The sequence below is a fragment of the Mustela putorius genome, unplaced genomic scaffold (assembly GCF_011764305.1).
Source record: "Mustela putorius furo isolate JIRA1106 unplaced genomic scaffold, ASM1176430v1.1 tig00000487_pilon_pilon_pilon, whole genome shotgun sequence".
Taxonomy (NCBI): Eukaryota; Metazoa; Chordata; class Mammalia; order Carnivora; family Mustelidae; genus Mustela; species Mustela putorius.
Window position 1 is genome coordinate 3,371,654 of NW_025421399.1, and position 121,896 is coordinate 3,493,549.

The following is a 121,896-nucleotide window of genomic DNA, read 5'->3' on the forward strand; positions in this document are numbered from 1 at the left end:
CCTGGGCCGGCTGGAGTTAGCAGAGCTGGTGGCCTGGCTTTCCCACTGCTCACTTCCGCTCTGTGCCTCCTGCTTCTCTTAGCTTAGTCACCTGTGTGGTCCCTTCCCTCATTCCCTCTTTCTCTCCGAGGGGAGCCCCTCACCTGTCTGCGAGATCGACAGCTGAGTTAGCTGGGACAATGCAGGTCCCAGCCACGTGCCAGGTAGTACTGGGCTTTGAAATGAGCTCATCCAGCACCACCACCACCCCCCACCCATCCCGCCCCCGCAGACCACCCTTCCCCAGACACCCGTGTCACTTCCATCACTGTGCCTGCGTCCATATTGGTTGCCGAGTTCAGGCTGGGGTGGTGGAGAGGGAAGTTAGCCAACTCACCCATGAGCCTGTGTCCCTCAGCCACACACCCCATGTGCGGGGAGGGGTGGAGACCTGGCCAGCCCAACCTAGCTTCCATTCCAGGAAGGCTCATCTTGACAGGCCACATTGGGCAAGAGAAGGGCTCCGGCCTCTGAGCTGCTGAGATGGAAATGTTGACGAACCTTGTGTGTTGTCTGGACAACTTTCATTTCTGCCCTGCCACACCCAGGCCTTGCCAGCGCCTTCAGCTAGGGAAGCGAGGCGAGAACTGATTCTAGGAAGGGACAGTTTTCAAGAAAAGAGCAGAATCTCCTGTCCCTGGTGGGGGTGGGGTGGGGTAGGGATGGGGTTCTGCTGTAGATTTTAGCCCCCCTCTCTTTGATCCCCAAGCAGCTCAGGAAAGACCAGAAGAACGACTGTCCCCACTTTGCAGATGGGAAATCCAAGGTGCAGAGCAGGTGGGAGAGGCTTTCTGAAGTCCTAGCCTGCCCTCCTCCTTGGGGTGCCAGCTGGGGATCCGAAGGCCGCCCCCCCACCCCGCCCCCCAAGGCCCTGGCAGCCCCAGGCAGCCTCCTAGCTGCCGCATTCCTCAGTGAGGAGCCTGGGAGCCCAGAGGCAGAGGTTGGGCCTGGTTGGACAAGGTTGTTTACCCGGTGGTGTGCTGTGATGAGGAGGAGTGAGGAGATTGCAGAGGGGGCTGCAGGAGGGTTGGGGGAGGGGTGTGACGGGAGGGAGAGGTGCTGGGGGTGTGGCCTGGAGGCGGCTTGGGCCAGCGCGTCCCTGAGTAGGCAAGAGCTGCTGGGCGGGACAGGTGAGGAGATCCGCCCTTCTTGGCTCAGAAGCCGAGGAGCCTGGAGATGGCAACGCTCCTGCTGGTCCGCCCCACCCCCGAGAGAGAGAGAGAGAGAGACTGAGACTGACTCGCGCACTCTCTCTCTCTCTCTCTCTCTCTCTCTCTCTCAGGCTGGGTTAATATTCCCAAGGCTGGGGCAAGAAAAGAAAAAAGAGTGTGAGCAAGGAAAGTGTCTTTACTGAGAGGGGTCGGTGAAGGAGACTCAGTGGCCCCTCCTCCCCAGATCTGGTTCCCTGACCTCAGTGCCCAGGAGCCCCAGGGCTGAGCAGCACCGGGGTTGGGGGGTGGCTCTGCCGCAGGTGGTGGCCAAGTGTGGGCCCCTCTTGCTTCTCTCACCTTTTCCCTTCTCTGGCTGCCTGGTCCTGAGGCCTGCGCTTCTCTCTACCCGACAGCAGTGACAGAAGCTCCAACTTTACAGCAACACCCCACCCTCCCCGGCCCACACCCCACCTCTGCCACAACAGACAAACCTCCTCAGCTGGGGAAATTGGGGCTTAGACACATTCCCATTCCCTCTCCAGGCCTTTCTAGAACAAATGTTCAGTGTCTGCCTCCCTCATGCCCATTTGCTTTCCAGGATCTCCTTGGTCACCTGGGCCAGGAGAGGGAAGCCCACAGAGGCAGATACATTCCACGGGAGCGAAGCTTCCCACCACCTCTGCGTACCCTTGCCCACCTCCTCCTCTCTTCCCCATCAGGGACTCCTTCCAGCTCAGGTGGAAACTCCTGTGTCCAGAGAGGGGGCAGGAGGCGTCTGCAGGAAGTGAAGAGGGGGTTCTGAGGTGAAGTGATCAGGGTGCGGGAAGAGGGGGGCCAGTTCCCACTGCTCCTGCTGGGTGTAAGCCAGGATGGCACTGGCCCTTTAAGTGGGGGTGCCAGCCGATGCCCTCCCCCAGCCAACCCAATTCGTGGGCACACTGAGCATGTGCAGGAGCTGTGCAAGCGCAGGGGAGGGAAGTGGGGGGAGAGATTCCGGAGGGAACTCCTCACCCCCCCCACTTCCTGTAGCTGCCCCCACTATCCTTCCTGGGTCTGACAAAGGAGCCCATGGTCCTCACCCAATCCTTTCCCCCACCTCAGGCCCGGGTGGGTGCTGCCCCCTCTGGACTCTGGACCCTGGGAAGGTGCTGCCCCCTCGGGACTCTGGGCAGGCCCTCTGGGCCCTGGGAAGTCGGGCAGCCCCCCTGCCGCCCTGAGTGACACACACACTCAGCCCAGTGCCATCCCCACTTCTCTGGTGTGGGCGGCAGATAATCTTCCTGGTGCTTAATGTGTTTGATATCATTCCCTTGGCACCAGCGTTTTTAAAAGAACCATCTACCTGTGACGAAACTGCTCTGAACATTAGAAACAGCCAAAATGATGAGGTCCCTGCCCACACCCACCCTGGAGCTTGCAGTCCACACTCAGAGGAAGCAAACAGCTTGAGGTCTGTTAGTGCCTGTCTGCCTCCCTCCCAGGTTCTTCCCTTTCCCCTACAGGCAGTTGGCTTCCCAAGTCCAAGGCTCAAACTCTGCCGCTTCAACCGGCTGCATTGTCTAGACCACCTTCCCTCTTACTGTTCCCCACCTCAAGCCACCCTGTTCCTGCAATGTCCCCCCCACACCTCAGCCCTTCTTCACCTCCCTCCCCCCCTTTGGCACTTGCTCTCTTCCTCCTTTAATCTCTTAGCTCCAGAGTCCCTTATTTCTTTTTATTTTATTTTTTCAAAGATCTTATTTATTTATTTGAGAGAGAGAGAGGGAGCACAGGGGGAGAGTGTGAGGGAGAAACAGACTCCCTGTTGAGCAGGGAGCCCGATGCTGGCCTCCATCCCAGGACCCTGGGATCATGACCTGAGCCGAAGGCAGAGGCTTTAGCCCACTGAGCCACCCAGGGGCCCCTGGGTACCTTTATTTGTAATCGAGGTAAAAGTCACATAATAGAAAACTAACCGTTTTAAAGTGAACGATTCAGTGGCATTTAGTGCGTTCACAACGTGTGCACCTGCTGCCTCTCTCTAGTTCCGACTTTATCACCCTAAAAGGAAACCCCTGTCCCCCATGAAGCGGTTAGTTACTCCCTGCTCCCACCTTTCTCTAGCCTGGGCACCACCAATATGCCTTCTCTTTCTCTGGGCTTACTTACTCTGGATATGCTGGTGGTAAAGCCAAGAGGGAAAGACTGGTCTCCTGGGGCTTGGATTTGAAATGACCTGAGAGGACCTGAGGACATGTTGTAGAGGGAGCACTGTATCGGGAGGCTCAGACCTGTGATCCAACCCAGTTCTGCTTTTAACTCGGGGGCCTCCTTTCCTTTGTTCAAGGGCATAGTGGGGATGGGTGGCTGCAATGCTTCAGGCCAGTCAAGGATCCTGGCCCTCCAGGGCCTATCCATGGCCAGGGGGCTTGTATCTGGGAGTAGCTGCCTGGCCTGAAAAACGGAACACCTCCATGATCCTCTTGGCTCCTCCCTGCTGGGTCCAGGCAGTGCCAGTGGGTCTGGGGCACAGTGTGATTCATACTGGGCGGTTTGGGGTCAGATGCATGAGATGAGGCATCTTTGGCTCGGAGAGGTTGAGAAGCTCACAGCCAGTCCTGCCTGACCGTGTTCGAGCCATTGACTGCTGTGTTCTCCTGTCTTCCTAAAAGATAAAGCAAGTTAAGGTTTAGCAAAGTACCAGTAGTGTAGGAATGCTCTCAGATAGAAGTGGCCATAAACGTTTACTACTTGTAGGGTATTGTGTAATCAAGAAGGGAATAGCTCCATTCCAAGATGGTTCTTGGGAGTTCCTCTGGCCACCCCCTTCCCTTATCTTTTGGAGATCATTTCCATCTTGCCTTCTCTTCTGGCTTGCTTACCATGACAGTTTTTGTTGGGGGAGCTAAGAGGGGGCTGCCTGGACCTTGAGCCCTTAGGGCAGGTGGGAGTGGGAAGCATGGCTTTCCTCTCCCCAAGATAAGATACCATTGCTGCCTTCACCTGGGACTCAGTTCACTCATGTCTCCACGGCTGACCCAAAACAGAAAGGCCTTTGTGGACCCAGGGAAGGGAGGGGACTGCACAGGCCTTGCCTGGCGGTGGGACAGGGTAAACAGCTGGTTCCCAGTTGGCTGCAGTGTCCTGGCTGCCTGTGGGTGCGGACATTCCAGAGCCCACCTGCCCCAGAGATCCTCTCTGGACCCCATCCAAGATGGGCTGCCCAGATCAGCCCTCATGATGACTGGCATGGGTGCCCTGTCCTGCTTTGTCCTTACTGCAGGGGCTCTGAGAGGAAGGTTCGAGAAAGACTAAGTCATGAGGGACACATTATGAGCCACGTGGGGCATCCAGAGCGGGCCTCTGCCACAGCCTGTCATTCCAGAGGAAAGGAAGGGAAAGGGGTCTCCATGGGCTCATAATTCCCCTGGATTTTACCCTTCTGCCTTCCTTCCCCATCCCTTGGGCTCACCTTCTGTCCACACACACCCTATCAGACGCTCAGACTCCTATACCACAGCGTGAGGATCTGGTCACAGGTCCGCACCTTTGTGCCTGAAACCGAGCCCCGTGGCTGCTGGTCTGGCCTGCTCCCTCTCTTCCCACTGGGTCTTCAGGCCCCACTGTCCTGCCTAGACGCCCCCCTTCCTTTGCTTCTCAATCCCAGCCTTGGGCCTTTGAAAAGGAAGATCCTTTTCCTCTGGGCCCCTAGCCCAACTGTCCTCTCTTGTAATTCCCATCAGCTGTATCTGTAGCCACAGGCATCTCCCGGGATGTCTCCTGGGACTCATCCCACTCGCAGTGCCCCCTGAGCAACTCTAGCTTCCTGACCTCCCTGGGCAGCACTCCTCAGCTGCCTCTCCTCCCCCCTCCCCTAGGCTCCAGGTGCTGGGGGCCTTGCCCCTTCCCCCACAAATGTCTACACAAGTGTGGTCCTAACACCCTCGAAAAATTTTTTTCACTACCATTTGAAATGCCACATTAATCATAAACTACTTTCACATGTCCATTTGTGAGTTTTCCATTCTACTAGTTCTCCAACTCATTTTCTTTTTCTTTTTATTTTTTAAATTTTTTATTTTTTATAAACATGAATTTTTATCCCCAGGGGTACAGGTCTGTGAATCAGCACTCACCAAAGCACACACCCTCCCCAATGTCCACAAACCCATCCCCCCTTCCCCTAACCCCCCTCCCCCCAGCAACCCTCAGTTTGTTTTGTAAGATTAAGAGTCACCTATGGTTTGTCTCATTTTCTTTTTTTTAAAGATTTCATTTATTTATTTGACAGACAGAGATCACAAGTAGGCAGAGAGGCAGGCAGAGAGAGAGGAAGGGAAGCAGACTCTTTGCTGAGCAGAGAGCCCAATGAGGGGCTCGATCCCAGGACCCTGGGATCATGACCCAAGACAAAGGCAGAGGCTTTAACCCACTGAGCCACCCAGGTGCCCCTCTAACTCATTTTCTTAAAAAGATTTATTTATTTGTTAGCGAGAGAGAGAGAGCATGAGCATGCATGCATGTGCGGGCTCTGGGAAGGGAGGGACAGCAGGAGAGAGAATCCCGGAGCTGACTCCCTGCTAAACTGGGAGCCCAGTTCAGGCTCCATGCAGGACCCTGAGGCTACGAGACCTGATCCAAAATCAGATGTCCGACTTTGGACCCATTGAGGCACCCATGTGCCCCCCCATCTCATTTAGTGACAAACTAACCACACTTAAAAAAATTATTATGCGGGGCGCCTGGGTGGCTCAGTGGGTTAAAGCCTCTGCCTTCAGAGTCCTGGGATCAAGCCCCGCATCAGGCTCTCGGGGAGCCTCTCTGCTCAGCGAGGAGCCTGCTTCTTCCTCTCTCTCTCTGCCTGCCTCTTACCAACTTGTGATCTCTCTCATTCTGTCAAATAAATAAATAAAATCTTAAAAAAAAAATTATTATGCTGCAGGACGCCTAGGTGGCTCAGTTGGTTAAGCATTTGCTCTCAGCTCAGCTCAGGATCTCTGGCTGCAGGGATCCAGACCATTGGGCTCCCTGCTCAGTGGGGAGTCTGCTGCTTTCTCTCCCTCTGCTCCTCTCCACAGCTCATTCTCTCTCTCAAATAAATAAATAAAATCTTAAAAAAACTTATTATGCTGCATAATATACTTTGATAGCTCTATTCTGTCTCATTACACTTTTTTTTTTTTTTTTACTAAAGATCCCTGGATATCCTTAGATTTTTTTTTTTTATTATTAAGTACATTTAAAAGCAGCTTGTTGGGGCGCCTGGGTGGCTCAGTGGGTTAAAGTCTCTGCCTTCGGCTCGGGTCATGATTCCAGGGTCCAGGGATCGAGCCCCACATCGGGCTCTCTGCTCAGCAGGGAGCCTGCTTTCTCCTCTCTCTCCCTGCCTGCCTTTCTGCCTATTTGTCATCTCAATCTGTCAAATAAATAAATAAAATCTTAAAAAAAAAAAGGCATTTTGTCCGGATCCCCTCCCCAAAGCACATCTTTTTTTACCCCCCAAAGCATGTCTCTTATCTATCTATCTACAAAGATACAGATAGATAAGCAGATATCGACATAGATGTAGGTATCTTCAAGAGATTTCTAGACATCTCCTAATTCAACATCAATCTTGAGGCTGGATTTCCTTTCTAAATCCGCAACTCTGTCTCTTGCATTCTGTAACTGTTTGTAAGGGTGTAGTTCAGTGGCATTAAGTACACTCACGTTGTTCCGCATCCATCACCACCATCCGTTTCCAGAACTTTTTTCTTTTCATCTGCCCAAACTGAGACTCTGTATCCACTCAACAATAACTCCCTATCCCACCCGCCCCCAGCCCCTGGCAACCACCATTCTTCTTCTCTAGAAGCCTTTTGAGATGATCGCTTCCCCGCTGCTTTCCATCCAGCTGGAGTACAGCTCCCCTCTCCTTGCCCAGCTCCTTTGTCCAACAAATTATTTCTCTTCAACCTCACTGCCCATTGGAATCACCTGGGAAAACATTTTAAAGCTCTGATGTCTGGGTGCTTCCCTCCCCGGGGAATTCTGATATAAGTGGTCTGGTGATGCTGTCCAGGCATCAGGGTTTTTAAGGGGGATTCTCCTGTGCAGCCAGAGCAGAGAACCACAGTTCTAAGCACTCCAAACATTCTCTATGCCCCGCTGTCTGTGGCCACATATCCCGTGTGTGGGGTACCTCTCACTTGCCCACATCCTCAGGAGGACTCCTAGGTCATGACCTCCAGTTTGTATATGCCAGACAAGGAGGCGGGATGTTTGGGGAGCCCTGGAAGACAGAGTTCGGATTAAAGAAGGAGGAGGTATGAGGGCGCCTGGATAGCACAGTCTGTTAAACCTCCAGCTCTTGGTTTTGGCTCAGGTCATGATCTCAGGGTCATGATCTCAAGGTCAAGGTCATGAGATGAAGCCCCTGCCTCAGGCTCCATGCTCAGCATGAAGTCTGCTGGAGATTCTCTCTTCCTCTCTTTGTCTGTTTGTGACCTGCTTTCTCCTCTCTCTCTCTTTGTGACCTGTGCTTTCTCTCTGTCAAATAAATAACTATATCTTGGGGGGAGGAAAAAAAGAGGAAGGATGTATTTCCATCAATCTCTCCTGAGACTCCTGGCCTTCATGGATGTGCCAGGGCTTATGACGTAAGAGCAGAAAACATGCTGCGGGCCCCTCCAGCAGTCAGATTTTGAAATCTCGCCTGGCAAGGATCGGTTGCCTCACAGCCGGCCGCGGCCACAGCAAAGCCACCCACGGCGTGTGTGCGTGATGATGACTTCTGCCCTATCTGGGCGGGGGGGTGGGGGGGTGCTCCAGACTGGGAGTTTACCCAGGCCTCCTGCTATGGGCGTCCAGCTCTGAACAAGTGCCGAGAGAGAGACAGAGAGAGAGAGAGAGAGAGAGAGAGAGAAAGCGCCAGTGTGTGTGTGTGTGTGTGTGTGTGTGTGTTTGCCAGGACTTTCAGAATCAAATGCTATCCTAGCTTCCATTTTTACTGGGAAACTAAACCCCATTTCTTTGTGCTCACCCAGAGCAGAGGGAGGCAGGAGGAGGTTTAAATCCTACCTTATTCTGCCCACAGCGGCTCCCTGCCCACACAGAGCAAGGACAGGCCAGACAGCCTGTCTGGGCACCCACACCCTCCTCTGTGGGCGAAGAGATGGCATGTCTCTCTAGACACACCAGGAGCCGTACCGTCCCTCCGACAGATACTCACTGGCTGCTTGGTGTTCTAGGGCCTCGGGAACAAGGCACCATGAACTGGGTGGTTTGGAGCAATGGAAATGTGTTTTCACATGGCTCTGGAGTCTAGAAGTCTGGACCCAAGGCGTGGGGAGGGCCGGGCTCCCTCCAAAACCTGCAGGGCAGGAAGCGCTCCCTGCCTCTCCTTAGCTGCTGGTGCTTCGCTGGCCCGGCCATCAGTAGTGTCCCTTGGTTTATGGCTGTATCACTTCAATCTCTGCATGTCTGTCTGTGTCCAAATGTCCCCTTTGTATGAGAACACTCTTGTGCTCGCTCTGGCAGCACATATAGTAAAATAGAAGGACACCGCAATTATCTCCTTTCAACCTGATTTCCTATGTAAAGGTTGTATTCTAAGGTATTGAGGATCTGGATTTCAACATATCTTTTTTGTGGGCGGGTGGTGGGGGGACTTAAGTCAGTCGGTAACTCCGGGTGTCCATGCGGTGCCCAACACTGTGCCGGTCACTGGGGATGTTACAGGAGGCCTGATGGACATACTCACTGTCCTCATGGACCTTATCCTCTCTTGTGTTACCTATAGCTTCTTCTTCCTTTTTAAAAGAATTTTTAATTAATTAATTAATTAATTAATTTTAAAAAGTAGGCTCCACACCAAATGTGGGGCTTGAACTCACAACCCAGAGATCAACAGTCCTGTTCAGGGGCACCCAGGTGGTTCAGTCAGTTGTGTCTACCTTCAGCTCATGATCCCAGAGTCCTGGGATTGAGTCCTGCTTTGGGCAGGGAGCCTGCTTCTCCCTCTGCCTCTGCCTGCCACTCACCCTGCTTGTTCTCGCTCTCTCGCTAGCTCTCTCATTGTGTCAAATAAATAAAATCTTTATTTTTTTCATTTTTTGAATTTTTTTAAAGATTTTATTTATTGACAGAGAGAGATCACAAGTAGGCAGAGAGGCAGGCAGAGAGAGAGAAAGGGGTACGCAGACTCCCTGCTGAGCAGAGAGCCCGATTCGGGGCTTGATCCCAGGACCCCGGGATCATGACCCGAGCCGAAAGCAGAAGCTTTAACCCACTGAGCCACTCAGGTACCCCGAACGTTTTTTTTTTTTTTTTTTTAATTTGAGAGAGAGAGAGAGAGAGCACAAGTGGGTGAGGGGCAGAGGAAGAAGCAGGCTCCCTGCTGAGCAGAAAGCCTGATGTGGGACTCAATCCCAGGACTCGAGGATCATGACCTGAGCTGAAGGCAGATGCCCAAAAGACTGAGCCACCCAGGTGCTGCAATAAATAAAATCTTTTAAAGGGGCACCTGGGTGGCTCAGTGGTTTAAAGCCTCTGCCTTAGGCTCAGGGTCCCAGGGTCCTGGGATTGAGCCTCCCCTCTTTGCTCAGCAGGGAGCCTGCTTCCTCCTCTCTCTCTCTGTGTGCCTCTCTGCCTACTTGTAATCTGTCTGTCAAACAAATAAATAAAATTTTAAAAAATCCTTTAAAAAGAAGAAAAAAAGAGTCATGTGCGTTATACCAACTGAGCAAGCTGGGTGATCATTCCAGCTATAGCTCATTATTTAATTCTAACTCTTCAAAAAAAAAAGTATGTATGTATTTATTTATTTAAGAGAGGGAGAGAGCAGGGTGATGGACAGAGGGAGAGGGAGAGAGAATGTCCTGCAGACTCCCAGCTAAGCGTGGAGCCCCACACGGGGCTGGTGGGATCCCATGACCCTGAGTTCATGACCAGAGCAGAAATCAAGTTGGACCCTTAACTGACTGAGTCACTCAGGTGCTCCTTAATTATAACTCTTGCTCACAAATACCCTGAGTAGCCTGGAGTGTTCAAGCTGCTTTCTTTCAAGAGTGTATTTGGGCGATATGATAGGATTCCCATTTCACAGATGGAGAGACTGAGTCTTGGAGGACAGAAGTGACCTGTTCATGGTCACATGACTAACAAGTAATAATACAAGTTAACAATCAAATTCAGCTCTTGCTCGATACCAGCCAGTGTGACCTCACACACTTCATCTCATCTGATTGCCACAGACATTTTTTGGGGTGAGGGAATTGAAGTAAGTTGCCCAGTGCCGTGAGGCTAATAGAAGATTGCACTGGGATTTGAACCTAGATGGTCCAATGCCTGCTTCCATGCTCTCTGCCACCACCATATAGTTCTCTACAGTGAGACATGACCTTATATCTTTTTTGCTGCTCTCTGCTCTACACCAGCAAGTCAAGCCTGATTACTCGTGTACCCTCCATGACTAGCAGAGAGCCACTCTCTGCTCTTCCTTATCCAAGTTCTCTGAACTCCTTCTCTCTTCCTCTTCTTCCCTCCCGTTCTTCTCACTCCAGACAAAGTTGCTTTTTCAAATGTCTTATTTATTATACATAATATTTTATTTAAAAAAAAAGATTTCTATTTGTCTATTTGACAGAGAGAGACACAGCATGAGAGGGAACATGAACAGGGGGAGTGGGAGAGGGAGAAGCGAGGTTCCTGCTGAGCAGGGAGCCTGATGCAGGGCTTGATCCTAGGACCCTGGGACCATGACCTGAGCCGAAGGGAGACGATTAATGACCGAGTCATCCAGGCGTCCCTATATACAATATTTTAGACATCAAACAAACACCCATGTATGCACCACCCAGTTTAAGAAATAGCAACATTACTATTACTGTTGAAGTCCTAGCATCTTTTTTTTTTTTTTTTAAAGATTTTATTTATTTATTTGACAGAGATCACAAGTAGGCAGACAGGCAGGCAGAGAGAGCAGGGGAAGCAGGCTCCCTACTGAGCAGAGAGCCCAATTCGGGGCTAGATCCCAGGACCCTGGGATCATGAGCTGAGCCGAAGGCAGAGGCTTTAACCCACTGAGCCACCCAGGTGCCCCGAAGCCCTAGCATCTTATCACACCCCACTTGCATTCTGCCCCCTGGGGGGGGTGCACCCAGGATCCTAGATTGGTGACAATCATTTCCATGCATCTGTAGAAACACAGAGTTGCTTTTGACTGACAGTAGGAATTTGTGAGCTTGATTCTTGACAAGAAAACATAGCAGGAGGTGGGGAATCAAGGTGGAGGTGTAGCTTGAACCGGATCTCTTTTGCAAATATATTATATTATTATTATTATTATTATTTTTTAAAGATTTTATTTATTTATTTGACAGAGAGAGAGATCACAAGTCGGTGGAGAGTCAGGCAGAGAGAGAGAGAAGCAGGCTCCCGCTGAGCAAAGAGCCCGATGCGGGGCTCGATCCCAGGACACTGAGATCATGACCTGAGCCGAAGGCAGCGGCTTAATCCACTGAGCCACCCAGGCGCCCCCTCTTTTGCAAATATATTATGCCAAAATACTTCAGACACAGAAAGGCCTATAGAATGAGAGGACTCCCTGCTCAGGAGTCCTTCCTGATGAACCAGCCACCTGAATTTGGGGCTTATCCTTTGGAGCTGAAACTTGGGGGAGAAGCGAGGGCCTAGAGTCATCTGTGCGTGGGAAAGGACATCACTAGCAGAGAGAAAAGTAGGGCAGAGACTCCGAGGAATGAGTTCAGAAAGCCGCTGTTGGGCAACTTTGGGAGGAGAGGTAGGGAGCTTGGGAAGGTAGATAAACAGCCATCCCTCTCCTCCTTGGGGACTTCTCTTCTGAATTTCCTTCTGTCATTGCCCTAATCACCCGGAATCCTAATTATTTGTTTGCATGACTCTGAGATCCTAAGGGTAGGGACCCTATTAATCATCTTTGCCATTCTAGCATCTGACACAATGGCGGGCACAGATTAATTTTTAAAAATCAAATATTAAATTGATTAAATGAGTGAATGAAGAGCTGTTCCATTGATTTCAGCCTGCCCTGCGGGGGTGGGGAGCTGCTGCTCGTGGCAAGAGGACAGTCAGAATGGGAAGTCTGAGCGGGAGTGTTTTTGTAGAGAATTATCATTTTCCTACACCAAGTGCAGGACGCTACTGCCTCCATCCATGCCAGAGGCCTTGCTTCTTAACGCAAATCAGTTAAGGGTGAAGATTCGCTGTGTAGACCGATGTTCGGTGATGTGGACGACCGCATGGACGGGCTTCCAGCAGCTTCAGCCACACCGGTGTCATTTGAAACTCTTTAAACTCTTAGCTCTGGTTGGAGGGAAGCAGATAATCAGCCTCCCACAGGATTGGACCTATTTCTTTTCCTTAAAAACAACCCTCCAAGCTTTCGCGTCCCCGCCCTGTGTGTGTTCGCTATGCTGTTAAGTCTGCTTACTGGTACCCCAGCAGCCCATCGTTTGCATTCCTAGAAGCCCCTCTCGGGGCTGGGCATGCTTGGGTGGGTTTTGAGTGGTGAGAAGTGCTGTTCTCAGAGGCTGCATTCCACACAGGGCCTAACAAACAGATAGAATGCGTCTGCAATTAATGGCATCTCTTTGTGCGCAAAGAATTCACGAGCTGGGGGCTGGCTGTTTGCTCTCGCTTCCCAGCCGGATGTATGCACCACTATCCTATCCTCTTTTAACCAAACCTTGGCTTAGAAAGCCCCCTTTTCTGTCCCACGGAAGGGACGAGTGGGCTAATATGAAAAAGACGAAAGCATCAAGCTGTCATACAGATAAGTCTTAAAAGGTTTCGGATAAAGAGCAGGTTAGGAAAGGACTTGGGCAGTGTGATTCTGAATTTGCAGAATGCGGATTAGTGAAGTTGTTTTGTGCCTTGCTTCTCTGTTTCCTGTAATTCAGTATAGATATGCAGAGCGCTGAGTAGGGCTGGGGGCTCCTTTGTTGCAGCCCCTCCACAGGTGCCCCCCAACTTGTGGCAGGGTGGGGGAGGGGTGTGGTGGGGCATGCCCTGGACTTGGGATTTGGCGTGGAAAGACTGGACATGAACCCTAGCTCTGAGGCTTTTACTGGCCCAGTGGTCCTCATTCACCAAATATTTATGGACTACCTAGCACTAGGCTGGCGCTGGAAAGTCAAAAATGAATCAGACACAATTTCTTCCCTCTCCTGTCCCTCCCCCTTTTTGTTTGACACTGAGGAGTATTTTTATGTTTTGTTATTATTTATTCATTTATTTATTTACTTATTTTAAAAGATTTTATTTATGTGACAGAGATCACAAATAGGCAGAGAGGCAGGCAGAGAGAGAGAGGAGGAAGCAGGCTCCCCGCTGAGCAGAGAGCCCGATGCGGGGCTCGATCCCAGGATCCTGGGATCATGACCTGAGCTGAAGGCAGAGGCTTTAACCCACTGAGCCACCCAGGCGCCCCCCGAGAAGTATTTTTAACTATGAAATATGTCGGGCAATCAGAAAAGTATAAAGCAATAAGAATAATAAAATGAAGAGCTATGATAAGAACCACCTGGTTTAAGAAAACTAGAAAAACATGTGAAATCTTTCGTGCCTATCTCAGTCCCCTCTCTCCCACTAAAATGGTACCTCTGTTCTGCATTTGGTATTTATCATCTCCCCCTGTATGTCTACTATTTGTACTCCCTAGGGATGTATGTGTAAAAAACATGTAATGGTTAAGTAGTTTTGTTTGGTAAGTTCAATAATTTTTTTTTTTTTAGTAATCTCTACACCCAGTGTGGGGCTCGAACTCACAACCTTGAAATCAAGAGTTGGCATGCTCTACAGACTGAGCCAGCCAGGAGCCCCTGGAGTGGTAGGCACTTTAAAATTCCTGTGGGGGCACCTAGCTGGCTCAGCTGGTGGAGTGTATGACTCTTGATCTTGGGGTCATGAATTTGAACTCCGCCCCCCCCCCCATGTTGGGTATAAAGATTACCTCTCGGCCATGTATCTGGGAGCGAAACTGCCAGGTGCTACCGAATGCATTTATTCAGCTGGAAAGGGAACTGCTAAATTTCTCTACCAGTTGACTGTGAGAATTCCTTTGCTCCACATCCATGGTGGGGATGGGCTTATTTATTTATTTATAAAAGATTTATTTATTATTTGACAGGCAGAGAGAGAGTGCAGTGTGGGGCAGAGGGAGGAGGGGAGAGAATTGCAAGCGGATTCCCTTCTGAGCACAGAGCCTGATGTGGGGCTTGATCCCATGACCCTGAGATCATGACCTGACCTGAAATCAAGAGCCAGATTCTCTGGGAGCCTGGGTGGCTCAGTGGGTTAAGCCTTTACCTCAGGGTCAAGTCATCAGGCTTTCTGATCAGCGGGGAGCCTGCTCCCCCCCCATTGTGATCTCTCTCTCTCTGTTAAATAAATAAATAAAATCTTTAAAGAAGGGGGGGGGGAAAGAGCCAGATGCTCAACCCACTGAGCTGCCCTGGCACCCCAGGGCTTCTCTTTTTATTTTTATTATTATTTATTATTATTATTTTTTTAATATTTTATTTATTTATTTTAGAGAGAGACAGTGAGAGAGAGCATGAGCGAGGAGAAGGTCAGAGAGAGAAGCAGACTCCCCATGGAGCTGGGAGTCCGATGCGGGACTCGATCCCCGGACTCCAGGATCATGACCTGAGCCGAAGGCAGTCGTCCAACCAACTGAACCACCCAGGAGTCCCAGGGCTTCTCTTTTTAAAGTTAAACTCTACTACGGACTTTATAGGGTCTCTTCTTTTTTTCTCATCACATCCAACCCATGAGGGGGGTATGGCCGTTATCTCTGTTTTACAGATCAGAAAACTGATCTTGAAGGTCTTAAGAAACTTCCTCAAGGCTGCCCAGTGAGGGCTAGAGCAGGGCCCCCAAGCTTCATGGTCTCCAGCCGCTGTGATCTGGAGCCCTGTCTGGCAGAGGTGGTGGACCCAACAAAATACATCTCTGGGAGGCGGTGAGACACATGCTGGAAGTACCTTGTTCGAGGTACCGTGGTGACCCCAAAGCTAAAGGAGGTCGGTCCCACTGGGTGAGTCAGAAGGAGCCACAGCAGAGCCCTGCATTGAACTGGATCCTTGGACAAGTCAGTGCAGCCACACAGCGTCCACCTCCCGGGGTCCTAATGAGGTTTAGGCGCTGGCATCAGGGAAAGCTCCTGGGACCTTGTACAAAGCTGGTGTTCGGTGGAGGGTTGTTGAGGAACTAGTGAACATGGAGCACTGGGAGAGTTTCACAAGGTTATGGTCCTTCCTGGAACCAGGGGGATGGAGAAAACGACCGCTGTAGGCCCCTTTCATCCCGAGTCTGGGAAAGCCAGGAGAGAGCGGCAGTAACGAACCCTCCACCATCGCAGGCAGGAAGGACTCCCACAACCCCACCTCCCCAGCCCAGCCCACTCTGCTGTAGGAGGGGCTGTGTGAGAGCAACTCTTTCCTTCAGTCCTTCCTTCCCTCTCCCCCCTCCCTCCTTTCCTTCCTCCCTTCCTTCTTCCCTCCCCCCCTCTCGTCCTCGTTTTTCTTAAATTTATGTTAGTAATCTCTATGCCCCATGTGGGGCTCCAACTCACGACCTGAGATCAAGTGAGCCAGCCAGGCAGTGGGAGAGCAACTCCTTTCTACCCAGGAAGAAGAACCACCACAGGGCCTCTCCCGGCCCGCCTCGGCACCCTGATACCCCCTCCCCAGCTCCATCCGGATTCCCAGACCAGCAGAAGGAACTGGAGTCCAGGAGCAACAACTTCTTGCGAAAGGGCCTGGCGGGCTGGGGACGGGTTGAGGAGGGGTGTGTGTTTGTTTTGAAAGCCTGGTGCTGCTCGAGTCCGGGGAGGAGGGGAAGAGGAGGGAGAGGAGGGAAAAGAGGAGGAGGGAGTGAACGGGGGAGGGGTAGGAGGAAGAAAAGATGGGGCCAAGAAAAGAGAGGATTAATTTGCTACTCAGACTCTAGGGCCAAGGACTGAAGCCTCTTCCTGCTTATCCTCTCCCTTCCTCCACCAGGCGTCATCCTAGGGAGTAGTTTTGGGGCATCCACGGTGGGGGAAGGGGTGCGGGGAAGCTGAGGGCTTGAGAGTGTGAATTTAGACCCCGGCCAGGATGAGCGAGCCGGCTTACAGACCCCTGCGCCGAGATCTGGAAGACACCCGGTGGGCTGACCACCTCCAGGTCCCGGCGGTGCCTCCGCCAGGGTCGGCCAGAGCTGGCTCAACAGCGGCACCTGCTGGCCGGGGCCCTCCCTGCGGGGCGGGGCTCTCCCTCCGCCCAGGGAGCCCCGCGGGTGAGTCACTCGGCTCAAGTCCTCGGCGGCGTCAGCTGTCAGGTCAGAAAATGTCGGGGGCGAGGAATGTCCCCAAGCGGCGGCCTCGGCCCTTCCAGTCATCACCTGTGCCCCTGATTCTGCCGGATAGACTCAGCATCCCGACCGAGGATCTGCCACGGGGCCGATCCAGGGACAGTGCTGGGGAAGAGCGGGATAAAAGTCCCTAACTTCAGAGCCTCCGGTTTGGGTAGAAGGGTTTTGTTTTGTTTTGTTTTTAAAAAATTTTTTTTTAAACTTCTTATCTGGAAAATTTTCAAGCTTACAGGAGAGTTGCAAGAACTAGACAAAAATCCTCCACATACCACTTACCGAGTCGCTAAAATATACCATATACCAAAATACCCGTATGCCATCACCAGTTGTTAAAATTTTGTCCTGTTTGCTTCAGCTCTCACTGTGTGTGTGTGTGTGTGTGTATTTTTTCCCTCCCAAACTGAGAGTGGCCACCATTACTATCCTTTGCTCAAAAATACTTCAGGGGCTATTTCCTAAGAACGAGGGCATTCCCTTGCATAACTTTGTGGAAATTTAACCTTGATCCAATGCTTGTAACTAATTGACCGTGCATATTCCAACGTTATCAATCGATGGAGTGAAGGTCCCTTAGAGCATTTTCCGTAGGATCCAGACTAGGATCACACGTTACATTTCTTGAAGCCTCTTCAATTGGGAGAAATTCCTTATCTTTTTCCATCTTTCACAATTTTTCAGAGTAGAGCTCTCCCCACCCCTCCCCCGCTTTCTTTTAATTGAGTGCTCCTCAGTTTGGTTTTGTCTGGTCAGGCCCCACACTCTTGTTGGAAATATTGCGTAAGCAATATTATGTTCTTGGGGATGGGGATCTCCACCTTAAGGGGTTTTTGGAACCGCTGAATCCTGAATTTCTTTCTTTCTTTATTTATTTGACACAGAGAGAGAGAGTTCACAAGTAGGTAGAGAGGCAGGCACAGAGAGGGGGACCTGAGCCGAAGACAGAGGCTTTAACCCACTGAGCCACCCAAGGCGCCCCTGAATCCTGAATTTCTAAGGACTAACCCCCGGAGTTATCTGTAAAAACTCCTATTAGATTTTCAACACAGGTTAAGAATGACACTATTAATTATATGTGTGTTTTCTTTCTGTTGATGATAGGCTTAGGCTCAGGCTCTGCCCCCCTCTTTTCTCCCCCTTTCTCCCTTCTGCCTCCAAACTGCCTTTGAAATTCAGCAGTTCCTGTTGAAAGCATTATTCTTGTTGAAGGCCATTAGGTACACCCTACTTGTCCAATGTCTTTTTTTTTTTTTAAAGATATTTTATTTATCTTAAATAAAGGGAGAGAGGGAACACAACCAGGTGGAGGGAGAGAAGGAGAAGCAGGCCTCCTGCTGAGCAGGGAGCCCATGCTTGGCTCAGTTCCAAGACCCTGGGATCATGACCTGACCAGAAGGAAGGCAGCTTAACCTGCTGAACCACCCAGGCGCCCCTGTCCAGTGTCTTCATAGTCCTTACCCTCTTGACTGCCTCACAGTGCCTGGGACTCACTCTTCTTCCTCCCTGAAACCTCCCAGAGCTGGGCTGCCTCAGCCTCCACCCATCCTCAAATGACCAGCAAATGACAGAATGGTAGCTTGTGGCTGCTGGGTGCTCTGGGAGTTGGTCCTGCAGAAGGCGGTTTATCTGGGGAAATCTGCAGGTCCTGCTTTTTCTTGTGGCCTCCTGAAACCTCAGTGGAGGCATCCTCCCAGTTTTAATCCAAATCTGGGTCTCGGGGCTTGTTTACCTCCCGTGGGAGAGCTCGGCCGCTGCTGCCTTCTTTGTTTTTTTTTTTAAAAGTAGACTCCACACCCAGCATGGAGGGGCTTGAACTCACGACCCTGAGATCAAGACCTGAGCTGAAATCGAGAGTCAGACACCTAACCCACGAAACCACTCAGGTGCCCCAGAGCTCAGGCTTCTAGTGGCTTCCACATCCCTTTCTTCTTCACCCACTTAGTAGTGCAGCCCTGAATCTCCACTCCTCTGTCTGGACTGGCCCTGTGGATGCCCTTCAGCTTCTAAGAATCCCACTTCTAAGAAACTGTTTACTTCTCTTACACTGACTCACTCGCTCTCTGTCACCTACTCTTCAAGCAGGAGCTTGAAGCTTCAAGCATGAGCTTTCACCCTTACATCAAAGCCATTATCTTTCCTCTAAAAGATATCTCCTTTCCCTCCCCTCTGCTTCTCTCCTGGTCTCTTGTTTTGTTTTTAAGTCTGTAACTGGTCTTCAGTTTTACCATTTCTTTCCGATGTGCCCAGCTGGTCCAGTCCCTCAAGCTACGCCTGATCCCACCAATGACGAGGCTTCAGACTCATCGTGTTAGCATGGCTCCCACACCTTGAGAGGTCTGGCAGTGGATCCTTCCAGACTCCCATCCTCCCCCTTCTAGGTCCACGCCCTGCATTCCAGGCATACCCAGTCTGTTGTGTTTCTCCCAGCCTATCATTGCCACTGGACTTTTGCACAGGGTTTTTCTATTTGAGGGGCCGTTCACCACCCTTTTCTACCCCTCCCACTAATTTGGTCAAATGCTCTACTGTCACTCTCTCTGTGAAGACTTTCTGACATCTTCTGGTAGTTCTACACTTGTATCTGGGAAAGAGGGGTCCAGCTCTGGCCTCCTCCAGCTCTATCCCTCCGCAGAAGGGGAGGAGCCCACTGGGAGCACTGTCCAATGGCATTTTCTGTGATGATGCAATTGTTCTCCATCTGCGCTGTGCAGTATGGTAGCCACTAGCCACATGTGGCTATTGAGCACTTGGAATGTGGCTCACTGTGACTTAGGAACTGACTTTAAATTTATTTTTACTCTTTTAAAGATTTATTTATTTGTCAGAGAAAAAGGGAGGGAGAACACAAGCAGGGGGAGCAGTAGGCAGGGGGAGAAGCAGTTTCCCTGCTGAACAGGAAGCCTGATGTGGGACTCGATCCCTGGACCCTGGGATTATGACCTGGGCCAAAGGCAAACATCCAACTGACTGAGCCACCCAGATGGCCCGGAACTAACTTTTTTTTTTTTTTTTTTAAAGATTTTATTTATTTATTTGACAGAGAGAGAGATCACAAGTAGGCAGAGAGGCAGGCAGAGAGAGAAGGAAGTGGGCTCCCCGCTGAGCAGAGTGCCCGATGCGGGACTCGATCCCAGGACCTTGAGACCACGACCTGAGCCGAAGGCAGCGGCTTAACCCACTGAGCCACCCAGGCACCCCGGAACTGACTTTTTATTTATTTATTTATTAAAAAGATTTTACTTATTTGAGAGAGAGAGAGAGTGATCACAAGTAGGCAGAGAGGCAGGCAGAAGGAGAGGAGAAAGAAGGCCCACTGAGCAGAGAGCCCGATGTGGAGCTCGATCCTAGGACCCTGAGATCATGACGTGAGCCGAAGGCAGAGGCTTAACCCACTGAGCCACCCACGTGCCTCGGAACTGACTTTTAAAATTTTATTTCATTTAAAATAATTTAAGTCAAAATTTAAGTAGTCATATGTGGCTAGAGGCTACTTTTTTGGGAGAGCATAGAACTTGACCATGTCTTGGTACCTGGGGTCTTGGGGTTCCCTGCCCAGAGGGCCCCTAGCCCTGTTTCCAGGGCTTGCACAGACTATGTCCCAGGTTTATTCTTCCAAGGACAGACTGTAGAGTTGGTGTGTATATGTGGGTAAGGGTGCTGTTTATGGGGGTGTGGGTGGGGCATGGATATGTGGCCTGGTGTGTGCGTGTGTGTGTGTGTGTGTGTGTGTGATTGTGGCTCCTCTTCATGCAGGACAGCACCTGGGGTGGGAAGGGAACCATCATGTTCCAGTGAATAGTCCTAGAATGCTTTTAAATTTTTTTTTATTAAATTATATTAAATTTTATTATTTTTCTTTTTTAAAGATTTTATTCATTTATTCCTGAGAGACAAAGAGAGAGAGAGAGGGAGAGAGAGAGAGAAGCAGGCTCCCCACTGAGCAGGGAACCCAATGAGGGACTTAATCCCAGGACCCTAGGATCATGACCCGAGCCGAAGGCAGACGCTTAACCATCTGAGCCACCCAGGCACCACAGAATTTTTTTTTAAGTAGGCCCCATGCCCACCATGGGACTTGAACTCATGATCAGGAGTTCCTGGGAGAACCCCCAGATCAGGAGTCACAGGTTCCACCGACTGAAGGAGCCAGGTGTCCCAGTCCTAGAATTTTTTATTTGAATTTGGGTTTTCAAGTCCTCGGGCATATTCTTCTTACCAGGGTAAGAAGATAAAACTTATTTATTTGTGTTGGCTTGGTTTATAACTTTTAAATATTTAGATGAATTGTAAGTGGGCTCTAGTGGACTTCTGGCCCTTGAACCACAAATTTCAGGAGTGGGTTTTTGTTTTGTTTTGTTTTTTAAAGATTTATTTATTTATTGGAGTGCCTGGGTGGCCCAGTCCATTAAGTGTCTACCTTCAGCTCAGGTTATGATCCCAGGGTCCTGTGATAGGGCAAGTCTGCTTCTCCCTTTCCCTCTGCTCCTTCCCCCGACTTGTGCTCTCTTTCAAATAAATTTTATATATATATATACATACATACATATACATATATATGTATATATATACACATATATATATTTAGATTTTATTTATTTATTTGGCAGACAGAGATCACAAGTAGGCAGAGAGGCAGGCAGAGAGAGAGGGGGGAAGCAGGCTTCCCGCTGAGCAGAGAGCCCATTTCGGGGCTCGATCCCAGGACCCTGGGATCATGACCTGAGCCGAAGGCAGAGGCTTAAACCCACTAAGCTCCCAGGTGCCCCAATAAATCTTAAAAAAAAAAGATTTATTTATTTTAGAAACGATTTACTTATTTATTTTAGAGAGAGAAAGCATGTGCCTGGGGGTGGATGGGAGGGGCAGAGTGAGAGGGACAAGCAGACTCCCTGCTGAGCCAGAGGGTGGGTGGGTGGGTGGGTGGAGGTGGGGAGGGCTCTATTCCATGACCCTGATATCATGACCAGAGCTGAAATCAAAGAGTTGGTGGCTTAACCGACTGAGTCACCCAGATGCCCTTCAGAAGTGGGTTTAAGGTTAGTTTTTCTTTCTTTCTTTCTTTCTTTCTTTTTTAAGATTTTATTTATTTATTTGACAGAGAGAGAGAGATCACAAGTAGGCAGAGAGAGAGGAGGAAGCAGGCTCCCCACTGAGCAGAGAGCTGGATGTAGGGCTCAATCCCAAGACCCTGAGATCATGACCTGAGCCAAAGGCAGAGGCTAAACCCACTGAGCCACCCACGTGCCCCTAGTTTCTTTTTAAAAAAATATTTTATTTATTTGGTAAAGAGACAGAGAGAGAGGGAGCATGAACAGGGGGAGTGGGAGAGGGAGAAGCAGGCCTCCTGCTGAGCAGGGAGCCTGAAGCAGGGCTCTATCCCTGGACCCTGGGATCATGACCTGAGCTGAAGGCAGATGCTTAACGACTGAGCCACCCAGATGCCCCTCAGAAATGGGTTTAAGCTTAGTTTCTTCACTAACTAGCTCTCTGGCACACAGAACCTCCCCTCATGCACCCTGTTGTAGGCTCTTCCCAGGCAGGCCTGGGTCTAATTCCAATCTAATAGAATTAGAGAATTCTATTCTACTAATTCTGGGGCCTGGTACGCTGTGGGCCCACCATAAATCATCATTGGATAATGAGTATAGAGTCTCAGCTGCTGGCCCAAGGCCTTGGCTCCCATAACAGTGGCCAGGGGGTCAGCTGGCTGGCTGGCGGGTCAGCTGGCTCGTTGGCAGTGGGGGCTGGGGTGGGGGTCTTCCAGAGCTGGCTGTCCCTGCTCCAGCGGAAAGCAGCCAGGGGCACTGTGCCCCCAGACCTGTCTTTGTTCTGCCATTTTCTTGACCTTGGACAAGTTACTCTCTGAGTCCCCATCTCCCCTTCCATTTAAAAAAAAAAAAATGGGTCTAATAACACCAATTACAGTGTGTTACCAAGAGGATCAAAATAAATGAGACCCTCTCACAGACCCAATGCCTGGTATTTCATTATGTCTCCCATAAATGCGCCCTTAATCAGCAATTACTGTATGCCAAGTACAGGCTCCGTTCCCTATTGTAGGTGCCCCCTAGTCCTGATAGGCCTGGGTGCTCCCACTGGCTCCCTCAGCCCACTAAGCCTCCGTCTTAGCTCAGCAACTCTGAGCACACAGGCACCACCTTTCATGTGGCCGCTGGCTGGCTGGGGCCTCATCTGACCTAGTTTGCGTGACTTCAAAAACGAAATTTCCCTCAAAACAACATTTTTTACTTTGGGTGGGCTAGCAGAGCTGGCTGGGACAGACAGACAGACAGACAGACCAATGAAGGTGACAGCTGTGGTCTGTGGCCTCTTAGATCAGACACACTCCAAAGCTTGACAGGGGACCAAATACCTTCTTGGTGTTCGCCAAAAAGCTTGTCTCTGCCTTCCTCCCTCAGGGGCCGCAGGAAAAGTGAGCCGGCCAACATGGGTTTGAATCCTGGCTGTGCCATTTCCTAACTGGGTAGCTTGAGTTGTCCCACTGGTAACAGCCTCAGGAGCCTCATTAGGAAAATAGGACCGGAATAATCTTTCGCTGGCAGGGCTGTTGTTTGTAACTCGTCCTTTGGGTCCCCTCTTCCCAGACTCATTTGTTACCTCCAGACTCCGTCCTTTGGTTTTCACGCCTCCTTTGACCTTAGAACTAACTACTGTCAAGTTTTTTTTACACACACCTCTCCCTCCACAAACTACAGTCACATCATCCTGCCATTTTTAGGGCCCTGTCTGCCAAGAGCTTTCTACATAATGGTTTTTTTTTTTTTTTAAGATTTTATTTATTTATTTATTTATTTATTTGATTATTGAGTTCTTTTTAAGATTTTATTTTTAGGGACACCCGGGTGGCTCAGTCCATTGTCTGCCTTTGGCTCCGGTGATGATCCCAGGGTCCTGGGATGGAGCCCCTCATCAGGCTGCCTGCTCAGCGGCCTTTCTCTCTGCCTGCCACTCGCCCTGCTTGTGTTCTCTCTCTCTTGATCACTCTTTCGCAAATAAATAAATAAGATCTTTTAAATTTTTTTTTATTTTTTAAAAGATTTTATTTATTTGGGGTGCCTGGGTGGCTCAGAGGGTTAAAGCCTCTACCTTCGGCTCAGGTCATGATGCCAGGGTCCTGCCTCTCTGCTCAGTGGGGAGCCTGCTTCCCCCTCTCTCTGCCTGCCTCTCTGCCTACTTGTGATCTTTCTCTCTGCCAAATAAACAAATAAAACCTTAAATCTTAAAAAAAAAAGATTTTATTTATTTGTTTATTTATTTGACAGAGAGGAAGAGACCACAAGCAGAGGGAGCAGCAGGCCTCAGGCAGAAGGAGAGGGAGAAGCAGGCTCCCTGCTGATCAGGGAGCCCTTTGTGGGACTCAATTCCAGGACCCTGGGATCATGACCTGAAAGCAGCCGCATAATTGACTGAGCCACTCAGGCATCCCCAATAGATTTTATTTTTAAGTAATCTCTGCACCTGACGTGGGGCTCAAACTCATAGCTCTCAAGATTAAGAGTCACATGCTCCTCTCACTGAGCCAGCCAGGCGCCCCTTGATTATTGATTTCTAATTTAATTATATTGTTGTCAGATAATGAGGTCTGCCGGATTGTTTTGAATTGGTCGGAACTTGCCTTGTGATCTAATATGTGGTCACTTTGGTAAGTGTGTGCCTGAAAGCAGAAGTGTGTTCGCCAGTTGTTGACTGGAGAAATCCAAGTATTCAATCAAATTAAGCCTGTCAGTTATATTGTTCAAATCTTCTACACACTTACTGATTTTTTTTGTTATTGTTGTTTGTTTGTTTGTTTGCCTGCTTAAACTACCGATTCCAGAGAGAAGTGATTTAAATCTTCTTTTATATTGCTGGACTTGTCTGTGTTTCCCATTATTTCTCTTTATGATTTTGAAGCTATGTTATTAGGTGCATATAACTGCAGCATAGTTATACGTTCTTAATAAATTGAGGCAAGCAAGTATCTCATTCTCTCTCTCAGCAAGGTGGGTTTTTTCTTTCATGTTTACCCAACGATGTTACCTTTTGGGTCCCTTGACTTTGGAGAGGAGCAGATTTGTGTCTGCTCCTCCTACCTTACCAGGCCCCAGATTTTGTCACGTTCCATTTTGGATTTGTGATTTGGGGGATTTTCTTTTCTTGCAAGCTTGGCCTTGTATTGAAAATATCATGTGCACGCACGTGCACAGACACAGACACACACGCGTGTGTGCACGCCCACACACACGCACACACTTTATTTAGCACTTCTAGTTTGTTTTGTACCAGAAGGGTTTCTCTGGACCTATAGTCAACCTTATTGCTGAAAATAAAAGTCTCTGCTAGCTCTTAACTTGAGATTTTTATTTACTATTTAAATCAGTTCTATGAGGGGTACCTGAGTGGCTCAGTTGGTGAAGTGTTTGCCCTTGGCTCAGGTCATAATCCCAGGGTCCAGGGATCTAGCCTCCAATCAGGCTTCCTGCTCCATGCGGAGCCCATTTCTCCCTCTCCCTCTGCCTCCCGCTCCCCCTGCTTGTGTGGTTTCTCTCTCTCTGTCAAATAAATAAATCAAATCTATAAGAAAAATTCTATGCATAAAATCCTATCACCATTTTTTTGTAATGAGAAAACTGAGGCTCAGTGGTTTTTGGATTGGGTTCAGATCCTAGCTCTGACATTTACCAGCTGGGTGGCCTTGGATATAAATCCGTCATTTCAGAGGACACTGAGCTCAGAGAGTACAGCGGTCGGGCCTGACTGCAAGGTGGCTGTCCAGCTCCGAATGACACGCGGAAAGCCCCCACTATGGCATCGATGCTCGGAAGACATCTGTGACCATTTAACTAGTGATCCCCTGGCTACTTTCCAGTGTCTAGGCCTGGCTATCCATAGGGCAGGGACAGGTGTCTGGTACTAGGAGCTTGTCCTCTCTTCACTGGGAGATGTGGACAAGGATAGTTCAGCACCTGCTGGAGAGTTCCCTGGTGGACCAGAGAAAACACATATGTGGAGATTCTGATTCGGATGCACTCCTGGGTGTGGGCACCTGTGTCCCATGGGTTATGGCTCACGAGGGCTTGTCCCTCTCCTTCCCCTGGGCTGTTCTCTGGTAGGTCACACAGACAGGACAATGGGCTTACTTCCCTTAGCTGCCACAAGTTGCCAGTAAGAGGGACAGCTCTCCTTGGTTAGCAAGCAACTTGCCTTTATGTTACATTCACTTTCTGAATAGGGAATAAATACATATGGTTCAAAATCTGAACAGTTTAGAAAGAAATGCATGGAGAAGACTTACTCCCACTTCTGCCTTGTCTACCCTGTTTCGTTGCTCCTTATAGGTGACTACTTTTGTTACTTTGCTGACATATATTTATGCATATATATGTTTAAAGATTTTATTTATTTATTTGACAGAGATCACAAACAGACAGAGAGGAAGGCAGAGGGAGCGGGGAAGCAGGCTCCCTGCTGAGCAGAGAGCCCGATGAGGGGCTCAATCCCAGGACCCTGGGATCATGCCCTGAGCTGAAGGCAGAGGCTTTGACCCACTGAGCCACCCAGGCGCCCTTGCTGACATATATTTAAGCAAATACATTTATTCTTATATCCACCTCCCTTTCTTACACAAAAGATAACATAGCATATATGTTATCTTTTTTTGCTTCCAAATATATCCTGGAGATCTTTCCATATCAATACCGACAGGTTCATTTTTTTTTTTTCAGCTGCCTATTTTTTCATTGTAGAGATGGACTATAGTTTATTTAACCCTTCATTGTCCAGTATAGTAGCCACATGTGGCTATTTACATTAAACTTATTTTCAATTAAATCAAATTTGAAATTCATTTCCTCGGCAACCCTAGCAACATCTCAAGAGCTCAGTACAGCTACCTGTGGCCAGTGGTTGTCATGTTGCACAGCACAGACAGAATGGAGCATACCCATCGTTGCAGAAAGTTCTAGTGGATTGCTGCTTTCACGGATCCCCCGTAGCGGGACACCTGGCTCATTCCCAGTCTTCAGGCGGTTCAGTGGTGTTCAGTGGTGATGCCAGCCATACCTGGGATGCAGGATTGCTGAGTGAGAGCTACTTTGGAAGTTCTGGGCCTTCAACCTCAGATTTCAAAATCTGGGAGGCTCCTGCAAGAGAGGGGCTATGTGTGGGGGGGGGGCACATGGGTGGCTCAGTTGGTTAAGTGTCTGCCTTTGGCTCAGTTCATGATCCCAGGCGCCCCTCTTGTGACACTTTCAACTAGGCCTCACCAAACATCAGGAGGCTTTGTAATACCTATAATATAGCAGAGTGAGGGTTTGGAAAAATAGGCATCCATTGTCGGGGGTTGCAAATTTGTGCAAACTTTTTTTTTTTTTAAAGATTTTATTTATTTATTTGACAGAAGGAGAGATCACAAGTGGGCAAAGAGACAGGCAGAGGGGGAGGAAGAAGCAGGCCCCCAGCTGAACAGAGAGTCTGATGTGGGGCTCGATCCCAGGACTCCAAGATCATGACCCGAGCCGAAGGCAGAGGCTTAAACCACTGAGCCACCCAGATGCCCTGTGGTGGAAATTTTTTGAGGGCAATTCCAAATCTACCCAGATTACAAAAATCTACCCCAAAGTGCATAACCTTTGATGCAGCACTGTCATCTTTATAAATTTGTCCTATGGAAACACAAATAAGTACCGACAAGGATATGTATCGAGATATTTCCTGAAGGCACCATTGTCTGTGACAAGAAAAGACAGACACAACCTGAATACCCACTAGGAGGGGAATAGTGAAATAGATTGTGGCGGAGGACTATGCAGATTTTGTAGAGGCAGATATGTTACTAAGTGAAAATAGCAAGGTGATAAATTGTGGAGCGTATGCTACCATTTGTGTTAAACTCCCCCCACCACTGCTTCTATATGCCTGAAGCATCTCTGGAAAGATGCATTAAAACTGTTGTTCTTTTAAACAGAGGACATGGGGGCACCTGGGTGGCTCAGTGGGTTAAAGCCTCTGCCTTCAGCTCAGGTCATGATCCCAGGGTCCTGGGATCGAGCCCCACATCGGGCTCTCTGCTCAGTAGGGAGCCTGCTTCCCCTCTCTCTCTCTGCCTGCCTGTCTGCCTACTTGTGATCTCTGTCTGTCAAATAAATAAATAAAATCTTTTAAAAAATAAATAAATTGAGAACATAAATGTGTTACCTTAAAAAAAAATTTTTTTTTTTAAATTTTAAGAGGTACCCGCTGAGTAATGGTGAGCAGGCAGAGGGAGAGAAATTCCTGGGGAGACCTGATCAGTCACCTGAGCTTTGAGTGTCCCCAGTGACTGCACAATTCCTCCATATGAGGTGACAAGGGCACGACGTCCAGAAATGTCACCCATGCTGTGACTCCATCTCCATCACCTCCCGAGGCCTCGCCCTGTCTTGGCTGTCATACTTCTTGTGCCCAGCAGGGGGAAGCACAGACCCACCAAAGCATTGGTTCCAAACTTCACCAAGCATCCCTTCTAGGATTTCCTCCTCTGTGGACCCTGATTGGAAAGATATTTCCTGCCAAACCAACCAAATTTATTAGGCAATAACTGATTAAATTCTCTCCATTTTGGTACCCCACATTTCTGGTCAGGGTGCACATAACAGAGTGTAGCCTTGGTGAGCTCATCATTTTCCCTGTAAGAGGTTCTACTTAGCCCAGCCTTGTTCCCACCAGGCCTTGGGTGGCGGTGGTTAGCCAGAGCATCCCCAGGGATTGGGGGCTCAGGCTGGCAACTGCTTCATTAGAGGCAGACCCTGCTCGGATCTTCAGCTGTGGGGCCCAACTCCTACCCTTCTCCTACCCATTCAAAGAAGTAGCTCTTTGACAAGAAGACTCATGAACACTGGGCACCTAGGCGGACTGGTGGCAGTCACTTCCCCAGATGTGTCTGGAGTCTGTCCCTTGCTAGGGGTGAGCAATGGGGACTCTTTTCATCTGCCCCAGATTCTCCAGGGGTGAGTGCAGTGCTGGGCATACAGCTGGTGTAAATTAAAAGTTTGTTGTTGTTAAATGGAAAGAGACAACCATCGAGGGGACCAGAGACTAAATTCTTAAAAAAAAAAAAAAAAAAAAAAAAAAAAGAGGTCCTAGTTAATCTCAAGGGCAAGAAGCCAATGACAAGATGGGACCATCCTTGTCTGAAGTTAGGGGTCGTAGGCACAGCACGGGTCACCTTCTTGGCATGCCCAAGGAAAATCCTGCTTTGTCTTACCTTCTGGGTCCCTGGCTGGACATGAAATCAGAAACCACATCTATCTTACCCACTAGAGGTGCTGGTGACCTTGGCAGAAGAAGCGCTTAAATCAGGTCGGTGTGGTAGAAGGGGCTGTTTCATCTCAGGGCCTTCCTTAAAATTAGATAAATTTCCTAGCTCCTGCTTAACTCCTGTCAGTGGTTCTGGATGGGTGTGGGGGGGGGAGAGGAAGCTCCAAAGGGAAGGGACACTTATGGCCTCTGGCATGGCCTGGAGGAAATCCAGGGCTCCTTTAGTGGGCCCTCCCTCCTTAATGTCTTGGAAGTGCAGGGAGGGGCAACTGGGGATAATGGGGAACACAAGGAGCAACTGAGAGAGAAGGACCTCGAATACAGCTTGGAGATTATGTCTAAGACCTGGGGTTCTACAGCCCCCCAGTACTCCCTCACCTTTCTGGTCCACCCTGGAGGAGAGAGGCAGTGGGGGCTAGGACAGCAGCCCCAAGGCAGTGTGGATTTTGAAGGTAGGCAGAGAGAGTCCTCCTCTCTTAGTAGTTGTGTGCCTTTGGGCAAGTGACTTAACCACAACAAGCCTCAGTCTTCCCATCTCTAAATGAAGATATCAACACCTACCTTCCCTGGTCATTGTCGGGATGAATGAAAGGAGACGTCTGGAAGCATTTCTGTAATTGCTAGAATTCAGGGATTATTATTCTCCAAGGTGAGAGGCCACCTTAGGTCCCTGGAGGTGACAGCGTCAGGAGATTTTTTTTTTTTTCCTCCTCTGCGGTGCCTGCTCCTTTCTCAGTCTGGATGCTGGCTTTAATCCTCTGTTCCCCAGCCCCCGCGCTTCTCCTTGAGACCACTCTGGTGGTCTCCAGATTCTCTCGCACCTTGCCTTTTTCCATAGGCGCCCCCATTCTACGATCCTGGGGGTGTGGGCATGCGCGCAGAGCTGGTCCAGGGTGAGACAGGTTGTGGGGGTCTCCGCTGGCCTGAATCCGCGCCCCCGCCCTGCTTTGGGGTTCTCATTTGCAGATGGTTCCCTCCGGTCCTCAGCTCCTCTCCGGACTTAACAGAGGACAGAAACAAGGGGTGGGGGGCCCGAAAGGGGGTTTCCACCTTCTCAGTCGGGAACCGAGAGGGGGACCCATCCCTTGCGCCCCAACGCCGCACCATCATGGGTCTCCAAGCCGCGCTCGCAGCTGCTGGCAATCCTCGACCAGGAGGTCTGCCCCGCCTGACCCCCAGACCGTGACCCCCACCTCCTCCCCTCACCCAGACCCCGCAGATCCCCGGCTCCGAGCGAGCGGGAGCATGCGGTTCTAGGACCCGGAGGCGCCGCCGCGCGCGCCGCCGCCTCTGCCTGGCCTCGGCCGCCTCCCGCTCCGGCAGGTGAAGCGGCGCCCGCCGCCCCCTCTGCGGCAGGTGAAGCGGGTCGGCCGCCCCCTCCCCGCCGCGCCATGGCTGCGGCGGACCCCCGGCCCGCGCCCCGCGCCCGCCCCCTCCCTGCAGCCCGCCCCCCGGGGGCCGGGTGCGTAGCGGCGGCGGCGGCGAAATGCGGTTTGCGCGCTCGGGGAGCGACAGCAGAAGTTAGAAAATCGCCGAGGGGGGAGCCCGCGCCGCAGCTTCCTGCCCCCGGCCCAGCCCTCTGGCCCCGGCGGCCTGCAGCCTGACTTCCTCCCCCCACCCCGCAGCTCGCCGCCCGGCTCCTCGGACGGGGCCGCCCCGATGGGACGCCGCGCCCCGGCCCTTGCGCGCCGCTGAGCCGAGCGCCGCCGAGCCGAGCCCGCGCCGCAGCCGCCCGCCGCTGCCCTGCTCACCCCCCCTTCACCCCTAGGCCCTCAGCCGCGTCCCCGGTCCCCCGGAAAGCTGGATTTCCGAGGCTGGAGGCGCCTGGCCGACTGGGTGGGGACCACCATGGGCAACGCGGCAGGCAGCGCGGAGCAGCCAGCGGGCCCCGCCGCGCCGTCCCCCAAGCAGCCCGCGGCGCCCAAGCAGCCGATGCCCGCGGCGCAAGAGCTGGAGGAGAGGTTTAACCGGGTTCTGGTGAGTGTGACCCGCCGCGCGCTGGGCGCGGGCGGGGGGCGGCGGGAGCTCGGCACGCGTCCCCGCCGCCGGGGGCTCAGGTACCGCTTGGAGATCCCTGGCCCAGTGGCTGCCCCTACAGGGGGTGGGAGTGACCGTGGGTGCTTTCAGAGTGACTTAGCACTCTCCCCCCAAAAACTTTCTTCTGCAGTCGCCCAGTCTGCCTCCCCAAGACACCCCCTTCCCTGGCGCTCCTGGGTCTAAAGGTCTAAACAAAAATGTCCTGCGAGGAAGTTGGGAGCCTAGCACGCAAGGGGGTCCCCGGGGGGATCCCCTTCCGCACTGCACGCATGCCGGGCCACCGGGCGCAGGTCTGGAGCATCTGCTGGTGTCTCAGGGCTAAAGATGGACGGGTCACATCTTAACGTGCTGGGAGCTGGAGACCGAGTTCAGGTGTTCGGTCCTGATTCGTTCGTGCCTGGGCAGCTGGGAGCTGGGTCCTCAGATTATGCAGAGGGAGCGTCTGTGTTTCTCACCCTCGACCTGTGCAGGAGAGATTGCCTGTGGGTCCTTATCTTGGGCATTTCCTCCTGCCCACTGAAGGGATTAAGGTCAGGAGGGGTGGGGTCAGGATGGGTTGACCACTCTGGTTTGGGGTGGTTCAGAATTCTGGAAACCCCTGTCGACTCACCTTCCCCACTATGGCCAGCTGGAGGAATTGGGGGGCTCGGAGACTAAGCCCCTGGGGAGAGAGCCATCAGCTGGGGCTGAGCCTGGAAGCAGTCAGGATGTGTTTGGGGAGGGGCTTCAGAGCAAAATCAGGGCTCCCTAAGACCTGGTGGGAGGCAGAAGTAGGGAGGGGGAAGGGCCACTCATTCTCACTTCCCTCTCCCTACCTCAGCCCTGGCCCAGGCTCCCTTCTCTAACTAATTGCCTGGTGGCCTGTCTGCTGTCAGCTCCCTTGCTGGACTCTGGGTGACAGGCGAATGAGGCCGTGCTTTTTCCCAGGGGCACTTCACAGCCTAAGCAGGCTGGCATTGCAGGTCTGAGCGTGGGAGCCCAAGGGAGACTTAGGCAGTGGAGCAAAGCTGGTGTGTGGCAGTGCTCAGTCCTTTGTCCCTCCACCTCCTTGACATCATTTCCCCTCCCTTGGCCCGTCACTGGGCAGTACTTGCCAGATTCTCCGCGTGGCCCCTCATCAGAGTTTCTAGAAATCTTGGCCGCCCCCCTCCCAGAAGGAAGGCTAGGAGGAGCTATCGCGTAGAGTGGGATCTGGTCCATCCTTGTGAAGGCACCTTGCTTGCTTGGGGAGAGGGAGGGACCCGGAGGGACACCTCACACCGGGTCAGGTCCTGATTACCCCATCTCTCCACCCGTTTTCCTTTCCCCAAATCCATGGCCTGGCAAAGCTGAGCTGAGCTGAGCAGATGGGGGAGGGGGGAGAATGAGGAGAGACAGTCTCTGGGGGACCATCTGGGGAGCCTGAGTTGGTGGTGGATCCCTGGACCCCTGCCAGCCTGACGTGGGGGGGGGTATAGGTCTGTCCTTCCCCCTTAAGTGTGTGTCTGTGGACAGGGGTGGGCCAGGCTGTCAGAGTGAGGTTCCGGCCCCTGTCCACTCTCTGTTAGGTACACATTAGTGGGCAGGAGCGGTGTGAATAATTCAGACCAGTGGGAAATCCAAAAGTCAAATGGTGAGTTTCTGATGCATGTGTAGTTCTTGATTGCCCTGCTCTGTGTTTTGGCCTTAGCTCTGATTGACTGAGTCTGATGCTAACCGCCTTTGGGAGTCCCTGAGTACCAGGGCATGGAGGGCGGAGGCCCAGGGCCGGGTCTGAGAGGGTGTCTTGGTGGAGAAAGCAGCGGTGGCTGGGTAGAAATCTAGGGCAGCAGCACCCATTGGGGCTCAGCTTTCCACCCCAGCCCGCAGGAACCCCACTGTGTTTACACTTGGCCTTCTTTCTGGGGAGGGATCAGTCTGTCCCTTGTCTTGTGTGAGCAGAACACACCCCACCCAAGGTCGCTTGGCTAAGAACCTGGCTCCCCTCACTCCCCACCGACAGGGGCATGAGCCCCGCCCTGGGCTGACGGCCTTGGCCCCTGCCTGCAGCTGCCTGGGCTAAATATTTGGCTGAAACCACGAGCCTGGCAAGCAGTATTGCAGGCTCTGCATCTCCATCAGAGCTCTGCCTCCATGGCCAGAGAGGAGTCCTGTCCTTACTGACTGTCTGAGAGGAGGAGGAGAGCCTCAGACAGCTGAGTGATGGGCCCACTGCCCGCCAGGAATCCCGAGTCTTGACAGCAAAAGCATAGCCCCTTTGCATATTGTCACATACCCCCAGGGGAGCTCTTCCTTTAGCTTAATGGCAGCCCTTTGGTCCCTGGTGGGGAGTAGGATCCTTAGACCCCAAACCATGCCTTGGCTCCTGGCTGTGGGTGAAGGGTGCTCCCACCAAGGCCTACGCCAGACAGGCGATGGAGCTCTCTCTCCCTTTCCCTGCCGTGGCCTTTCTCCCAAGCAGGAGGGCGGGCTAATTTTCTAAGGAGGCTGTGAGAGAGAGGGGTGCCCCTGCTTAAAAAGGGGGTGGGGAGGAAGAGCAGGTTGAGCCAGGGTTTTCCGGCTGCTGCCTTAGCAACAGTGGAGGAGCGATGGCTGCCCAGAGACATGGGCCTGCTGTAATGGTGGGAAAACCAGCCCGCCAGACGCCAGGCTCTCGCCTCTCCTACACTGTGCCCAAGACTCGTGTCTTCCTTGCACACCTTCCCCTGTAAGGGTCGGGGTTTGGGATGACAAGGCACTCTTTCCAGGCCTTCCAGAAGTTCATGCTTCTGGCCAGGCATAGGATACCCCTGATCTGTCTGGTCAGGGAGGAGCCTGTGACCTTGGGGCCAAGGGACCAAGGGAAGGTGCCCCGGATGTTGGGCTGGAGGTCAAGGGTGATGCTGACCGACATGGAGGCTGAACCATTCAGAGATGAGTTTTCCTGCTGGGGCTTAGCCCCCTGACATGCCCTTAGCATGTGTCCAGGGGTATAAGACATTGAGGGAGGCTGTGTGGGGAGGTCAGGATGGCCCCACGCACGGTGTGGATCCTGAAGGTCCTGCTTTCAGCGGGACCCTTTCCCTGAACTCCCTGGCCTACACTGTGTTGGCCAGTGCACTTCTCTGGCGTGAGGCAGATGAAGTTTGGGGACATGTAGCTGTAGATAGGGGTGATCAGGCCCTGGACCTCTCTTCTCTGAGGTGCCTTACACGGAGAACCCCAGTGGGGCTGTGGGCAAGTGGGCACATGCTGGGCTGGGCAGGCGCTGGTGGGTGACATTCTTAGCGGGCCTGGCTGGCACACGCTGACCCTGGAAACCCAGGGATGTGGTAGGCATGATTCATGGGGACATCTGGGTCCAGTTGGCAAAGAGCTGGGTGAGACGGGCAGGAGCAGGTGGAGCTGTTCTGGGGGCTACCTCTGCATTTTTCCCAGGCTCATGGGGCCCCGGAAGGTGGCTCAGGCCTCCTCGCCCCTGAGAAGGCCAAAGGTCACTCGAGGGAAAGGCAGAGTAACTTCCTGAGCTTTGAGTTATTAGGCTGGGGGGTTGGGTTTTCTCTTTGCCACTTACTACCTGGGTGACCTTGAGCAAGTTACTTGACCTCTCTGGGCTTCAGTTATCCCCATGGGTAGAAAGAGGCTGGCCTCTGCGGACCGACCGTTGAACGATTAAGTGGAGTTTGCCAGACACAGAGCAGGTGCTCCAGAAACTCTCCCTGACGCTGAGGAAGGGGATGACATGGGAGAGGGTAGGGCCCTCTCCAAACTGGAGGCCTTCTAGACCCTTCTAGACTGTGCCTTGCTCCGCTTCCCACCTCCATGACCGACATCCACCAAGGCTGCCAACTTCAGCCATCACAGGCCAGGCTGCCCTCGCTGCCATCATGCAGGTCCGCAACACTGGGGCCTAGACCGAAGACTGCCTGGCGGCCGGAAACCACGAGAGGGAGGGCCCACCTCTCCTGAAGGGTGGGGCAGTGCTGGTGCTAACGGTAGCTGTGTGCACATGGGGAGGGGGTGGGGAGGCCTCCACTTCCCTCTGAGAGACGGTGTGCTTGGGTTGGGGGGGGGGTTCCCCAGTGAGTAAGAGCTCAGTGTGGGCAACAACAGGAAGCGTAGGGTGCTGGGTGGCAGGAAGTGGGGCTGGCTGTTCTTGGTTCCTCAGACGGTGGGGGGGCCGGGGCCAGGCTGTCTGCAGGAGACCCTGGGGGCTTGGGACTCAACATTTCTTGCTGCCCTCAGTGAGAAGGGAGCCGAGTGTTCTTGAACCAGCTTGCCAATCAGTTCAGCTTGGGCAAGCGACTTCATTGCTCGGTGCCTCAGTTTCCCCTTTGTGAAATGGGGATCATCGCTCTGTGCCTCAGTTTTCCCTTTGTGGAATGGGGATCATCAGGATATTTGCTGTGTAAGCTTCTTTTGGAGGTTTAAGTGATAGGTAGATAGAAAGCACTTGGAATGGCCCTTAACCCAGCATGGACATTTGGGGAATATTTACTGTCGTTGCTGTAATTCTCCCCCCAGGGCCTGGATCGTCTGGGCAGTGCCTGCCATCCTGGCTCCCATCTAACTTGCCCTTGTCCCCTCCATGGGGACCCTTCAACCCTGATGGGAGAAGCTGTGAACATTTTGGGGTTCTCAGTACCTAATCCTGGGGCCAATCGGCCCAGAGCTCTCTTCTAAGTCTGGGATTGCCTCTAACTGCCCCAGAAAATCTATATACTGGGATTTAAAAACTTGGACAAAATGGATTGGTTTTGGAGACGCACTGAGAGCTCTAAAAACCAAGATCGAGGCCATGGAGAGGAGGGCCGAGGGGAGATGCATGGGGAAATGGGGGCTGGGGGGGGCACTTCCTGGCTTCTGGGCCCATCAGGTTATGGAGGCCCTGGAGGGCTGGTCTGAGACTGGGCCTAGTTGCCAAGTTCAAGGGCATTCTGGGACTCAAAGGGCCAGACGTCATGAGGAGAGGGTGGGCAGGTAGGCCGGGGCAGAGTCTGAGCCCAAGCTGAAAGTGAAACCGGAGGGTGTGGCTGTGTCCCGAGGCAGACAGAGCTGCTCAGTCTCCAGGGAGACCCCTCCAGATGTCAGCACTTGGCGGGGGACAGTGGGTCGAGGCAGAGCTTGCCAGGGGCAGGTCTTGGAGTAGCGAGGCTGGAGGCCCCTCTTGGCCCTCAGGACGGAGGGGCAGGGAGGCAGGACAGGCCCCACACATTCTAACAGAAAGTTTGGGGAATCAGCTCCTTTTCCTGTCCACGCCCTCAGAGATGGGTCATTTCTCCCTCTTTCTCTGACCCAAAGCCTCAAGGGCAGCAGGGAAAGGGGGCCTGGAGGGTCAGTTCAAGCCAAGCCTCGGAGGGAGGTCTGTTGGGTCTGGATGTATTCACAGACTTCTGCTCATCCCACCGGCCCTCCCTCGGGGTCTTCAGTGCCCCCCCCCCCCCAGTCTGGGAGACGCCTCTTTCACAGTGTGCTCACTGGAAAGTATTATTACATCAAAACACAGCTTCTCCCTGAGTATTTCCAGGAGCTCGGGGCGCCGTGAGGCAGAAGGGAAGTGTGCCTATTTTATGGAGGGGAAAGCTGAGGCTCAAGGAGACAGAGAAGTCGGCAGGCTAGGTGGGCCCAGAAGCTGGATCTTCTGAATCCGGCCCAGGTTCTTCCTCCACCCCCTGTCCCCTCACAGGAGGCAAGTGTCCCCCCACCACACCTGGCCTTCCCTGTCCTTTCCTGTCCCATGGGAGCGCGTCAGCCAACCCTCGGCTCCTCTCGCAGCCTCCCACCCCATGGACTGCCTCCTTGCCGAGGGCCCTGAGTCTGGGGTCTAGGGCTTGATTTTCTAGGAGGGTTTCGCTCCTCCCTGAGCGAGTGGCACCCTCTGGTTCCTGTCATGCTCCTCAGGGTCCCTGTCTCCTCGGTGGGCCCAGTGAGGAACAGCTGCTCATTAGCTCTCCACGCTGTCATGGCTATTTCTGATTTCCGAGCCTAAATTTAGCCCGTCTGGCAGGCGGGCAAGTAGCCTCGGGGGCTTGAGCATGCCCAGGTGGGGAAGGGGCAAAGGAGTGCCCTGCCCGCCACCGTGGTCAGAGGCAGGTGGACCCTGCCGCAGAGGCCTCCCCCTCCCCAGGAATAACCCCGGGAAGAGACCCCAAGGAAGAGGGCCAGGGCACTGGTTCATAGTCAGCTCTGAGCTCAAAGCTGGCCTGGCTGCCCGCTTCCTGGCTTTGTAACCTTGGGCAGGTCATTAAACTAATCTGTCCTTGTACTTGTAAGATGGGACCTATGCTGCCGATGGTGGCGAGGGTGTCCCCTGCGTGGGGGGTGGGGCTCAGAGCAGTGCCAGGCATGATAAGCGTCCAGGCAGAGCTGGCTACCACATTTATTAGGGACATTATTAGCATTAGTTGTGGCCTCTAGAAGGGCCACTGGGGCCATTCCAGGAACCAGACAGATCCCTGGGGTGGGGGATGGCTTGGAAAGACCCCTGTTGGGAAGCAGCTGTCCCTGTAAGGCTCTGTTGCTGGAGCTTATTCACCCTTCTCGCTCCTGCTCACCCCCCTTCCCTGCCACCCCCCTCTCCGAGTCGGCCACTGTTCCATTTTCCCTGACACTGGTGGCCCCCTGGCTGCCTCCTTCCCCCTAAGCCTTGCCCTGCTCTGCCCTGCCCCACTGTGGATCTCCGTGGGGTGGGGATGGATCAGGAGAGACCAAGGAGAGAGAGAGACGGAGATGGAGAGTGGTCCTGGGAGGCCTTCCCCCTCCTCCAAGGGCCTTTCGTGGGCAGTTGGTGCTGTGGTGGCAGGAGCTGTTCTGGCCACTGGCGCCTTGTGGGAGGGCAGCAGATGAGGCAGCAGCGGTTTCCCTCATCCAGGGGCTCACTTTCGCAATGGGGAGAAGAATGACGTATCCCCATCCCCAGCTGGCCTGGGGGGCCCGGTGGGTAGGCAGTTTCACCTCTCAAGTGGGGCCCCGGCCGGAAAGCTTGGGCAATGAGGGCTGAGAGCACCCAGCTTCCTGTTGTCTGGGACTGACCCAAGGCAGTGATTGTTTTGGGGGGGTGAGGTCTGGCCAGAGTGCCAGAACTGGGCCCGGCACCCCAGAGAGGAAGCTGGCTACGGAGCCTCGGGTGGGTGTGGCCCCCTCTGTGCTCCAGCTGGGCCTCCTCTCAGGCTCACGTGACTGAGGATGCGTCCTGAGCCACCAGAGCTGGTGACAGGGGCCTCTTGACTCTGGGCTGGGGATTCCTGGGGACTCCCACAGCCCCAGTGGGACAGAACTCCTTGAGGGCAAGAACTGTCTTTAGGGCCTGACTCACAGGAGACTGTTTTTTAGCCTGGGGATTATGGAATTGGGGTCAACCGGGGCCATCTTCTGTGTCTATTAGGAAGACACACCAAGTTCAAGGGGGCCAGGGACCCCCTGGAGCTGGTGGCAGGGGACAGGACCCTGTGTCTGCCCTGGGAAGGAGAAGCTGGCCAGGCACGTCTGTGGCTGGGGGAGGAGGACCAGGCAGAGCAAGGCTGACCTTTCGTAGCTCCTGAGGGGAGTCCCAGCCTGGGCCACCAGCCCCACGGACCCAGCGTGTCGGCCGCTGGCCCCAGTTCCTGTGGCGGGGTGGCCTTCCCCAGGAATCCCCCTGCCCGTGCAGCTGTGATGGGCCTGCTTGGAATTCCCTGCCTGTCTGACTAGCTCCCTTGGTTCGTGTCAGTCTCCGCCTTCCAGAAGTGATGAGGACGGAGGGGGCTGGAGAGGGTTGAGCAGGAGACGTCCGATGCCATCCTGGCAAGAGATTTCCTGGTGTGTGTGAGACACTGGTGCCCTGGGCCGGGACCGCATGCAGTCCCCGTGGTTTCTGGTGGCACGCAGGAGTGGGCCACAGCTCCTGTGGCTGGAGACGGAGCCTGCCCAAGTGGGAGAAGAGATGGTACCCCCTTATGGCACATGGGGAAGTGAGTCTGGGGCTGCCGGAGGTCCCAGAAGTTAGGCTGAGAACCCATGCGCTGAGTATCATGGCAGACGCTCCGGGGAGGTGGGGTATGGCTGACAGAGCCCAGGCTCTGGGATCAGGCAGACTCAGGGCCAAATCCCAGTGTCGCTTTCTAGCTTTGGACCAAGGGGAAGGTGCTCTGCCTTTGGGCCTCGGTTTTCTCATTGACTAATGCTGCTTATATCCCAGGGAGAGAGGGTAACGGGGATTCACATGGATGACAGATGTCCTAGGGACCTGACCCCTCATGGCTCCTCTGAAAATGCCCATACCTTGTCCCTCCCACTGGGGGCCCAGGCTCAAGGTCATTCCCTTGTCTCTTCCCCCACCCCAGAACTGCATGAACTTGCCGCCGGACAAGGTGCAGCTGCTGAGCCAGTATGACAACGAGAAGAAGTGGGAGCTCATCTGTGACCAGGTGGGTCCCAGGCCCCTTCTGGCAGCGGGGTACATTGCCCTGGCCAGGCTGGGGCTGGCAGGAGAGGGGGGCCCTGCCACATTGCCCAGGGGGCCAAGACCCTGCCCAGAGGCCTGCGTAGCATCTCCAGAGTGTGCTGGGGGTGTCTTCAAGACTCTGGGGTCTCCTTCCCTCGGACATGCGTCTCCCCAGGGACCTTATGAGTCCCTAGCAGGGCTGGGTCCGCCTTCTGAAGGGCCGGCAGGGGTAGTGCGGGCCGCCGGTGCATCCAGTCCAGCCACGTCACTGTCCTCCTTGCGGAGCTTCTTGGAGCAGCCTCTGTTGACCCTCCAGCTCAGGGCTGGGGAGGAGAGGGGGCAACCCCAGGGCTGGGCCTCTTTGACCCCATGGGAGGTGAGGAGGAAGGGGCAGGATCCCTGTCCCTCCTTTCCTGGGGGCCAGAGGAGCTACTGTCAACCAAGCAACAACCCAAAGGTAGCTGTTCCCAAGTGGCAGAGTGAGAATGAGACGCTCCGTCTCCTGGTGCTCGGGCACCTGGCTTTGCCACCTCCGTGGCTCCCTGGCTGCCCTTGCCTCTCTGGCTTCTAGGGCTGCTGTCCGTGGTAGCAGGGAAGGCCCCTCTCCCTTGGCTGGGCCAGGGTGGGGCCTGGCTGCTGCAGTCCTTCGGGGAGGGAGGGAGGCAGGGGGTGGGGAGCTGGGGAGCAAGGAGCCTCCCCTGGGAGCGAGGGCTGGGCCTTCGGCTCCTGCTAATGGACCGGAATGGGATGAGCGGGCCGTGATGGAGTCTGGGGGGTAAGGGCTGGGCCATGGAGGGAGGGCAGGGAGCTGCTTTGGAGGGGGCTGTGTTTGGGGTCCCTGCCACTTGGCCTGGCATCTCAGGCTGGGGACTCAGAGGCCTGGGAGAAGTGGGAGGCTGAGGGGGTTGGCTGGGCGTTATCTGGGGGATCTGGGTGGGGAAGGTTCAGAACTGGGGTCTTCTAACGTGCCCTGGTGGGTGGCTTAGTTAGACCTTTGTTATTTCAGAGCCTGGAGAGCCTGGGGCCTGGGGTCAGAGCTGAGGATGGGATTCTGGGGCAAGGGCTGGGGTAGCTGTGGCTGGTTTCCTGTTCACCCCACTCCATCTCCCCAGGAGCGGTTTCAAGTCAAGAACCCTCCCACCGCCTATATCCAGAAGCTGAAGAGCTACCTGGAAACTGGTGGGGTCGGCCGCAAGGTAGCGACGGACTGGATGTCTAACCTGGGGGTATATGTCTCCCCCTTTTTCTCTGTCCCTTTTCCCTTGCACCTGCCAAGCTCTGGGCAGCTGGAGTTAACTGTGTGAATCAGATTTTGGTGGACTTTGTGGGTATGTGTGTGAGTGTGGGTGTTTATTTTTAGGGGCTGGAGGGGGCCCGGGGCAGTCTGCTCGGCCCAGCTGCGGATGCTTACGTGGGTCCACTCGTGTGTGCGCTCCAGTGTGTGTGTGTACCATGTGGCCGTGCGTGGGTGTGTGTGTACTATGTGCATGCTTTTGTGTCCACATATGGTTGTGAGTGTGTACCCTTGGGTCCGTATATAGTGGTGTGTGCACCCCATGTGTCCATGTGTGGATGCACTGGTGTCATATCTGTACCCACGGTGCTTGTGTATGGATGTGCGTGTGTGCGCGCGTGTGCCTTGTGTCTGTGTGTGTGAAGGTCTGTGTGTGCACCGTGTTCATCTGTGTACGGGGCCATGTGTAGCCTGAGATGCTTGATCTGCCAGGCAGGTGTGTGGAGGTGGTGTGGGAGGCTGAGCGTGAAAGGCCAGTCGTGGGGGGCGGGCAGGGGCTGCTGGCTGCTGCCTTCACGCTCAGTGGGCCTGTGGGAGGCCCTGGGCTTCACCCACCAGACTCTCTTGTTCTTGGTCCCCAGTTTAAGAGGCGAGTTCAGGAGTCCACACAGGTTCTGCGGGAGCTGGAGATCTCCCTGAGGACAAACCATATTGGGTATGCAAGGGCTCAGATTTCCCTCTTCAGGGCCTGGGACAGCGCTGCCCCCAGGCGGGCTCCTGGGGCTTCCCGTTGCTGCTCCCCTTACTACCGGGGATGGGCCCTGGCTGTGCCTGTTCCATGCCCAGCCTGGGCAGGACCTCTCTCCTGGCTGGAACTCAGGGAGCCCTGTGCCCTGCAGGTGGGTGGAGGAGTTCCTCAATGAGGAGAACCGCGGCCTGGATGTGCTTCTCGAGTACCTGGCCTTTGCCCAGTGCTCCGTCACGTAAGCCCCCTGCACCCGCCCTCACACGACTCCTCAGAGCCCGGGTCTGTGCTTTCCTGTCCCTTGTCCATGCCTCTGGCCGCGTCCAAGCAGTGCCGCCCTGGAGCTCACACGCACCACACCCCTGTGGTGGGTGATGCCACTTCCTCAGGGCCTGCATGGATAGGGAGGGACATGGCCTGGGGTGGCCAGCTGGGACCTGGGACTTCCTCGGCCCCCTCCTCTGCCCAGGAGAGTGCCGAGAACAGCCCCTGATCTCCCCTGCATGTCCGTCCATCTCTCCCCTCAGCATCCCTCGCCCTGCTCTCAAGGGCCACTGAGCGGCGGGCCACCCAACCCCATCCAACCCCTGCAGGTATGACATGGAGAGCGCAGACAATGGGGTCCCCGCCTCGGAGAGGAACAAGCCCCTGGAGCAGTCTGTGGAAGATCTCAGCAAGGGGCCGCCCTCCGCCTTGCCTCCCCAGTCCAAGAGCCGCCACCTGACCATCAAGTATGTGGGGCCCCTTGCAGGATGGTGGGGGGAAGAGAGGCTTCACCCCTAGACTGCTGCACCCTGCCAGCCCCACCCCAGGCCCTTGGGGGTGGTGGGAGCAGCAGCCTGGCATTGGGGGTCCCAGTAAGGGCCTCAAGCAGGGCTTGAGAGATGGGCGTGTTATGAAGCCTTCCAGGGGTGGGCACCTAGAAACTGGAATCTGGGTGGGTCTGGGATAAGGAAGGTGTTTCTGGGTTGGTGAGACCTGCCTTGTACCCTTCTAACCCCCTCTTCTTTCCTGTGCGGCCTCCAGGTGCCCCCCCTCTCCCCGGTACGTAGCCACCTGGGGGCAGGTGCATGCCTGGTTGGCTCCCTGGGTGGGGGTGGGGTAGGGTGTTCAGCTGACACCCCTGGGTTCACCTGTTCTGGCTAGCCTCCCCACCCTAATGTAGGACATCCTGCTGGGAGGCAGGGAGAAGGAAGGAGACAGCCCAGGAGCCTCATGTGGACCCCCAGTTTCTATCCTTCCAACATTGGTCTATGGGCCCAATTTCACATTAAGCCCCAAACCCTCACAATATGTTTCTTTGTTTGCTCATTCATTCAACAAATATTTTTTAGCCTTTGCTATGTATTAGGCATGGTGTCAGGTGCTCAGGAAACAGATCACCCTGCCCTTGGGAGCCCTTGGTCTAGAAGGGGACCGTATTTGACAGGCTCTCATGGAGGTGTGAGCAGGAGTTCTGAGAGGGGAGGTGGCTACTGGGAGAGATAGCTCTGGAATAATGTCTCGCAGATGGATACGGGCTCTACGGGCAGTGGTGGGGACAGGGAGGGGCATTCCAGGTGGGAGGAACAGCCTAAGCAAAGACTCAGGCCTATCTGAGTAATGACAGAAGGACAATGTGGCAGTTGGAGGGAGGAGGCGGGGCTTCCTGGTGTTGTTGGAAATGTGATAGAATTGTCAAGACACACTGATGTGGAAGTCATGATTGGCAGTTCTGCAACAATGAAAAAGAATCACAAATCACATATTTCTTAGTAAAGAATAATCGAGGACACTCATAGCATTTACTATGTATCAGGCACTGTTCCAGGCTTATTTCATAGTCCCCCAAACCCTATCAGGAAGGTACTATTATTACCATTCCTATTTTACAAATGAGGAAACAGAGGCACAGGGTGATCAAGTAAACTCACCAAGTATAAGTGGAGACCTGCGATTGGAACCCAGACCATCTGAATTCAGAGTTGGCCTTTGGAGATGGCACATAAGCCCAGGACGCTGGGAGCGCCACCTTGTGGAGAGCATTTCCATGGTGGTTTCCAAGCATTGGCTGTCTTCCCTCTCTAGGCTGTCTACCCCCACAGCACAGCAACACTTTTTGTACTTTCTTTCTTTTTTTAAGATTTTATCTATTTATTTGACAGACAGAGATCACAAGTAGGCAGAGAGGGGGGAAGCAGGCTCCCCGCTGAGCAGAGAGCCCGATGTGGGGCTCAATCCTAGGACCCTGGGATCATGACCTGAGCCAAAGGCAGAGGCTTAACCTACTGAGCCACCCCGGCACCCCATAACAACGCTTATTGATGCCAAGTTGCTGTTAAGGGTCTTTGCCTTCCTCACTCCCTCTGCCCCCCTTGCAGCATGCCAGGCCCGAGTCCTAGGGACCGAGGGAACCTTCCTGCCCTCCAGTGGCCTGTTTGGTTGGGTGGATGGGAATCAGTTGCCGAATGTTCCAGATGTGCCTGGGGTGGGCGGGTAGTTGTGGGAAGCCTGGTGTAGGACTCTGACCCCTGCTGCCTCCCCCCTACCCGACCCAGGCTGACCCCTGCCCACAGCAGGAAGGCCCTGCGGAATTCTCGGATCGTCAGTCAGAAGGATGACGTCCACGTGTGTATCATGTGTTTGCGTGCCATCATGAACTACCAGGTTGGTCAGAGGGCGTGAGGCACCAGGGTACCTGGGAGTTGGGTCTGTCCTCACCTGGGGCTGCCTCAGCTGCCGAGGTTCAGGGACTCACTGTCCCGCCCCCCGACCCTGTTCCCCACTGGAGAGCCCTGGGGATGGGGGCTGTTGAGCTTCTTGAGGCTTGAGGGGAAGCCCAGATTTCTGTCCCCTCCTGGCCGGGCCCTCTGGACTGCACTGGACATGACTGGGGTCATGGACATGCCTCTGGCAGGGACCTAAGCACAGCCACCAGAGAAGGCTGAGCACAGCGAACTCAGGGACGGCCGCTCTGGGTGATTTTGTCTGGAGGAGTGATTGGTGCGGCCTGCCCTCCTTTACTTAGCAGGCCTTTGAGGGCTCCCTGTTTCTGGGGTGCTGAATCCTGACACTGGCTTTTGAACAAAGTTATTTCAAAAGAGGGACCAGGCTTTGGCAGCCACAGAAAAGGCTATAAAGAACTTCCCAGGCCGGAAGGCAGTGAGACCAGAAGGCAGGAACCCTGCCAGTGCCTGAGGCTCTGGATGCGACAGTGCTGGCAGTCCTGGGGGTCTGCCTGGAGGAGCTGACCTTTCCTCTCTCCCCAGTCTGGCTTCAGCCTCGTCATGACCCACCCGGCCTGTGTCAATGAGATTGCTCTGAGCCTCAACAACAAGAACCCCAGGTGAGGCCTGGGCCCCTCACCTTTCTCCACATCTAGAGTCTCCTGCCACTTGACCCCTTGCCTACTCTGCTCCCCAGTTCTCAGAACTACTGGCCAGGCTCATCCCAGCCCTACTTCCCATCAGCTGCCCTCACTGTCCTCCCCTAGTCTGGCCCACCCCCTCCCCTTACTGTGGGGCCCACTTTCAAGGGATAAACTGGTCCCCTTGTCCCCAGGACCAAGGCTCTGGTGTTGGAGCTGCTGGCGGCCGTGTGTCTGGTGCGAGGAGGGCATGACATCATCCTGGCGGCCTTTGACAACTTCAAGGAGGTACTGAGACCCCCCACCCCCAAAGGGTGCTTGCTCTCTGGGGCCCCTTGGAGTCCTGTGGTTGGCAGTTGTGGCCTCTGCTGGGGGCAGCCGGGAGGGCTCGGTGGGCATTTGGGGAGCGCAGGGTGGGGATAAGCTGGAAGGGGGAAGCTTTCAAGGGCAGGTACCAGGTCACGCAGGGGCACTGCCTGGGGCGACAGGGACAACTATGGGGATCTGCTGAACCTCTGACTCTCAGCCTGGCCGGATCCAGACTGGACTTGGCCCATGCATCTCAGAGTTCCTTGAATACACCTCTGCGGACTCTGGTTAAGTAGATGCACGAGAATATGATGCATAAGGTGGGATTTGGTCATTCATGCCCTTAATAATATTTGTTGAGTGCCTACTATGTGTCAGGCACAGAGTGGGCCTTTGGGTTGCATCAGTGAGCAAAAGAAACAAAGAAGGCAGGGGAGGACAGATAATGAACAATACACTAAATGAGCAGATTACATAATATGTCTGAGAATAGTGGACGCTCTGAGGAATAAGTCCAGGTTGCTGGAAGGGCAGGAAGAACGGGTCACAGGGTGGGCAGGGAGGCCTCGTGGAGATGGTGAAGTTTGAGCAAAGCTGTGAGGGAAGTGAGAGGCTGGGTGTGGTGGGGATCTCAAGTAAGAGCACACCAGGTCGACGGAACAGTAGGTGCAAAGGTCCTGAGGTGGGAAGGTGCCAGGACAGCAGTGTGGCCAGTGCAATATGTGAAGGGAGGGTTGGGGGGGAATGGAGAGGGAGGGGAGGTTTTGAGCAGTGGCCTGACTTTGATTTAGCGGGGAGGCGCCTGTAGAAGCACGAGGTGGTGGCTGGAAATGGTTTGGGAGCTGTGTTGCTGGGGCCCTCGTGACAGCCATTTCCCCCATGCAGGTGTGTGGAGAGCAGCACCGCTTTGAAAAGCTGATGGAATATTTCCAGAAAGAGGACAGCAACATTGACTTCATGGTGAGCTCGGGAGGGTCTGGCTATCCTCGGTGTAAGGAGGAGTCAGGGGGCCCAGGTCTCCAGCTTCTGGACTCTGCTCCTGAGTGACTGGTGGGAGACGGAAGCTGGAAGTAGAGGACCTGGAAAAGAAATGTGGGTAGGGGCAAAGCTGGGTTAGTGGAATGAGAAATGGGGAGAAGGAGAGACTTGGGAGTAAATGGGGAACAGAAGGCTCGGGGCACCCCCATCCGGAGGGTCACAGACCTGCTTGTGGGCCTGCTCCCCAGGTGGCTTGTATGCAGTTCATCAACATCGTGGTACACTCAGTGGAGAACATGAACTTCCGTGTCTTCCTGCAATATGAGTTCACCCACCTGGGCCTGGACTTGTACTTGGAGGTGAGCCCTGCACCCCCCCCCCCCACCAACTGGGATTTAACTACTAGGCAGCTGCGGAGTGTGGCTCTGGGCTCAGCGGCATGGGTGCTGAGGTTGGCAGATCTGGTTCAAATCCCGAGTCTGCCACTTCCAAGCCCATGTGACTCGGGACGGGTCTCTTCTCTGGGAGTCTCACTTTTCCCATCTGTACAAGGAGGGAATCAGAAAGGTAATGATGACTCTAAATAGAAACGAGGGAGAACATTTTCTGCCACCTTCTAGCCACGCGGTCTGTGGAGCTGTTATGTCAGGCACCGGAACAGGCTCTGGGTGGCCCTGGGCCTGTCTGGCTTTGGGAGGATCAGCCTCAGACAGGTTCTGCCTCAACAGCATAATGGGAAGCATGGAAATACTGGGCAGAAGTGGGAGCAGGCTCATGTCGGACGGGCCCAGGGCCTAGAGGAGTTCCTTGCCCTGGAGAAGGTGGGCAGAGGGCCTTGGTGCTTCCTGGTCCAGCCTGAGCAGAGAAGCTGCAGGTACCCCGATTCCTTCGGGAGGCCTTTGGGATTGGATTGGGATTTCGATTTTTCTAAAAGCCAAAAGGTGTAAAGCTAGAGGAGAAGATTTAACCATACGAGGGGATATTATTCAGCCATGTAAGGGGTTGAAGTTCTGATACACACCATCGCATGGATGAACCTTGAAAGCATTAAGCTAAGTGAAAGCAGCCAGACACAAAAGCCCAAGTACTGGATGATTCCTTTATGTGAATGTCCAGAAGAGGCAGAAGGTCTGCTGGCAGTCGCCAATGGTGGGGGGAGGGGAGAGTAAGGACTGCCTGCTAACAGCAGGGTTTCTTCTGGGGGGATGAAAATGTTCTGGAATGAGACAGTGGTGATGATGGCAAAACCCTGTGAATATACGAAAAACCGAAAAACTGAATTGCATGCTTTAAAATACTGCATTTTATGGAATGTGAATTATATCTCAATAAGAAAAAAAAAAAAAAAAGCCAGCTGGGGCTCAGGCCCTTTCCTCCAGGCTTTCGGGCCGAGGGGGGGAAGACTTCTCACCTCGGGCCTCACCCCGCTCTTTCCATCTCGGGGACAGAGGCTGCGGCTTACAGAGAGCGACAAGCTGCAGGTGCAGATCCAAGCGTACTTGGACAATGTTTTTGATGTGGGTGCGCTGCTGGAGGACACAGAGACCAAGAATGCTGTGCTGGAACACATGGAGGAGCTGCAGGAGCAGGTGGCCCTGGTGAGAGCTGCTCCTGAACTTGGCTTTGGTTTTAGGTGTGAGTAGGGGGTGGCTGGCTGCCTGGCCCCTGACTTTGACCCGAATCCAAATCTTGAATCCTGTGGTGTCTTTCTCAATGAGCCTTCGCTGGGTTCCTACCCTGCGGGACCTCTGAGGTAGGCAGGTCCCCCCTCTCTCCCTGCGCTCAGGCACCCTGGCTTGGGTGGAACTAGGTGCCTGTCTGTGGTCCTAGCCCAGTTTCCTCTCCACCCACCTCCCTCCTCAGTGGTGCCTGGGTTCCTCCTCCCGAGAGAACGTCAGTGCCCTCAGGATCTTACCTACTTGGGTTCAAGTGCCAGGCTCGGCCCACCCGCCAGGCACCCGGTGCTAAGCACATCCGGAAGCCTCCCCCAGCCCTGCAGGCAGGCGTGCCTGCTGCCGCCCCCTCACCGGCGGTGCCAGTGCCCAGCGGCGGGTGGGAGCTCACCATGTGCTGTGCCACAGCTGACAGAGAAGCTTCGGGACGCGGAGAACGAATCCATGGCCAAGATTGCCGAGCTGGAAAAGCAGCTAAGCCAGGCTCGAAAGGAGTTGGAGACCCTGCGGGTGAGGCTGGGGGCAGAGGGGGCCGGGCCAGGGGCGGGCCAGCCTCCCAAGAACTCACCGGTTGGGGCTTCTAGGTTTGACACTTCCTCTCCCGGGCCTGCTCGGAGGCACTGACCTCTCTCCTCCGGGGCTCACAGGAGCGCTTCAGCCAGGCGACCTCCATGGGCGCCTCCAGGCGTCCCCCTGAGCCTGAGAAAGTGCCTACCTCCGTCCCGGCGCGGCCCTCCGCCCTAGAGCTGAAGGTGGAGGAGCTGGAGGAGAAGGGGTTAATCCGTATCGTGCGGGGGCCCGGGGATGCTGTCTCCATCGAGATCCTTCCGGTCGCTGTGGCAACTCCCAGCGGCAGTGATGGCCCAACTCCTCCGACTCCTCCGGGAGTGCCCACCCGCTCGCCCAGCCCAGGTAAGCAGGAGCTTCCGGCAAGATGGGGTCCGCGTGGGGTGGGGGGGAACCAGGGTCTGGAGGGGGAGCCTGGGGACATCTCCCGCCAGGAGAGTAGGAGAGGTAGGTTCAGGGTTGTGGGCGTGGCTCAGGTGGATGCGGGGATGGTAGACCTGGATCCAGGGCGCATGCGTAGGCAGGGGAGGCAGAGGCGAGACCACCTAGGCCCAGAATTTGATTCCGCTTCCCCTATACTCCCCCATTTTGGGTTCTCGGTTCTCTCCAGGCTCAGATCTCCCACTTGCGGCAGAGCCGGTTCCCGGAGGAGCACCCCCACCGCCACCTCCACCGCCACCTCCCCCACTTCCCAGCCTCCCCCACCAGCAGGAAGTCCCGCATTCGGCACCCCCACTGGTCTCACCCCTCCCTGGAGGCTCCGAGCCCCCACCCCCACCGCCGCTGCCGGGAGACTTGCCACCCCCACCCCCGCCGCCACCGCTGCCTCCTGGCGCAGATGGACCAGTGCCTCCACCACCTCCCCCGCCTCCAGGAGGTCCCTCTGGAGAGTCGGGTCCTGAGATGGCCTCAGGTGAGTGGACCACCAGGGGCCGGGGGAGATATGGAGGTGCCTAGACCTCAGTGTCCTCCACGACCTGCTGTATGGGGGTGCCTCCTATTGCCTTCTGCCTGTCCTGTCAGGTCATTCTGGACCCTCTGTCCCACCAGCCACCCCACCTTACCTCCCCGGTGCTCAACCACTCTCTCCCCGTCCCAGGAGTGAAGACCAAGAAACCCATACAGACCAAGTTCAGAATGCCACTCTTGAACTGGGTGGCACTGAAACCCAACCAGATCACGGGCACTGTGTTCACTGAGCTCAATGATGAGAAGGTGCTACAGGTAAGTGTGACCCTTCCTAGCTTCCAGTGTGGGCGCCAGGGGAGGAGGGGACTCGGCCTGGACTGTGCTTGGTCATCTCCAGCACCCCATTGTATAGAGGAGGGCGTGGAGGCCCAGGGATGGGGGTTAAACTAAACAGGGTCAGTGCATCTGATAGGCAGTGTGTCCTGACTCTCCTGGAGGCTTTCCCTTCCTTCACTACAGAGGGCACATCTGGCTTCCAGTCTGGTCTCTTTCCTCCTTTTTTAATTTAAATTTTTTAAGATTTTATTTGACAGAAAGAGATACAGTGAGAGAAGGAACACAAGCAGGGGGAGTGGGAAGAGGGAGAAGCAGGCTTCCCCACAAGCATGAAACCTGACGTGGGGCTGAATCCTAGGACCCTGGGATCATGGCCTGAGATGAAGGCAGATGCTTAATGACTGCAGGGTCCCTCTCTTTTCTCCTTTTAAGCTTCTTTCCCACCACTCCCACAGGCAACCAGGGTTTCAACATTTTTTTTTTTTTTTTTTAAGAGAGAGAGAGCAGGGTGGAGTGCAGGAGTGGGGCAGTGGGGGAGAGAGAGAGAGTTCCAAGCAGGCTCCAGGCTCAGTGAGGAGCTCAACATGGGGCTCAGTCTCACAGCCCTGAGATCATGACCTGAGCCAAAATAAAGAGTCAGATGCTTAACCAATGGAGCCACCCAGGCACCTCTAGCCCTTCTAATTCTACTTTTAGTTTTCCAGAAGGGTTGTGTTCTCTTGCTTCCAGGCCATTGCTCATGCTGTTCCTTCTGCCTGGAATGCCCTTCCCTTTCCCCTTTTTACCCCTGGCCAGTTCAGCTCTTCCTTAAGCTATAAGGGCTTGGAGTGCGGGTCCCCAGGGTTGGGTGCTCTTCTTCCTCCTCGATGCTGTTTGTTCTCCCCCTGTCTCCCCCATCAAGGTCAAGCTGGGTTACTGGTTTGTTTCTCTGCTGGTGGTGTGGTCAGGGCTGGATGGCTGGTTCAGCCAGGAATGTAGCAGACCCCAGCTGGCCCAGCCTCACCTCCTCTCCCTGTGTCCTCAGGAGCTAGACATGAGTGACTTTGAGGAACAGTTCAAGACTAAGTCCCAAGGTCCCAGCCTAGATCTCAGTGCTCTCAAGAGTAAGGCAGCCCAGAAGACCCCCAGCAAGGCCACCCTCATTGAGGCCAACCGGGCCAAGAACCTGGCGATCACCTTGCGCAAGGGCAACCTGGGGGCTGACCGCATCTGCCAGGCCATCGAGACGTGAGTACCTCTGCCCTGTGCTTGTGAGTAACCCAGCCCCTCTACTAGGCAGGGGCCATCAGGCTATCAGTAAAAGAGTCCCAGCTGTGGGGCAGAGCCCATCAAACTTCATGCTAACCCTGGTCAGGAAGTAGGGCTGGGAACCTTGTTCCTATTTTCAGGTAGAGAAAACTGAGTCCACTGGGCGCGGCAGACAGTTTGGTAGACAGTCAATAATGGGAGTCCACACCTGGACCGAGACATTCCCATTTCCTCCCTGCCTCCTTGCCCAGCTGTGGGCATTCAGGCCCTGGCATTTATAGCTGGGCATCTGTCGCTACTGTATGATAGGGACCTGTGTTTTCCCAGCTCCCAACTGACCTAACTGCTACCTCTTGGTCCCTGAAGTTATTGGCAAATCGCAAATACTGAAGTTCATTTATTCAGTCGAGAAAGTGGGGGGGGGTGGTGGTTAGTCCTGTCCTCAAGAACTGGTGGGTATAGGGCGATAACTACCCCATCTTCCACCAGGTATGACCTACAGGCCCTTGGCCTGGACTTCCTGGAGCTGCTGACCCGCTTTCTGCCCACGGAGTACGAGCGGAGCCTGATCGCCCGCTTTGAGCAGGAGCAGCGACCCATGGAGGAGCTGTCAGAGGAGGACCGCTTCATGCTACGCTTCAGCCGCATCCCACGCCTGCCCGAGCGCATGGCCACGCTCACCTTCCTGGGCAACTTTCCGGACACTGTCCAGCTGCTCATGCCGGTGTGGGCGGGGCAGGCAGAGCTTTGTGGGCGGGGCAGGGTGGTGTGGGCGGGGCAGGCAGAACGGTGTGGGCGGGGCTGGCAGGGCATGTGTTCTGGGTGGATGGTGTGTTCTGGGTGGATGCGAGGCAGCTGGCAGCCTCCGCTCCCCGAGGGGTATTTAGGAGTACTTGAACTTCCCATGGCCTTGCCCCCGACCCTGTCCCAACTTATCTCGCCTCTCCCATTGCACCCCTAGCAACTGAATGCAATAATTGCAGCCTCAATGTCCATCAAGTCCTCTGACAAGCTCCGCCAGATCCTGGAGGTGAGTGCCCAGCTCGAGGGCCTGGGAAGTGGGGCCCACCCATGACTTCTTGCCTGTTCCGGGTGCTGCGAGAGGGAGACCCCGGCCTTGCCCTGCACTACTAGCATGCAACAGTTATGTTCCCAATTCTCATGTAGAAAGAGCTAAGGTGGGGCGGGGGGGGGGTCATGTCTACAGCAGCGTACCTTAGACTCCTCCTGAGGGCCAAGTCCCCTCTGGGGATCACTGTGTGATTAGCAGAGCACCCACACCTGCTCAGTGGAGTCTAGCAAAGTCCCTGGGAGCTAGTAGAAATGGCTGTTAGATGGTGACGCACTGAAGGGATGTGAGCAGCGCAGTTCCGGGTCGGAATAGCAGAGGACAAAATTGGGTATGCTGAGGGGCACCTGGCTGGCTCAGTTGGTTGAGTATTTGACATTTTTTAAAAAAGTTTATTTATAGGGGTGCCTGGGTGGCTCAGTGGGTTAAAGCCTCTGCCTTTGGCTCAGGTCACGAACTCAGGGTCCTGGGATCGAGCCCCGCATTGGGCTCTCTGCTTGGCAGGGAGCCTGCTTCCTCCTCTCTCTATGCCTGCCTCTCTGCCTACTTGTGATCTCTGTCAAATAAATAAAATATATTTTTAAAAAAGTTTATTTATAATTATTTATTGAAATTTCTACATTGAATGTGGAGCTCGAACTCATGTCTCCAAGGTCAAGAGGGACATACTCCTCCAACCGAGCCAGCCAGGCACCCCAAGCATGTGACTCTTGATGTTGGGTTGTGGGTTTGAGCCCCAACGTTGGGTGTAGAGATTACTTAAAAATCAGATCTGAAAAAACATTGGGTATGCCAGGCACATAGGACAGACAGGTGCACAGGCTAGTACGTGGATCATGAGCCTGAGGGGTGCATGCACGAGTGCAGTGTGGGCTGAGCGTGTGGGGCTGGCTTTTTGCCACGTCTTCTTGTGCAGTGCATACATGAGGGGGTTTCCTCAGCCCCGGCGCCCTGCTGAACATCCCCCTTTCCCCTCTCTCCAGATTGTCCTGGCCTTTGGCAACTATATGAACAGCAGCAAGCGTGGGGCAGCCTATGGCTTCCGGCTCCAAAGTCTGGATGTGGTGAGGGGCACGAGGAGGGGTTCCCTGGCCTGGGGGATGGGGATGGGGAGCAGCTGGTGCCTGTGGCTGATGACTGGCCTGCACGCAGCTGCTGGAGATGAAGTCGACTGACCGCAAGCAGACACTGCTGCACTACCTGGTGAAGGTCATTGCCGAGAAGTACCCACAGCTCACGGGCTTCCACAGTGACCTGCACTTCTTGGACAAGGCGGGCTCAGGTATGGGTGGCAGGCTCAGGTATGGGTGCCGGTCCCCCCTCCTCGGGTGGGGAGAGGGGCTCAGCCCCGGGGACTGATGGGGGTTTGAGGAGGAGTGAGGGGCCCACAGGGTGTCACTGGCCGCCTCTCTGATTCCCTACTTCTGTGCTGCCCCATTCCCCACCCAGTGTCCTTGGACAGCGTCCTGGGGGATGTGCGCTCCCTGCAGCGAGGCCTGGAGTTGACCCAGCGAGAGTTTGTGCGGCAGGACGACTGCACAGTGCTCAAGGAATTCCTGAGGGCCAACTCGCCCACCATGGACAAGCTGCTGGCAGACAGCAAGACCGCTCAGGTGGGCCAGGGCTGGCTGGGTCCTGGAGGTGGGGAGGCGGGGGATGAAGGCCTGGGTCAGGGCCGCAGTGGGGAGAGGTGGCAGGGGGTCTGGGGGAGCAGAGATGAAGCGGCCAGTGTCTTAAAGGCACCCGGAGCTCCTAGGGGTCGGTGCTGGCAGGCCTGACGGGCTGTGCCCACAGGAGGCCTACGAGTCCGTGGTGGAGTACTTCGGAGAGAACCCCAAGACCACGTCCCCCTCCATGTTCTTCTCCCTCTTTAGCCGCTTCATCAAGGCCTACAAGGTATGTGTGTCTGGTGGGCAGGCTGGGACCCCTGTGGGGCCTTCTGGCCTCTCCACCTGGCCCGCGTGAAGGGTGGGGCATGCTTCTGCCCCGGGGCGGGATAAGACTCCCCTCACAGAGACCTACCTCGGCCCCTCAGAAAGCCGAGCAGGAGGTGGAACAGTGGAAGAAGGAAGCAGTAGTCCAGGAGGCAGGCGCTGACGCCCCCAGCAAAGAGGAAGCCCCAGCACCGAAGGTAGGCAGCTGTGCCTGAGCTCGGCGCTTTGCAGGGATACCCATCCCAAAGACCCAGGCCTCTTCCGTACCCTCATTTCTGGGAACAGACCCTGTCCCAGCAGCCTGAGACAGGAATGGCCTCCTTCTGCTCCAGCCTGCTGTGGGGGACCAGGCCAGCAGATAGTCTAGGGTGGGTTTGGTGGCCTGGGGAGAGGGGATTCTGGAGCTGCAGCTATACACCTTGCATGACCACCCCCACTCCCTCATCACCACCCAAGGCCCGGCGGCAGCAGATGGACCTCATCTCTGAGCTGAAGCGGAAGCAGCAGAAGGAGCCACTCATCTACGAGAGTGACCGCGATGGGGCCATTGAAGATATCATCACAGGTGAGGCTTTGGCTTGGGCCTGTTCTATCCTGTCTGTCCTTCTAATGCTGTTCTCCCCCCAACCCTACCCTAGGGGTCTGGCTGCCTCACTGCTTCTTGCTACTTTTCCTATCTTTGTTCCTTTCTCTCCTCCCTCCTCCCTCCCAACCCTCAGTGCTCAAGACGGTGCCCTTCACGGCCCGCACCGGCAAGCGGACGTCCAGGCTCCTCTGTGAGGCCAGCCTGGGAGAAGAGATCCCTCTCTAGCCCCCAGGTACCTGGGTAGCCTGGCCTCTGAGCCCAGAAGCTGCCCACAACCCTGGGGGCCCTCGGGGGACTGGGTCATGCTGCCCTCCCTGGGGCCACACGTGGCTGGGGTGTGTTTGAGCGGGGTTTGGTAAACATGAACAGGTCCCTTCCCACGTGCACACAGCCGGGGTCCCTACAAGGGTGAGGCTTGTGGCCTGGAGTTAGCGTCCTAACCCCGGGGCAGACTTTGGAAGGGTGAGTGTCTCTCTTCTTGCCTGCCAGATCTGCGGAACCAGCCCTACATCCGCTCAGACACAGGCCGCAGAAGCGCTCGCCGGCGCCCCCCAGGACCCCCCCTGCAGGTCACCTCGGATCTCTCGCTGTAACTGCTGTTTCTGCACAAGGACTCAGTGGGGAATGGGGGATGGCAAGCAGGGGGGCCCAAGGAAGGTGGTCCTTAGCTCGGCTGGGCCGGGCAGCCCCCTCTGCCGCTGCTGCCATTCTCCGCGGTGGTCCCACCTCAAGTGGTCGGGTGCAGGGGCATGGGGGGGACAGCATCGCCAGCCGCTCCCCCAAATGCTGCTTGCAGCACCCCTCTCTCCCTAATAGCCATACTTAGCCTCAGCCGGAGCCTGGCCTGTAACTTATAAAGTGCAACCTCGCGCTCTATCCCCAGCTCCGGAAACTCTCCATGGACCTTATTTTTATACAAGATTAATAAAGATGTTTGCAAAAGATCTGTGTCCGCTCTGTGCCCGCCCCACCACACACGCAGGCTGTTCTGCTCCGCAAATGCTTTTTCATAGCAGGTTTCTGCAAACAGGCTGGCGAAGGGGAGTAGGGCTGCTTCTGCACTAGAGTTGGGGGGGAGGGAGTCATCTTCGAGGGTCGCAGATAGTCTAGTGGCTGGCCCATGAACTCTGTGGGAGGGCAGAGGGGTTGTGGGGAGGATCAAGCCGGCTGCTCCCCTTCTGAGACTCCGGATTAGCCCCACCTCAGTCCTCCTGTCTACGCCCTGTGCCCTGTCTCCGCCTCCTATCTGGGTACCCTGCCCCTTTTTCTGAGACTTGGTCCCAGCCTTGGTCAAGCCCCTGCATGATCCCAGGTCACTTCCCTGGCCTCTTCCTGGTTTCCGGGAGTTGGCTCACACGCGGTACCTGCCCCTCCCCTGTCTGCCCTGTCCCCCCCACCCCTGCTCTCACCTGGGCTGAGCGACCTCTGGGTGGGCACGAGCTTGTGGCGGCTGGAGTGGCAGGACTTGGGAAGTCGGACTTTGGGGCGTGGGGCTCGGTGCCACATCCCGTCTTCCGGGGGTGTCCACACGGCCAAGTTAGGTATCTGAGAGTAGGGGCTGTGCACACCTGGCCCGAGGAAGCCGAGGAAGCCGGTGGGAGGAAAAGGAGAGGCTTATTCCTGACAGCAGGTCCCCGAGGGAGAGTAGACCCTCCCCAACCCCGGCGGGTCCCTGCCCGGCCCAGGGCGCACCCGCTTTGTGCAGTCTGTGCAGGGAGCGCTCCAGCTCGGTGCTGGAGAGGCCACTGAGACGCGCGGCCTGGCAGAAGAAGGTGAGGCCCATGTGAGGGCGCCCAGCGCTGCTGCGCCCTCGGGACCGGCCCTTCCAGCCGGGGTTCAGCTGCAGAGCCCGCTGCTTCTTGGTGTAGTAGCTTGAGGGGACAAGTGGGGGGCAGCCGTATTAAATACCGTCTCCCTCAGTCTTCTCCATCTCACAGGTGGAGAAACCACCTCAGGACAGGAGGCCTGACCCGGCATTCAGGGCTCCCGTCTCCCTCAGGGGACCCCTGCAGGGGGCAGCAAGTGCTCCCCCATCCTGGGTCCTGAAGCTGGGGACATGGGCCTACCTCATCACTTCCTGCACCACCCTGTGAGGCAGGAAGCCCTGGTTCATCAGCTTGAACAGCATCTCTAAGAACAGGGTTTGCAGGCCCTGGGGGTCCCAGGGGTTCCTCACCTGGCCTGGGGGCAGAGATCGGGGTTGGGGGTGGGGAGCGTGTGAGGAGGAGCTTCCCCCGGTCCAGACCCTTCCCACCCCAACCAGCCTAGCCCCTCACCCAAGCACTGAGCCAGGCGGTAGCTGTCAGTGAGGACACCCAGAAAGTCTTTGAAGCTTACGGTTCCATCACCTGGGAAGAGAGGAAGGGGCTCTGGCGGTGCCTTCCCCACTGCCGCAGAAGACTCACTCTGCATGTGCTTTAGGGGTGTGTCTGCAGCTCCTTCCAGACACTAGAGAATCCAGTCCCACCTCCAGGCAAATGTCAACCCAGGTGGAATGGGGGAGAAATAGCCCTGGCCCTAGAGGATCCCCCAGTCACGAGGATTAACACAGCAGAAAGGTTTAGGGCTATGGGATAGGTGTGTTCATCAGAGCAGGCTTCTTGGAAGAGGGAACTCTAAAACAGGACGGGGCTGGGGATTCTATGGCAAAGACCTTGTCCAGGGCTAGAAGGGAGGGAGGACCAAAGGCCAGGGACGGGGGGCGCCCACCATCCAAGTCTGCCTGCTGCAGGGCCTTGCACATCTCCTGTGGGCTCAGCTGGATGCCCACATTGCGCAGGGTGGCTTTTATGCTGCGCATATCCACAGAGCCTGTCGGGCCGGAGCTGAACAGTTTGAAGATCTCCTGGAACGCTGCGGGCGGGGAGGGAGGCAGGCAGCCAGGGGTCGGCACGCAGGGGCCGGGACGTCCGCCCACTCCAGCTCACAACGGGACTAACGACTTGGGTCATTCCCACCGCGGGGGCATGAGAACATTTAAAAACAGCAGTGGCTGCTGTGTTGGCCCTTGTCAAGTCTCCATTAAAGTCTCAGGTCCAAGACTCATGTCTGGACATTGAACATTTAGGTCAAGGTCACACCACCAGTAGACTGGGCAGTGCTGGGCTTCGGACTCCAGCTCTGGGGCTCAGTGCTCCGAGGCTCATGGAGCCCGGCCGGCACCTGGCAGGGAGCAGGAGCTGAAGATCGCTGGTGGTGGGTGAAATGACTGCTTCAAGGGGCCCCCGCCAGCGGTACTGTGGCTTTGGGGCCCCCAAAGTAGACCCCACAGCTCCAGACTCTGGGGGGGAGCAGGGAACTCAGATTATTTTTCCCCACCCTCTCTCCCAATTTCCTTCCGCCCTCTTTCATCTTCCATTTGTGCAGTCCATCCACCCATCACACACACACACACACACACACACACATACACACACACACACACATCAGTGAGCCCTGGAATTGTAAAGATTAGCCAGTTAGACTGGCATTGAGGGACAGTTACATGATCACCAACTTCTCACAACAACCCCGGTCTCTGGGGAGGACACCCCTTGCCGTTCTGCGGGGAGCAGCCCCCTCTTCTCCTCCGCTCCCAGCCCCTGGGGCCTCACCTGCCAGTAGCCGGGCTGTCAGGGGCAGCAGGCTCTCCTCTGCAGAGCTGATTCAGGAGGAAGAGGGTGGAGAGGACTTTGCACCTGCTGCAGAAAGATGCCGGGGCCTGGCAGGCCTTACCCCAAACCCCACACCTTGGACCTGGTCTCTGGTCCCTGCCCTTACCGCTGAGACCCAGAGCCTGACCGCACCAAGCTGGCAGCTGCAAGGCGCTTGAACTGCCTGGGTCTTTGGGAGGACTGCCGGGCCCCTATGCCTTTGATGGATACTGGCTCCCTTGGGCTCAGCGGGGGAGCGGGCTGCTGAGGCCTCCCCTTCTGTGTCCTGCAGCCCTGCTCCCCTCCTGGGTCCTGTGTGGGCAGTCTTCGAGGCTGCTGTGGGGACCTTGGAGGCAGAAGAAGACAGGGGTAAGGGGCCGGCCTGCCTGAGTGCTCAGACTAGGAGGGGAAGAGGAGGGCCCTGGGACCAGGCGTGTGGCGGCTCAGGCTCAGCTCGACCTTCTCCCCAGATCCCCACACCAGCCTGTACCCACAGCGGGATTCTGCGGACAGTAGCTTGTTCCAGCAGACCCTTTGCCAGCCCGGTTACCTGTACGTTCCCTGTGCCAATGTAGGGGATCTCTTGGTCTTCTGCCTTCGGCTGCCTGAAAGGCAGAGTCGCAGACTCGAGGCTGGTTCAGTGCCCCGGGCCCGCAGCCCCTAGGTTTGTTTTAGCAGCTGTTGGCAGCGGGGCACTCTGTCCCTCGCCACAGGCCCGATTCTTCTGGCAGGGGGTGGGGACCTGCTGCCTTACACTTGAGTTTCTGCTTCCCTTAAGGCATCTGAATTGGCGACTGCACTCCAGGTGCTAACCCAGGCTGGCAGAGGCCCAGGGAGAAGCAGGCCTTAGAGTCTGGAAGTGAGGGCATGGGAAGGAGCGGTACAGCCGGTTGTGGCCCGCTCCCACCTTACCCCAGGTCTCCGGGCGGGGAAGGGTCTCCTCTTCCAAACCATACACATTTACAAACCACAGTTCACAAAATACTCCAAGATGATGCTTCCAACAGCCCAGCCGCTCCCCAGATACTCACCTCCGTAGCTCCTCCTCCTTCCTCTTTCCAGTCTCCGCCCCCCCACGCGGCCCCCCACCCCATTGGCCCTGGCCCATTCCCAGCTGTTCATCCCTTCCTAATCCTACCCTCCCAGGGCCTGGGCAGGCCGGCTTCTAAGGATCAGCAAGGCTGGGTTTTCAGCTGGAGCCTTAGTGCTGGTGGGTCGGAGGCTGACAGGGCCCAAGGGAGGCTCCCCCTTCCCCTTCTTCCCTTTTCACACCCGCGTCCCTCCCCCCATTCTGAATTCCCTTCCCCCCTTTGCTGCCAGCTCTCTCCCACATGGCCTGTCCTCCCTCAGCGTGGGAAGGCTTGTGCATGCGTGTGCATGTTTAGGACACGTGTCTGGCGCACAGGCAAGTGTGTTGAGGTGTGCTTGTGCACACGGCCAGTGTGGAACTGTCTTGTGAGTGAATGTGTGTCTGTGCGTGCCCTCGTGGTGCGCGAGTCAGCGGAGGGTAGGTGTGTACGTGTGTAAGTGTGTCTGGGTTGCACCGGGAAGTACACCATTACATTCAGGCTCGCCCCTACATTTTGAGATACTTGTAGCTCAAGGCTGTGTGGCCCCTGGAGGGGCCGTCCTTTGGCTTCTCTCTTGCCCTCCTTTGAGGCCCTGGGCACTGTCCATTCCCCATACCAGGCCCTTGCTGTGGACAGAAGTGGGAAGAATTCCTTTCAGACTTGCCTCCTCACCTGGCCAGCCCAGCCCCCAGAGGCCCTCTCCAAAGATGATCTCAACATGTCCCTGGCTTCAGGCCAAGAGGAAGACCCACTTCACGACCTAACACACCGGAAGACTTGGGGAGCCTCGGGGCCTCAGTGGGTTAAGCCTCTGTCTTCGGCTCATGGTCTCAGGGCTCTGGGATTGAGCCCAGCATTGGGCTCTCTGCTCAGCAGGGAACCTGCTCCCATGCCTCCCCCATCTGCCTCTCTGCCTACTTGTGATCTCTGTCTGTCAAATAAATAAAGAAAACCTTTAAAAAAAAAAAAAAAAGAAAAGAAAAGATGAGTGCCTGGGTGGCTCAGTGGGTTAAAGCCTCTGCTTTTGGCTCAGGTCATTATCCCAGGGTCCTGGGATCGAGCCCTGCATCGGGCTCTCTGCTCAGCAGGGAGCCTGTGTCCCCCTTTCTCTTCTGCCTGCTTCTCTGCCTACTTGTGATTTTTGTCCATCAAATAATAAATAAAATCTTAAAAAAAAAAAAAAAGAAAAGAAAATACACCTGAAGCCTCAGACAGGGTCATGAGTCTCTGTCACTGGCTGAGAGTTCTGGAAGGGAGTGAGGAGGGGCCAAATAGGGCTGGCAGAGCCCTCAGGGACAGGGCGGGCAGGTGGGCTGGGGCAGCTAAAAAATAGGGGTGGGTTGAAACGAATACTACAGGAAACTAATACAACTAGAATTTAAATAAAGTCTTGAAAGAGAAAAAAACCCATGGAGGGCGGCATCCCTAAGAAATCAAGATCAGGACGCCGCAGCCACGTGAGCTCACTAGTCCGGGAGCATTTGCACAAAAAGTCTGAGCCGAGGGCCAGCACTGGAGGCTTTTACTGGTTTTGTCTAGTCATTTCACTGGGGAAGTGGGGGACGACACCTTAAAATGGATTTTCAGCAATAATGGACTCCCTTTCCTGGTTCCCGGCACCGAGCTGCAACGCAAAAGAGAGAGTGTCACTTGGGCCCCAGTGGCAGGGGCGGGGAGGGGGCTGAACCCAGACGCCTCCTCGAGGAGGGCCCAGGGGTGGGGGGGGGGAAGAGAGCCGCTTCCTGCGGCACACGGTTGGGCAGCTGGCCCTCTGTTGTGTCCATTCATCACCAGGAAGCCAGGGGTGCTGGAGAGCACTGTTCCCCTCATATTCTGCTCCAAGGAGGCATCCTGGGCCCTGGGCCATTGAGTCCTCAGCGGGGCAGATGCTAGCCTGAGCATGGCCCATGAAGGTGAGGCGACCTGCCTTCTGGGGGACTGAGCTTCCTAATGCTAAAATGGCCCTTCCCAGGGCCGAACCCAGGATCCTTGCCTGGGCCCAGAAGTGCTCACCCTCCATGGTCCCCGGGCCGCCTCCAGGCCTGGCCTTGGCTCTGCCCCTCAGTCCACCGGAACCTTGTTTCCAGCGGCCTTTATGAGGTCACTGAGTTTGAGACATCACAGCCCACCCCGTACCCGTCCCGTCCCCAGCCCCTCGTTCCATTTCCTCACCCCTACCCAGCTGTGTGAGGAGTGGGCCCACCCACACATCCCAGCATACCCCCTTTGCAGGAAGCTGGGGGCCAGACTCACTTACCCCTTCACGGCTCCTTTAGGAGGAGGGGACCTGGCCGGCTGCTGGAGAAGCTGCACTTCTCCTTTTATGGTGGCCCTCTTGATCCCCGGCTTGCTGAAATCCAGGTAAGGGCAGAAGACGTTCTTGTCTTCCTGTTTCCAAGCTTTCTGTGACTCCTCAGTTTCCAGAGATTTCTCCATCAAGTCCTTAGTGAGATTTTCCTTCTCTGGCTGGTCCATCACCAGCTGGGGGGTGGGATCTGTAGAAGGTGCCTCGGCCTTCTGAGGCAGAGCTTTGATCATGTGCTCCAAGTTGGGCAAGTCCATTTTGCTGGAGGAGGCCACGGCCAAGGAAGAGGCAAAGTTGACCAGATCAGCCAGGTCGATGCCCGGTGAGGGACTGGAGGAGGGCGGTGGGGGGTTTGATAGCTGCTGGGAGTCAGTGGTGGGCGGCGCTGGCTGGGCACTGGGGTTTTCGATTTGCTTTATGCAGCACACACAGGCATCCTCGAGGTCAGACTTCTGGTCCTGGCAGCTAGTGGGCTTACCTATGTTATTGCTGATCGCCCGTCGCAGGCTGCGTTCTGAGGCCTGGATGTGTTTGTCTGCCCAGAAGAGATGGTTAGAGGTCTGCACGCGGATAGAGCGATGGTTGGTGGACACCTGGTCCTCCTCTGGCAAACTCAGGTAGCTAGAATGAGACCTCACACTCCAGAGGCTGGTGTACCGCGGCGTGTGGGGCTGGAGGGACTCTGTCCTAGACTCCGGCTGCTCAGGGTCCCTGGGCTCAGGCTCTGGCTCCAGTTCCAGCTCCGGATCTGGCTCCGGTTCCAGTTCCGGCTCCAGCTCTGGCTCCGGTTCCGGCTCCGGCTCCAGTTCCAGTTCCGGCTCTGACTCCAGCTCCGGCTCCGGCTCGAGCCCAGTCTCCAGCTCTAGTTCCCGCTCTAGTTCCTGCTCTAGTTCGTGCTCTATGTCCAGGTCCACTTTGTGAGAGCGCTCCAGTTCCAGCAATTCTTTCTCCAGCTGAAAAGTTTCAAGTGAAGCTGAAGAGGCCCCTGGCCCTGAGGTCCTTCTGGGACCAAGTCTCTGTACCCCTCTCCTGAGCCTTCCTCCCCTCCTGGTCCCTCTTGCAGAGACTCACCTGGGGCAGGGAGACAGTGTGGGGCACTGGCGAGGGTAGGTGGGAACAAGGGAGCCAGCATGGCCTGGTGCAGGCTCCCGGGATTGGCAAGGGTTTCGAGAAGACGGGCCTTAAGGAGTCCAGCCCCTTACCTCCCACCTCCCCCCGAAGAGGCACTCCTGCCCACGGTTACCTCCATCTCCTCTTCCTCTTCGAATGGCTGCTGTTGGTTTAGGTCACTGTTATGACAGAAGAGGGCAGAATGAATGACAGGCTTCTGGAGGGTGGGTGGGGTGGTTTTAGGGGGGAATGGAGGTCTCTGGGGCCCTCAAGATTCCCTCCCCTGTGCAGAGGCTGGCAAGACCCCCCCGCAGCGCATCCACTCCCTTCACGGTCCCTACATCTACCAAGAATTCTGGAGCAACACTCTCTATCTTTAGTGAGTTTGGGAGGTGTCTGGAGAGCCCCTACCCCAAAGAGGGATCCAGTCAGCTGGAGGTGAGGCCCAGGATTCTTCCTTCTGATCAAGTATTCCCATGAGCCAGTGAGCTCCCCAGGGAGGACTGGTGCCCAGAAGGCGGCTCCGAACAGAGGGAGAAGCCCAGGGCGACGCCCTCCTCCTGAGCTGCCCAAACCCAGCCTGGCAAATCTCAAAGGCAGGGGTGTGTGTGGAGGCTCCCCTCAGCTCTTGCTGGCCATGTGCTGCTAGCGCGGCCCTTCCCCTCAGTGCTCAGCCCCTGCGACTCCCTCTCCTTCCTCAGGCTTCGGGTCCCCCCTCACCTCGGGCCACTCTACTCAGAGCAAGGCAACCAGAAGGGATCAGTTCCCATCCATGTCCCCGAGTGTACCCCACCACCCCTCAGTCCTATTAACGTCAGAGGCTGGACACAGAAGCAGAAGGGGGGGTGGTAGGACTCCCCTCTCCCCCAACACTGCCCTTGAGGAGATATTGGAAAGAAGCAAGATGGAGGGAGATCTTGGGTTGGGGGTGGTGGTATATGAAACTTAGCAGTGGTGGCAGGGGGTAAGGGTTGGTGGTCCTGGAGGGTGGGGGACTGGCTCTCACTGCGTCTCCACAATGTCCACTGACTCCTTGCCACAGCAGGGGAATCCACTGGCACCTGGCAGGGAGAAGGAGGTGAGGGCTGGGGAGCTGCAGGGGGACGCGTCCCTGGGGCATTCTGGAACCCTGGGCAGGTGGTACTGCTCCAGTTACCCACTCCCTCCCTCCCGGTCCTGCATCTCAGCCCATTCACCACCGCCTCTCCCATCCTGCCCCTTGCTCCCTCCGCTCTCCAGCATCACCAGCCCTGCCCTCCACATCTGCTCCCCTCCGCAGGCGCGCTAGAATTGGCCTTTCCTTTCCCTCTCCCCAATGCATCACCCTTCTCCCCGAGGACGGATGCTAACAGGTTTCACTGCTGTTTCTTGAGGGCTGCTAGCCCAGGCAACGGGTTGGGCACATTCTGTGCTTTATCTCATCGATTCAACACAAAAAATGACAAGAAGTTCATTTATCCAAGGTCCTTCAACCGAGGGTTGCCAACACCAGGAGCTGGATGCAGATTTGACCCGAAGAAAAACTCTTCACTCCCCTGCCCCACGTGCTACCTTATGAGGCGTCTGTAACTGGGTGGGGACCCCTAAGAACCTGGTCCTTGGCCCCCTCTCCTCTCTCTTCTCTGGCCAGGCTTCAGATCTGACACTCCCCCTAATCCTGGCCCCTCCTGCCCTGAAGTCCTTCCTCTCCTCCAGGCTTCTCATCCTGGGGTCACCCACCTGGGGAATTTTCACCCCAGGCATTTGATCTGTGGGGATGTTGACTGCAGTGTTCCCATCACTCTCTGAAGAAGAGGTTGAGCATAGCCTTGGGGAAGGTTTCTGCACCCCAGTCGCCTCCCTGGAGCTTGTATCTTTTACTGAAGATGCTTCTTTTTCATCATTTGGGGGTGGGGGTGGGGCACCGGGCCGTTCCATTCTCCCATGCTCCCCAGGGTGGTAGATGGGGGTCGATGGTGGATTGGTCATGGCAGTGGGAAAGCCAGATCCTCCTGACCTGGAGTGTGGCAGGAAATGATGGCCTTGGCTCTGGCTGAGAAGAATCGCTCCCAGGATTATATCCAGAGGATCAGTGTGCCCTGGCCTCCTCCTAGAGATGTAGAGGCTGTTTGTGTCTGGGATTTACGACATCTGTGTTCCTCCTGGGCCTGGGCCTCTTGGATCAGCCGCATGGCCGGGCTAGGAGCTTACTACCACGGTCAGGCTCCTAAGAGCTAGCTCAGTGATCTCTGGACCCTTCCACCAACTTGACTGCCATGTTCCATTGGCTTCCTTCATGTCTCTCTTCATTTCTAGCTCCATCTGCCCCCAGGGCTGCTTTTCTCCAGGCCTCTCGCCTCAGTGCCTTCCTCTGCTCGTTTGCAAATGTTCCCTCGACAATCGAATCGACACCCATTGCCTAAACCCTTCCATGAACAGAACGGGGTGTGGATAGGAAGAGAAAATATTAAGTGTGAGCCTCATCGTGGCACTGGAGGGGTGGAAGCAAAAGTCTGAGGTTGACTCAGCTTGGGACCTCTGTGCCCAACTTGGGAATGTTGTGTCAGGGACTCAGGTGACATTCTATAGCATGTGAAATGATTTGTTTCCAACTGCTGGATGCTAGTGTATAGAAATGTATATCCTGTAACCATCCTAAAATCCTATCGGTGCTAGTTTTTTGTTTTGGTTTAGTGTTGTAGATCCCATAAGGTTCTCTACAAAAACAATAATGTGTGTGACTCAGGCGCCTGGCTCAATCAGTTGCTAGAGCACGTGACTGTTGATCTCAGGGTTGTGGGTCCAAGCCCTGTGTTGGGTGTAGAGATTACTTAGAAATAAAGTATGTGTGTGACTCAAGAGACAGTTTTACTTCTTCCTTTCCAAATTGGATGTCTCTTATTTCCTTATTCTGCTTTAGTGTACTGAGAACAGTGTTCAGTACAATGTTGAACTGAATTGAGAGTGGACGTGTTGTTTTGTTCCTAATCTTAGGGAAGAAGCATTCAGTATTTCACCACTAAATATGATGTTAGCTGTAGTTTTCCCTCAAAGATGCCCTTTATTACGTTGAGGGTAGTTCTCTTCTATTCCTAGTTCACTTAGTTTTTACAGATTTCTTTTTTGGAGAGAAAGAGAGTGCGCATGTATGCCAACAAGGCAGGGGAGAGCTAGAGGAAGGAGAGAATCCTAAGAAGACTCCACGTTCAGCGCAGAACCCAACATGGCGCTCGATCCCAAGACCCTGAGATCAAGACCTGACCTGAAATTGAGTTGGACACTTAATCAACTGAGCTACCCTGGGGCCCTTTAGTTCACTTAGTTTTTAGTTAGGAAGAGATGTTAGGTTTTGTCTGATGCCTTTTCTGCATTTATTGAGATGACTATACATTTTTTCTTTTATATTCTTTTATTTTTCTTTTGTTTTTTAGTATCTCTTCACCCATTGTGAGGCTTGAGCTCATGACCTTCAGAGGAAGAGTCCTATGCTCTCCCAACTGAGCCAGGCAGGTGCTCTTGTTTTTCTTTTATGTCCTGTTAACATATTATATGATATATATAATATGCTATAACACAAACAATGTTATATATTATTCTGTTAACAATTCTCTTATATTCTGTTTATGGTGAAATAAATTAATTTTTGAATGTTAAAATCAATCTTACATCCCTGAGATAAATTTCATCTGGTCATAATGTATTATCATTTTATACATTATTGAATTTGATTTGCTAACTATTTTTTTAAAAGAATTTATTTATTTGGGGTGTCTGGGTGACTCAGTTGGTTAAATGACTGCCCTCGGCTTAGGCCATGATCCTGGAGTCCCAGGATGGAGTCCCGTATTGGGGGTCCCTGCTCAGTGGGGAGCCTGCTTCTCCCTCTGACCTTTCTCCTCTCATGCTCTCTCTCTCTCTCAAATAAATAAAATCTTTTTAAAGATTTTATTTATTTGACGGAGGGAGAGATAACAAGAGCTGGAACACAAGCAGAGGGAATGGGAGAGGGAGAAGCAGGCTTCCCACAGAGCAGGAAGCCTGATGTAGGGTTCGATCCCAGGAACCTGGGATCATGACCTGGGCTTAAGGAAGATGCTTAACAACTGAGCCATCTGGGTGCCCCTGATTTGTTAACTTTTTTTGAAAGAAATCTCACATGAGGTTCATAAAGTATATTGGTGCATATTCTTCTTACATTGTCTTCATCAGGTTTTGATACCAGAATAATGTTGGTTTATAGAATGAGTTGGGAAGTATTCTCTCTTCAGTTTTCTGAAAGAGTTTGCATAAAATTGATATAATTTCTTCCTTATGTTTGGCAGAATTCATAGATGAAGCTTGTGAACCTGGGCCTGGAGTTTCCTTATCCATGTCATCTAAGTTGGCGAATTTATTGGCATAAGGTGTTTATAGTATTCTTTGTTATCCTTTTCATATCTGTAGATTCTGTAATGATGCCTCCTTTTTCATTTCTTTTTTTTTTTTTTTTTTTGAAGATTTTATTTATTTGACAGACAGAGAACACAAGTAGACAGAGGCAGGCAGATAGAGAGGAAGGGAAGCAGGCTCCCCGCCGAGCAGAGAGCCCGATGCGGGACTCGATCCCAGGACCCTGAGATCATGACCTGAGCCGAAGGCAGCGGCCTAACCCACTGAGCCACCCAGGCGCCCTTCATTTCTCATATTGGTAATTTCTGTCTTCTTTCTTTTTGTCCTGTTCAGTTTGGCTAGAGATTTGTCAATTTTGTTGATCTTCTTGAACCAGACAGAGATATGTCTGTTTCTCGCCTGATCATCATAAAGTGACATCTGCCAGGGAATGAGTCCTGCAGTTACAGGTTCCAAATCAGTTTTGTTTTTTTAAAAAGATTTTGACAGTAGGCAGATAAGTAGGCAGAAGTGGGGAGGGGGAAGCAGGCTCCCTGCTGAGCAGAGAGCCCTATGCGGGGTTCGATCCCACGACCCTGAGATCATGACCTGAGCCGAAGGCAAAGGCCTAACCCACTGAGCCACCCTGGCGACTCCCAAATCAGCTTTTTATGATTTCACTCTTAAATATGAACAGCTAAGCATGACCACACATTTGAGGAAATTGCGCATATGCAATTGACAGACCAAGAGAAAAGATGACTATAATACCAGAGGTTATTTGGGAAACAGAAAGGAGCTTTAAATATACTCTAAAATATTGAGATTCTGAGATGTAGATATTCAGCAATAGGTATTACATCCAAAAAGCAAGAATAGGATGCTCTTAAAAAAATTAAGAAAAGAAAGAACTTTTGACAAAAAGACTTGGAAAATATAGCAGAAAATTTTCTCAGGAAGTAGAACCAAAATATCAAGACAATGTGAGAGAAAATGATTAAGAGGCAGTCAGTTCTGAGTTATAGAAAGGGGATCTAGAAAGAATAGAGAACATGGAAAAGGAAAGAGAAAAATTTTCATGAGCTGAATGATATGTCATTGGCTTAAGAGGGTTCACCGAAAGCCCTGCACGATAGATGTCAAAAGATCCTCTGTCAAAGTTCATTGCCCCAGGAACAAAGAATTCTTAAATGTTTCTAAAGTGGAAACCAGTCACCTACGAGGGGAGGGGGGTCAATTACACTGGCAGCAATGTTAGCAACAATGTCTGTCTTTAAAATTCTGAGGAAAAAGTTTTTTAACCTATAGGTTTATATCCAGCCAAACTATCATTTCAGACATGGAGGGACTCAGGAAATTTACTTCCTCTTTTTTAAAGGAAGTTATTTGAGGATGTGCTAAAACAAAATAAAGGTATAAAACAAGAGAGCCAGGAAGGAAATAGGGGTCCACCCCAGGAAATCAACAAAGTTCTGGGATTTTAACTGTATAGAGGCAAGATGATGAAGGGTTCCGGACAGTAGATTTCTGAAACAAAACCTGACAGAACAATTGATTAGATGGAGAGGGTGGAGAAAACTAAGACTATGATAAAACCAAAGAACATAAGGAAAAGGCAACGAGAAACTCCAGGAAAAACAAAAAGCTGTATGAGAAAGAGAAGGTAACTGTGGTACCTTTCCCGGTTCTGCTGTGAACAGTAGTTAGGAGTCACAATAATGTTAAGTCCAGTTTTCAACGTTCAGAATCAACAGATAAATATCAATTGGAAGATATATTTGTGGCTTTAGGACAATGTAAATGTTACCAACCTTGAAATTTAAAAAATAAAAATACAAAAAAAAAAAAATACAGGTTAGCATCCTTGGGAGGCGGGAGGGAGTAGAGCTGAAGGGAAGTGTCAAGGGCACTAAAAACTTCATCTTACTATGTGTGGTATGAAAAGATATTATCTAAAGTGATGAAAAATTAAGATGTAAGTATATTAAACTTACAAAGGCACCAGCAGATCTAAAAATGATGTTGGGAGAATGGAGGAGGATGGCGCCATTAGAGCAGGAAGGTGATAATGTCTAAAACTGATAAACCAAGAAAGAGTCCATGAGCTTGCAGAAAGATAAGAAGGTAATAAGGCAGAAAATGGTTCTAATGAAACAATCGTGGCTGCTCTGAGGAGTGAGATTGGGAGTGTGTTATAGGGGATACTTGCTTTTCATCACTGAATATCAAGCTTTTCAGGCTCTTTAATCATATGCATCTATTTCTTTGATAAAATTAAATATTGAGGGCGCCTGAGTGGCTCAGTTGGTTGAGCAACTGCCTTTGGCTCAGGTCATGGTCCCAGAGTCCTGGGATCGAGTCCCACATCGGGCTCCCAGCTCCATGGGGAGTCTGCTTCTCCCTCTGACCTCCCCTCTCATGCTCTCTCTCACTCTGTCTCTCTCTCAAAATAAATAAATAAAAATCTTTAAAAAAATTAAATATTGGGGCACCTGGGTGGCTCAGTGTGTTAAGCCTCTGCCTTCCGATCAGGTCATGATCTCAGGGTCATGGGATCGAGTCCCACATTGGGCTCTCTGCTTGGCAGGGAGCCTGCTTCCTCCTCTCTCTCTCTGCCTGCCTCTCTGCCTACTTGTGATCTCTGTCAAATAAATAAATAAAATCTTTTAAAAAAATTAAATATTGAACCCCTGACTAAGGGCCAGACACAGTGCTAGGGCACACACAAAGTTTGTGCCCTCTTGGGACTTCCAAGCCTGTGGCTGGGACCATAGAAGATCCTCCAATCTCTATTTCTTATTCTTTTTAAGATTTAAAAAAAAAGATTTTATTTATTTGACAGAGAGAGATCATGATCTGAGACAAAGCAGAGGTTTAACCCACTGAGCCACCCAGGCACCCCCTTCCAATCTCTATTTCTTATTCCCACTTCTCCAAAGCTCTAGATCGAACTCCAGTCACTGATAGCACATTTCTCCCTAAAGGGGTGGGTCTCTCCCTTGTCAGAGACTTGGATGTCTCCTATTCCTGAAATGTCCCTTGTTTTCTATTGGGAAGATGCTCAGTGCTCACTTCTTCCCAAAGACCTTCAGGACTCTACCCCGTGGCATCTCCTCCAGTTGCCGCCACCCAGACCTGGTCCCTGCAGACCTTTGAGTGCAGGACTCTTGTTGATTCCTTATCAGAGGCGGGCAGACTGTATGGGCTGCCCACTTTTTTTTTTTTTTTAAAGATTTTATTTGTCAGAGAGAGCGAGTGCACAAGCAGGCAGAGTGGCAGGCAGAGTCAGAGAGAGAAGCAGGCTCCCCCGCTGAGCAAGGAGCCCGATTCGGGACTCGATCCTAGGACCCTGGGATCATGACCTGAGCCGAAGGCATCGGCTTAACTGACTGAGCCACCCAGGCGTCCCCAGTGGGCTGCCACTTTGAATCTCTGATCCCCTGCAAATAAGAGTCTGCAAGGTGGATTCTCAGCAAAAGCCTGTGCAAAGAAACGAACTCTTCATCCCTCTCACCCTGCCAAGCCACGTGGCTTGTTCTCCATTTTTAACCTCAAGTTCATATCCTGTGAGTCTAGACTCGAGTGTGGCCAACTCGCCTGTATGCCCGATCCATTTTCCTTCCTAATCACTAGGATCGTGATTACCCCCTCTCCCCTGGTAATCGCCCCCTCCCCGATAATCCTTCATTCTATCACCCAAATTAGAAACCTGTTTATTTGTGAACCCTCTCACTTCCCCAGCTTCTGACCTCCCTACCTCTGATATTGACCTTGCGCAGGTCTCTTTCCCCACCCCCACTCCTACTCATCTCCTAACACCAAACTCAACACAAACCTAGGACTGATCACCTGCCGGCACTCCATGCTGAGTGGTTCCCATACATCCTATCCTCTTCGCCACTTTATGCCCAAACAGTCAGGACTCTGCCCAGGACTCACATGGGCTAAGAGCCGTGCCATGACTGGAACCCAGGTCTGACTGGCTCTGAACCCCATGATGCTAACCACTGTGTTGTTTGCAATTTCGTTAGGCTTCTAGCTGGACCACTGCAACCATATTTCCCTCCAACTTGGGCTACTTAATGACCCTGGAGTGACCTGCCTTTGGTCATATCCAGACAGTAGAGTGGCTTCAGAGATCCTGTATGGTCTGACCTCTGCCCTCTTATTGCAGTTCCTGGCATCCAGCTCCCTCTTTGCTCTAAGCCCAAGCTTCCCCAGAGCACAGCAGATCCTTTTGTGCCTCGGGGCCTTTGCACCTGCCTACACTTCAGTTACTTAGGAAGTCTCTCCTCTGGCAAAACACTAATCCCTGACAGGCCAACCCACCTCTCCAATGTCATCATCTGTGTAACACAGCTAGCTGTCCTAGCCATATTTAATTTTTTGTTAACTCCTCAAACTCAGGGCCCAGCACAAGAGTAAAAGCTGAAAGAGATGCACCAAATGTCACAGGGGTGATTTAAGGCATCTGCATCAGTGGGTCACCCAACGGGTTTGGGAAAGGAAAAGCTGCTCTCCGGTTGTTGGTTCTTGGCACAATTTAAATGCTGGCCCATGTCCTCCTGGGTGAGAAGGTCCCGAGAAGAAAACCCCCACTTCAGTGGAAATCTAAGGGGCAAACAGCTTTGCTCAATGTTACAGATCAGATTGCAAGGGAGGAAGGAGAATCTCAGTATTTGTGGAAGCCAACTGCTTCCTTCTGCAAAGGCTCCAATCAACCAGGAACAACCTAACGTGATTTTGGGGTTACCAGTCGTTTGGGACAATTTGTGAGTCGTTTCCTGGGCATAAGGCCACGATTCTTTCCGTGTGCCGAGAACCCCTACAAGAGTGGGCTGAATCTGCAGCCTTTACTCCAAAGCATACTCCGTGTGCAGGGCACAAGCCTGTGCACCGCGCAGGGCCGAGGCTGGCCGCGGCAGTCTGGGGACGAGGCCATGGACGTCTGGGGTCGACCTACCTTCCCCGCACCCGGGAGCGGGGGGGTGGGGCCCCGGGCAGATTCCCCGCCCCGCCCCCCCCGACTTTCACTATCCCCGCCCCGCCCGCCCCCGCCCCTCGGGGCACGCGCCAGCCCGCTCCCACCTGTCACCCCCATGCTGATCGAGGCTCTGTCGGGGAGGCGGGGAGCGGGCTGGTGGCTGCTGCCCCTCCGCCTCCAGTGCGCTCTTTGGTTGGGGGCTGTGGGGGGCGCTGGAGAGGCTGTGGGCGCCTGCGCCTGTGATGTCGCCGCCTCTGTGACGTCCCTGCCCCCTACCCCAAGGACGGAGAGGTAAAAAAAACAAAAACAAAAACAAAAACAAAACCCGCTCAGGATTCGGGGTGTGTGGGCGGGGCAGCCGCTGTGGGGTGTCCTGAGCAGGCTGAGCCACCCGAAGTGCACTTTCCAGAAGTTGGGCTGCTCTGCTCTTCCGCCCCCGCAGGCCCAGAGGGAGCGGGAGCCGCCACCGGTAAGCTTGGATGGCCTTAGCACCTGCCCCTTCCTGGGGGGCAGGACCCCTCCAGGAAGCCGCTGAACCTCGAACCTGCAGCCTGCACCCCAAGGTCTGCATGTGCCCACGTGCACACAGCTACCTGAGCAAGGCTTCAGGGGGTGTGGAGCCAGACGTGACACACGCTCCCCACTCCCCCCCAAATAGCTTCCATCCTCAGAAGGGCGCCTGTCCTGGAAAGTCCTCTCTGCTAGCTTAGGGGTCTGAGTCTCAGCTGGCTCCCAGTTCTGCTCCTTGGAAGCCAGGCCTCAGGGACAGGAGAGGATGGGGCCGTATTCATTCCAGGCTCCTGGTACACCCCCACCTCTCCACGGCCAGCCATTGCCCGGCTCTTGGCGCCCTGTCCTCCTCAGCCTGGCAGTGTTTGGCCTGGGACTTCCCTGCTGCCACTGGATGGGCTATCTTGCCTAACTGGTCTGAATCGATAGGCCAAAAGTGGGATTGGAAGCGCCCACTGGGAAGGGTGGAGGGAAAAGTGACCTCATTCAAGGGTTGTAAACAGTCCTTGCCCAAAACAAATGGCAGAAGTGAGAAGATGCCACCCAGAAGGCAAAGGGAGGCAGCTGTTAGGATCTGAGGTTCTGAAAGCAGGAAGGCGAGAGTGGGGAACAGCCATGGCCTAACACATTTGTCATCACCCCAAACTTTATTGCTTACAAAGAGTACCACCCAAACTCTGCAGTACAGAAAGGCTGCAGCTCTTCACGTGCTGGGGGCTGGTGGAGGGGGGTCTCTCCCTGGGGAGCAAAATGGCTTGATGTGGATAGCTGGACAGAGGCCACTTTGGCAAGAAACCGGGATGAGCTTCTTCCGAGGAGAACTCCCAGGGGACACCCCTCACCTCCAGGAGGAGAGGCTAGCCAGCCGCCCCCACACAAGGATTCACAGTTGATTAATGCTACATGAGTCCTGATCAGCCCTGCCATCGTCGAAGAGACTGGGCTGGGGTAATGGGGTATGGTGTGGGGGGGCTCATCTTAAAGAAATCTGGAGGTTTGAGGGGTCATGTGCATGGAGAGACAGGTCAAGATTCGAATCCCTTCACCCCATCTCCCAGCCTGCTGATGTGTGTGCAGAGCCCCGACCTGCCCTCCTGGAGGGCAGCTGTGAAAGTGCTTTGAGGTCATCAGAGTGCAAAGTGCGGTAGGCAATGCCCCCCAAAGAGAGGGGCACGGCAGGGCCAGAGTGAGTGTGAGGCCCGGTCTGTGTCTCAGGAAACTGGGGTGCATGATGTCTAAAGCCACTGCCGGGCGGGGACAGGAGGGCCGGCGCCTGCCACTTTCTTGCACACGGATCACAGCCCACTTGTAGGCCCGTTCTGTAGGCCCAGCTCCTAGCGGGCTGGGCTCCTGCCACCCTTCATTCGGACAGACCGAGAGGGCAGAGGGCCAGTGAGCCATGGGCCATGCCGGGTCTGTAGCCACGGCTCAAGGCCTGCTGCTCTGGGAGAGACTGGTGGCTAGCAGCGACGGGACACGTGCTTGGGGACTGAGAACCATTTCACTTAGACACCTGTGGTCCTGGCGGAAGCGGAGTCCGGCTTCGGACCTGTGCTGCTATGCCCTGATGCTGTGCTGTGGTTTCCCAGGAAGACTTCCCAGCGTCATGAGTCCCTGACTCTGTCGGGAAAGTTCCTAGATCAAAAAGGGGCTTCGAGGGCCACACAAGGGGGTCAGAGGGCTCCCCGTTCACCCCACGGTAGGTACAGATGCTGGTCCGCTCCTGTACCAGACCTGGGTGTGGGTCCTCAGACACTCGACAGCCTCCCATCTGCTCGGAGGCTGAGGGACTTGCCCACTCCTTCCTGATCCAGGCCGGAAGCTACGCTCCCCTGACAGCCAGCAAGGGGCCACTAATAGGTCAGGCCAGCTCATGGGACCAGGGCAGAGCAGACCCTTTTCATTCCCCACTTACAAGAAGTGGTCTCCTGCTGCCCTCCTCCTCCCCATGTGGGCACAGGGTGCTCTCCTGGCGGGGTCAGGCAGGGCACGGGACAACCTTGTCCCCCTACTGAGCCAGGGGGTGGCAGGTCCCTGGGAGCAGGCTGAGCCCGGGTGCCAGGGGCAGAGCCGAGCACCGATGAGGCGGCTGCCTCCCTCGGAGTGGAGTCAGAGGTGGGAGGCTAGCTCAGGGCCTGTTCTCCAGCTGGCCGTGCTTGACCCTCCAGCTCCAGGCAAAGCTGCCGTCAGGGGCCAGGGTGCAGTGTAGGTCAATGCCCGAATCCGGCACCTCCATGTCATAGCGCACAGGCTGCCCGTCCTTGGTCACCAAGCTGAAGGCTGCGGCCGGGATCTGGGGGCAGAGCAGACCAGTGAGTCTGAGACCGTGGCACCAGGCTCAGAGGGTGCCTAGAGGTGCCTGCTGAGGTCTCCCGCCAGTTAAGCAGGCAGTCCTGAAGGCCTAGAGGACTCCGAGACGTTCATCTTCATCCGGCCCAAGTGTAGGTCCTGAGGACCTCCATTGCCACTGCCTGGCCTGCCCTGGCACCTCGGGGGAGATCTGAAGCCAGCCACTCCCTACATGCCAGTTCTCCTTATTCAAAAGCCTTCCTCCCAGGGGGCTCGGCCAGGTACACGGGCTCGAAGTCAGCGTGTACCTGCCCCCTTACCTGGCTGCTGATGCCAGTCGCGATGTCCCCCACCTTGACCCGGTGAAACTCCCGGATGTGCAGGTGTTCGCCATTGAGAGACTGTATCTGGATTTTCACACCTAGAAGGCAGGCAAGGTGACAGTCAGCAGAGTGGCCGGTGGCTCCCTATGAAGCCCCAGGCAGAGGGACACAGGCCAGCCTTGAGGAAGCTGACATAACATTTAGGCTGGAGTGGCCCTAATGTCACACACCTGCTGGCTCCTCCTGGTAATTTTCTGTCAACTCTAGAACTAGGCTTGCACAACACAAAGAGCTAAGGTTGGCTCTTTTGGGGAACTAGTATTCCAAATTGCACACAAAGCAGAACGGAAGTGGAAACGCAGACTCTTAAATTAGCTTGTGGTCAACTCAGGCTGTAACGTTCTCTGAGTTGGAGAGGCCATCGGGGAGGCCATGGGGGCCTGAGGCTCCATGTCACACCGGTGCTGGGAAGAGCCGGGGAACGGGGAGCTGCTGAAACCCTCATTTTATCCAAATCACAGCGCAACTTATGCAGCCACGCTGGAAAATATTTCGTCTTAGGACTTGAAATTCCAGAGGAGGATCCCAGCAAACTTGCTTGCTGATTCTTATCTTGTTCCTTGTTTCCCTTCTGAAGACATTATTTCTTGACTCCAGGCCAGGAGAGACTGCTTTGTGCCCCAAGCAAGGGGCCTTCTGGAACTCCATCAGCAGCCCGTGGAGGCAATGGGCCTTCGCTGCCTGACCAGGAAAGGTTCTTGGCCAGAGAGGGCCTTTGCTCTAAACCAACCTAATGGCCACTCCAGTCTGGGCACCAGGAGCCTTCCTACCCCCTCGCCCGCCAGGGGAAGGGAGACCTAAACTCCCTTGGACTCGCCAGCCCCAGGTGGCTCAGGTCTCGTGGAGCGGCTGATCAGGCGAGAGCTGGGCTGTACCATTGAAATAGTTCGGCGTGTCAGTGGGCCGCCCCCGGGCCAGCACCATGTTCCAGCTGGAGCTGCGCGCCTCGGCCTGGCTGTTCCATGAGTGCACGCCGGAACTCAGGGTGTCCCGTGAGCTCTGGGAGGCCTTTGATGGGTTCTGAAACAACAGTGGGTACGACTCAGGCCCCTGGGCTCAGGGGGCTGTCTCCGGCCTTTGGTTGGATTGGGGGCGCAGGGGCTGTGGGCCCTCCCCTGGGGGTGAGGAACTGCTCACGTCCTGGGCTGGAGTGTGACTCTACTGGGCACTTTTGGGGGTAAACAGGGGGCTGAGCTGAGGAATATTTCTAGAAGAACCCAAGCCCAAATCTTCTTCCCGCTATCCTTACTAGCCAACCATTCCCCAATTCCCAGGTGGGCTGAAGATGGATTGTCTCCTTCTGAGACACCATGAACCCCTGCCCTGGTGGGGAGCCCTTCCGAAAGGAAGGGGTGATTCCCTTCAGCCTCCCTTTACCACTGCTCGCACGCAGCCCACTCACCAGCGGGACACAAAGGGTCTGCGGCCAGCTTACCTTCTCACTGTCGTCGGACAGAGAGAGGCTGTCGATGCTGAGGCACGAGAGAATTTGCTCCTGCTCCTCCAGCGAAAAGGGCTGGGACAGGCTGTTCAGAAATAGTTCTGCAGAGAGACGTAGAGGATGGCTGTCAACCGGGAGCGGATGGCCTGTCTGGGTGTCTGGCCGCTTGGACTGCAGGAGTGGACCTCCGGGGGCAGGTGCACAGGCCCTGGGGGAGGTCCGGGCCTGCGCCCAGGGACCCGGGGGCCGTAGCCATGGCTGCCCGTACCCATTTCCAGCTGCTGCAGCTCCTGTTCAGGGAGCGTAGCCTTCCGCTCCGCTGAGCTGGGGTTTTTCGCAGGGGCCGGGTCCAGGGAGGACAGAGGCATTGGCTCCCAGGCCCCAGACTCCTCCTTGCCCCAGGTCAGGCTCGGAGACTTGTTCCGCTCTGGGGGCTCTGGGGGCAGTGGAGGTTGGAGCTGAGGGGCCCCGCCTGTCGTGTCCTCAGTTGGCTGGGGCCCCGGAGTCCCAGGCGAGCGCTCCCTTGGCTGGGCGTGCGGGGTCTCCGGGGTCCGGGGAGAGTGGCCTTGGCTGGGCAGTGCCTGGGCTGGGAGTGGCGGCGGATCTCTCGGCTCTTTGCACTCTCCCCTCCAAGGGCTCCTCAGACCTCCCACTGCAAAACAGAGCACGCTTGGTGAGGGGGAAAACAGGCCAACCCGGACTCTGGGCCAGACCGGGTGGCCCTTCCTGAGCAGAGGGCTGGGAGCAAGCAGTGAGGGAGAACTCTGGTCCCACTAAGGGACACAATTTAGGAGGGCGCTGTGTGGTCTTGAAGGAGGCCTCTTCCATAGGATGGCCTTCCACGATGGGAATACGACAATATTTCTACCTATTCCATCTTCCTTCTAGGTAACAATCATAAATTTAAAAATGACAGCAATGGCTGCAGGAAATGGCTTTACTCTGTCACTAGTAAAGAGAAGATTTAAAAAACAGCCCTAGGGCACCTGGATGGCTCAGTGGGTTAAAGCCTCTGCCTTTGGCTCAGGACATGATCCCAGGGTCCTGGGATCAAGGCCCCGCATAGGGCTCTCTGCTCAGCGGGGAGCCTGTTCCCCGCTGCCCCCCCCCCCCGCCCGCCTCTGCCTGCCTCTCTGCCTACTTGTGATCTCTCTCTGTGAAATAAATAAGAGCTTTAAAAAATAAAAAAACAGCCCTGAGGTCACAGCGACTTCAAATTCCCATGTAAACTGGCCTCCTCGACCTCCTCCTGCCCCCCTCGTCTCTCTCACCCCCCACCCCCGACAGTCAGTCTCTCCGGGGGAACTGTTGCTCTAGAGTGCGGGTGGGGGCGGCAGCTCGTCTGTGTTTGGGGGGGGCGTGTGAGGTCTCTCTCCTGTTTTGTTTATTCCCGTGATCCCCATAACCACTGCCTTTCCCTTGCCCGCCTCCCAGTGACATTCTATTATGTTTGATGTGTCCCTTAGGGTCTAATTATGTTTCTGCAAAGTGTATGTTGTTTTTATTTATCAGTATTTAGTTTACAAAAAAGGGATTGTTCTGTTTACAAAAAAGGGCCTCGTTCTGTCCATTTTCCTGGCACCGCAGTTTGAAAATCCCGCCAGGCTCCTCCGAGAACACTGTCTTGCTTTCACTGCCCTTTGGAGTTCCACGGGACACACCCTGTGCGCCACCCCTTGCCCTTGGCCCCTCCGAGCTCCCAGGAAGGGATGTGCCCCTGCACCCTCCTCCCCTCCCATAAACGACTCACAGGTCACCTGTGTGCAGATGTCGACAACGTGCTGTGAGGTGTCCGCCAGCAGAGCTAAGGGCCCCTGCCCCACACCCTCCCTGCCACTGGGTGCTACTGACTTTCTGCCTTTTCTCACTGACTGGCTGGGAAGTGCCACCTGGCTTTATCTCACAGTCACTGATTCCTCATCAGATCAAGCCCCCCTCTCCATGTTGTAGTCTCTGGCCCCCTTCGTCCGAGCATCGAGGCACAGCACAGAGCACTTTTCTCCATCACTGGTCTTCCAACAAGCCCACGGTGGGTGTCATTCCCATGCTTTAGATGGAGACACCCAGGCCACCAAGGTGCTCAGAGGTCAAGTACCTTGCCCTTGACCATGACACCCCACTGTCGCCTCTCCCCGCCGCTGCAGCCAGGGGTGGACTCTTACCGTGGTGCAGCGCCTGGCTGACCTTTCCCCCCAGCTCCACTGCAGAGGCCCGGCGGCCAGGCTCTTTCCTCAGCCCCTCCTGGATGACCTGGGCAGTGAGCGGGGTGCAGGAGGGTGGGATCTCCCTCACAGGCGGGGGCTCGCTGGCGATCTGTGGGTCAGAAGGCGACATGGGCGGCCTGTCTCCCCTCACTCCCAGCACCCAGCTTCCAGTTCTGGCTCTTCTCCACTCTCCCCTACCCTGTGGGGCTGGAGTTGGTCACAAAGACTGGAGAGGGCTGGGACTTTGCCAAGGAAAGGGAAGAAGGGGGCTGGGCAGACCGGGACAGGGTCAGGTGGCAAGGCCCGACCTGCCATGAACTTGAGGGGATCCCTCCCTCAGGCTCTCCCCTGGAGCCCGCAGACTTGGGTGGCAAGTATTTGAGTCAGGACCCCACATTTAGGATGAGGCCTCTTCCTGTTCCCATCTGCCGCCAAAGAGCAGCCCAGAGCGAGGCCACCGCAAGCCCGAGGCTGGGTGTCCGTCCTCACCTCCCAGGTGCTGGCACTGACCTTGAGGCAGAGCGGCCCCCTGAAGTACTGGGTCCACGGGTGGTAGCCATTGAGCATGTGCAGCATCATGCAACAGCTGCTCCAGACGTCCACCTTGGCATCACAGGGCTGGCCCATCACCACCTCCGGGGCCATGTGGGTCTCCGTGCCGGGGATGTAGTCCCCTGGGAAGGCGGTGGGAGACCAGAAAGCCAACTGTGAACTCGGGTGGGCAAGAGCCTCGGCAGTGACCCCCACCCCGGGCCCCCAGCCCATTCCTGAAATACCTGGAATTTGTCTCTGTTCAAGTACCTTGAATAGAAAGGAAGCTTCTAGACCAAACTTGCCAGAGGGTAAGCTAAGTCAGGGGCCCCACTGGGAACTGGTGCAAAGGCTGTATCACTCAAAACAGGGACTCGACCCTATGGACCCCATCCTTAGAATATTTTTTTTAAAAAATGGGGAGGGCCCTGGGCATTGAAAATTAGGTTGTAGGAGACTAATTAATGGTTTGATGTTTCTGAAATTTTAGTGAGTGAAGAGGAAAAAAAAAAAAGAAAACTTAAATGCATAGAAAACTAGATGGATCAATACCAGATGTGAAGATTTTTTTCCCCCTCTGGTGATTTGTATTTTTTATTTTTGCTTAGTTCTACTTTCTGCAAAAGATTTTTAGAATAGAAAGTATTCTTATAATAATTTCTAAAATAGAAATATAAAATTAAAAAACTCCACTAGTTATTTTAAAGTGACAGGCGGGGGTCCGTCTTCAGTCTGTTTCTTCAGAATTACCAAGACAGTCCTTTAATAACCGAATCACTTCTAAAAGACTTTTTCTTTTGGTCAAGAGGAAATAATTTTATGCTTAATGCTATAAATGAAAAAAGCAGGGCACAAAACTGGGTTATATCGGCCTTAACTACGTACAGGGTTAAAAAAGAAAAAAGTTGGCCTGGAAGGAATTACTTAAAATGTTCATGATTGTCTCTCTGGGCAAGGGGAGTGTGGAGGCTCCTTTTCTCCTCCTCTTCTATAGCACGTAACTCTATAATTGCCAAAAATTTTACAGTGGATGTGGATTATTTTAATAATCAGAAAACTGGGGGCGCCTGGGTGGCTCAGTGGGTTAAAGCCTCTGCCTTCAGCCCAGGTCATGATCCCAGGGTCCCAGGATCGACCCTGGCATCGGGCTCTCTGCTCAGCGGGGAGCCTGCTTCCTCCTGTCTCTCTGCCTGCCTCTCTGCCTACTTGTGATCTCTGTCTGTCAAATAAATAAATAAAAATTAAAAAAAAAATCAGAAAAATGTGAGTTAAAAACAAGCATTTCTCCAGCTACAGAGCCTAGGCCCCTCGGTCAGCCATCCTGCTGTGCTTCCAGAAACTGTGCTCAGAGGCCCAGGAGGGCTGAGGCCACAGGCTGGGAGCACAGCTCCCCATATAGGCGGTACAAGTGGGTTGGAACCATGGGGCTCTAAGGAGAAGATCTGTTGTCGAGGGGCTGAAATATAATGGAGGACAAAATGTGCTCCTGTCTCTGACTGCTCTTAGGGAAAGCACGGGAGAAGATATGGGGCCAATGCGGAATCAAGGGTGGAGAGGGTGGTGGGGGGCGGGGCTTACCCGTGACCAGTGACTTCCCCAGGCCATCAGGTTGAAGGCACACAGCATGGCCGAAGTCGCAGAGGGCGGCACGGCTCCCGTCGCTAGACAGGAGCACGTTGTCAGCTGCCAGGCCACCCCAGAGAAGAAGAGGAACAGGTGAGTCCCTTCCGGCCCCAGCCCAATCAGGACCTCCAGCAAGGCCACTGCTGGCTGACCCCAAGTGGCAGCTGCTGTTTCTGCTGAGTGTCCTTACTCATGAGGAAGGCAAGAGTGTTATCGGTTCCGGCTTAGAGGCAGGCAGCAGGCGGCTGTCTGGGGTACAGGGACAGAGTTTACTCCTGGGACGCTGCCACTCAGCTCTGGTGTCCCCACCCTCCCCCAGTGGTCACCAGGACGGAGGAGCTGTGTGGGCAGCGCTGCCCACTGGCGACTACGGTGTCAGGCTGAGGGCTTGGGAAACATACTTGCCCTTCCCAGCCTGACGCAGGCCCTGCCACGGGGAATGGCGAGGCAGGCCCAGAAGGATCGGGAAGGGTAAGGTAAGGAAGGAGCCCACTGGGGACCAGAGTGGTTGGGGTGTGAGCCTCACCTTTGATATCTCCGTGCAGAATTCTTCGGGTGTGGAGGTATTCCAGCCCTTCCAGAGCCTGGCCCAGGTAGTAAAGGGCCCGGTCCTCCGGCAGACAGCCCTTCTGCTTTATGAGCTGGCCCAGCGAGCCACCTAGGAGACCAATGGCCAGTCTCTACATGGGGCATTTCCAGGCCTGTAGGCAGGCCAAGGACAAAGGGCTTCCAAGGGCAGGTGGTCGGAAAGTAGGCCTTTTCTGCCCACGTCACAGGGTCAAGAGGTTAAAAATGGAGTAAGTGGGGACCAAGGTCAACCTGGCCAAGACCCGGGAAAACCCCAAGTCTTGGCTCTGAGCTGCGAGGGGGAAAGAGTGGCGCCTGGCTCTGTACCTTCCAGCAGTTCCATGAAGATGTTGACCCAAGGACCTTCCTTCACAGCTCCATACAAAGGGACGATTCTGGGGGAAGTCAATCCTGCACATGCCACCAACTCCTCTGCCCGAAACACTTCAATGCGCACCTGGCGGGGCCCAGAGGTAGCTGTGAGTCAGGGTGCGTGCCCAGGCTGTTTCCCTAGCATCCTGGCAGGGAGACTCCCTGCAGGGAGACTCCCAATCCCCCGTGTCGATTCTGAGGCCAGGCAGGGCCCTGGTGGGCCCACTGGACCCTCAGAGGCTAAACTGTGCACCCTGGGGGTCATGTTCAACTTCTAGTAGTTGGTTAAGGTTCTGCACTGCGGATGTGTGTGGAAACACTTAGAATCACACAAAAAACCACAACCCTTATCCAGGCCCCTGGCATGCTGCCCACGCTCAAATCTGCCAAACACAGAACTTCCCCCCCACACCCAGCCCAAATGGCTGGGCCATTTCTAGGACGTGGGACCTTTTGTTTATCAACATCCACATCTATTTTCCCCAGAGGCCGGGTTTCCATCGTATCTGCAGCCAGAGCTGATGTAGCCAAGATCCTGGCTCTTGTCAGCACCCTTCTCAGCGCTTTTCTCAGCTCCGAATTATTTGTCTTTTCCCCTGAGGACGAAAATGTCCATGTAGACGGAGCAATCCTTGTTTATTCTGTTTGCAGCTGTTTCCCCAGGATCTGGGCCTAAGATGAGGCTTCTTAGGGGGAGGGGTTTGGCCAAGGCCCCTCCTGCAGGGACCACAAACTCCTCTGTGTAGGGGCCAGCATAGTATGGCAGGAAGAAATAGGCCTGGGAGAGACTCTGGCTTGGCCGTTTCCAAAGGTAGATCACTTCCCCTAAACTCTCTTTGCACAGGCAAACGGTGGTGACAGTGGTATCCGCTCCCGCGTAGAGTGAGGATTTGGAAGGATGATATTCAGCACCAGGCCTGACAACCCGTAGGTGCTCAGGAAATGTAAGGCACCCCCTTCCTTCCAGCTCAGATAAGAGCAGCTTATTAAACACTTAGTATTCCTAACAGTGCCGTGTCCTCCTTTCTGGCTGGTGCTGGTTCTCGTGTTAGCCTTGAGAGGCACCACCAGGGGGCGCCCGTGGCAACCAAACCAGCCTGGAAGAAATCAGTCAGGACCTGGCCGGGCTTGGCTGGGAGACCTGCTGACTTGGCAGGAGATCTGCCGAGGTGGGGCTTTTGGGCTTTTGGACTTTCGCCTATCAGTGGAAAAAGTCTTCTGGTTACAGAGTATCTGGTTTGGTTCATCAACTCGCATAAACTTTGACTCTTTGTCAGTGTTTCCAGCTCTGAACCTGAGCTAGAAAGAATTCACCCTACAGGACTTGGATTAGGCGATGTCTTTAACTCTCTGGCTCCCGCAGCGCGAGTAGGGGCAGTCTGGGGCACCCCAGAGGACTCCGCCGGGCACTGCAGTGTTTGGCATTGGAGGGAAACAGTGGTGATGGCTGGCCGTGGGGCATCATGCAAACTACTAGCTCCAGACGGTTCGGTTTCGGCATCAGCTTGTGCTCCAGTCTTTAGGGAGCTGGGTTTCTGGAGGCTGCTGTGACCTAAGTACTTCAGGGGGGATAACGTGGAGCAGGAGAGGAAGGTGAGGGTGTCTAATCAGATTTCAAATTTGAGAATTGTGCAGTGCCCACTGAGGCATACATTCCATAAGTAAATAAGGTTATGAACAGAAGAAAAATTTTCTTTCCACTTTTGCATTGTTATTCAAATGACCACCAAGTCGTCAGGCTAAACACTTCTGTGTGACCTAATTACTCAGTAAACGGAACTTTTAGGTACTTGTTTTGACCTGGGATGCCATGAAAGATGACTGACACTAAAAGTTGTGAAGAACATTTGAGAACCTCTGCTTTAACTAGGAAGACATCCCTAAGTCCTTGGGAGTGTCCCAGTAATGTTAAAACAATGTTAAAAGCATTCTCACCCAGGGGCACTTGGCTGGTTCAGTGGATAGAGTGTGCGACCCTTAATCTCAGGGTTGTAAATTCAAGTCCCAATGTGGGGCGCAGAGATTACTTAAAAATAGAAATCTCTGAAAAAAAAAAAAAAACTACCAAACAAACCCAGATACAAGGGGGTCAGAGGGGACACTTCAAAATATAATGTGCATTAGGGAGAGGAAGCAGAAAGGACAGCCCTGAGGGGGTGGGGAGAATGTACCTGGCCTTCCTGCTCATCCCTGGACTTCAGTGCCCTCATCGGGGTCCTGGGATGGAGCCTGCACTCAGTGGGAAGTCTGCTTGGGAGTCTCTCTCCCTCGCCTTCTGCCCCACCTGCCCCACCTGTGTGGTATGTGTGTATGCGCGTGCGTCTGTACGCGTGCGTGCATTTGCTCTCCCTAAAATAAATCAATAAATACCCCTCCCCCCCAAACTAGTATTTACTGCCCACTTCACACACGCCGGGTCTGGTTCTAAGTGCTTTGTAAGCATCAGTGTTTGCATCTTACAGCAGCCTGTGGGGCAAGGAAACTGAAGTCCAGACAAGTGACTTGCCCAAGGTCACTGGCAGTCTCAGAGGTGGGAGTTTTGGTTATGGAAGCCTGACTCCAGACCTGCCAGCTACCCTGCTCCACTGAAGCCCTTTCCAGGAGTCTAAGCTTTTATATCCAGACTGTTTTGGTTTTTTTTCTCCCCCACATCCATTCAGGAGCGAGCATACCCCGGGGGTGGGGGGAAGTGTGGTCAGCCATTACCTAGCTGCCAAATCCACAAGCCACCTCCCTTGGCTTAGCGGCCTGCATGCTGACCTTGGGCATTGATTTCTCCTTCTTGAGAGTCTCCCCTCTTTAGTATCTGTATCCATTTTATTTCATCCATAAAAAAAGTATTTGTATCCATTTTATTTCATCTGTATATTGTATCTGTATAATCACGATTCTGTATATTCTTTTAAAGATCTCAGGAACATAAAATAGGTGAAAACACAATACAGGGCCCAATGAACAGAAGTCCAGTGAACACAGGGCTCCCCTCTTATTCTTCACCATGGAGCTATTCTCCCCTTAGTCCTGGCTCTGCTTCCTCAACATGTGTCCGGGCTGCCCTCACTCACGTACCTTGCTGATGGCGGTTTCTACCATCTTTAGGCCACAGAAATGTCCCTGCCCCATTACACCCCCAGCTCCTTTGGGGCAGGTGCATGGATTCTGCCCTTCTGTGTCCAGCCCCTGGCACGGTGGGCTTTGTTAACAGCTGGCTGGATTTGACCAAGGCCACACTAACCCAGATCAGTGGCAGAGCCAAAAGGAGCCAGAACTCCACACTTGAGCCAGATGTGTGTGTACACACACACCACATACAAGTACGCCACAGAATAGAGTTCCAGGAGCTCATGTGTTCTGTAGCTTCAGCCACTGACTTCTGCATTCAGGAAAAGCACTAGAGAGCTGTCTTTGTACCAAAAAAGGAAATGTGACCATGATCTACTATTACATGAAAAACATGGCACGGCCTCTAGAGTATAATCTCATTTTAATAAAAGAAACTACATGTTTATGGGGTGCCTGGGTGGCTCAGTCGGTTGGGTATCTGCCTTCCCCTGAGGTCATGGTCTCAGGCTCCTGGGATCGAGCCCTGCACTGCGCTCCCTGCTCAGCAGGAGGTCTACTACTCTCCATCTGTGTCTCCCACTCCCCCTGCTCTCTCTCAAATAAAATCTTTCAAAAATAAATTATATGTTCATATAAATATAAATATATATACATATATAAAATCAAGTCTAAAAAGTCAAAGGGCAGGTACCTTTGCGAATGGATTGGGGAACAGGGAGACTTTTGGGATATCCTCTGGATTATTTTATAATGGGCCTATGTTTATTTGCGATTAAAAGATCAAGCAAAACCTTAATAAAACCGCCTACATTAAACCCTGTACTCAGGGCCAACTGGCATCTGACCTGAGGCCACTAATGTTCTAGAAGGAGGACCAAGGAAGTGCTGTTGTACCACGTGCTGGGTCCTCCTCAAGGAACACCGGAGGAGGGTGCGCAGACTTTTCTGACCCACTGTGCCCCCTGACCTCCGATCCCTGCCCCCTCCCCCAACCCTACCCTCTTAGCCGGAAACTGTTTTTCAAATCTTCCAGCTGAAAATGCTAAAGGACGCCCGTGCCTGCCCCACTGCTCCCCTCAAGCCCCCGCTGACCACCTTGTTGGCAGCTGTGCGGGCTGTCAAAGAGCCATCCCACTTGAGGTCGTGGGGCAGGGTAGGGGACGGGGGGGTGGACAGTCCAGCATTGGGAGCCCACTTGGTGTGGTTGGAGCTTTTCCGCCTGCCTTGAGGAGGTGAGAAACGGAGTATCTCTCCTCTTCTACTATATCAGGGTTGTTTACCTCGTTGCCTGGACTCCGAGAACCTCAGCAGGGCAACAGCTGAGCAGCCCAGTGACTAAGCTCTCCCCAGCACTGGGCCTAGGTTTCCAGGACGCTTCACACTCTCACTGTCCTGCCACCCGCCCCTCAGGAGGGACAGCTGAGCCTTCTCTGATGGCCTGTGTGTGGGGTGGGGCTGTGGCTGAGGAGGTCAGGCACGGAGCCCTGGCTTCCAGGGGAGGAGGCTGACCCGTGCACCGCCAGACTGTGCTCTGGCCCAGGGCGGAGCCTGCTTGTTTGACAGGGTATGTCTGAAGTTTGGGGTAATACCTACGGATAGTCCCCTCTCAGCCTGTTACCCAGCGACCCAAACCCCCAGACTTGAACATCCTGGCCCCACACACAAGCCAAGGAAGGCAGGTGATTCACATCCCCACGTGTGTCCTCAGTGCCGAGAGCCACAGCAGTGGTGTCCCCTGTGCACAGGGCCTGAGCGGGCGGGCGGGCTCAGCCTGGTCTGGCTACTTGGTTCTTCTTTCCTCTTGGAGAGCAGAGTGTCCCTGACAAAACCTACTTGAAAACCAGATCCATCACTACACTAGCTTATGTCCCTTTATTGTGAGCCAAGAACGTGTCCCAGGGAAGGGTTTCTCATTTCTGCCTCCTGTGGCCCTGGGCACTAGCTCTGAGGCTGAGTTTGGGCCGGGGACAAGGTCAAGGGAGCTGAGAGCCAGGGTAGGATAAAAGACATCTGAAGGAGAGTAGGCCCGACAGCAAGGTCTGCATTCTGCCGCAGGGCCCGGACAGGGTCCCCTGACCAAAGGAGGTCTCAGTGCCAGGCCTCGCTGTGTGGCTTGAAGCCAGGCACACGATGCTCTCTGGTCTCAAGGTCTATCACTGCGGAAATGAGGGAGCTGGAGAGGTGATTCATGCCTCTGCATCGAATCCTAGAACCACGAGCCTTCTCCCCCAGCCCCTTCCTAAAGACTGGTTCACAGCTGAACTCTGGAGACAGACAAGCCTGGGTCTCTCGATGTAGGTCGCATTTCCTCATAATGTCCACCTCCCAAGACCTCTTATTCCTGCCAATGGGAGGCAGAGCCCGGACCCAAATCAGATCTGACTCCCCAGTGCTCAGCTTCACGCAAGAGGCACCTGTTAGGTACAGGCTACTGCTCTGGTCATTACTTTCTGGCCCAGGTGCGAGCACCCCCACTGTGCAGTTTAGGGGTTTCAGCTCAACATGAATCCCACAATGCCAACTGCCTTCCGGGTCTGGACTTGTCCCTGAAGGCCCTGGCAACAGGAGTGGCCCAGGACGTGGGTGCATTTGCAGACTCCTGACACACACGCACACCAAATGCGGTTCCCAGGCTGGGACATGTGGCTGACACTGCTCCCTTCCAGGGCCAGCTGACCCCAGGGTGCCCAGCAACAGCCAGCCTCCGTTAACAAGTCAGACTACGGCTGCCCGCGGATTGCCCTTGCAAGAAAGGCTGCTCTGCAGCTCCCAGAGCCTGGCCATAGCTTTTTCTTTTCCGCGTACCTTTTTGACGGCACACTGGAAGCCGGTCTGCTTGTCTTCCATCCTGTGCACTTCTCCGAAGGAGCCTCTGCCCAGGCAGGGCTGGTGCGTGACCCAGTGGACCTCCTCTCGGTACTCATAATCCACCGGCTTGAGTTTCTGGGGTTGGCAGGAGAGAGAGGCCCGTGTCAGTGGCCAGGGCAGCAGAGGGACGAAGGGTTACAGTGAGGAAGGCTCTCTGGGCGGCAGTCCTTGCCAGGCTGCAGGGGTGGGGCCCTCATAACCAAAAACATCACCAGGTCTGAGGCAGGGCTCTGGAGGGGCAGGACCAGCGGGGGTCCCAGGCATAAGGTGAAGGCAAAGGAGAGCTTCGTGGGTGGCCCAAGTCTAGCTGATCCTTGTGATGAAAGATCCTTCTCCCCGGGCTTTGTGGTTGTGGGACAGAAACGGAACTGTCAACAACCTTGACATTGAAAAAATACAGCTCAGGAGCTATAAGGTAAAGGAAGGAGAAGGACTGTGAAGAGGGTTAGGGGGCAAATGATCATGTCACAGATGGATGGAAGAAGGCCCCCAAACTTAAGTCTGCTGAAATGACTTAAGATTAACAAAGCTCTCCAGCAGAGAACTGGGGTGGGGGGAGAAGGCAGGTTTCGGGGTTAGCGCAGATGCGCAAAATCCTTGTCTTTCATAGCGGGGGTGGGGAGTGAATGCCTGAGGTTGACAGAGCTAATTCCTGTTTCTCAGAATACGCATCACTGATACAACACACACATGCACACGTGTGTGCATGGACACATACATGAGAGCGACAGCAACAATGAGCTAACCAACCAGAAGAACTCAAGATAGAAACATCTAGAAGGCCTGAGCGCGACCTGGAGGTGGGGTGGGGGATACTGCCTCTTGCCAAAGCCTCGCATTTTCCTACAGTCAGATGTGTTGTCACGCGCACAAGTGACTTCCATTGAGAGTGAAGACCCTCCCCCACCGAGGAGAGTGGATCTGGCAGGTTTCCAGCGAGGCTCCTTTCCCCCCCCAGTGGGTCCCACTTGACTGCCAGCCGCTGCTCTTGGCCCCAGAGTGGGTGTTCCATGGGGCAGGTGCGTGGGCGCTCCCTTACCTCGGTCAGCAGGACCCCCTCGCTGTCTTCCGTCTCGGGGCTGGGCTTCCGGGGCTTGGAACCCCCTGCCGACCAGGTCTTGGCCAGGCTGGCCAGGCTGTGGGCCCGGCCGGAGCTCACACTGCCCTGCAGAGCATGCACAAGGTACTCCTCCACGGAAAACTTCTCGCGGGCTGGGCAGCTGGGCTCCAGGCGGGGGCCAGGCACCGGCTTCTGACTGTCCGCACAGTCCAGTTTGCCCAGGTGAGGGCCAGACAGGGGCTGCTGGTTATCTACACAGGTCAGTTTGTCTAGGAAGGACTCCAAGGGGTGAGGTTTCCAGGGCTGGAGAGGGTGGAATGGGAAGGGATGGGGCAGTCTGCTGTAGGGGAAGGGGGGAGCGGGCTGGGGCAGGGGGCCGAGATCCTGGGGGTGGTGGAGTTTCCACACATGATTCAGACATTGCAAGGGGCTGATGAGTTTGTGGAGTTCTGAGCGAGGCAGGGCTGGCCGTAGGCCCTCCTCGAGTTTCTTAAAGCATAGTTGGCCGAGGCCTGGCTCCTTCAGAGGCTTGGTGAACTGGAGGGCGTTTCTAACATACAGAGGGCCTAGGGGGGATTCATCCTCCTGTGGGGAAAACACAGGTGTTAGGACACAGGGCCAGAGCCGAGGCCCGGGCACCAAGCTGAAGGCCCTGTGAGCCTGACATCTGGGCTGTGGCGATGGCTCTCACCTGTATGGGGACTGTGCAGCTCTCTTGCTCCGGGGTTCTGGGAAGCGGTTTGGCCAAGGCCACTCCAGCCTGAGCCAGGGACTTGGAGCTCTTCTTCCTGCGTTTCTTCTGGGCTTTGCTGCGGCGCTTCCCTTTCCAACACACACGGGCCATTTTGCCCTCCGTCGCATGGGCCACATTGTTGGGGATCTGATCAAGGCTCTCGGACTGGCTGTCAGAAGGGACAGGTACGCATGTTGACAGTGTGAGGAGGCAGGGGGGTGTGACGGCTCAGGTAACTGCGGTCAGAGTCCTCAAGACCCAGAGGTCAGATCCCTGCTTGGCGAGTGCTTGTGTGAATGTGGGAAGGTGCCTAAAGCCCAAGGAACCTCAGTTTTCTCATTTGTAAAATGGGCATAGGATTTCCTGCCATGCGGACAAAGCTGGGGTTTAAAGGAAAATGCTCATTTAAAAAGCCTACCTCAGCGCCTAATCCCCAAGCAAGCTTCCAACACACAATGGTTATTACCACCGTAATGGGGCGCACGGCCATGATGGGGCGCACACCGCTCTTGGGCGGGAATGGGTGGGTAGAGGGTTCCCTCACTGCTCTCCAGGGTGGGCTGTCCCTGGAGAGGTCCTGGGGGGCTGTGGGGGCGCACACAGGACTTGGAGGGCCACACTCCACACTGGGCATTCTCAGCTCTGACAAGGGCTTGTTTCCATAGTCTCTGGGTGGGGGACAGGGAGTTTGGGCACCTCCACCCCCATTGGTTCCTGGAGATACCTGGTTTCTGGGAATGTAAGTTGCTGCATAAACACAGACACTATGGGGGCACCTGGGTGGCTCAGTCGGTTAAGCGTCTGCCTTCAGCTCAGGTCAGGATCCCAGGGTCCCTGCTCCGTGGGGAGGCTGCTTCTCTCTCTGCCCTCATGCCCCCATCATGCTTGTGCCCCCTCTCTCTCCCTCTCTCTGAAATAAATAAAATCTTAAAAAAAAAAAAAAAATCCCAACAACTCAAGTCTGGGCTGATGCCCAGTAGCGGGGAGCCTTCCCTCCTCAGATGACCTAGAGATTGCCTAGCACCATGGACACAAGGCTCTTGGTATTAAGCCACCAGCCACAGATAAGTGTCTGAAAAAGCCATGCTGAACGGCCGTGCAGCAGACCACAGCCTCAGCTGCCCTCCTGTGGCCTCACTGCTGCCCCCCACAAAGGAGGCAGAGTTACACCAGTCCTAAGGGGCTGCCAAAGGCCTAGGGGCTCTCAGGCAGCTGGTCTTTCGGCTCAGGCCCCTCAGAAACCCTCGACCCTGGGCCAAAAGGCATTGGGGACAGCGCAAGGCTTCCCATCAAACACTGAGCAATTCTTGGTTCAAGGGCAGCAGCCTTCCCTACAACCTTTTTCCATCACTAGCACTTTCCAAATCCCAATGATAAAAAAGTCTGCCTGTTGGTAGAGGCAGGAACTGTCTCCGAGTTCAACCTGCAGCTGGCCAAAAAAATCATCTTTGGGGATGGGGAGCCTGGGAACAGACTGAGCCTCACTCTGGCTTCCTTTCCGTGGGGCTACCCAGCTGCGAATCTGTCGGTCCCCCCTCCTGTTTCCAAACCCTCATCCCTCCTTGGATGTGTCTCGCAGGAGAAAGGGCCCCAGCAGGTTTCTCCCACAGTTGGAGCGGGCCCCCGGGCGCCTGCATTCGTGGTCACGCACCAGCAGGAAAGTCACTCCTGTTCCCAGCACCCTCCCTGCTGATGGGAAACAAGGGGGAGCAGCAGGGACTCTGAGGAAAATAAAAATAAAATGTCAAGCTGATAGGACCCAGAGGCAGTCATCCGCACGCCGTGAAAAGCTTTTGAAAAGCTCCTTTGGCTGACAGAGCAGTTCAGCCAGGAAAACCTGGGCAGGTTCCAAGAGCCGAACCACAGGTGCTGGAGGAGGGAGCCAGGGGACACTGGGGAGAGCAGCTGGGGAGGGAGGCCGCGGTTTCGGTTCCCTGGGTCCCACGCGGGCTGGCCTCCTCACCTGTACTGTTTGGACCCAGCGATGAAGATCCGCTCTGAAAAGGTGGGGCTGAACTCTTGGCTGTTCTCACCTTGCGAGTGAAGGACAAGAGGTTAGATGAGCAGGAAGGAGAGGAAGAACAGGAACTGGGCGCTGAGGAGAGACGCGTCTCGCGGATACCTTCTCAGACCACCTGCCTGCCGGCCTGCCCCCTGCCAGCGCCAGCTTCCCTCGCCCCACCTTCCCAATGAACAGGAGCAGAGGGGGTGCTGAGGGGTGCCCTCCTTGCTTCACTATCCGTGCTGCTTAAGTGAGATCCATGGAACACACCCAACGCGGCAGCCGGCACATAATATCGGCTCAATAAACGTCAACTGTCGTATCCATCAACGTATGTGTATATGTGTACTAGGACCATCACGTCCCCCAGGATTTTAATTTGTATTCTCTCATTTCTCCTCAAAAGCCGGCCAGACAGGAGTGGAAGACAGGGGAAGGACGTGGATATGTGGGAAAATGCCACCGTCTCCCCAGGCTGTACCCCAAGAAAGCTCCTTGGAGGGCAGGGGGTAGCAAGGAGCACTTCCGGCCTCAGCCAGGCACCCGGGAGTCACAGGCTCTGGTGGCAGCCACCATGCCAAGTCATGCAGAAGTACTGGGAGTGGAAGCAGAGACGACCCGACAGGCCCCACCCTGCACTGGCCTATGTCCCCGTGCTGGGCCCTGCAGGCCGAAGAGCAGGTGTTCATTCTCTGGGGCGGGGCCACCTCAACGTGGAAGGTAGTGAAGGGCCTAGAGGCCCCAGAGGGGCTTTCCAGAAGACCTGGCCTTTCCTGTCTGGGGCTTCTCCAGAGATGCTCGGGCTGTCCAAGGTCACAGCACAAGGCCGATGGCCTGCTTGACGATCCTGCCAAGAGCCCCGGGACCAGTGAAGTCTCCCGGCTCTCCTTCCCTGCTATGGTCATGATGGACAAAGGCCTCCACGCAGTCCCCAGCGCGGTGACAGCTCCCACTTCGACTCATTCTTAGCTTACCCCCTACCCCAGCTGTGTCTTGTGAAAATCTCTGATAGCGGTCACCCTGACCTCCCGCCCCTGTGCCCTGCCACCTTGGCACAAGGACTGCTCCACCCCACCCCCCCAATGCCCCCGCAGGCCCGCCTGCCCTCTGTCACCAGCCCCGGCTCTTACATTCGGCCTGGGCAATGATGGAGATGGCGGCCAGTCCTCCCTCAGAGCCTTCCTTGGCGGTGCCTTTGGTAATCACGTCGTTCAGGATGTCCCACTTCCCGCAGAACACAGGGCTCTTCTCCACAACCTCGAGCTTGGTGACAGGGCCTTGCTTCTTCCCCATTGCCTGTGTCTTCTCCTTGGCTTTGGCAAGTTCCTTCTGCTGTCCGGCAGCCGAACCAGGGGCGCCCGGGCAGGCCATTTCCATCACTGCCATCTCCCAGGCTCACGCTCACCCTGAGGGACCAGAACAGACTAGGTTGGAGGAGAAAAGCAGGGGAGAGGCTTTCAGCCTCTTTCTGCCTCATATACTGATCTTCCAAACACCCCAAGTGGCCAAGGAGTCAACCCTTGGCATGATTCTGCACCCCGGCTCCTCTTCCTACTAGCCACACTGCCACAAGCAGACTCCTCCACTCCACCCAGCGAGGCGGGTTCCAGCCCACTTCCTCCAGGACGGCCACGGCGCGGACATCTGGGTTTGTTCTTTCTTGTTTTTATAAATAACGGCTGAATCTCTTTCTGTTGTTTTTTAATGCTGCGTTTTGCTCCCCTGGAACGCGGTGGTAGAATCCATACTCCAAGACTGCCAGTGACCTCAGGGACTCTGCACAGACCTTGCCTTCCTAGAGGACATGTCTACACCAGCCACGGTGGCTTTTCTCCAAATGGGGAAAATCAAGTTTTTGTTGCGTAGCAGGAGGTAGATACACGTATGTGTGTGTGTATAGAGATTTACATGTGGATATATACATTTTATACATTTCACATATGTGACATATTAAGAGGATTTGTAGAAAATTTGTAGAATATTTGTAGAAAGATTTGTAGGAAAATTTGTAGAAAGATTTGTAGAAATCATCATGCAAATGGCAGTGCCTGCACTCAGCTCCTCTCCCAGGACACATCTGTCTGTGGCCTTCCAGAAGGAACTGACAGGCTTCCTTCTGTAACGTCCGCGCTCATTTGCTGAAAACCCCTCCCAGGTATCATATTGGTAGTGGAGCTTAATAATTAATTAGCGCGCCCAATGCCAACCTACACCTCTAGGACTCTGAAGACAAAGCACAGGGCTTCCCGTCTCCCTGGGTTCTATGTCCAGCAGTCCTATGCGTTCCCCGGAAGCCCTGGGGGAGAGTAAGCCCAGGGCTGAGACAACCTTGTGCAAACAGCACGCAGACTTGAGCTGTCATGAAAGAGATCTGCACCAATCTGGGATCGCTACCATGTGGGAACCTTTTGAAACGCTGGGCCTGCGCGCTCCCGAAGCGTAGGTCCCTCCAGGTCGGGGCTTGCTTTCCGCCAAGCCTGAGAAGGACCACATTCGGAGAGGATTTTAATAAGTGCTCTCTGCTGGCAGGCTGGTCTAAAGCTGTGGCTAACAGATGGAGTGTCCCCTGCTGGCCGGGCACTCAGCCCAGAACACAGCTCTATTCGCTCTCGGGGCAGAAAGGCAGGCCGCGTGAAGGCAAACCATCCACCGCTGGCCCTTTGCCCTGGGAGGCTAGGAGCTGACCTGGGACGGTGGGGTGCTGGGCCTCGCTAGGCTGAAGCCCTTTTCCTACGGAGTCCACGGCCCTGCAACAGCCACGAGGCACTGAACCAGCCCGACTGGGGAGCGGTGGGTAGGGGGGTAGGAGAGGGCTGGCTGGTCACTACTAATTTGATCCTTCCAGCTCTGCCTTCAAGGGTCTGCCGATTCGGAACTCAGAGCAGCACCAGCTTTCAGCACAGATGTCCAGGCTTCACCCTGAATGCTGGATGCTGGGGAGGGGCATGGGCAGCCTCAACATCACCTGATGACCTTGAGAAGTCTAAGGGGTGCTCTGGCTTCCAAGTGCCCAGCTGTCTCCAGCCTCTTATTTTTTTTTTCTTTTTAAAAATTTATTTATTTAAGAGAGAGAAAGAGAGAGGTAGTGGGGCAGAGGGAGAGAGAACCCTCAAGCAGACTCCTGGCTGGGTGTGGAACCAGACATGGGGCTCAATCCTAGCACCCTGAGATCAGGACCTGACTGAAATCAACACTCGGTCGCATAACCAACCGTGCCACCCTGGCGTCCTGTCTCAGCCTCTTTGCCAGGGGAAAATGGGTCTTAAGAAAAAACCCCAAGCCCTCAGAACCTAACACTATTAAAGATGGGCCGAGAAGGACCTCAGGAGTGCTTTAATCTCATTTTCACTCGAACAAACTGAAGCTAATTAAGTGGAAACTTGCTCAAGGTCAGCCAGTCTTGTGTGGCACTACAGGCCCAGGACACAGAATAGGCCCAGGACGCAGAAGCCCTAGCTTCAGGCTGTGGCGCCCCCTCCCAGAGTCTCCTGGGCTCCAGGCAAACCCCAGGGGGAAGCTCATGCCCTGTTTGGTCAGAAGGCTCCTGAGGGCGGGGGTGGTGCCCTCCTAGCAGGGCACGGATGAGATGATCAATGTTGGCTAGATGCGGGTATCCCAGGATGACCTTCAGGGACAGGATGACCCTGAGCACCAGGGATGAAGAGAAAGTCCCAAGTGAGAAGCGAGAGAAATGAGGCCAAGCCGTCAGGGCTTGCTTCGAGGGCACCAAGCTGGTCTGAGACCCAGCTGTTGTGCGGTTCACACGGCCTGTCTCGGTTGGACAGGGCTCATCCTGAGCTATGGCCCTCCGGAGAGGCTGCGGGGCTGCCCCTCACCCCCCAGGAGCCATCATGTTGCCTCGGCAGTGAGCTGGGCTGCTGGCCAGGGGCCCTGATCCTTGTCTCCAAGAGCATGCCGGGCTCCCGGGGCCCCCTCTGCAGTGCCCGGATGACTCACCCAAGAGGCTGGCAGGCATACAGAGGAACAGGCAGGCCGCTGAGAGGCTAACCCAGCAGCTGGCAGCTGAACCTGTGAAGGGCACGGGAAAACAGGCTGATCCTCACCTCCCAGGGGCACAAAATCACAGCCTGGGAGCTGTACAGCTTCTCCAGTGCCACATGACCATGACTCAGACCCTCCCTGATAGCCTCCAAGTTCAAGAAGCTATTCTAAGGATACTCTGGCCTGACAGCAGCTCTCCTACACATACACACGTCTGCTCCGTCCCTCCTTCCCCACTTCTACAAGGGGGCTGGCCTACAAAAAATAGGGTTCTGCATTGAGCCTGGGACTGCTGGCCAGGTGGCCTTCCTAGGCCGGGTCTTTGCCCCTGGCTTGTTTTCTGGGGCTTGTTGCCCCAGACCACTTCCCTGCAGCTCTGCCCCTTCATTCTCCTATAGCCTGTGGGGTGTGAAGACTGAGCCAGTTGTGTCTCTGCCTTTGAAGGTGAGTTCAAATCCCAATCCGTTACTCAGTCTGGACGCTTGCCCCAGCTCCACTCTGGCCTCAAATGCTCCTTTGCTCGCTGTCAGAGCTGAAGATGTGGGCACTGGTAATAGCCAAGCCCACTGAGTTCACTTACAAGGCCATGGAAACCAAATGGGAAAGGAAAGGCGTGTTACTGGTTCAGTATTCTTTTAGGGCATGTACACTGCTTGTCTGTTTTCTCTGGGGCCTCGATGATCCCCTGGAGAAGTCTGGGCATATCTGTGATCTTTGGGCTTATCTGTATGACATGCCTGCTGTGGGCAAGGCTCCTGGGCCGGAGACAAACTTGGCTCCCTCACCAGCTAGTAAACCTCTGTTGTCTGTGTTGGGACTTTTTTTTTTTTTTTAAAGTAGGCTCCATGCCCAGCGTGGAGCCCAGTGTAGGGCTTGAATTTACAACCCTGAGATCAAGACCTGAGCTGAGATCAAGAGTCAGATGCTTAACCAACTGAGCCATCTGGGCACCACCAAGTTGGGGAGTTCTTCATGTGGGTTCAAGGACAGCTTCAGGATGGTCTGTGACTCACAGAAACTATATACAGTTTGTATTTTTACAGGGAAGAGGTCCACAGCTTCCATCACATTTCCCAAGGGTCTGACATTCCCCAGAAAGTTGCTACAGTCTCTTCAGAAGATCAAGGCCATGATTCTGGCACTGCTCTACCATGACAAAGAAGAGCTCAATAATGTAGCAGTTTCCCACCTGACTGCAAGTCAAAATAACCAGATGATTCTAAAATGCACTTGCCCTAGACCTCCTGAAACAGTTGCTAGGCAGTAGGCCCAGAATCTGTACTTTCGACAAGTTCTCTGGGTGCTTCTGTGCCAAGGGGTCAGAGACTACCATCTGATCCCTGGTCTATACTGTAAGGCCATGCTGTCCAATATGGCAGCCATTAGCCACATGTGACTATTTACATTTAAATCGATTAAAATTAGGAGCACCTGGGTGGCTCAGTGGGTTGAGCCTCTGCCTTCGGCTCAGGTCATGATCTCAGGGTCCTGAGATCGAGTTCCGCATTGGGCTGTCTGCTCAGCAGGGAGCCTGCTTCCCCCTCTCTCTCTGCCTGCCTCTCTGCCTACTTGTGATCTCTGTCAAATAAACAAATAAAATCTTCAAAAAAATTGATAAAATTAAATAATACTTAAAAATCAGTTCCTCCATTATACTAGTTACTGTATTAGTGCAGATAGAGAACGTTTCCATCACTGCAAGAAGTTTGATGAGAAAGTTCTTGTTTAAGGCTATGACAGTAACGTTTTCTCTGACAGCGAAATTTCTGTTCCTAGGATTCTGTGACAGGACTGGAATTTAGGCTAAATGAATTGCCGATTAACTGGAAGCTACAAAAATAAGTTTTATTTTGATCTTCAGTGATGATAACCTTCATATTTCAGTTCCCTTTTTTAGTAAGTGCAGCAAAAACACCAGACTAGGAACCAGAAGATCTGGGTTCTAGCCTTGGCAACTTTAAAAAAAAAAAGGCAGTGGGACCGTTTCTGTCAAATGAAATCATAGCTCAACGCCCAATATATAAAAGAGCTAGAAGCACGCAAATGACATGTAACTCACGTGAGAACCAGCTGCTCTGCCAGAGAAGGTGGGCAGGAGCCTCACATCCTCAGCTTCCCTTCATCCACCAAGGATTTCTGTGGAACGCTAGGTCCTCTTCCGAGGAAGAGTTTGAAAACCAGTGGCCTAGGAAACCTTCTGAGGTCTCTTCTAGTTCCCCAAATATAACCGATTTGTCAGGATCATTTGAGGGCAGGATGACCAATTCAGAACGATCACTCTTGATATTCACTAAGCCCCTACCATTACTGCCCTCATTTTCAGATGTGAAGACTGAGGCTCGGAGAAGGCCAGGGGCCTGCCAGACCAGCCACACGGTTACTAGTTGCAGAGGTGGGTCTGGACCTACGTGGCTGTCCCCAAGCCCGCACACTCAACCTTGAGCAAGCCGCTGAGAATTCTTCTCTCAGCTGCTTCCGACTTGTTCTGAGGACTGGAAGAGGCAGATTATGCGAAATGCCAGTCGGTCTGCCTGGCCCACAGAAGATGTTGAATAAAAGTTCATTCTCTTGCCCTTCATCTGCCTCATAAATGCCATCATTGAGACAATGGGACTTCGCAATGTGGGCGCGACAGAGTCGAGGTGTTCAGCTATAGCTAAAGCATTCAACACACTGAGCCTCGGGTCTCTGTATATAAAAGGCAAATAAAAATCTCTGTTTTACAGGCTCATTTTGGAAATGTCCACCAAGAGACTAGGGCAGACCATGACTATTTCATCTGGAAGTAAAAACTTGTCCTCCTCTGAATGCCCAGAGGGGACAAATAGCAGAAGTAGAATGACTCAACTTCCTTAATAAGATATTAGTTGAAAACCAATCTTATTCTGATGCTTCCTCTTTTAAGCCGTGAGCTTGCCTGGCCACTAGGCCACACTGGGCTGGCTTCTGCCTATCAAGAATGAGGGGCTGAGCAGGAGAGGAACCAAGGTCAATTGCAGGCAGAGTGAGCTGGCCTGGCAAACACAGCCATCCAGCCCAGCAGACCCAGAGATCCTCGTACACGCTCAGCGCTGGCTCCCCTTTCTGACCTGCCTACTCTCCCCAGACTCCCCCACCCCTGGCCTCTGTTCTGGCCAGTCTGCTCCTCTCACTTGCCTGAGCACAGCAGCAATGGGTAAGCCTCAGATTCTTTTACTTTGGTCACCTTCTTGCTCTGGTAGAGAATGCCTTCTTCCTTTATTACTATCCATCCTTTATCACCTAGTCCCTCAATGAAGCTCCTGCATTCACTGCACAAGTGTTCAGGGAGGGTCCCCTAAGTGCCAGGGCCTGTACTAACCGGGATCATTCATTTGATGTCATCTGTGCGTTGGGCATGCGTAATATGCTTTATCCATTTCGATAACTCACAGAAACCTTGCAGGGTGGGTGATATTATTTCCATTTTACAGATGAAGAAATTAGGGCTCTAGGAGATGAACTTCCTGCAGGAAAAAACGAGTGCCAATTTATACAACTAGAGCAACAACCATGGGATTAGAGCTAAAGCTTCCTGGCCCTTTCCTCGGGGACCCAAAGATTCCCAGTTCCATTCTAGAAGAAAAGCTTGTTGCCAAAGGCCCCTGGAACATCAAGGGCCCGAGCAGTATTACTACCATGTGGCTATTACTGCTCCCATTTTGCCCACAGGATCTGCTCACTCTTCGTAGTTAACTGCTTGGCCTGTATAGGCAGGAAACACAAGAACTAAAAATGAGGGATCTCCTGTAAAAGCCGAATCAGTGATAAACTGGTCAGACTTCTAGGTGGGTTACCACCACATGTTCCTGAGATGTTAGAATGTTTGACTTGATTAGTTTTAACAGGTCATTCCACTTTCTTAAAACAACAACAAACACCACCACCACCGCCGCCCTCCCCCCCCCCCCCCGCCCACATATAAGGCACTCATGCAGGGTTTCTAAACCAGAGGGCAAAAAAAAACCAGAAACCTTGATCACTCTAACAAAAGGCAAGGAAAGAAGGAAAAAAGGAGCAAAGGAAAAGGATACTAAGTATAAAATGAGAACAGAAATGAAGGGGGCAAAAGTAAGTTGAAGTATTAAGGCAGGATTAATCACAAATAGATTAAGCCCAGCTATTAAAAGACAGACAATCAGATAAGATTTTAAAAGATCCAGCTAGATGCTTACTAAAAGAGACAAAATAAAATTATATAGAAAGACTGAAAATAGGGGCGCCTGGGTGGCTCAGTGGGTTAAAGCCTCTGCCTTCACCTCAGGTCATGATCCTGGGATCAAGCCCTGCATCGGGCTCTCTGCTCAGCGGGGAGCCGGCTTCCTCCTCTCTCTCTGCCTCTCCCTCTACCTACTTGTGATCGCCCTGTCAAATAAATAAATAAATAAAATCTTAAAAAAAAAGAAAAAAGAAAGACTGAAAATAAAGGATGAAAAGAGATATGCCAGACCAATACTAACCAAAGATATGTAATATTCATATCAGACAAAATATTTAAGATGAAAGGCTATAACTTATACGCAACCAATAAAGAGCCTCAAAATCCTAAGGACGGAAGCAAGTTGAGGCTTTATGGATGAGTGAGGCCTCTGCTTTGAGTGTCCTGTCAAAGAGAGCTGCAGGATATTTATTTATTTATTTATTTGAGAGAGAGACAGTAAGAGAGCATGAGTGAGGAGAAGGTCAGAGGGAGAAGCAGACTCCCCGTGGAGCTGGAAGCCTGATGTGGGACTTGATCCTGGGACCTGAGCTGAATGAAGGCAGTTGCTTAACCAACTGACCCACCCAGGTGCCCAGAGCTGCAGGATCTTAATAACACAGCCTTCTTCGAGCATGGGTTGGGTCTGCTGGAGACTGGGCTCTGTGCTGAGTACTGGGTGTATACCGAGGAAGAAGACCCAGTCCCTTAAGGAGCTCATAGTCTACCAAGGGAGAGACATGGAGCTAGAAAATTACAGTACAGTATGGTCACACAGCAACAGACACAGACATGCAGCAGACACAATGGGAACACTTGGAGGGACATCTAGCTCAGCCTGGTGGGTGTCAGAAAAGGCTTCCTAAAGTCCTCAGACTAAGTCTCAAGGGGTGAGCAAAAACTACCCAAGAAAAAGGAGAAGGTATTCTAAGTGGAGGGAATGGCAAAAGTTAAGGCACAGAGAGGTGAGTCTGGAAGAATCAAACAGCTCCAAGTTGCTGGTAGGCAAAGCTCGGGTCACGCGGGGGTTAAATTCTTAGGAAGAGGGGTAGAATTCGGAGGCAGAGTTCCAGAGGGAGGAACCTACAGGGTAGGGGCAGATGGGGACGTGGGTACTGACTTGTAAACTATGCCCTTGGGACAGAACTCTCACCCTGTATCTCTAGCCTGCGCTAACAATACTCCACGCTCTGGGAGCCTCGCTGAATTTTTCTCGCCAGGTGGAGAGGCCGAGTGAGGCTGGAGGCATCTCCAAACCAGCCTGGCACGCCAGCTTGAGGCCTGCATCCCAGGAGAGCAATTTCTGGTTTAGTGTTTCCCATTAAGGATCATTGAGGATAGGAAACGCGAATGCACCTCAATCATTAAAATCTTGCCGATCAATTTTAAAATAAAGACCTGTCATGCCCACAGAAACTCAGTCTTGCCAATTCCACAGGTCAAACTGCTTGGTGAATGAAATGTACAGAACAAAATTTCTGACTGTCCTCCGGCTGCCACCACATGCCCGTCCACGCTGGCTAGCCCCACACGCATACAGAGACCCTGGTGTCTACAGGCCCCTTCAAATGTTCTAGGCAATCATGTCTGTCTATTCTATTAGCACAGGCCTCACCCACTTCCAGCTTCTCCTGGACCCCCTCCCATCCCAAGCTAATCTGAAAATATCCTGTCTTTAAGATAACCTCAAGTTCAAAGACATCTGGTAGCTCTGCATTACTTATGGGCCCAGTATCAACTCTGTGGTCCATAATCTGTCTGACCACTATTTCCCTAAAAATACAGGGTCTGGCTGTGGCCAGTCCGATCTCTCCACATCAGACTCGCTTGCTGCTCAAATCTATAGGTCTCTGTGTGTCCCATGTCTTGTGGGGGCCGCCCTACACACCCAGTCTGTCCTTCACCCCCAAGCTGGACTTAGGTCTCCAGGAAGTCCCTCCCAATAGCTTCACCGAACTGTCACCTCCTTTTCTGACTGCCTGTGGCACTGGCTCTCCTCACTCAACTTAGCCTCACCCAGGCCCCCACACCATCACCCTCCCCTACTCCTCAAATGAAATAACGGAGACGAAAGAACTCTGGAAACAAGACGCATTACACCAAGAGGAGAGAGTCATTTCTTGTGTGCACAGCTCAGAGAACTGTGTCTAGATAATGGAGCAAACAGAATTATGGAAAAAGATGCCTCATCAGAGATGCTTAGTGTATTTTATAATAGTAAAAGCTGGAATAAAAATGTCTGATTACAGAGGGAGGATAATTATTAATTAAATCATGGTACATCCATTAATGATGTTTACAAATAATTTTTAATTATATGGAAATGCTGATGGGACACAGTATTAATAGAGAAAAGATTAAGAAGTATATCTAGAGTATGATCCCACCTAGCCTGTGTCTGTATACTACATCAACCTTTATAAAAATGTAACCAGGGCTCGTGGATGGCTCAGTCTGTTGAGCTTCTGACTCTTGATTTTGGGTGGGGTCATGATCTCAGGGACCTGGGAGCGAGCTCACGTCAAGCTCAGCAATTAGCACGAGTCTGCTTGTCCCTCTCCTTCCTCCTCTGTCTGCCCCCACCCTGTGTGCATGCTCTCTATCCAAAATTAATAAATAAATGAAATATTTTAAAAGGGACACTAACATGACTCAGCTAGTTAAGCATCTGCCTTCAGCTCAGGTCATGATCTTAGGGTTCTGGAATCGAGCCCCACATTGGGCTCCCCGCTCAGTGGGGAGTCTGTCTCTCTCCCCCTCTGTCCCTCCCCTCTCCCTGCTCATTCTCTGTCTCTCAAATAAATAAAATCTCAAAATATTTAAAGAAATAAAAATAAATAAAAATGCAGACACCTAGCACAGACACGCAACGGTGTTTTAATTTTTTTATACTTTTCTGATTTTTCCACGTTTTTTCCAGACAGCAGGTATTATTTTTCCCAGTTTTCATTTTGTAACAGATCATGTTTCCGAGTGTTTAAAAAAATACAGAAAGGCTATACAGTGAAAAGTGTATGGCCTTCTCGTCCTTGCCCCATCCTTCCGAGGGGATCTCAGTTACCGGTTTCTTATGTGTCCCCCCAGAGATGTCTTTGGGGGAGTATTACTTTTATAACGGAAACAAGCGATCACTCAAAAAAGGGTCTCATGGTATGGGAATTGAAGAGGCATCTGGTTCACAGCGTGAGTGGGTCTTAATAAATATGTGATAATAAATACTCCCAACCCACAGCCTCCCGGAGGCGTCATCAGAATCACTATGGCTGGTCAGCGAGTTCGGGCGGCAGCGCTACCGAAACAGAGCGCTGGAGATGGCAAGCCCATCCCTCCTGGTTTTGGTTTTTATTTCTGTCTCTTTCTTGTTTCCCACTGGGGGCTGTTATGACTCAAGAAGTAGGAAGGTGCTCAAAGATGGCCCTGTCAGCCATCCTCAACTCTGAAGGCCATGGCTTCCTTGCTTTTATGTATAATCACCGAGGCCAAGTGTGTACAGCGGTGAAGGCCCGCGCTAGGGCTAAATATAAGAAATGCCCGTGGGCACAAGAGGCCCCATAAAGAGCGGGACACACAGCAGAACTGGCCCCGAGACAAAGCCACAAGCCCCTCCTTCCCTGCTGATGTCGTCGAGGGTGGGACCTGAGGGTTGGTTTTGAATCTGGAAAACCCGAAGGCGGCAAGCTGTGCTGGTGAAATCTCTCCTACCTTCTTTATATAATATCTGACCCTGTTTCTTTTTTCCTTTAAATTAGAGAATTAAAAAAAAAGATTTTGCTTATTTATTTGACAGAGAGAGAGAGAGACAGCGAGAGAAGGAATACAAGCAGGGGGAGTGGGAGAGGGAGAAGCAGGCCTCCCGCTGAGCAGGGAGCCTGATGCAGGGCTCGATACCAGGAACCTGGGATCATGACCTGAGTTGAAGGCAGATGTTTAATGACTGAGCCACCCTGGAACCCTGTTTCTTTTTTTGATTTGTATTTTGTTTTCAACTACAAAAGTAGTATTTGTTCACTGTAAAAATGTCAACCATACAAAGTACTTAGAGGGACCAACAAAAAAAAAAAAAAAAAAGAGAGAACTTGGCCTCATTCCCTCCTTCCTACAATGTAATTTGGTGTAAATCCTTCTAGTTCCACTAGCATATTTATATATAAATATATATATATTTATATATAAATATAAAATATTTGGGACTATATATATAATATATATATATATTTATATATAAATATAAAATATTTGGGACTATTTTTAAAAGAAACATGGGCTTATAGATAGCTAATATTCTACAAGTTTGACTTAACAATAGATTATGGAGAGCATCTGGGTGACTCAGTCAGTTAAGCACCCATCCAGCCGTTGATTTCAGTTCAGGTGGTCATTTCATGGTTGTGAGATCGAGCCCCGACTCGGCCTCCATGCTGGGCGTTGGAGTCTGCTAAGGATTCTCTCTTTCCTTCTCCTTCTGCCCTACCCCTCCATTCCCTCTCTAGAAACAAAATTAAAAAACCCTAAAATACAACAAAAAACCCACAGTGGATTATGGACACTGTCCTACTTCAATTGTATGGAGATCTCTTTCATTTTTTTCTCATGGCTCTGTAAGATTCCATGGTAGAGGGGCGCCTAGGTGGCTCAGTCAGTTAAGCATCTGCCTTTGGCTCAGGTCATGACCTCAGGATCCTGGGATCAAGCCCTATGTGGGCTTTGTGCTCTATGTGGAGTCTGCCTGTGGAGTCTGCCTGTCCTTCTCTACCCATCCCCAGACTTGCTCTTTCTCTCTCTCTCAAATAAATAAATAAATCTTAAAAAAAAAAAAAAGAAAAGAAAAGTCTTCCATGGTATAAATGTCCAATCATTTCTTTTTTTTTTTTTAAAGATTTTATTTATTTATTTGACAGACAGAGATCAGAAGTAGACAGAGAGGCAGGCAGAGAGAGAGGAAGGGAAGCAGGCTCTCCACTGAGTAGAAAGCCCGATGCGGGACCTGATCTCAGGACCCTGAGATCATGACCTGAGCCAAAGGCAGAGGCTTAACCCACTGAGCCACCTAGGTGCCCCTGTCCAATCATTTCTCCTCCTATTCTCCTATGGATTTTCTTGCAAATTATTCCCAATTTTTCAGTCTTACAAGTATTACTGCAAAAACAAAACAAAACAAAACCCAAAAACTCTTTATTCACTTTTTTGTGTACTTCTATAGGTAAATTCTAGATGGTAAACACCTAGAACCGGAATTTCTGGGTGACCCTTCGCATAGTCACTCTTTTCTCATTTCTAGGAGTTAGGAAAGTGGGAAGCATTGATTAGTCCATGACAGGTGGTTCCCAAACATTATATGTCATTTGCTAGAAAGATGCGATCCTTGCCTTCCAGATGCCCATAATCTAGTAGGGGAGAGTGGCTGGCTGGATGAATAAAGGAATCACAAAATGATCTTGGGATCAGAAGGGCCTTTGGAAGTCATTTATTCCAACATATCACTTAATAATCCCAAGGATGGCCACCCAGCTACATAGCAGGATGGCCTTGGAGTCCAAAGGTCTGAGCTGGAGCTGTGGAGTCTCTCACACTCTGGGGGGTGATAGGTGAAGATCACTTACTCTGGAGACACAGCTGTCTCATTTGTAAAACAGGGATGCTCAAACGGAAACAACAGGATTTTACAGGACAGCTGAATGCAAGAAGCAATCTTTAAATGCCAAGTACTGTGCCTGGAACATAGTGGGTGCTCTGGTAAACATTAGCAAAACCTCCAACGAGAAGGAAGCTGATACAAGATGAGCAGTCCTTTCCGGGACTGGAAGTACCATTTGTTTGAAAGTCCTTGCTTCTGTAGAGCTGAAATCTGCCTTGCAAAGCCTCTAGCCAGCAGCCCTAGCATCAGGAGGAAGGTCTGGAATAGATGCCGTCAGAGGAGGAAGGGAGAGTCCCCAAATCAGAAGGGTAGAAGCATTAAGCAAGGCAAGGTTAGCCTACGAGGGAGATGTTCTTTGAAGTGCATTCTGCGTGTGCCGTCTACCTTCTCCCTCTGTTGGGAGTGCCCAGCTCCTAAGGGACTGAGGAACGAGCTGCCGGTGCATGAGGAACCAGGACCCAGAACTCCTTGACAGCTCAAGTTGAAATTAGCTGTCCCGTGGACATCTTTGTCCTGTGGACAGCAAGAGTCTGCTACTATGTGTATACATGCTAATTACGTGCCAGTGTCAATAATAATAGAAATAACGGTAGCTATTACGGTTTGCTACATATTAGGTAATGCATGCACTGTCTCTTGAACCCTCTCAAGAATTCCGTGAGCAGGGCACTAATGTTGTTCCCTTTATACAGAGGAAGAAACTGAGGCTCAGGAGCTCAAGTAAATTAGTCTGACGCTAAAAAAAAGTCTGATGCTACTCTGCAAGGAATTGGCAGAAGCCAGATTTGTGCCCAGGGGCTCTTTTGTCAAAGTACGGACTCTTAACATTAACATTCTGTTTTCACATGATCTAAAACTTTAAAAAATTGAGACCCAAACACAGAAGCTGCCACAAGTCAAAGGTTTGTTAGTGAGAAACCTAGGGACTGACCCAGGAGGGAGCATCTCCATTAGGGAGTATAAACGCAGCCAGCCTATGTTCTGCAGCAAAGCAACTTTAAAATGGCAACGGGAAGCAAAGACTTCAAGCTGGACACGGGGCAGCCCCATATTCCTTAGTCTCCCCATGCCCGGCGTGGGTATCAGGTCAGGCACACGCAGGTCTGTTGCAAGGATGAACTCTACAACAAAGTTCAAATGTGCCCTGCATTTTAGAAGGCCTGACTCCAGGCCTTCTGTGGTTTTTGTTGCTGTTTGTTTGTCTAATAGCAAAGCCTTGAGCATCAGCTAGTATCTTCTCAAATATGGTCGGTACTTTGTCTCCAGGGCCCTGATAAAGGGCATGGCATAAGCTCTAAAAGAAAAGTGTTACAAAAGCATTTTCAATTCAACTTTTAAATCCTTTGCAATTTAACTTTTGAATCCAACAGTATACAGAACATGCCACGGGGCATCACTGATCCACACAGGCGATTATGGAATTGGTAGGCAGGAGAATGGAGGGGGGTGGGGAGGAGTAGTAGTGAGGAAAAGAAAACAAAACAAAAAACCAAAACAATCATATGCGTGTCTCATTTTATACAATAAGCAGCAGGGAATTTTTAATGTATGTTAAGTCAAAAAAAATTGCAAGTGTGTTCTGTGGGGTATTTTGTGTCATTACACATCTTGATTAAGCGGGGCTGCAGTATATACCATTTGGTAATGATCAATTTCCAAAGATTACAGCGCCAGGAACTGCCCCAGACACAAAAATCACACCAAACCCAATCAGCTTTCTTTTGATGAGTCAAAATGTACTTCTGGATCTTGTCAAGCCTTGAGGTCATCATTACAAGCATCATTTGGTTGTGAAAAACAGTTCTTCTTATTTAACCTTCTGAACTGGATTCTGAGCAAGGAGCAGTTCCCTGGGCTAAGGTGAATCTCACGGAAATACAACCACTGCCTTCCTCTCTCGCTTGGTAAGGAACTCTGTTTTCCCAGGTGGAACTGGCTTCAAGCAGGGTCTACCTGTACTCAGAGCAGACGGAGAAAGACAGGTTCAGCCTCCCTGTGAGGGAGGAGGCTTCAAGTTCATTGTAGTCACTGGTGACTGGTTTTGAAATTGAGGAACTAGTTTGAGGAACTTCAGAATAAACAAGAAACCCAAACAACTCGGTTTTCCACAGAAGACTTCCAACGCATAGGGGTAATTGGAAAGAAGCACACGGTCCAGCTCTGCTTTTTGGCAGTGGAACCCTGACCATGGCCTCATTTCAGACGCTGCCCTACACAACCTTTGACAGATTGGCCGACAACTGGAGGACATGAGCAACAAAGGTGACTTTGACATGTCCCTTTATAATACAGGGTCACACTCTTGTCCTCCTTTAAGAAGGGAAGAAAGGCCTGGGGCCTGTGCTATAACAGGGAGAATTCAGAGGCTCTCAGAGTATTCCCTGGTCAAGGAGGGGAAACCATGAACAGCCTGTGGCTCCTTCAGCCTCTTTTGGGCCAGGAGGGCCCAGCAGGAGGAATGTGGATGCCAGTCTTGTACTTTCCCTGGACCACAAATCCTTGGCCAGTGGATCCCACGCTCCAGGTGCTGTGCTCTGGCCAGCAGATGCCAGATGCCACGGTAACCAAGACAGACAAGGTCCTTGCCCTCACGAGGCTGTCACCATCATAACCCTGGAAAGGCTTTTTTGGAACGCTGAACTTAGTTACGAAGAAGCACAGTCATGGGTCAGGCTTTGAATCATTTGCCTGCGGACCTGTGTCAGAGCGGCGCCAAGCACATGGGATCGTGTCACCGCCTTCTCTACTGCAGCCAGGAAGGGTGGGCTAAGTCAGCCCTATCTTCAACAGCTGGCAACCTGTTGTCTGCTTCTGCTCTGAACTATGTGAGCACACATTTCTCCCGACAGCGGCTTCACCTCTGCAAATACATTGCCTTCCTCCCAGACTGCCAAAGTTTCCTGATTGTTCTCAAGCTCCTTTTCCAAGCTGATAGATCCCACCCAGGTCCCCGTAGAATGGGAGTTGGGGCTCCTGCCCTCCAAGGAACTATGTGTGTGACAGTGCTGGGTCAAGCTGGACCAGGAGGACCACCAGGCCGCGATGCCTTACTGGCTCCTCTCCAGCTCCCAGAGTCGTGGTTCACGATTTAGCACCTTCAATGTCTATCCCCTCCCCCCCGCCCTGCGGCCACAGCAAGCTCCCTGAGAGAAGCATCTCCGTTATTCTTTCATATTCTAGCACCTGCCAGAGCCTGCCATATGTGACATTCCTGGCAAAGGCTCACTGAAAGGATGACTGATACACTCCTAAAGAACACACTAGGGTCCCGGCTCTAAGAGCCTGTCTGGTCTGGCATCTGAGTGTCCAGACTGTCCCGTTCACCTGGCAAGCAGAAGCAGGCAGAGCCTGGTGACCAGGGGTGGCTGTACTCTGACTGCACCCCAGCAAGAAGGTGTCACTCAAGCTGGCAACCGAGCCGCCCTCATCCCCTTTCCTAAATGCTGACCTTGAGACCCAATTACTTCCAATTCTTTGAGAAGAAGACCTTCCTGTGCCAGATAGCATCCATCTGGGCTCCAATGTGCACAAATATCCTCGACAGGAGGTGGTACGCAAATCTCCAGCTTTTACATTTATCTATTTATCTCTAGAAAGCTATTCCTGCCTCCCAAAGTACATCTGCCAACACTACAGTCCCAACAGTAGGCTGGGACTACTGGGCACAGGCTCAAGGAGCCTGGTTCATCCAACTAACTTCTTGGGCCAAAGTATTTCTAATCTTAACTTTTAAGAGCATCTTCATCTGAGTTTGGCTAAGGCCCCCTTTCCTCCTAAATCTCCCAGTCATCCTTAGTATTGACCAGGAGACCAGTATTGACTAATTCTGGCCCAGTGAAAGGAAATGTCAATATCAGCAGACAGTGGGTGGTGAGTCTCAGATACAACAGTTCTTTGCATGTATAGGGGCCATCATTCAGATGGGACATCATGCTTTGCCCACAGGGAAGAGCTTCTTCACTGAGAATTGCTGGCTGAATCCAGTTGGAATGACCCCTGACTACTCTGGCTTTTCTGGTCACCTACATCCCATGGGCAACATGTCCTTTCTTCACAGTGGAAAGATGCAGAGGAGCTTCTTGGTGCCCAGTGGGTTTGCACCATCACGGTCAATCATAAATAGGATCTGAATGCCCACTCTGGGTAAGACATTGCTTGGGGAGGTAGGATGGTGCCCTAAAGGTGCAGGCAACCTTTGAGACTTCCGGGTAACCCTGCCCAGAATTGTTTTTTCTTATCAACCTTGACCTCCTTTTGGTTACACAAACTCATGGTATAAGAGAGTGTCAAGTGAATAGCTTTCTGTTGACTTTTTCTTAGGCTTAGAGCAGCTGCTCTGGTTCCACCCTTCCCAGATCTGGCAGAGCTTGCAGCAAGACTGACAGTGATGGGGTCAAAGGAGGGGAATAAAGGAGGAACTAGTTAAAAAATCCAATTCCTACTCCAAGAGTAGTTCCTCTGCTCAGTGGCAGCATAGCATGGTGAAGAGATCTGGACTTTAGTTCAGATTCTGCCATGAGCTAGCCATGTAACCTTGGGCAACCCATTCAGCTTCTTGGGCCATCATTTTCTCTTCTGTAAAGTAGTAGAGAATGTGAATGGTAATGGTCATTTCAAGGCTGTAATTCTAACAGCTTTTTCTTGACAGAGTGGTTAGGGCCTAAAGGTTGCTTAGCCATGCTTGCCTGGAAATGATGGCTGGCTAGTTTGGATTGACAGGCTGTGGCTCTGGGGCTGGGCGGGGTGGGGGGGGGGTCTAGTAATACTTTCTATTAGTAGTAGTTCTAGTTCTAGTAGTTCTCGTTCTAGTAGTTCTAGTAGTTCTTTCCCTGAGGCTTCAATAAAGTCAAGCCCACTTTGTGGGTAACCCTGGACATTGCCTATAGATGTCCCTGACCATTAGCTGTCAAGTTCAACACCAATTACATGGGTCCAGAACAGAGAGTTTTGAACAGATCTTTGTCTTGGTGGATGCCTGGTCATGGCCTTAGTGGGAAGAGGGTGGCCAGAAGCCATAGCAACCAGAAACTAGGGGGGCAGGGATGGCTCAGGACTTTCCTCTGCTGCTTCTTTCTGAGTCCAAACACCAGCACTGGATGCGTAGACAACTGAAATGGTGACAGGCTTGGAATGACAGTAAAATGACAGTTTCTCGAAGTCCAGGGTTTCATCTAGCCTTTTCAATCATTGGAGCGCTTCAGAGCCTTCCAACTCAAGTGGCAAAAAGCAAGGCAGCAGGTAGAAAAGGGCTCCCTAAAAGGTCTTTCACACCAAAGCATGGTTTGCACTCTCTGCTCTTTGCCAAGGGGTTTCCCAGCTCCCCGGAGCCAAAGCTCCCCTCCTGCTTCTTTGCTGACTGTCACTGGAATGGGGCCATTTCCCACCCTCAAGGTGGCTGGGCTCAGGAGCGCAGTGACACCGCTGATCTGGGCTCTGTGCCTCGTCCACATGACCCCCTCCCCCAGCCAGGGGATCCATCTCTCTGTTGGCTGGCAAGCCTTGGGAGCCTCCCATTTGTTTCTTTATCCCTGCCTCCAAACCCCTTCCGCTGAAATGAAAGTGATCTTTGGTAGAGGGCTTTTTTTTTTTTTAAGTTTATTTATTATTTTGTCAGTAATTTCTAACCCTACCATGGGGCTCGAACTCATGCCCCCCAGCTCTAGAGTTGCATGCTCTTCCAACTGAGCCAGCCAGGCGCCCCGCAGCAGAGGGCTTCTGGACAAGGTCTGGTTAAGACTTCCTCTGCAGTTGTGCTGGGGAATAAGTCGCCTGTCACCCACACCCCTGCATGGGTGACTCACCTTCTAGAGAAAGTGCTCTGCTCACCTAAGCAAAGCTGCCTGGAAAATGACTAAGGCACCTATCAAATGCACTCCGTGAGGCCAAGCAGTTAGTGAGCCGGGCTCAGACGCTCTGCCTCTCACCTCCATCCTGAAGTCAAGTGTGAGGCTGCCACTCCAGGCCTGCTGGTTTCATTTTCATCTGAACCGAGCTCCACATGAGGCTTGACATCCGGTGATCTATTTTTTCTAAAAACTAGGTTCACTTTAGAAATGACTCTCTGGCCATGAAGACAGCTTCCCCAAGAGAAAACAAAATGTTATTTAAAGGGAACGTCAGCCTGATGGGAGCCGGTATTTTTGTTTTGTATTAAGAAGAGGAAAAAGGAATTTAAAATGTAGTGTGAGACTTTTTTTTCCCTTTGGGAAAAACAAAGTTACCAATTCTTTGGGTGATTTAAAGGAAGATCTGCAAGCCCCTGACTATAGATCTAGGACCCCCAGATCCAGGAGTAGTAATAAGCTGACAAAGCTGTATATGTAAGGGGGAAAGGGCAGTGAGCTGGGGGGTGCCACGCAGTGGCAAGAACCTCACCCCACGGAACCAAAATCTTCCTCTGAGTCCCTCAAAGAACAAGTCCTTGCTGACTTATATTCTATACAGTATTTTCCCATTTTTCATCTCCAGAGCTTTAGCTCTGGGATCTGCTTCCCCGTATGAGGGTGGGAGGTGGGCAGAAGGGAGTCCTAGGAAGGCTCGGCCCGGCTCCTGGCTCAGAGTCCTGGGAACACCTAGGGTGCCCTGGGTGTAGGTTCACCAGCTCTGATCGGGCACAGCCCGGGCCTCTGTTGGCTCCTCTGGAGGGTGGTGAGAGCAGTGTGTAGTACATGACAGGGAGAACGTGACAGCGAAACCCCAGCCCCGAAGAAATGTCCTCCGGAGGTCCTCCTGAGAGAATGACTCTCCCCTGTCAGGTGGTCTGCCCCTTACAGAGGAAAGGCAACCAGGACTACTGCTATTACCACCACGACCACCACCACCATTTGTAGGCGTCATGTCCTGGGGCTTATTAGGTGCCAGGCACTGAGCTCAGCACTTGACATCTATTCTCTCATTTTCTACTCAAAACAATCCCATGAAGTATTTCTGATCCCATTTACAGATGCGGCACCCAGTGCCGAGGGAAGTGAAGTGATTTGCCTGAGTCACACAGGTAGATAGTGGCAGACCTGGACCTGACCCAGGTCTGTCTGACTTGACAGCCGAAACCCCAGCATCTGAAATTGGAGACACTGTGGACTTGCCCTATCAATTCCGCCCGATCACCTGACCCCTCCACGTTAATTTCTGCATCTGTCAAACAAAAAGAAGCAGACTTGTGTGTGGGGGGGTGTTCTTCACCTTTCAGCCTTTTATTCATAAGTAATTATGAGTAACCGATGGCCCTTAATAATCATCAGCAATACTTATGAATATTAATACTTGTTAGCATAAATAGATAAATAAGGCAGCCACCCTGGTTTAGTTACATTCACAATTGACATGTTTTGGGGGAAACAAAACAAAACAAAACAATTTATCCTTTCATGAGTGGGTTAGTAGACAAAGCAATGAACTAGAGGTCCAGAAATGTGGGCTTAGATTCTGGGTATGATAGTGATGTCCTGAATAATCTCATCTACTTTATTCCTCCTAATGAGGATTCCCTCTCCTGATCTTTGGTCCTGCCTTCCTTTACACCAGTACCTCCCCAAAATGGTTACAGAGTACCATGACTCTTGATGCCATGTAATCTTAAGGGATTTCTATCAGGATGATAAGGGGTTAAAGGACGGAAACCAGCAAGCCAGGAAGAGGATCTTTTAAGACTAAGAAGGGCACACCGGCCACTGAGGAAAAATGACTTTTCTCTGTAGTGTCACTCAGGTAAATAAGACAAGCCCAGAACTAAAGGCTCCATACCCAACATACTGGAACATCTCACTCAGCTCAACTGAAATGCTCTACTAACCAAACTGCCCTAAGTTTAGCCTTCTATTTCTAATCTACTGTTTCAGCATTTCAGTCAGCATCACCAAGAGCATGCAAAGCCTTCACACGTGCATCACTTCAAAGGCTCACTTCAAATGCTCAGCCCCCACTCCCTTCCCTTCCTCCCATCGTGCACAGAGGCCAGAGGGCCTGGCTTATCCGTACGGTTTCCCAAATCCACCGACATGGAATGGTCTCCCTTCCCGCCAATTTTACACCGGTGCCATCAAAAGTGCCCATAAGGCTCAGATGTTTCCAGTTTAACTGAAATACTAAAATGGGGCAAACAGGAAGCATCAGACACAACTGCGGTAGTGACTTATTAATCACGAAAGCAGAATTTTAGTTGCATTTTAACCTTTTGCCAGGAAAAAAAAAAACAGCTTTGAGGTGATGGAAGCCATTGGTACAAATACGCTGCCTAGACGAGTATCAGGCTGACTTATACTTTAATTTAGGACTGAGTTTGGCTCTATCATTTTCTTAACTATTGTCCCAGAAAGAGCATCTGTCAGGCCAACCAATATGAATCTGTCAGCTCTTCATCAAGGCAGGCAGACCTGCTAGAAAAGCTCATGTACTGTCCACTGAGACAGGAAAAAAAATAGGAAATTCAAAGTGATTTCACGGGCCAAAGTGATAGAGGGCTCTTAAGAGGGTGCCAACAACGAAGAAAACAGCCCTGGATGAGGCTTTGCCTTTCCCATCTCTACAGATCTCTCACCAGGCCTTGGCTGCAATGAACTGTTACCATAAAAAAAAAAAAAAAAAAAAAAAAAAAAAAAAAAAAAAATCACAACAGTTGCCTGGAGTTGGGCAACCAATCAGGGCAAGCCTGCTTCTCAACATTAAATAATATACAAACAATCCAAGCAGATCACAAAGGAGTCAGTGTTCAACAGGAGAACCAAAATGAGGAACCAAACCTCCATCTGTTGAGGCGAAACGGCCAACCAGACATTTTTGTTTAATAGATAAAGGCTCATTTGGCAGGGTCTCCGTCTGTGGTGCCGCTCCCACAAACCCTAACAGACAATACCAGGGGCCAAAAAAAACCCCCTTCAGAACTGCTCCTTATAATCTGGAAACAGGCAGAAGGTGACCTAAAGCTTATAATCTGGAAACAGACAGAAGGTGACCTAAAGCTTAGTAGCTGATTGCTGTCTGATTTTACAAAGGTGTTGGAACACACACCTGGGTACATATCTCTAAAATTAAAGTCTGAGACTCTAACTTTTATTTTGAGACCTTCTGAGAAGTTCACCACACCCTTCAAAATAAATGAGGATGTCTTCAAGGTGTCAGAGGTCTGGCATCACTGCACCCCAGGAACCGATTTTGACATCACTTAAAAAACACCAAGAGTAAATTCAAACACATCGCGGCATGACAAGCAGCTGTCCTCTCATGGTGAGGGCAAAAACACCACACCAAACGTCTCCCTTCTTCTTGCAACTAAGTCCCATCACGTGGTCCTGGTCCAGGGGAAGGAATCTGGGTAAGACTCCAGTGGCCCAGGCTCTTCACCCTGAGTCCCAGCTATGATGTATACCAAGCACCCCCCCCACCCTGCCTCAGGTACCTCACCTATAAAACAGGACAATACTGTCTATGTTTTCACCCAGACATCTCAAGGAAAAAGGAGGTTACAGGTAGGAAGATACAGAGTAAAAAAAAAAAAAAAAAAAAACACATCACTAACACATCACTAATGTTAAGATATTATCTCCCTCTAATCTTTCAGACAGACCATGTTTCTAGTCAAGGGGTTTTCAACATTTTTCCTGGAATGAACTTCAGACTGCTATTCTGTACTGGGCCCCACTTCTCAACATTTAATTTGACTTGCTTTTAGATTCCTTAATCAAGTCACTGGTGCTCACTGTCTCCAGTGGACAAAAATAATTCTGCCATTTACACCACAGATTTCTGCACATTTTCTCCATTCATTCTCTTCTCCCCACAGTACTTCCCCCATCCATTTAAGACCTGACGCAACATTTAAAACTCCAATTAGGAAGGAAGCGCTTTTTTCCAAGTTACCCAGTACCAGGGAGGCTTCTGAGCAGGTGGGACTCTGCACTGGACAAGGGGCCTCTTTCTGCCTGGTGCCCCACGGGCTTCCAAGATGGGAATATTATACCGGAGCCCACGGATGAAGTCCCGAGTGGAGCGGAGAGGATTACAGAGGGTCAGGGTAAGAAAGAGGATGCTGAGAGTGGCCAGCACCGGCCCTCTGGTGTCAAGGGCAGGCTCTGCTCCTTCTCCCCGCCTCGGGGTGTGACCAGAGAACTTCCCAAGGGAAGGCCGAGGGTTTCACTGCCAGGGCAGGTGGGAGGGCGCACGACAGGAGCGCTTGTGCATTGGCCACCTTCCGTCCCCGACGGAGGCGAGTTCCCACCCTGGAGGCACCAAGGGAGAGGAGCAGGAGGGGCGGGCTTCGCGACGGGGCAGGAGAGCGCGGGGCTAAAGGGGGTGCTGGGGAAGGGGAAGCAGGGCGCCCCTTGGCACACTCTGGGCGCGTGTGCGGCCTGCGGGGGTGCGAGGCGAGCAAGGCGTGCGACCTTGGCCCTGGCAGCGTGGTGTCAAGCGAGCGCTCGCGGCCTGCCGCCGAGGGCCCCCGCGCCAGCGGATCTGACCGGCCGCGCCGCCGACCCCCACCACTCCGGGCGGCGGGCCAGGCCGCGGCCTGGCCCCAAGCGGAGGGGCGACTCATCCCAGCCGCTCCCTCGACGCCCCGCTCCGGACCCCGGGGTCCCGCCCAGTCACCTACCGGCTGAGCGCCGATCTCCCCAACCAGCGAGTGTCTCGCGCTCCCCTCGCGCCTTCTCCCGCCGCCGGCCGCCGACCGCTGGGCTCCCGGACTACGGTCGCCCCGCCCCGGCCTCGAGCCCCGCCCCCTCACCGCCTTCCCGGCCGCCCTCGGGGCCACGCCTCCCCCGGCGGCTGCAGATTTGCCACTCTTCGCGCCTCCTTGCTCTGGCCGCACCTCGACCCTTGGCCCCGCCCACTCCTCCAGTCTGACCAATGAGTCGGCGCGTCCCGGCTGGTCCCGTCGTACGGCCCCTAGCAAAGATTGGCTAGGAAGGCCTCGTTTCCAGAAATGGGCATTATTTCCGGACAGTGTTTATAGAGCAGAGATTGCTAGGCGGACGGACTGACAGAGGCGGAGGCGGCCGGGGTGTTGGTGGAACCACACATGCGCATTGAGCTTCTGGCAGTCTTTTTACGGGTTGCGTGCTTCTGGAGGTTACGGGAAGGAAGGGCGAGTGTGCGCATGCGTGGGCTCCCCAAGCTAGGGACTCAGGTTACCTTGGAGACGGCGAGGCGCTCTCTCCTGGGTCTGGTTCTGCTTCCACTCTCTACTTAGCCTGGGCTGCTGAGGAAGGTGTGGCGTTGCGGGGGGGTGGTGGGTAGCGGAGAGAAGGTTAGAAACACTTTTATTGAGCACTTACTGTATGCCTGGCTCTGTAGAATTCCCGAGGACGAGTAAGACAGGTTCAAGTGCCTTTCCTTGAGAAGCTTGGGGAGCCCCAAGTCTGATGGGTCAGACTTGTATGTTGAATCCCAGGTCTGATGAGAGAGCTTGCGGATGGCTTGGTGCAACCTCTTTCTACAGCTGGAGGAGCACCGTGGTGGGAGCGCAGCACGAAGCATCTGCCAGCTGGGTTTACTTGTCACAGGGCCAGAGAGTAGACTGGGACTTAATCTATGCAAGAAAAGGGGCTTGGACTATGACTATGCTCCAGGGTGTCACCAGGGGTTCCTTCTGACGGGGGCAGGGTGGGTGGGTGGGTAGTGTTAGGGAGCTGTGGATAGTTTTTCTTTTCTAACTTTTGCGTCTCTGTACCACGGTGAGCTTCTGTTTTATTTGTAATAAACAATTACAAACTTTTAAGAAACAGTTTGTAGGGACCTGGGCACCCCATCCCCTTCAGTGGTCCATGGCAGGTAGGTCTGGTAACTGGCTCCAGGGGTAGGGGTAGGCAGGTCCCATTCCCAGGTGGTCTTGGGAAGTAAGGATCATCCCATTCCTGGAAGTTTTAGAGCGAAGACCTGTTTAGGAGTTCTCATTTTCAGACAGTCGGTGGTAGCTCAAAGCTTATTTTTGGAGATCTAAGTTATTGGCGGGTAGGGAAGACCATTTATTTAGTCAGGGGTCGAAAACTTACAACCTAAGGGCCTCACCCACACACTCAGGCCACAGATATGTTTTGTTTGGCTGGCTGAACGCTGGTTTTTGTGTTTTTTCTGTGTGTGCGTGTGTGTGTGTGTGTGTGTGTGTGTGTTTAATTTGAATGCCTTAGAGCACAGCCTGCAGTTCCTCCCAGCCTCTGCCTGTGTTATCTTATACCCAACCACTTAGCTTATGTCATCCTTCTGGCCCCTGAAGCATTTGAGGTTGTGGTCCTCAAAATGCCCAGGCTTTGGAGCTGGATAGTGTCTGGTGCCTGACCGGCTCTATCTCTGACCTGGAGCGGGTGGGCAAGAAGGAAGCTGGGGGGTCCCTAAAACTCCTTCCAGCCCCAGGGTTGTTGACATCAGTCACTCCGGGAGAGGTGGAGCTTGGGCAGATGGTGGTTTACAGGTCGGTATCAGTAAGCCTCGATCCTCAGCTCGCCTCTCCCACCACCTGTTCGCCTCTGGGCACAACACTTCTCAGGAAAGACGTGGGCACAAGCCAGAGTCTGCAGACGCTCCCTGGCTTGCCATCATTCATTTAAGACACCCCACGCCCACATACTTTACCCAGATTCCCCTGACACTTCTTTGGGTCCCGGTTCCCTGCATGCATCCAGTACCCCATCCAGATGATCTGACCTTATATTTTAAAATTTTTTTAAATTAACATGTAATGTATTATTAGCCCCAAGGGTACAGGTAGGTGATCTGACTTTAAATCTTTAAATACACTCATGTGTATTAGTGGGAGAGAGTTACTTGTTGGCCCAGAGCTGCAACTCCCAAGAAGGAATTTCGAATCCGGTTGCAGCAAAGGGACAAATCCCTACGGGTGAGGAAGGCATTTGGGACAAGGGGGTGCTTCGTGGTTTCGGCTACCTTTCTCAGGCCTTTCCAAGCCCCGATGTGTGTGGGGTGAGGTAATAACACAATTCCCACTCCCCGGTGAGCACTGCGGAATCTTTGAGCCTTGAGATGGCTGCACTCCTGGAAGGAGAGCTCCAGGGCAAAATTACTTCCTCCCGGTCTAGCTAGTTAAGTCACGATAACCTGGAAAGGCTTCTAGCCTTGAGTCACTTGCGCAGCCCTGGCTCTGCTTTAAATAAAAGAAATTGACATTTGCGGAGTGACTCACACCTGGAGAAGTGAGCCAGGTTCTCAGCGTTTAAGGATTTCCACATCCTGCCCCAATCATTCAGGTTTAGAAAAGGGGTAACCTGTGCTCTTCCTCAAACGAACAGCAGCGTCTGTTTTTTGAGACCTTGCAAAAGTGTTAGCAGACCCTTCTGAGTGCTTCATGTGTGTGCGACCTCCCTGAATATTCACTCTAGTATGGGCCTCCTCAGCCTGGCACTGTGGATGTTTGGGGCTGGGTAATTGTTTGTTGTGGAGGGCTGTCATCCGCATTGTAGGATGTTAAAGAACACCTCTGCTCACTAATCTCCAGTAACACCACCCTCTACACCCAGTTGAGACAACAAAAGATGTCTCCAGACATTGCCAAATGTCACCAAGGAAGCAAAATTGCCCCCTTCCCAGTTGAGAACACTTACAGTCAAATCCCACAGAGTAAGTACTATTATCACCCCCATTTCATAGATGAGCAAACTGAGGCTCAGAAAGTTGTGACTTTCATAAGGTCACTTTGCCATAACAGATGAGCTGGGGGGCACCTGGGTGCCTCAGTTGGTTAAGGATCCGACTCTTGGTTTTTGGCTCAGTTTGTGATCTCGGGGTTAGGAGATGGAGCCCTGTTTGGGGGCTCTGTGCTCAGCAGGGAGTCTGCTTGAGATTTTTTTTCCCCTCTGCTCCTCTCCCATCCTCCCTGTGCATGTGTATGCTCTCTCTCTCTCCCTAAAATAAATAAATACATCTTTAAAAAAAAGAGAGAGAGAGAGAGAGAGAGAGAGAGCTGGGATTCAAACCTGTGCAGCCCCAGAGCCCTGCCCCTCTGTGTGCAGGACTCTGCAAGGAGCCTTTGGGTTTCAAGTAGCCGTTTGCCCACGAGTTCTGTAGAAGACTGCCTTTCGTGCCTCAAAGAGACAATGCTTGGAATTCCTTTGATCATTTCTCCTCTTCTGTTTGCTTTGGAAAAAAAGGAAATTATATTATGGGTTTTATTGCCTTAGTCAGCATGGTTCATGGTGTCCAGCCATGTCTGGTGAGAAAGTGGCTAATGAATCATCTGAGTATCTGTGGGTCTCAGTCCCCAAATTCCTGTGAGATCCTGGAGCTATACTTGAGAAGAACTCAGATGTGAGGCTGAGATCAGAGATGATTGGGGGCCAGGGGTGGAAGTTCCCGGAGGAGGGGCAGTTGTATCTTCCTGATCGGAGCGTGCCCAGGGCCACAAGCATGGTGCCATCACAGCCCTCCCTTGCTTGGACATACCATGGTGGACACCCAGTCTAGAGGTGTATGGGGGGCTAGGGAAACAGGAGAGGGAATGGATGCAGGCAGTGGTGTGCTAGAGCTCTGTTCCTACTCTGCCTCCAGTGACCTCATGTTGGTAGCTGAACACTGGATGAGAAGAGAGTATTTACATTGTGGGGATTGGCAAACGGTTTAAGCAGTGTTACCCACCCCCAAGCCGGTTATTAAATACTTATCCGCACACCACTGCATGCAAGTCCTGGACCCTGGCTGCCTCCACCCAATTCTGCCACACATAGGAGCTGGAAAGGGGCATGGCGAACCATGGAATTATTGGGGAAGAGGAGGAGCCATGATGATGTGGGTAAGAAGAGGTGCCCATCTCCGCAAAGGATGGAAGGAAGGTTGGGGGGCTCTCTGTGGGGCACTGGGCAAAAATGACCTTACCAAGAGTAGGTCCCAGACATCCCTTCTGATACCCCTCCCAACTTGGGAGCCCTTTTAGGGAGCCCTGGGTTAAGGCTTGACACAAATTCTTCTTACTTCCTAACTGGTTACCCCTCTTAACCCCCGTTCCTGCCTCCAGTCTCCCCTCCAGTCTCCCCCCAACCCTTCTGGTGGCTTTAATCCTCCTAAGACACCACTGTGGTCATGGGTTCCACCCCACTGTGTCCCAGCTTCTCCTGCCCTTGACCTCCCTGCCTTTAGCTTCTTCCTCTCAAACTCCTAATGCGATCAAGTCACCCCAGCCAAAAGCCAGACAAATTATAACCGAAAAACCTTTCTGTCCTGGCTTTCCCCTACACTGTTGGCCCAGTCTTCTCTCCCCTCCCAACTCCCAAACTTCTTGGCACGCTGGGTGTCTGCTTCCGCTCCCACTTGCATATACCCCTTGCTGTCTGGTTTCTGGCCCATCATCCCTTATCTCCATGGACCCCCACGAGTTGCCCCCTGTCAGATGACCTCGTCCCAGATCCCATCTGCAGACACCACAGATGTGGTGCTCTGTGTACCTGCTGTTTCAGGTCCTGGGGAGTGCAAAACCTCCAGACCTGTCCCTGCCCTTCAGGAGCTTCCCAGTCTAGTGGGTGGACTAACCTTGACCAAGTGACTCCAAATGAGGACTTGAGTCATTCTAGGTGATGAAGGCAACTAGAGGGAGGACAGAATGTAGTGTACCTGGCAGGGCCCAACTAAGAGGCAGAAGTCACTCTGAGCTTTTAAACATGCGAGGAATTAATGCAAGGAGTTGGTTACAAAAGGGATGGAATTGCTGAGAAGCCCAGAGGAGATGACAAGGTAATCAGGAATCCACTGCTATTCCTGGGCTGGAGGTTCTTGAGGGGGAAGCAGCATAATCAGTGCCTGGGGACCAGGGTCTCTTGGAAGAAGCTGGAACCAGCAAGGAGACACAGCTCCTTCCGTAGACATTACTCAAAACCAAGAGAGACGAAGAATCTCCTTTCCTTCCACATTATACCCAATGGCCTTCTACCAGGGCCTCTCATTAACCTGGGAGGTTGCAGGGATCAGTCATCAGTGCAGAGAAGAGAAGGTGAGCACCAGATAGGAGGGCACATAGCCCAGGACCAGAACAGGTATGGGATGGGAGAGGATAATCGGTGTGTGTGGAGGGGGGACCGACAGAGAGGAGAGGGTCAGAGAAGACTTCCTTGAGGAACCAAGCTAGGACCTGAAATGTGGAGAGGAGAAACTATTTCCAGATATCACTGGAATTTTTTTTTAAAAGACAACATTTTTTTAAAAAGATTTTATTTATTTATCTGAGAGAGAGAGAGAGAGAGAGAGAGAGGATGCATGCATATGAATGGGGGTGGAAGGGTGGTGTTCAGGGCAGAAGGAGAAGGAAAAGCAGACTCTGCTGAGCAGGGAGCCCGATGTGGGACTCGATCCCAGAACCCTGAAACCATGACATGAGCTGAAGGCAGACACTAACCCACTAAGTCCCCAAGGTACCCCAAAAAGACTTAACTTTTTTTTTTTTAAAGATTTGATTTATTTATTTGACATAGAGCAAGAAAGTGGCAGAGAGAGAGGGAGAAGCGGCCTCCCGAGACCGGGACCCCGAGACCTGAGCCAAAGGCAGACACTTAACCCATGGAGCCACCCGGGTGCCCCCAAGACTTAACATTTTTAAGAGCTGTTTTAGATTCACAGCAAGATTAAGCAGAAGGTGCTGAGATGTCCCCCATGTACAGTCTCCCACAGTATCAACAACCCCCACCCGAGGGGAATTTTTTAAACAACCAATGAACCAACATTGACCTGTAATCACCCAAAGTAAATAGTTTACATTAGAGTTCACTCCAGCAGCTGTATAATCTATGGATTTGAAAAATGTGCATTGACAAGTATCTATCACTATGGTATCATAC

General features: G+C 53.1%; 3 protein-coding genes and 2 long non-coding RNA genes across 16 annotated transcripts; 1 reads left to right on the forward strand and 4 right to left on the reverse strand.

Moving 5' to 3' along the window:
• Positions 1-26,053: 26,053 nt before the first annotated feature.
• On the reverse strand, positions 26,054-32,688 carry LOC123392281. The gene is made up of 3 exons (XR_006606987.1): positions 31,483-32,688; positions 29,397-31,334; positions 26,054-26,680 (listed from the first exon to the last, which is right to left on the reverse strand). It is a non-coding gene; the product is annotated as an uncharacterized LOC123392281 (long non-coding RNA).
• On the forward strand, positions 30,682-55,128 carry FMNL1 (formin like 1). Of its 7 annotated transcripts, none has more exons than XM_013045986.2 (28): positions 30,682-30,812; positions 39,152-39,235; positions 40,365-40,478; positions 41,128-41,201; positions 41,386-41,469; positions 41,825-41,962; positions 42,258-42,275; positions 43,769-43,877; positions 44,480-44,556; positions 44,772-44,865; positions 45,772-45,846; positions 46,113-46,223; positions 47,313-47,462; positions 47,946-48,047; positions 48,185-48,449; positions 48,715-49,017; positions 49,204-49,328; positions 50,374-50,576; positions 51,087-51,321; positions 51,559-51,627; positions 52,650-52,730; positions 52,819-52,948; positions 53,116-53,279; positions 53,461-53,562; positions 53,702-53,797; positions 54,057-54,165; positions 54,320-54,418; positions 54,676-54,797. In XM_013045986.2, exons 1-27 carry the CDS (start codon positions 30,684-30,686, stop codon positions 54,409-54,411), a joined length of 3,333 nt encoding a protein of 1,110 aa, XP_012901440.1. In that variant the 5' UTR covers positions 30,682-30,683; the 3' UTR covers positions 54,412-54,418; positions 54,676-54,797. The 7 variants fall into 7 exon arrangements, with proteins under 7 accessions (XP_012901440.1, XP_044936747.1, XP_004772526.1 ...); XM_045080812.1 differs by having other exon boundaries at positions 40,365-40,448; XM_004772469.3 differs by lacking the exon at positions 54,320-54,418 and having other exon boundaries at positions 54,676-55,128.
• On the reverse strand, positions 45,306-46,212 carry LOC123392282. The gene is made up of 2 exons (XR_006606988.1): positions 46,090-46,212; positions 45,306-45,965 (listed from the first exon to the last, which is right to left on the reverse strand). It is a non-coding gene; the product is annotated as an uncharacterized LOC123392282 (long non-coding RNA).
• SPATA32 (spermatogenesis associated 32) lies at positions 55,108-72,740 on the reverse strand. 5 transcript variants are annotated; one of them, XM_004772472.3, is made up of 10 exons: positions 60,902-61,092; positions 58,369-58,423; positions 57,946-58,164; positions 57,780-57,826; positions 56,896-57,039; positions 56,463-56,534; positions 56,253-56,367; positions 55,879-56,057; positions 55,596-55,754; positions 55,108-55,313 (listed from the first exon to the last, which is right to left on the reverse strand). In XM_004772472.3, exons 1-10 carry the CDS (start codon positions 60,906-60,908, stop codon positions 55,108-55,110), a joined length of 1,203 nt encoding a protein of 400 aa, XP_004772529.1. In that variant the 5' UTR covers positions 60,909-61,092. The 5 variants fall into 5 exon arrangements, with proteins under 5 accessions (XP_004772529.1, XP_044936751.1, XP_044936748.1 ...); XM_045080816.1 differs by lacking the exons at positions 55,108-55,313; positions 55,596-55,754; positions 55,879-56,057; ... (3 more) ...; positions 57,780-57,826; positions 60,902-61,092 and adding exons at positions 60,458-60,512; positions 61,146-62,146; positions 62,437-62,482; positions 63,310-63,364; positions 71,739-72,385 and having other exon boundaries at positions 57,963-58,164; XM_045080813.1 differs by lacking the exons at positions 55,108-55,313; positions 55,596-55,754; positions 55,879-56,057; ... (3 more) ...; positions 57,780-57,826; positions 60,902-61,092 and adding exons at positions 60,458-60,512; positions 61,146-62,146; positions 62,437-62,482; positions 71,739-72,665 and having other exon boundaries at positions 57,963-58,164.
• A 32-nt stretch (positions 72,741-72,772) lies between these two features.
• MAP3K14 (mitogen-activated protein kinase kinase kinase 14) lies at positions 72,773-115,842 on the reverse strand. Of its 2 annotated transcripts, XM_004772468.3 has the most exons (16): positions 115,719-115,841; positions 92,411-92,686; positions 91,242-91,311; positions 89,237-89,447; positions 88,525-89,130; positions 87,423-87,560; positions 81,510-81,639; positions 81,142-81,273; positions 80,571-80,675; positions 78,972-79,135; positions 78,420-78,570; positions 76,526-76,909; positions 76,252-76,358; positions 75,692-75,836; positions 74,754-74,854; positions 72,773-74,437 (listed from the first exon to the last, which is right to left on the reverse strand). In XM_004772468.3, exons 2-16 carry the CDS (start codon positions 92,664-92,666, stop codon positions 74,273-74,275), a joined length of 2,865 nt encoding a protein of 954 aa, XP_004772525.1. In that variant the 5' UTR covers positions 92,667-92,686; positions 115,719-115,841; the 3' UTR covers positions 72,773-74,272. The 2 variants fall into 2 exon arrangements, 1 of the variants encoding a protein (XP_004772525.1); XR_006606986.1 differs by lacking the exon at positions 72,773-74,437 and having other exon boundaries at positions 74,987-75,836; positions 115,719-115,842.
• Positions 115,843-121,896: the final 6,054 nt, after the last annotated feature.

Bases quoted from the DNA above. Each gene is read 5' to 3' on its own strand.
- MAP3K14 (XM_004772468.3), bottom strand. From the start codon at position 92,666: ATGGCAGTGATGGAAATGGCCTGCCCGGGCGCCCCTGGTTCGGCTGCC. The intron at 80,676-81,141 runs GTGAGGCTCACA...GTGGCCTGGCAG, and splicing joins TCTGCACGGAGATATCAAAG to CTGACAACGTGCTCCTGTCT. The intron at 74,855-75,691 runs GTACAGCCCAGC...CCTGCCTTCTAG, and splicing joins CACGCCGAACTATTTCAATG to GTGTGAAAATCCAGATACAG.
- FMNL1 (XM_004772469.3), top strand. From the start codon at position 30,684: ATGGGCAACGCGGCAGGCAGCGCGGAGCAGCCAGCGGGCCCCGCCGCG. The intron at 46,224-47,312 runs GTGAGCCCTGCA...TCTCGGGGACAG, and splicing joins GCCTGGACTTGTACTTGGAG to AGGCTGCGGCTTACAGAGAG. The intron at 50,577-51,086 runs GTGAGTACCTCT...ATCTTCCACCAG, and splicing joins ATCTGCCAGGCCATCGAGAC to GTATGACCTACAGGCCCTTG.
- SPATA32 (XM_045080813.1), bottom strand. From the start codon at position 72,205: ATGCAGACCTTGGGGTGCAGGCTGCAGGTTCGAGGTTCAGCGGCTTCC. The intron at 62,147-62,436 runs GTAACCGTGGGC...GAAACTTTTCAG, and splicing joins AAGAGGAAGAGGAGATGGAG to CTGGAGAAAGAATTGCTGGA. The intron at 58,165-58,368 runs GTAACCGGGCTG...TCTGCCTCCAAG, and splicing joins TTGGCACAGGGAACGTACAG to GTCCCCACAGCAGCCTCGAA.